The sequence below is a fragment of the Cervus canadensis genome, chromosome 10, assembly GCF_019320065.1.
Source record: "Cervus canadensis isolate Bull #8, Minnesota chromosome 10, ASM1932006v1, whole genome shotgun sequence".
Taxonomy (NCBI): Eukaryota; Metazoa; Chordata; class Mammalia; order Artiodactyla; family Cervidae; genus Cervus; species Cervus canadensis.
Genome location: NC_057395.1, coordinates 26,107,919 through 26,252,097, shown reverse-complemented (window position 1 = coordinate 26,252,097; position 144,179 = coordinate 26,107,919). Strand labels below are relative to the sequence as shown.

The 144,179-nt window shown below is 39.7% G+C and overlaps 1 protein-coding gene across 2 annotated transcripts; it reads right to left on the bottom strand.

Moving 5' to 3' along the window:
• Nucleotides 1–49,065: 49,065 nt before the first annotated feature.
• Nucleotides 49,066–135,716, bottom strand: ARMC3 (armadillo repeat containing 3). Of its 2 annotated transcripts, XM_043479774.1 has the most exons (18): nucleotides 132,039–132,086; nucleotides 118,286–118,403; nucleotides 112,021–112,146; nucleotides 108,891–108,959; nucleotides 108,476–108,651; nucleotides 106,324–106,518; nucleotides 103,573–103,756; nucleotides 95,340–95,492; nucleotides 94,990–95,095; nucleotides 75,976–76,225; nucleotides 72,312–72,448; nucleotides 71,335–71,503; nucleotides 68,640–68,740; nucleotides 67,909–68,010; nucleotides 67,403–67,498; nucleotides 56,406–56,606; nucleotides 54,219–54,381; nucleotides 49,066–49,561 (listed from the first exon to the last, which is right to left on the bottom strand). In XM_043479774.1, exons 1-18 carry the CDS (start codon nucleotides 132,084–132,086, stop codon nucleotides 49,352–49,354), a joined length of 2,604 nt encoding a protein of 867 aa, XP_043335709.1. In that variant the 3' UTR covers nucleotides 49,066–49,351. The 2 variants fall into 2 exon arrangements, with proteins under 2 accessions (XP_043335709.1, XP_043335710.1); XM_043479775.1 differs by lacking the exons at nucleotides 49,066–49,561; nucleotides 54,219–54,381; nucleotides 56,406–56,606; ... (1 more) ...; nucleotides 67,909–68,010; nucleotides 68,640–68,740 and adding exons at nucleotides 71,066–71,225; nucleotides 135,654–135,716 and having other exon boundaries at nucleotides 132,039–132,087.
• Nucleotides 135,717–144,179: the final 8,463 nt, after the last annotated feature.

Here is a 144,179-nt window from a genome sequence, read left to right as displayed (position 1 = left end):
TACCTTGTACCTTAGAGCAACTTCAGCAACTTCTTCAGAACCGTGATGGCAAATCTCTGAGCTATTTACAGGGGAAGGTGAATCCTCTCTCTCCAGATGGCTCTCTACAAGTTAATCCTGCTTCGTGTTACTGGTGATTGAATTCTCCCCTGAGAAGGAAATTGTATGAGATCCACAAATATTTGATGTATGGATATTTCTAAACAGCCTGACTTGGAAAAGATTAAAACAGCCTTGTATTCCCAATCCCTCAAACCTCCTCACCGACAGGACCCGGATTTTAATCTGCTCCAGGTGGCTAAACTCAGGAAGGCTTATAGCTCTCAGCATCTTCAATTAATGCCAAGTGTAATCACAGTTGGCAGAGTGTGGGGTGTTCTGGCACATCTCGGGTATGGGCATAGAACTTCTCTGCCAAGTCCTCAGACTACTGTCTTTTGGATTGCACTTTTCATAATCAAAAGCTACCATGATTAATGAGCTGCAGGCAATAGGTAATCCCCTACACTTAAAAATCAGAACCATGGGGGAAAAAATAAGAGCAAATTATTCTACATAGCCCTGGGCATCTCAATCTCAAAAGCTTTGTGCAGAGCCCTTTTTAGGACCTTTACCATACAGACAGCTGAGTCTGATTGAGGTGTGTTATATTTGAGTGTGAGAGAGGTTGCCCTCTGTTCTGCATCAGTGTGTGTATTTATTTTGATTTTGCCCATAAGTCCAGAGGCATTTGGAATTGGAATGTTTTAAAGTAAAACAAAAGCATCAAAACATTGTATATGGGAAGTGATCATGTAAGTGGATTCGCCTTTGCCTGCTTGATTGGCTTCTGGTCTGAGGCAATCTGAGGCAAGACGTTTCCAGAGCTTGTTATAGGGACAACTCTGCAATGGAAACTGGAGACAACCTTTAGCAAGTCATAGAAGTACAATTTATATGCAAGTATGAGAAAGGAAGTTATACCTCAAAAAAAATTAGGGGGCTTCCCTGGTGGTCCAGTGGTTAAGAAACCACCTTGCAATGCAAGGGACACCGGATTGATCCCTGGTCCTGGAAGATCCTACGTGCCATGGAGCAACTAAGTCCGTGTGCCACAACTACTGAGCCTGTGCTCGACAGCCTGAGAGCTGCACCTACTAAAGCCTGGGTACCTAAAGCTTGTGCTCTGCAACAAGAGGCAACACTGCAGTGAGAAAGAAGCCTGAGAACCAGAAACGAAGAGTAGCCCCTGCTCACTGCAACTAGAGAAAGCCCACAATGTGGCAACAAAAACCCACCACAGCCAAAAAATAAAATAAATAAATCTTTAAAAAAAATTAGGTGTTGAATGTTTTTCTTTTGTTTGATGGCTGCTGCAAGGTTAAAAAAGTGAAGCGTCCTAAATTCCATTGGAAAAACAAAGATTTCAGAATTACAAATCAGATGAAGGAGAGAATAGTCCTTGTATAAATGCCTCCTTAGACTACCAAGATGATGGAGTTAAAAAGTCACCTCTGGACACTATAAAAATCATACGTCTTTGTTGTAGGTCATAACTTGGCTTGGCTTTTAATGACTACCAATAATTATGAGAGAACAAGAAAATAGTGTTGGTGTATTTGGACTGAAGTAAAAAGAAAGTAGGTCCTTGGCATCTCTCTCAATTTTATAAATTACTAAAGTTTGTATTTAAATTAGATTTTATTAGTCACTTTAAAATGGTGCATTGACTTTATTACATGTTGTTTTTAAATGCTGGAGAAATGGAATTCTAATTCTGTTTTATCGCACATGACATAAAAGTGTTTGTAATGACTTTGTTTCACCAGACTCCCCATCAGTTGGGAATGTTGTCAGTCTCCTATTCCACGGTTTATAGATGGAGATAACAAAGCATGTGAATGTTAAGCTGCTCTTGTTCACATTATGATAACAGTGATGGGATTAAATCGCAGACATTATCTGTAAAGGAAAAATTTGCCTCGATATATGAAACCTGGAGCCCTCCAGTGTTTGGACAGAGAAGAGCTGTAGAAAGGATATCTCCAACCTACAGAGAGTCCACACATAGGTCTCTATTTTATCCCATTGGTTGCATCTTACCCCTTTGTCTTGCTCTGCTGTAAATAACAACAACAAAAGAGTGTGTTGGGTTCCCCTGAGCACAGCGCAGGTGGGAGGGCAATTTCTAAAGAGTGTGAGAAAATGCAAAAGGAAAATCAGAAGGAAACAAATGATTTTCCATTCACCCATGTCTCCCACAGTCCAGTTTCACTGTACCCAGGTTCTCCCTTCTTCCCCTGGATTCCCTTCTACATAGGTTCTTCTGATGTGCCCTCTGGAACTCTTTCTACCACAAACAAACCCCTGCTTTGAGGCTCTCAGGTTGCCTATGCCTACAATGCCTGGGACCTGGTCCTCTGTCCTGCCATCTGTCAACCTTTAGGTCACTCTCCCATATTAACTGAGGACATCTTCACCTGGCCCTTTTTCCATCTCTCCAGCCTCACTGTGGGGCAACCTGAGTTCACACAGGGGGATTGTTCAACACTCTAATTGTGGGTCTGTTTGGCTACAAAGTTTAACATCTTCCTCTGCCTCCTTCAGGAGGCCAAAACATCACAATCACTAAGCCTGGCAGCTTAAATAAAAGATAATACCCAAAGCTTTTTGTCTCAAGCAGCCACTGGAACACCCAAACATAGAATCAGAAATACCTCAATGATGGGGGAAATTGTTCTTAGTCCTAAAATGTATTGTCTGAGGTAAATCCCTTACGATTATACAGTAGAAGTGACAAACAGATTCAAGGGATTATATCTGATAGAGTGCCTGAAGAACTGTGGATGGAAGTTCATGACATTGTACAGGAGGCAGTGATCAAGACCATTCCCAAGAAAAAGAAATGCAAAAAGGAAAAATGGTTGTCTGAGGAGGCCTTAAAAATAGCTGAGAAAAGAAGAGAAGCTAAAGGCAAAGGAGAAAAGAAAAGATATACCCATCTGAATGCAGAGTTTCAAAGAATAGCAAGGAGAGCCATGAAAATCTTCCTAAGTGATCAATGATTAATGCAAAGAAATAGAGGGAAACAATAGAATGGGAAAGACTAGAGATCTCTTCAAGAAAATTAGGGATACCAAGGGAATGTTTCATGCAAAAATGGGCACAATAAAGGACAGAAATGGTATGGACCTGACAGAAGCAGAGGATATTAAGAAGAGGGGGCAAGAATACATAGAAGAACTATAAAAAAAGATCTTCACGACCCAGATAATCATGATAGTGTGATCATTCACCTAAAGCCAGGCATCCTGGAGTCTGAAGTCAAGTGGGCCTTAGGAAGCATCACTATGAACAAAACTAGTGGAAGTGATGGAATTCCAGTTGAGCTGTTTCAAGTCCTAAAAGATGATGCTATGAAAGTACTGTGCTCAATATGCCAGAAAATTTGGAAAACTCAGCAGTGACCACAGGACTGGAAAAGGTCAATTTTCTTTCCAGTCCAAAAGAAAGGCAATGCCAAAGAATGCTCAGACTACCACACAATTGCACTCATCTCACATGCCAGCAAAGTAATGCTCAAAATTCTCCAAGCGAGGCTTCAACAGTACGTGAACCAAGAACTTCCAGATATTCAAGCTGGATTTAGAAAAGGCAGAGGAACCAGACAAAATGTGGTCCACTGGAGAAGGGAATGGCAAACCACTTCACTATTCTTGCCTTGAGAACCCCATTAATGGTATGAAAAGGCAAAAAGATAGGACATTGAAGGATGAACTCCCCATGTTGGTAGGTACCCAATATACTACTGGAGATCAGTGGAGAAATAACTACAGAAAGAATTAACAGACGGAGCCAAAGCAAAAACAACACCCTGCTGTGGATATGACAGGTGATGGAAGTAAAGTCTGTTGCTGTAAAGAGCAATATTGCATAGGAACCTGGAATGTTAGGTCCATGAATCAACGTAAATTGAAAGTGGTCAAACAGGAGAGGCAAGAGTAAATGTCAACATTTTATGAATCAGCAAACTAAAATGGACTGGAATGGGTGAATTTAACTCAGATGACCATTATATCTACTACTGTGGGCAAGAATCACTTAGAAGAAATGGAGTAGCCATCATGGTCAAGAAAAAAGTCCGAAATGCAGTACTTGGATGCAATGTCAAAAACGACAGAATGATCTCTATTCGTTTCCTAGGCAAGCCATTCAGTATCACAGTAATTCAAGTCTATGCCTCTATCAGTAATGCTGAAGAAGCTGAAGTTGAACGGTTCTATGAAGACCTACAAGACCTTCTAGAACTAACACCTAAAACCCAAAAAAGATATCCTTTTCATTATATGGGACTGGAATGCAAAGGTGGGAAGTCAACAAACACCTGGAGTAACAGGCAAATTTGGCCTTGGAGTACAGAATGAAGCAGGGCAAAGGATAAAGAGTTCTGCCAAGAGAATGCACTGGTCTTAGCAAACACTATCTTCCAACAACACAAGAGAAGACTCTACACATAGACATCACCAGATGGTCAATACCAAAATCAGATTGATTTTATTCTTTGCAGCCAAAGAAGGAGAAGCTGTATACAGTTAGCAAAAACAAGACTGGAGCTGACTGTGGCTCAGATCATGAACTCCTTATTGCCAAATTCAGACTTAAATTGAAGAAAGTGGGGAAAATCACTAGACCATTCAGGTATGACTTAAATCAAATCCCTTACGATTATACAGTGGAAGTGACATATAGATTCAAGGGATTACGTATGATAGAGAGCCTGATGAACTATGGACGGAGCTTCGTGATATTGTACAGGAGACAGGGATCAAGACCATCCCCAAGAAGAAGAAATGCAAAGGCAAAATGGCTGTCTGAGGAGGCCTTACAAATAGCTGTGAAAAGAAGAGAAGCGAAAAGCAAAGGAGAAAAGGAAAGATATTCCCATTTGAGTGCAGAGTTCCAAAGAATAGCCAGGAGAGATAAGAAAGCCTTCCTCAGTGGTCAATGCAAAGAAATAGAGGAAAACAATAGAATGGGAAAAACTACAGATCTCTTCAAGAAAATTAGAGATACCAAGGGAACACTTCATGCAAAGATGGGCACAATAAAGGACAGAAATGGTATGGACCTAACAGAAGCAGATGATATTAAGAAGAGGTGGCAAGAATACACAGAAGAATTATACAAAAAAGATCTTCATGACCCAGAGAATCACGAGGGTATGATCACTCACCTAGAGCCAGACATCCTGGAATGCGAAGTCAAATGGGCCTCAGGAAGCATCACTATGAAGAAAAATAGTGGAGGTGATGGAATTCCAGTTGAGCTATTTCAAATCCTAAAAGATGATGCTGTGAAAGTGCTGTGCTCAATATGCCAACAAATTTGGAAAACTCAGCAGTGGCCACAGGACTGGAAAGGTCAGTTTTCATTCCAATCCCAAAGAAAGGCAATGCCAAAGAATGCTCAGACTACCACACAATTGAACTCATCTCACACGCTAGCAAAGTAATGCTCAAAATTCTCCCAGCGAGGCTTCAACAGTACATGAACTGTGAACTTCCAGATGTTCAAGCTGATTTTAGAAAAAGCAGAGGAACCAGAGATCAAATTGCCAACATCTGTTGGGTCATTGAAAAAGCAAGAGAGTTCCAGAAAAACATCTAGTTCTGCTGTATTGACTATGCCAAAGCCTTTGACTGTGTGGATCACAACAAACTCTAGAAAATTCTGAAAGAGATGGGAATACCAGACCACCTGACCTGCCTCTTGAGAAATCTGTATGCAGGTCAGGAAGCAACAGTTAGAACTGGACATGGAACAACAGACTGGTTCCAAATTGGGAAAGGAGTACATCAAGGCTATATATTGAACCCTGCTTGTTTAACTTATATGCAGAGTACAGCATGAGATACACTAGGCTGGAAGAAGTACAAACTGGACTCAAGATTTCTGGGAGAAATATCAATAACCTCAGATATGCAGATAATACCACCCTCATGGCAGAAAGGGAAGAAGAGCTAAAGAGCCTCTTGAAGAAAGTGAAAGAGGAGAGTGAAAAAGTTGGCTTAAAACTCAACCTTCAGAAAACTAAGATCATGGCATCTGGTCCCATCACTTCATGGCAAATAGATGGGGAAACAGCAAAAACAACGATAGACTTTATTTTTGGGGGCTCCAAAATCACTGCAGATGGTGATGGCAGCCATGAATTTAAAAGACGCTTGTTCCTTGAAGCAAAGTTATGACCAACCTAGACAGCATATTAAAAAGCAGAGACATTACTTTGTCAGCAAAGGTCCATCTAGTCAAGGGTATGGTTTTTCCAGTAGTCATGTGTGGATGTGAGAGTTGGACTATAAAGAAAACTGAACACAGAAGAATTGATGCTTTTGAACTGGGATGTTGGAGAAGACTGAGTCCCTTGGACAGCAAGGAGATCCAACCAGTCCATCCTAAGGGTAATCAGTCCTGAATATTTATTGGAAGGACTGATGCTGAAGCTGAAACTCCAATACTTTGGCCACCTGATGCGAAGAACTGATTCATTTGAAAAGACCCTGATGCTGGGAAAGATTGAAGATGGGAGGAGAAGGGGATGACAGAAGATGAGATGGTTGGATGGCATCATTGACTCAATGAACATGAGCTTGAGTAAGCTCCTGGGGTTGGTGATGGACAGGGAGGCCTGGCGTGCTGCAGTCCATGGGGTCGCAAAGAGTCAGACATGACTGAGTGACTGAACTGAACTGAACTGAACTGAGGCAAGGCAGATTTTCAAGCTTTTTGTTTGAAGTGCTAGGAAAGAAGGTCCTAAAAATTTATCTTGAGTGCAACATAGTCAATGGGACTTACTAAGAACCTATTCATACTAATTTAATATGTTAACTTAATAAAGTTAATAAGTTAGCGCAGTTAGCATGGTCTTCCCCTGTGGCTTGGCAATAAAGAAATCACCGCAGTGCAGGAGATGTGGGTTAGAGCCCTAGATCAGGAACATCCCCAGATCAGGAAGATCCCCTAGAGAAGGAAATGGCAAACCACTCCAGTATTCTTGCCTGGGGTATCCCATGAACCTAGAAGCCTGTTGGGCTACAGTCCATGAGGTCACAAAGAATCGGATGAGACTTAGTGACTAAAACTAAAGTTTGCATAGACATCACTGTTGATTTTGTGTGCCACTATGCTAACATGATTTAGTGAATATAACGATATTTGTAAGATCTTTTTCCACAAGAAGTGAACTACTCCCGGGCACTATTACACTTGGCCTGGGCATTATTTGCCTTTGTTTTCTAATTGCTCCATCTGTTTTTTGTTTCTTTTTAAATCTCATTTCTTGAATTTTTTTTGGATTGAGATTTTTGGTATTCCACTTCCCCCCTTCTGTTGGCTTTTTAAGTTTTTTTTTTCTTTTTTTTTTTGTTAAAAGCTGTGGTAATTTCATTATGTTAGCTCATGCTTTAAACAATATTTAGATTTAGATATTTTACCTTTTAAGTTATATCTCTTTATTTTTTTTAATGGTCGCCCTAGGGATTACCATATACATCCTTAACTTATCACAGTTCATTATACCATTTTCCAGATAAAAATCTTAAACCATATGCATCCACTTACTACCATCTCACTTTGTGCTGTTGTGTTTATGAATCTTCAGCATACACTATAAACTCCACAGCACATTGTTTTATTTTTGCTTTAAACAATTAACCTGTAAAGAAAATTTTTAAAAACAGCCAAAAAAGATTTTTTTAAGTTGGTCATTTCTGGTTTTCTTCATTCCTTCATGCAGATTTGAGTTTCCAACTGATATTAGTTCCCCCTTTAGCTTGAAGAAAGCAATGGCACCTCACTCCAGTACTCTTGCCTGGAAAATCCCATGGATGGAAGAGCCTGGTAGGCTGCGGTCCATGGGGTCGCTAAGAGTCGGACACGACTGAGCTTTCACTTTAGCTTGAAGAATATCCTTTAGTATTTTTTGTGAAACAGACCTGCTAGCAACAAAGTCTCTGTTTTTAATTTCTTTTTCTCACCTTCATTTTTTTTGAAGAATTAGATTTTTTTATAACAATTTAAAGAATTACTCTATAGTTAATTTTAATGTTTTTTAAGTTTTTTAAGTTTCTGGTGAACAGCAGAGTGATTCAGTTTATATATATATATATATATATGTGTGTGTGTGTGTGTGTGTGTGTGTGTGTGTATACACATATATATGTATAGCCTTTTCATATTCTTTTCCATTATAGTTTTTATAAGACGTTGAATATAGCTGCCTATGCTATATAGTAGGGCCTTATTGTTTATCTCTTTTATATATAGTAATTTGTATCTGCTAGTCCCAAATGTCTAATTGTCCCTGCCCCATTCATCTTCACTTTTAATATATATGTATATATTTATAAGTATATAAAGATAAATAGATATATTTACTTTTGGCTTTGCTGGGTCTTCATTGTTGGGTGCGGGCATTCTCTAGGTGGGTGTGCGGGCTTCTCATTGGGGTGGCTTCTCTTGTTGCAGCGCGCAGGCTCAAGAGTAGCTGTGTCGCACCAGATTAGTTGACCCTGGGCAAGTAGAATCTTCCTGGACCAGGGATCCAACCCATGTCCCCTGCATTGACAGGTGGATTCTTAGCCACTGGACCACCAGGGAGGTCCTCACCTTCAGTTTTGAAAAATATTTCTGCTAGTTAGAGAATTCTAGGTTGACAGACCCTCCCCGTCCCCCAACTAAACACCAGCACATTAAAAATGTCACTCCATGGACTTCTGGCTCCACTGTGTCTTAGAAGTCGATGGGGATTTTCAGTCTCCTTCCTCTAATGTGGTTTCCCTGTGCCACAATTTGGAAAGTGCCCTGAGGGAGATTGCAGGGTGGATGTGCCATTTCCTTTCTTTCAGAGATCACAGTCTCGAGCTGCCTTTTTGTTTACTGCCTGAAAACAGTTTTGTAGTTTTTGTTCAGTTTTGTAGTTTTTATGTTGGGAGGGTGAATCTGATTCTTGTTACTTCTTCATGACCAGACCCAAAAGTCAGATCAAGGATTTTTAGAAATATAAACCTTCATGTATTGGGAGAAGGAACACCATATTTTCATTTGTCCATTCATTTTCCTAAAGTAGTACTGAAAATATATCTGCTGATCTTTAAATTTCTCTTCTTTCCTTTTCTCTATATCCAGTTCTTTCTTTTTTTCGGATTCTCTATAATAGGAGTGCCACAAGGTTTGCTTATATGCAAACTGGAATTTTGGCAGCTACAGAAAAATTTTATATAACAGTAAGTCTGTATATACTAGAGTTTTACCTAAAAAGGAATTGGGGAGGAATTTAGGTATATGCAGCTTATAAACAGCTAGTTTTAGAAAGACCAGGAACACACAGCTGGCAGAAAACTAGTTTGCCTGCTCTTCCTCCCATTCTCCTGTGCAAATGAACACATTCTTATTTCTCACTATTCAAGAGTGGTCTCAAAACCCTGTCTTTTCTTCAGACAAAGCCATGGGAACCCAGTTCAAGCTTCCTAACTTCCCTGAGCCTTTTGATTCATTTTCTAGTCTAGGAAAGTGCCTTGATCCTAAGAGAATAGCAGGACTTTAATACTCTGAGTTTGGTCATGGTTAAAGTGAAGCTCCACCCCAGAAAATCTATCCACACCACCACCAAGCTAGAGAGCAGTCAACCCATTACAGTTCATGAAAAATGTTTTAAAAGGTGCAGTAATCTTAGCATTTATAATTAGGAACTTGAGTATAATACATAGCATAGTAGGAGTTTATCTGCCCAAGATAATGCAAGAATTGTGCATTATATCAGAGTTATGCAAGAATTGTGTTGAATATCAGAGTAGAAGGGTGCTTAGGAGTCATCAGATTCAACCTTTTCATTTGCATTTTAGTCAAATGGGGTCCAGAGAGGATGACGTTTTCCCCAATCTCACACACCTAAAGGATCAGAGGCAGGTTGACAGCATGTGTTATCTGACCTACAGTGTAGATTATGTTTTACTGTGCAAATGGAAGATTCATCTCTTCTGGTTCCCTTATCAGAGGTAGATCTGATTTTCAGTAAGTTCTGTTCACTGGTGAACTCTGTAGGCAGCCATGGTGAGACAGAAATGATTAATGATCATATCTATTTTGCCTTGACTATCTTGATGCATTCTAACCTCCTTAATTCTTGGTTTTACTGCTCTAAAGGCCTATGTTTTAATGAACATATTCATTTCTGTTATAGTGAGTGCATACATTTTATTTAAAGTATCCACTTTACAGCTGAATAAGCAGGCCATTGCAGGTTATTTTCACTATATTTTACCTCGCTTTACTTTCCCAGATCTGTCTGGGCTTTTGAATGACTGAATAACAAACTGAAAAGCAGAACTTCACACACCTTTTCTCTGAAAGCTAAGTTCACACAAATTTGATAATTATCCACACAGGGTGTCATCTATTTTTATGCCTTTGTAAATAATCTTCACTTGAATAAAAATCATTTACTTCTTGATTCTGTAGTATTTATAATTTTCTAGAACTTTATATGTTCACAGTGGAGAAGGAAATGGCAACCCACTCCAGTACTCTTGCCTGGAGAATCCCAGGGACGGAGGAGCCTGGTGGGCTGCCGTCTGTGGGGTCGCGCAGAGTCGGACACGACTGAAGCGACTTAGCAGCAGCAGCAGCATATGTTCACATTATGATACAAGAGACATCGTCTGTAGACACTCAGCACTGTAACTGCTACCTCATTGAAGGACTAAGTCAACAAGTCTTTAGTAAGCACTGATGAAAATTCATAAAATAAAGGACATGATAGTATTTCTGTCTTCATAATGTCTCTAACCAAACTGGGTGGTCAAGATGCACAGCTGCAAGAGCAGAAGCATCCCTGTGGAGAAGCTGGGAAAGTCAGGGATGGTTTTTAAAGTGAGAGTGAAGTAAGTATGGAGAGAAACCCTTGAAATTGGAAGGAAATTATTCAAAGCAAAAGGAGCGCAGCAAACAGACGCAGAGCAAAGAGGAGGCAGGCTGTCTGTGAGAACTGCATTGGTTGAGAACATCAAGAAGAACCAATGCCATCTAGCCTTCCTTGAAATCCAGGTACTCTACCCATTCCAGTACATGCTAATCTTGTTTAACTTCCCGAAGAATGTGGCTTCTATCAGAAATAGATACTATCCCTGCCACTCTTTCATAGATGAAGAAATTGAAGTTCACAAACGGAAGTGATGTGTCCTAGGCTTCACAGCCAGTGGTAGCGGGGAGGGGTATGGGAATTGGATGGTCCAGTTGCCTGGCTCTACTTTCTGTTCTGTCAACCATCATGCTCTCATGTGGCTTCCACAAGGGGCATCAGATATAACAGGAGTGAAATATCTATTCTTATTAACTGTGGGAGACTATGGGACTGATTCTGATTTAGGATTTTTTAGATAGCACCAACACTAACCCTAAATGCTTTTGCCTGCCTTGCAAACCAGAAGGCTGAGAAGATTTACACCCATTTAATATTATATTTTAGATTCCATTCAATGGGAAGTGACTTAAATTCAGCTTCACCCCATTTTTCAGCCTCAGGTCTGCCCTCTGCCTGACACTATTTTAAGATCACAATTTAGTTGTGGATAAAGTTTTATCATAACTGTGACTATTATAGCTTCCAATTTTGAATTTCTAACTTCCATTTCATAGAAGAGGTGAGACTTGGAAAAGGTCTTGAAGAGGTCAAGTTGAAGAAGTGATTGATAAGCATTAACAGGCATGAAGGAAAATTCTCACCAAATCCAACTGGTTGCAAAAATATTGAATTACTATGTTGTACACCTGAAACTAATATAATACTGTAAATCAATTGTACTTCAATTTTAGAAAGCTTTGGTTGGACCTGCTGCATGAAAGATCTTTTTGCTGGTATTAAATTTTTGTTTTGCTGTACAAATTTACATCCAGGTTAATATATGTTGGAAATCATTCCTTCTGATTAGGTGGTCAGAACTACTTGCAGCCAAAGTTTAATGTGACTTTAGTAGGATTCTACTGTCCTGCTTTACTCTGTTATGATAAAGAATAAAACCTGAGATGTGACCACATCTGAATTTCTACCTATATTTTGCAGATGTGTCACATTATATACCAACAAAGAACACTGAACTCTCAGATCGGGTATCTAAGGATAATAAGATTGCCAACAAATATAATATCATCATACTAGCCAGTATTTAATTAGTCTCCAAAAGACAATACATTGTTGAATACTTTAATCTACCAAAACTGTGGATATTTACTCATGGATGTAAGATTATCCTAGCACTTAGGAAACAAGTGCATGCAAGAGTAAGAAGACTTTTTCTATAAGGAAGTATAAGGTATGAGTATCCATGTGGACTAATAATGAATCAGCAGCATTTTTGAGGGTACAACACTATGCTGGGAGGTATCTATATATTTCATAGTTGATATGAAATTCTTATATAAACTCTGGTTTGTTAGGCCATCTCTTCAATCGAAAGTTCTGTTCCTTAGTTTTCTAATTAGACTTGAGTCATTGGCCAAACTGTATACGTCAAAGTATTTAACCCACCACCATACACACACACACACACACACACACACACACACACACACAACTAATGAAAAGTTTTAGGCACGTATGCATATTAATTAATTTTGTCCTGAGGAACACTCCTATCAATCCTGACATACTAATGCCAGACAAGTCAAGGTAGTTGAAGGCTGTCTTTTGGCCATGAGGCAATATTTCCCTGTGTCATATGACATGATGCATAAGGAACTTTCTTCTCTAGGTTTAAGAGACAGTGAAAAAGAAAACCATAGCACGTACCTCGTTGATCACTAGTGGAAATCTGAAGATCACATATGTCTCTTTTTCTTCTGTATAGTGAACTTTTTAGGAGTTACTCTTTCTAAGAGAAGTGAAACAGTATTCTAGTTCTTTCCCTGAGGACTTTGATTCTATTCCTTTTTGATCAAGTCAAATATATTCCAGAAGAGGACTTAAGCAAACTCTGCCTTCTTTGTCTGTTTTTTAATTTAACTCTCTCTTTTTCCTCAAGATAATTATTTATAGAACTTGCAGTGCTTGCAATAGACTTGATTCTGATCCCCTCGCTGGAGGCTTAACAAGTTAGAGCAAAGGATGCCGAGAGAATACATAAGAATACTTAGCGTGCATTCTCTGGAGTTTGGGGTGTACAAGCACAAGAGAGCTGTTGTCAGTTTTAGGTCAGGGGTGCCCAGTAGAGTACTCTGTACTAGCAAGTCTTGAACCATGATGGTGGCCTGGAAGAAGTAGGGTGCAGCCTCACCCCAACCAACTTCTCTGTGCTTCCTGAGAGAAGGGGGAAAGTAGTCTAGTTATTCCCATGGCTCCACATGAAGGAATATGGAACCTGGAGGAAGGGTAAGAGCTGTGAGGCTTCCCAGGAGGTCCTCAAGCCAAATGATGGGGTGGTCCATTCTGAGAAGGGGTCAGACATGAGGACTGCTAGAGAGGCGGAGAGGGAGCTTAGCTGTTGCTCTGAGGGATCTGCTGTAACAGAGGGGCTGAGATGGAGCTGAACACCATCCATCTAAAGGGGAGAAGCCCCCTGTGAGGAGTTTATCCCATCAGCCCAAGTCACCAACTATCAGACTAAACCAAAGGCAAGTCAGAGAGCTGCCTTTCTGAGTTCTATAAAACAACATGTCAAACCCATCTGTTCATTTGCAACTGGGTGAATATCCAGCTATATATGGGCTTCCTTGGTGGCTCAGGTGGTTAAGAATCTGCCTGCATTGTGGGAGACCTCAGTTTGATCCCTGGGCTTGGAAGATCCCCTGGAGGAGGGCATGGCAACCCACTGCAGTATTCTTGCCTGGAGAATCCCCATGGACAGGAGAACACTTGGCAGGCTATAGTTCATGGGGTTGCAAAGAGTCGGACACAACTGAGCGATTGAGCACACAGCACAGCCCCAGCTATCTATAAGGTTATTGCAAGGCATTGAAACTTCAGTCCCTAAAAAACATTTAATTATCACAACAACTGCTGCTTATTAAGTGCTGTGAGCACAGTGCTGCAGTGGTACTTTCCTTATCTTTCCTCCCCTTCCTGCCGGGAAGCAGCTGGACCCAGGAGTGGAGCCACTACTCAAATCCAACTTGCTAGGGTAGGAGAAGGAAAGAGTAAGCAAACCATGGTCCAGACCCCACTCCTAGCTCTTGGCCCCCAAACATCTAGCCTGTGTTAGGTACAGGGAGGAGCTTTGAATTTAGCTCTGTTCTAATGACTGAAAGTAACCAACGATGACAGATTCTGCCGAAGGGCATCATTAGAGGGGAAAAGCTCAGTGGATGTAGCACCACTGAAATTGGTGGTTGAGGGGAAAATACTATCCTTATATTAACAAAGAATTGAAATTTCTTTGGTAAATCATTTACACATATACTTCATTTTAGAAAGATTGCCATCCAAGGTGGCAGATTTTTTTTTCTCTAAGTTTGGGATTTTAAAGCAGCAAGATTACTGTATCTAGAAAGTTAATTTATAAGTTATCAATCTTTTTTTTCAGATAAAGTATCAATACAGTTCCTACTTCATCACTTGTCGTAAAAAATAAAATACAGAGAAATTACCGGGATCTGGGATGGATAGTGTCCTATTAATAAGTGAAGTAGATTCTTCAAATAGAAAACATCTTATCTCTTTAAGTATGAAGAAAGTACCACTTACATTCATTCACCTATGGTCAGCGTCTTGAAATGGCAGTTTTCCGTATGGTGATCTCATGGGTGAAATGCACTCATGTATCTTATCAGCTTTGAGCATTGAGCCCCCTCTCACCTGGGGACCTGTCCTCATGTGTCATGAAAAATACAAAGTAGAGCTGATGAAAAATTACAGAACAAGAAATGGATAGCCCCTTCTTCCTTTCTTTTGTGTGAATTCCTTTGCTTTGAGTAAAGAGATTTTATCATCTTAAGTGGTCCAGTCACCACCAACAATGTCAAAGTAAATATAGACAAATTCCCATAATGTTAGCATATTACTTACAAGTTGGAGCCTCTGTTTTTGATGGTCTTTTGGTAAAATTTTCACCTTGGCTTTGTAGCACTTTTCTTATAGTTTGTATTTTATCTCTGGTGTTTGAAAATTTGGGATTAAAAACAATCTTTCATTATATCGAACATTTCACATTAAGCAACTGATGTCACTTCTACATAGCTTTAGGAACAAAGTGTAATGGCTTTTAAAGAATTGAATATACAAAATAAAATTGAATTCCTTGCCAGTGTTCTGTCCTCAATTGTGGATACATGCAGGGGTTTTCTGGGATGTGTCAGGTTCTACTGTGAAGAAAGGATGGTGAGAAAGGATGATGGGGTGAGCTGGGCAAAAAGTAGAAATTGTGACAAATGAACACAGACTGGGTTTCTCAGATTAATCTCTGGCTTGCTGGTGAAGAGATTGAATTTGAGAAGGGCTGTAATATATCAGGCGCTGTTCACAGTTACTGATTACTGAGAGCAAGCCCCCAAAGTAAATCAGCTCTCCAGGATGTAGGCTGGTTTTGAATCCAGAGATGCACCTGTAGATCTCAGGGACCCAGGAGGATGCATGGGAAGGCATGCTTGATCTCATGGCAAGGAAAGCTAAAAGAGTAATAAAACATGATTTTAAAATGCTTTCCCCTTGAACAGCACTAGTGATTTTTGTTTATCCCACCTTAATTCTCATGCCAGCTGTGGAGTGTTTTCCTGCTTTATAAGAGGCAAGTGACTAACCCTAAATCAATTGGAACCACCACTCAGATGCACATCTTATGACATCAATTCCATTTGTTATTTTCCCTGACAGGCTTGACTGGAAGGGTGAGGTTATTAACCCACCATGACCAGGCCATCTCCCATAGATATGTACTTTCAACCCCCAAATTGGGAAAAAGCCTTCCTTCTGGTAAATTGGTATGCTTTTGTTTGATAGACAATATGAATTTTCCATTAATATTATGGCTGCTGAAAAACTCAGGGCCCAATTTCTGGTCTAGTCTCCAATTTTGGAAATTGCATAAGGCCTTTTGATCATGTCTTTCCATTCTTTCCATGTTGTTCCTCATTCTTTTCATTCACATTTTCTTATTTTAAGGTGGCATGCATATTATAAGCCTCTTCAAATTATTTGTGGAACAAAGTAGGATATAAAATACCAATTAAAAAAGGCAAATTTGTGGCATTTGACAGCTTTAGGTTTCCGGAGGCAGAGCTATTGTTCTGACTCTTAGAAAACAAAATCTACATCTGTCATTTCACCTGTGCTTAGATGAATGTCCAGCTATGTTTAGTGATGTTGCAAAGCATTGGAGTGTCAGTTCCTGGCAAAATTTCATTTTAACAACTGCTTTTTATTGAGTGCTGCTGGGGGTGCCGAGAGATGGGCTCATAGTCTTTGGGTACAGATGGAGAGCATCTTTCCCTTCAGTGTTGAGGAAATTTCTGCTGGGAACAGGTGTAAGTCTGGATTTTGCATGTAATCACCTTATGTGTGGCAGGAATACCAGAGTTGTTTCCTCTGTGGATTTCCATGCTCTTTCATCTCCTGCCCAGTCTGCACCCACGAGAACCCCCAGCTTGGAGCTCCACGCTCTTCCTGAAATCTGACGATTTCCTCTTTCCTCTTCTTCCTTTCAGTTCTGAAGAGCAGGACTCCAGACTTCATGATCTCACTAGACCATGACATACACAGTCTCGAGATTCAAGGAAAACATGGCCATTCCTCTCTAAAAACCCAGTCTCACCATATGAATCAATATAATTGAATATGTAGAACAGTATAATGTGTTTTCCTGTGAAGTAGTTTTTACAGAATTTTTAACAGAGACTGGAACTTACACCTCCACCTGACTTTGGATGTGTTCATTCTGTCATTTTTTAAAAAAAATGATCCAATCACGAAGTCCCACATAGACATTTATAGGGGTGGCCTTTGGTGTATTGTCACCATCATTAACTGTGACAATGGAAATTATCAATGAATGAACACAGATATGGGCTAAGCTCTTTGCTGAGGTTGAGGGCATCTTCCTGGTGCAAAGGGCTCAGCTAAAGCTGCACCCTGAGCATACAGTTACTCATCACTTACACATATAATTAAGCAATAGCCCCTTTGAATCATCATTCTACAGATCTGCAGGGCTGAAGCCCAGGGAGTGAATGGAGAGTCCTTGTGATGCAGTTATAGGTAGAATTTGCTATCTCTTTTCCAATTTAAAACTCTTGTGCTACAACAGGCAATTTTTTCTCAATGTTTATTTTTTTATTGACATTTATGACAAAGTCTTCAAAAAAGAGTGTGATAACGCTTTAAGTTTTTTTAAAACATTTTATTGAAGTAGAGTTGCTTTACAATGCTGTGTTAGTTTCTGCTGTAGAGCAAAGTGAGTCAGTTATATGAACATATCGCCCCTCTTTTTTGGATTTCCTTCCCGTTTAGGTGACCGCAGCACCGAGTAGAGTTCCCTGAGATAATCAGCAGGAAAATGGGCAACTGAGAATAATAAAGCTAACGAGTGCCTCTGCATCTCTTCCCTTACTTTTGAACTGTTGCATTTAGATCTTAACTCCTTACTTTTCATTCTCAGTCCCAGACATCTGAGAGATTCTGCTGACTTTGAATATATTCAGTGTAAAGAATAGGGGAAAAAATAGTTGAACGTACCTTTTTTTAAAACCTTTTTATTATTTATAATTGGCCTTTGGGGTATAGCGAATTAGCAATGTTGTGATAGTTTCAGGTGAACAGCAGAGGAACTCAGCCATACGTATACATGTATTCACTCTCCCCCAAACTCCCCTCCCATCCAGCCTGCCACATAACATTGAGCTGAGTCCCAGTAGGTTCTTGTTGGTTATCTATTTCAAATACAACAGTGTTGAATGTACCTTTTTTTTTTTTTAAATTTTTTTTGCCAGGCAGCATATGGGATCTTAGTTCCCCAGCCCGTGATTGAACCCTCACCCCTGCATTGGCAGTACAAAGTTTTAACCACTGGACCACCAGGGAAATCCCAGTTGAGCTTACTTTTATTCAGCTCAAATGCCCTCAATGTGGTGGGAGCTGTGGCCCATTTCTGAATGTAGTATTTTCCTTGTTTCTAATGACAGTCTTTCCAGGGCATGAAGAAGGCTAAAATGTAGGTCCCTATGGGTTATTAGCAAAGAGACTTTAGAAATTCTCAAAACTGCCTGTATCCTTCAGGTATGAGTCAAAACGGTAGTTAATGTTTCAGAACTGAGTAGTATCTGCTGTTACCATATGCTGGGAAAGAAAGAGCTTAGCTTAAGTGGGAGATATCTTTTAGTTTTAGGTCACTGGTTTCCAAAGGGTAGCTCCAGACCAGCAGAAACAGTTTCTTGTTGCAACCACAGATCCTCTGGTTTTACCCCAAACCTACTAAATGAGGAACTCTGAGAGTGAGGCCCCGTAATCACAAGAGGATATGTGATTCTGATGCTGCTAATGTTTGAGACCACTGCTCTGAGTCTAGTATGAGAACAAGTGCCCAGGATTGAATCCTGGTATGAGAGCAGTGAACTCACTTCCCCTTCTGGTACTGGAGTATGTCCAGGTTTAGTGAATGCAAAGTAGTAGTTAATGAATAGAACATAAAGATTACTTTTCTTTTAAAGTGCCTTGTGGTTTTGGGGCCACAACTCCTTGGCCTAAGTTAATGGCATCTGTAATTACTTAAGTGTTTATAGTTAGACAATGATGTCAACAAATTGAGTGATTAGCAGCCAATATTCTGGAGACACGCCTGAACCTGGGCATAGCCCACAGCTGATTCCTCAATCATGACCAAGGGCACGTCAGAGAAAAGTGACCAGATCTTTTTTTTAAGATTGAAGTATAATTGCTGTATAATATTTTATAAATTATAGGTATACTATATAATGATTCATAATATTTTAAGTTTATAGTCCACTTATAATTATTATAAAATATTGGCTATATTCCTTGTACAGTATCTATTTGTAGCTTATTTTATACCTAATAGCTTGTACCTCTTAATCCCCTACCCCTATATTGCCCTTCTCCTCTCCCCTCACTTCTCTCCCCACTGGTAATCACTAATTTGTTCTCTGTATCTGTGAGTAAGCTTTTTTTTTTGTTATATTCTCTAGCTTGTTATTTTTTAGATGCCCCATATAAGTGATAACATATAGTATTTGTCTTTCTTTGTCTGACTTATTTCATTAGCATAATGCCCTCCAAGTCCATCCTTGTTACTACAAATAGTAACATTTCCTTCTTTTTTACTGCTGTGTAGTATTCCTGTGTGTGTGTGTGTGTGTTTGTGTTTATCCATTCATTTTTGCTGTTGATGAACACTTAGGTTACTTCCACCTTGGCTGTTGTAAATAGTGCTGCTGAAAACACTGGGATGCAGATTTTTTTGAAACGGTGGTTTTGTATCTTTCAGATTTGTACCTGGAAATGGAATTGCTGAGTCTTATGGTAGATCTAGTTTTAATTTTTAAAAAAGCTTCCATACTGTTTTTCACAGTAGTTGCACCAATTTATATTCCCATCAACAGTGTTGGAGGGTTCTCTTTTCTCCACATCCTTTCCAACACTTCTTTTTGATGACAGGTACTTTGACAGGTAACAAACAACCAGATCTTATAGGGTAAATTCTTTCTTTCTTTCTTTTTAAAAAAAGTATGCATTTTTTTTTCCTTGAAAAATTTCTTGAACTGCAGTAAACTCGACACTTCAGACAGTAGTAGTTTAGCACTTGAATCACCCAGTCTCTGACTCCTATCTGTTCTTTCTGACACACTCCCTGACCCTCATTTTAAACATGTGTCCATTCCTGCATTTTACAATGGTTCCTATAACATTTTGACAAGAACTTTACATCAAATGTGCAATTGAAAGATAAGTGCTGGCATCAGCATACTTAACAGATCTTCCTGGGCCTTCACATTTAGGAATAGTCAGAAGAATGTCTAGGGACGTCCCTGGTGGTCCAGTGGTTAAGACTTCTCCTTTCGATATGGAGGGTGCCATTTCAATCCCTGATCAGGGAACTAGAGTCCACATGCTTTGTGGCTCAAAAAAAACCGACAACAAAAAACAGAATGTAAACAACAGAAGCAATATTGCAGCAAATGCAATAAAGACTTTAAAAATGGTCCACATCAAAAAAATCTTAAAGAAAAAATTGTCTATACCCAGTAGAGGGTCTTTCCCGCTCCATGAGCTTTCTCCTATTAATGAAATGGGCAATTGCCAAGGAGAAGGTTGGGGCCAGGATATTCCAGCCCCTGACCACCTGCCCTAGGTTTCTCCCTGTTTCTGCAACAGAGCTGCCACCACCTGGCCCCAATAGCAGCCTCTTCATGTGGGAATTGTTATTCTTTCGCAGGAAATGTCATCTTTCCTCTTAGTTTCCCTGTTGTCACTAAGAGACCCAGGGACCTCAAATCAAATCAATTTGGAAAAGGTAGAAATTAGCATACATCAAGTAAGACTGAGGAGAAATGACTACCTGCATGAATGGGTTAAAAACAATCACACTGGGTCACATATTTATGTCCTGCCATTTGTCAGACACTTTCAAGCCTCTACTAATGTTACTTTAAAAATGTCTAAGTGGAAATACTATTCCCAGCCTGCCCGGAACTTGAGCCTGTAGCTGAGACGAGGTCTTCCCATTCTCCCAGAACAAGCAGACAGTTATTAATGGACAAGCTCACCCAGCTCATGTACATACTAACAGCTGTTAAAATTGCATTTGTACGGGATTGCAGGAATGATTGATATAAGAACATACCCCACTTTGGCTAAACACAGGCTCTTACGATTTCATGACGATGCTTCCCAGAGTTCTAGGTTATGACAACCTGACTTTGAAAGCAGTCTACTCTTATCCTGAGCTGACTGTACAGAAGAGGTTTTCCGTCAAAACACTCTGATATTTAAAGAGAGTGGGGGGTCTCTGGCAGTGGAAGGAGTCAACATTTGTGGCTGGGATTTCTTTGGTGCCTCCTGAGGCAGCTGTAGCCTGAAACACAGGGTATTATACTCAGAAACATTTTCTCTTCTAGTCTGGAAGTGGTTAGTTTTACTGCCTTAGGAGGGCAACTACAGAAAAGCAGGGTATAGAGCAAACCCTGATTGTCCTGCTTGTGCATCTCCCCAAAGAGTACTCTTAATGCTCTTGAACGTCCATTCACCTATCTTGAACTCATGTTCAAATACATAGCAGCAGCTCAAAGTGCCAGAACTGGTTCAAGCATCTGCTATTGTTGAATCTATAGCTCTCCTGCCTTTGCTTTTTCCGGTACCATCTCTGCATCCCTGTTTACTCTATAGTCTGTTTCACTCTGTCTTTTTGTTAGGGAATCTTACTAGGAACTCTCTACAAATTGGGGGGCTTCCCGGGTGGTGCTAGTGGTGAAGAACCTGCCTGTCAATGCAGGAGACACAAGAAATGCAAGTTCAGTCCCTGGGTTGGGAAGATCCCCTGGAGAAGAAAATGGCAACCCACTCCAGTATCCTTGCCTGGAAAATTCCATGGACAGAGGAGCCTGGCGGGCTACAGCTCATGGGGTCGCAGAGAGTTGGACGTGACTGAGGGACTGAGCACACTGGACAAATTGAACACTGTTGTAGAGTGAGGTGACTCTTAACAACTTTCCCTTCTTCTTATCTAGTTAGAAAAATATTTTGGAGAGGGAACAGAGGTTTCCAGAGCTTTGTTGTATTATTGAGACAGAATTATTATTTTGTAAACTTCTTGCTCGTAATCTTCGCTGGTGAGTAAAGGATTATGTCTGTGGGACTTGGTACAAGGAAGAGCCCACTAGAGGGCGCTGAGAGCTTCAGGATACTTCGTCTCTGTGCAGAGAGAAGGCCGGTTGCCAGCCCTGGTGCTGGGAGGCTTAACTCCAGAGGCTCTGGAGCTGCTCCTGGAAGGCCTTCCTTCATCTGTCTGTTAATGGGTTTGACAGAGAAGAGCGCTGCCAGCCCCGAGATGGGAGGGTGAGGAGGGTTATTCAGAGAAGGGAAGGGAGGATGGGCAGGAAGGATGATTTTTGTAGCACTGGGCACTCCAGAGACCTTGGGATATGGTATTTTGGTGGACCATATTGGGAAGCGGGGAGGAGATAGGGAAGGAACCAGGTATGAGCTGAATTAGGAGACCAGGATGTGTGTCCCAGATGCAGGAGGTCTCAGGCATTCTATGGGCCTGGCTGTCCGGATCTCTCTAGGGTCCTTTCAGGCCCTTGTGTCAACCTGCAACTTCCCTGATTTTTCTGTTGTTTTAGAGTCACAACTTGCCTTGCTCACCTCCTTCTCCTGGAAAATAACAATGACCATTTTGACTTCCATGCGTGCCCGACAGAAGCAGGACATGAAGATGGAGAAGGGCATTCTTACTGCTTCCAGACCTTGAGAATCACACGTAGTTGTTAATATGATGGACAGTTTTGAGCCACAAGATGAAGAACAAGGAAGGAATTTTATTTTCCTATTTTAAAATGCTTGAAGGACTTCCTTCTTGGTCCAGTGGTTAAGACTCCATGCTTTCATTGCAGGGGGCGTGGGCTAAAAAAAAAAAAAAAGTTTGAGATTCATAACAATTGCTCTTTCTCTGCTGCAGGAACAGTTGTTAGCATCTATAAAGGATAATACCAGTTAATCCTGGCAGCAACCAGATGAAGGTGTATCGTAGTCATTCGTATTTACAAAAGTAAAATGACTCACCTGGAGTCACACGATTAGCAGGCAGTGGAGCCAAAATTATGACCCCAGATACTTTGACTTTGGAGCCTGCCCTTACGTAAGTTACCAAAAATCAAAGTCAGTTTGGTGATGGAATTTGAATTTGAATTTAGAACTTCTATCTTCAAATCCTGTTGTATCCTATCCACCACCATTCCACAGAAGTTTTTGCCTCAGAACCTCTTTGCACTCTTAATTACTGAAGGTTTTAAATAGTAATTGTTTCTGTAGGTTATATTAGTCACCATTTACTGTGCCAGAAATTACAACTGAAATTCAATTATTTATTGGTTCATTCAAAATAATAGTAACAAACCCATTCATGTGTACAAATGACACATTTTTACCAAAAATATCTAGTTTCTGAAATAATTTTAAATATTAATGATAAATTTCTAACTATGTGAGGTGATGAATGTTAACAAACTTATTGTAGTGATCATTATATATATATGTCTATATTACATTGTACATCTAAAACTAATACAAAATTCCATGCCAGTTATATCTATTTAAAAGTTAGGAGGAAATTTCAATTTTCTATTCAATATAAAGGTAATATTATTGATACAGAAAACTTTTTGATAATAGAAAAGCACAAAGAAAAGAAGAAAAGCAAAAATCCCTTGAAACTCCATTACCTAAAAGTGAACCATGGTGAATATTTTTTGTATATTGTTCCAGTCTCCCTTAAAGACTATAAATTCCAGACATTGTGTCTTCCAGAAACTAAAACAGTAACTTCAGTTCAGTTCAGTTCAGTCGCTCAGTCATGTCCAACTCTGCGACCCCATGAACTGCAGCTCGCCAGGCCTCCCTGTCCATCACCAACTCCCGGAGTCCACCCAAACCCATGTCCATCGAGTCGGTGATGCCATCCAACCATCTCATCCTCTGTTGTTCCCTTCTCCTCCTGCCCTCAATCTTTCCCAGCATCAGGGTCTTTTCCAATGAATCAGCTCTTCGCATCAGGTGGCCAAAGTATTGGAGTTTCAACATCAGTCCTTCCAGTGAACACCCAGGACTGGTCTCCTTTAGGATGGACTGGATCTCTTTGCAGTTCAAGGGACTCTTTAGAGTCTTCTCTAACACCACAGTTAAAAAGCATCAATTCTTTGGCGCTCAGCTTTCTTTATAGTCCAATTGTCACATCCATACATGACCACTGGAAAAACCATAGCCTTGACTAGACGGACCTTTGTTGGCAAAGTAATGTCTCTGCTTTTTAATATGCTGCCTAGGTTGGTCATAACTTTCCTTAAATTGCACCAATTAAGAAATTCATACAAAATCACAGTGGGATATCTCATGGCTAAGCTAAGACCTATAGGGGAAAGTGAATGACTTTTGACCACATATTTCTCCATTAAACAGGTCAGAATCACAGACCCATCCTTTACAGTCTAAGTGACCCTGAATTGGACAGGTTATCTAAATTTCCAGCCTCAGGTTTCATTTCTACAGGGAAGATAATAATAGTACCCTCAAAGAATTGTAACTATAATTAAATGAGGAATGTATACAAATGCCTAGAACAGTATCTGGAATGTAAGTATTCAAAATGTTAGTATTATCACCATGTTAAATGATTCTGACACCCTATATATTCCCTATTAAATCATATGCTCCTTTTGGCTTTAATATCTGCTGTATGTAGGTATTGTTGTTGTTGTTTCTTAGTTGCTAAGTCATGTCCAACTCTTTTTGCAACCCCATGGACTGTAGCCTGCCAGTTTCCTCTTTCCACGAGGTTTCCCAGGCAAGAATGCTGGAGTGAGTTGTCATTTCCTCCTCCAGGGGATCTTCCTGACCTAGGGAATCAAATCCACATCTCCTGTACACATCTCCTGCATCTCAGGCAGTTTCTTTTACCACTGAGCCATGAGGGAAGTATATTGGTATGTTTATTGGTATGCTTAATCTTAAATAATCAGGCAATTCTGGAGACAGAGATAACACCCATCTTGGCATAATATTTAACTCCACAAGATCATGTCTGTTCTAAGCATTATCATTTGCAGTTTTCTTCCCATACCAGAGTCTCTGATGAAGACATAGGTGTTGTGGATCCTCAGGTTGGGCAGAAAAAGATCTGCATTCCTCCTATCATTAACCTGTTATATGGAGGTAAGGACAGAATATGTGATCTGTGTGTGAGGAAGGGACTGACACTTGTTATTACTGCTTGTCCATTAAACATACAGGTCAGGGGAGCACAGTCTAGCTTTTGAAGCAGCCTCCTTCATAGTCTGGACACTGGAAATCCTCCAAGGGTGGACGACCAGAGCAGAGGCCAGGAGGACAGCCCTGTATAGAAGTGGTCTTCTCTTTGTAAGGTATTCACTTAGCAGGGACAGTGCTGGGAGAGTGAGCCACCTTTCATAAACAATTGTACACCTTGGCAGTCTGGTGAAGATTCCCGCTTGTAGCCTGCCAGCAAGATGAAAAAAGCAGGAATGTTTCCCAAAGATCAATTAATCTACCTAGTGGGTCAAGTAACCATGAATTGTTGGCACCAGGGTACAGACAAAAATAATGAATCTAGTATTTAAAATTTTTTTAAATGTATTTTTAATTGGAGGATAGTTGCTTTACAATGTGGTATTGATTCACCACGTCAATCAGCCATGATGTACATATATCCCCTCCTTCTGGAACTCCCTCCCACTGCCCCCATCCTACCCCTCTAGGTCGTCACAGAGTAGCAGGCTGAGCTCCTGGCGTCACACAGCAACTTTTCACCGGCTGTTTACAAGTGGTACTCTGTCTGTGTCAGTGCTACTCTTTTACCACCCTCTTCTTCCCCCCACTGCATCCACAATTCCATTCTCTACGTCTGCATCTCTATTCCTGCCCCACAAGTAGGTTCATCAGTACCATTTTCTAGATTCCATATATATGTGTTAATGTATGATATTTGTTTTTCTGACTTTCTCTTTCTGACTTGTTTTTTCTCTTTCTCTTGTGGATCTAATATTTTTGAAAGAATTCCCAAATTATATTCCATTGTTAGCAAGCCAGTTTCTCCCTTTCCTGCACCATGATAGAGTCTGTCATTGCCCCCAGATCTTTCCCCCTCTCTGTATTCATTCCTTTTGCCCTGTGACTTTGCAGTTTCTCCCACCAATGCGGCAGAGTGTATTTCCCAAACCTATGACCTTGTGTTTAGCCATGTGACTTGCCTTAGCCAAAAGAATAAGGTACAAGTAAGAGGATGCACCTAGGTCTTAAGAAGACTTGTGTTTTCACTTGCTCTCTTGTAATTCAGCCATTTCCATGAGAACATGGCTCAGGCACGCCTTCTGGTCTGAGAAGGGGAGTGAGAGACACATCGATCAGTCAGCTAACTTCCTGCCTGCCCACAAACATGTGAGCTAAATAAATGTTCCCAAGTTTGATGCCCCTAAGATACACAGTTGTTTGCTACACAACAAGAGCTGATGCACTGATCCATCATGAGGCTGCAGTAAGGAAGCAGGCAGATATGATGACAAAAGAAAAGCCTGTTCCCTTCACTGGTTGAACGTGGGGAGTCAGAGAAGTAAGATGGGAAGGTCAATGTCAAGCTACTTACTTTCTCCTTGTTCTTGAGTATGAGGGCTTGGAAGGGTGAGATTTTGGAAAACCTGAGAACGTCAGGACCCAGAGGTCTGTTTTCCTGGGTATGGTACAGAGGAATCTGTCATAGTGGACACCAGGGAGTTGTCATCTGGCTTTGGCAGAGGGAGATGTCTGGGCCACTGGCTGTAGCATGTGGTGCTCCTGGCTCTCCCAGTCTTCATAAGTGTTTGATGAGGGTCTCGAACTTACTGCACACCCCAGCAAGGGGCTGAAGAAGTCCGTGGGCTGACTGAAGACAGAACAGAGAAACCAGAGAGCACAAGAAATTTGTGACCAGAGACAAATAGCTGGGATCATGGTGCCGCCATAATATTCTCTCCCTCCTTAAAGCCAGATGCCAGCAGCTCCCCAGCTGTGGTCCCCTGCAGACCTGTGATCACCCAGGTGTCATCCTGGGGAGAAATGGGGTGGGAGGCAGTGTAGGGGCGAAATTTGCCACCTTGGGCATTTACCTGAAAGATGCTGGATCATCCTAAAAGAAATATCCAACCACAAGTGGCAAACCTTAAATTTTCTTCTTACTACTCTGGATATCATGGGGAATGCACTTAAGAAGAAGTTTAAGCCAGGGAATTCCCTGGCGGTCCAGTGGTTATGGCTCCATGCTTTCACTGCTAAGGGCCCAGGTTCGATCCCATAACTGCAGCATGACAAAGGAAAAAAAAAAAGTTTAAGCCATACATCAACTATGTGCATGTTAGTCACTCGGTTATATCCAACTCTGCAACCCCAATGAACTGTAGCCTGCCAGGATTCTCTGTCCATGGAGTTCTTCAGGCAAGAAAACTAAAGTAGATAGGCATTCCCTTCTCCAGGGGATCTTCCTGTCCCAGGGACTATTCAGTCCGGGTCTCCCGCATTGCAGGCAGATTCTTTGCCTTCTGAACCATAGGTGGCTCTCACGTCAACTATATTTCAATGTAAAAACTAAAAAGAAAAATAGTTTAAACCAATTCCTGAGCACAGTTTATTTTTTCTTAGAACTCCCTTCTTGATAATTCTCTGTTTTCTCCAAATGGTAACACATGGAGGGTTTTAGTTTACAAAGCAAGCCTAAAATGCCATAACCCATCCAAGACTTCAGCATACAAACATTTGCTCACCGCTACTAGTTAAAACGTCTTCCTTCAGCTGTTGGCTGTCAGCAGCTCTTTGCAGGCTGGTTTAAGTTGGACAGGACCGATTGTAAGGGAGGGCCGTGTGGTATTACCCATATGCTGTGTAACCGAAATTGCATTTTCACGGTGGAGGGAACAGGAGCGGGATCCCAAGTGGATTTCAGGTCAGTTCCTGATTCTCAGGCCAATGTCCTATATCCAGTTTCCCCTCCCTCGTTTTACATTTCAACAAAAGGCAACAGCGCCTTGCGATACCAGAGTTTATTTGGCCAATGTCATCTGAGTATGCGACAGGGTGATTTGTGGTGGGAGAGATGTGTTAACTGGGCCCAAACTGCTACCCAATACCCCAGACGTAAACCGCTTCCTGTGGGGTTGAAAAAGAGACTGAGGCTTTCAGAAAGTTTACCTTTCATTCTCTGAGGCCTTCCAATTTCTTGGTTGCAGCTGGATGTGCTCTCAGGTCAGAGGAGATACCCTGGGAAAGAACAGGGAAGACCAGCCCAGCTGGGGGCAGTGGGAGCAGGGGCCTGCCTGGCTCCCAGCTCTGGGGCAGGTCATGGGGTGCAGGAGCTCAGCCCTGGATGGGGAGGAATCCTTCCTTCAGGAAGAGCCTTGAACAGCAAAAGGACCTTCCAGTTCCTGTATATTTTATCTCCCCAGCAAGCATCCTTTCACTAGTAGTTATCGCAGACCGCCCATGTGGCAGCCACCAAGTCACACAAGACACTCAGGAGCCTTTTGCATTATTTCCTTGGAATTCATTTTCTAGGCAAAACAGGTTTACATACAGCAGAGTTGCTCTGCTGTGTACCTGAAATTATCACAGCTTTGTTAATCAGCTATACTCCAATGTCAAATAAGAAGTTAAAAAATAAAAAAAAAAAAATTAAAAGTCTCCTATAATTAAAAAACAAAGTAAAAGACATCAGCAATATTAATAATTATACCAAATAAAATGAGAAGAAAAAAAAGATCAGACATTGGAGATGAGCAGACTTCCTTCCCCTGTCAGCTCTTATTCTAAAATGCTTAGCTCTGTGACTTTCAAACCAGTGTCCTAGGTTTACTTGTGACGGGTAGAGTCCTTGTGACTTGTTCTGAATCCAGTTGAGAGCTGAAGGGATTTGTGAGAAATGCAGATTCTGCTTTGAAGGATTCCCCTCAGGGATTGGGAAGGTGCCCTCATTGGCAGACAGGACTCCCCCTGATGGGGAGAGCTGCTGGGGGCGGGGGTGTGAGGGAGTTGCACTGGGAAGCATTGGGGTGACTTGCAGGGAGGAAATCCTGATGCCTGCACATTTATCTCTCTGAACTACGGCCTCCCCATCTGTTCCAGCCTCTAATTACAAATGCAAGAAATAGCTAATTTGCAATGGCATCATAAAAAGGGGAAATATAAGTGATTTAAGAGCTGCTCTATGCTATGTTGCTCATGTTTTACACACTCTAGGCAAAGAGAAATTGTGCTCTCCCCATGTTAAGAGAGTTCCCTCACATCAGCCAGTTTCTTATTTGGCTGAACTGTGGGAGAATTTCTATGAAGGTCTCAGGGCAGAGGACCTGGCCCCCACGGCAGGACACGCCCAATGTGATTCTGCCTAGGAGAGGAGGCTGGCCACTGTGGTTACTGTTTAAGGCCAGTCATCTGCCATGATTTCTGGATTATTTGAGCTCCCTGGGGAAATATATAATGTAGACATAGTGCTGTGAGTCTATCCAGGATCACTATAAATTATTTTCTTTTCAACTGTGCCAGTGATGATATAAGGAGGGTTTCTCATGAATCATCTCAGTAAGGAGATGTGGAAAGGTAGACGAAATTCCTTTTTCTTTCCTCCTCCCTCCCCTCCCCCTCATTCCCCTCTATCTTCTGTCTCTGATGTTAGAAGACCTTGGAAGTCACCTAGAGTGGCATCCATGTGGGAAAGAGGGAAGAGCGCATGGTTTGGAGTCAGGGGTTGTTGTGCTCCTGGCTCCCAGTGGTTATGGAAAAAGGGGGCCAGTGACAACCTTGCTGAACCTCACCTTCTCTTAGGTGTGGATGGAATGAGCAGCATCTGCTGTGCTTCCCAGGTCTCTGCAACCATCAGGTGACTCGCTAGGTGACAGAGCTTGATAAACCAGGAAGTACATGCAGGGGTGTGCCCACTGAGCCAGCCCTTTTATTAGGGAAGTGAGGAACTCAGTCTCCTGCAGTGCTCAGATGAGGGTCTCACTCTTGCACTTGGTCCTGATACTCACCCCTCACCCAGAATGCAAAACGCCCAGAATGATGCTGACTCCTGGGGGAGGAGGCTGGGTGTGAGGGCAACAGGCTGTGGTGAAGCCCACCAACAAGAAGGTGCTGCTTCTGAATACAGCATTACTGACACCTGTGTTCAGAGTCAGCATTGCCAAGGACTTAGAAACTGAACAAATCAGTTTGCTTTACTGGTTCTCAGTTGTTCTCTGCTGTCAAATGAGAAGCTTGTACAAGATGCTTTCTAGGAATTCTTCAAGCTTTAAAATTCTATCTTTGTGTTGATACCATATCAATATTATTGAATGCCGTGCACTAGTCTTTGATTTACTAACTGTGAATCTGAAACACACATTTGATCTGGGATCCTTTGATTTCTCTAAGCATATTATGAATGTCATCTCCATCTTTATTGGTGGTATATCTGCAATGAGGAAAATATTGTGAAAAAACTCTTTCTGAAGAAGTGAAAAACAAAATATCCAGTGGATAATTCATATAGTATGTGTCAGTTGCTCAGTCATGTCCTACTCTTTGCGACCCTGTGGACTGTAGCTCACCAGGCTCCTCTGTCCATGGGATTTTCCAGGCAAGAATACTGGAGTGGGTTGCTATTTCCTTCTCCAGGGGATCATCTCAACTCAGGGATCGAACCCAGGTCTCCTGCATTGCAGGCAGACTCTTTACCATCTGAACCACCAGGGACACTAGTTCATATAGGTGTGCTCTAAATAAGAATATTTGGGAGATGGTAGGAAAGAATTATTTTGACATTTGTTAAAGGGGTGAGGAAGACTTTATTTTAAAATTTCTTTAAAAATAATTTTATTTATTTATTTATTTTTGGCTATGCTGGGTCTTTGTGCCTTTTTTCTAGTTGTGATGAGTAGGGGCTGCTCTCTTGTTGCAGAGCTCGGGCTCTAGGTGTGCAGGCTTCAGTTGTTGTGGTTCCCCAGCTCTAGAGCACAGACTCAGTCGTTGTGGTGCACAGGCTCTGTTGCTCCAAGGCATTAAGGGATCCTTCCAGACCAGGGATCAAACTCCTGTCTCCCGCATTGGCAGGCAGATTCTTTACCACTGAGCACCAGGGAAGCCCTAAGGAAAATTTTATTCAGGACTGTTGCAATAGAGGAGAGAGATTGGGCTTAACTGCAAATACCGTAATGGTTGCTGGCTGGTTATAGTTAAGTAGAGTGAGTGAATCAATGGATAGAAAGTCATCAAGAGGAGATAAATCAAGAGAGATTCTCGCTCAATTCAGTTCAGTTCAGTCCCTCAGTCGTCTTTGAATCTTTGCGACCCCATGGACTGTACCACACCAGGCTTCCCTGTCCTTCACCACCTCCCAGAGCTTACTCAAACTCATGTCCATTGAGTTGGTGATGCCATCCAACCATCTCATCCTCTGTCGTCCCTTTCTCCTCCTGCCTTCAATCTTTCCAATGACTCAGTTCTTCACATCAGGTGGCCAGAGTATTGGAGTTTCAGCTTCACCATCAGTCCTTCCTATGAATATTAAGGACTGATTTCCTTTAGGATGGATGGGTTGCATCTCCTTGCAGTCCAGGGGACTCTCAAGAGCCTTCTCCAACACCACAGTTCAAAAGCATCAATTCTTTAGCCCTCAGCTTTCTTTACAGTCCAACTGTTACATCCATACATGACTACTGGAAAAACCATAGCTTTGATTAGATGGACCTTTGTTGGCAAAGTAATGTCTCTGCTTTTTAATATGCTGTCCAGGTTGGTCACAACTTTCCTTCCAAGGAGCAAGTGTCTTTTAATTTCATGGCTGCAGTCACCATCTGCAGTGATTTTGGAGCCCAAAAAATAAAGTCTGTCACTGTTTCCACTGTTTCCCCATCTATTTGCCATGAAGTGATGGAGCCCAGATGCCATGATCTTAGTTTTCTGAATGTTGAGTTTTAAACAAACTTTTTCACTCTCTTTAACTTTCATCTAGAGGCTCGTTAGTTCTTCTTCACTTTCTGCCATAAGGGTGGTATCATCTGCATATCTGAGGTTGTTGATATTTCTCCCAGCAATCTTGATTTCAGTTTGTGCTTCATCCAGTCTAGCATTTCTCATGATGTACTCTGCTATAAGTTAAATAAGCAGGGTGACAATATACAGCCTTGTCGTACTCCTTTCCCTATTTGGAACCAGTCTGTTCCATTTCCAGTTCTAATAGTTGCTTCTTGACCTGCATACAGGTTTCTCAGGAGGCAGGTCAGGTGGTCTGGCATTCCCATCTCTTTCAGAATTTTCCACAGTTTGTTGTGATCCACACAGTCAAAGGCATTGGCATAGTTAATAAAGCAGAAGTAGATGTTTTTCTGGAACTCTCTCACTTTTTTGATGATCCAACAGGTGTTGGCAATTTGATCTCTGGTTCCTATGCCTTTTCTAAATCCAGCTTGACTATCTGGAAGTTCTCGGTTCACGTACTCTTAAAGCTTGGCTTGGAGAATTTTGAGCATTACTTTGCTAGCGTGTGAGATAAGTGCAATTGTGCAGTAGTTTGAGCATTCTTTGGCATTGCCTTTCTTTGGGATTGGAATGAAAACTGACCTTTTTCAGTCCTGTGGCCACTGCTGAGTTTTCCAAATTTTCTGGCATATTGAATGCAGCACTTTCACAGCATCATCTTTTAGGATTTGAAATAGCTCAACTGGAATTCCATCACCTCCACTAGCTTTGTTCATAGTGATACTTCCTAAGGCCCACTTGACTTTGCACTCCAGGATGTCTGGCTCTAGGTGAGTGATCATACCCTTGTGATTATCTGGGTCATGAAGATCATTTTTGTATAGTTCTGTGTATTCTTGCCACCTCTTCTTAATATCTTCTGCTTCTGTTAGGTCCATACTGTTCTGTCCTTTTTTGTGCCCATTTTTACATGAAATGTTCCCTTCGTATCTCTAATTTTCTTGAAGAGATAGCTAGTCTTTCCCATTCTATTGTTTTCCTCTATTTCTTTGCACTGATCACTGAGGAAGGCTTTCTTATCTGTCCTTGTTATTCTTTGGAACTCTGCATTCAAATAGGTATGTCTTTCCTTTTCTCCTTTGCTTTTCTCTTCTCTTCTTTTCACAGCTATTTGTAAGGCCTCCTCAGACAACCATTTTGCCTTTTTGCATTTCTTTTTCTTGGGGATGGTCTTTATCTCTGTCTTCTGTACAATGTCATGAATCTCCATCCATAGTTCTTCAGGCACTCTGTCTATTAGATCTAATCCCTTGAATCTATTTGTCACTTCCACTGTATAATCATAAGGGATTTGATTAAAGTCATACTTGAATGGTCTAGTGGTTTTCCCTACTGTCTTCAATTTAAGTCTGAATTTGACAATAAGGAATTCATGATCTGAGCCATAGTCAGCTCCCAGTTTTGTTTTTGCTGACTCTATAGAGCTTTTCCATCTTTGGCTGCAAAGAATATAATCAATCTGATTTCGGTATTGACCATCTGGTGATGTCCATGTGTAGAGTCTTCTCTTGTGTTGTTGGAAGATGGTGTTTGCTATGACCAGTGTGTTCTCTTGGCAAAACTCTATTATCCTTTGCCTTGCTTCATTCTGTACTCCAAGGCCAAATTTGCCTGTTACTCCAGGTATTTCTTGACTTCCTATGTTTGCATTCCAGTCCCCTATATAATGAAAAGGGCATCTTTTTTTGGTGTTAGTTCTAGAAGGTCTTGTATGTCTTCATAGAACCATTCAACCTCAGCTTCTTCAGCATTAATGGTAGGGGCATAGACTTGGATTACCATGATATTGAATGGTTTGCTTTGGAAATGAATAGAAATCATTCTGTTGAGATAAATCAAGGGAGATTCTCACTAAACCCACCCAACAGATTTCTTGCTAGAAGCAGGCTGGGTGATGAAATGTCAAAAATGGGGAATGAGGAATTTGATTAGATTTCAAGGGTGAGGGGATTCTTGCTGAACCAACTTAGTAGGATTTTGGCTACAACTAGACAAGGCTAAATTTTGGTTAAGGAAAATAATCTTTGTCAGTGGGAAGAAATAATCTAATTTCTGGGCCAGTGTAATCTTTTTTAGGTGACTGTTTCAAATAATTATCCAATAATAAGTTCTCCATAATTGTTTTACAAATAAATAATAGAGGAGGAGATGAGGGTTTAGTGGAAGAATAAATTTCTGTTGGTTAATAAGACACAATCCTCAGATCCCTAGTTTGATGAGCCCTCATATTTGTAAGTGGCTTGGAATCTTGGATTGCAAGACGTGGGTGAAACTAAATCTGAATCAACCCCCAGGACTAGTCCAAACTCTACACTTCTATGTAAATAGTGGCCATTACACAATATTTACTATGCAAAGACAACTGCCAGAATGTTTATTGTCTTGCTCATGTTTCCACCATTTTGTAGAGGAAAAAATTCGAATAACCCTGTATACTCTTGACTGGTGTTCAGAAAGTGCTAAGTCAATATCTCAGTATAGACATATGTCACACAGTCTACACTGCATGTTTCAATACCCTGCCTTCTTCATTACTGATCCATCTCCATGCACACTTAGTTAGGATCCTTGGTTTTGAGAGTTCAATGACACTGCCTATGAAACAGTTCAAAACAGGGAATGTGTTTTCTTGGAACTTAATCGACTATTTTAATTCAAGATTTGAAATGCAGACAATTTTGAGAGACAGATTTTGAACTGGAGGGCATCAGTACCGTGGCTATCTGTTATTGCCTGTGCCCTCCATCCAGGCCTCTAGTTCCAGGAGAGTTGGGTTGGGCTGATTTTGGATCCAGTAAGGATGAGAAGGCAGGCACACTATCCCTGCCTTCTAGGAGTTTCTGGTTAATATGGGAACGCTGCTTTGAGAGGGAATCTCACAAGTCTGTGAAAGAACATTCAGAACAGATGAAAGGTTAGTACCAATGGAGAGAAGTCAGAACATAAATCACCAATGGTCAAAATCTAAGAAATAGTGCGAAAAACATCCATTTCCCTCCGGCATCCTCAGGGTGGCCAAACCTTCCAGAGGCAAAACAGAAAAATGGTAGAACAAAAGAAACAGCTTCCTCCTGAAAAGGGAAATAATGTCGCCCATCACCTGCAAATATAGAGGAAGGAGAAAAGAAAACCAAAGAGCCTTTTACGTCTCATTTATATGCATGAGTAAAAGTAGGTCCCCCGTCTTTCCCTTGTTTTCCTCCAAAGAAAGCAGTTTTCAAATTGTATTCAGAGATTGACTTTGCTGCAGAGATGCAGCTTCATTTTATTCCATCGAAAATAATTCTTTTCGATTATAACCCTATTTGAAGACAATGTCTTTTAAGCTATTGAACAGAGCTTTTGGAGTTGTGGTGGTTCTGTGGCTCTGTGGAGCAGTCTGCCAGTTTTGATGTTTGTATTTTCCTCTATTCGGGGCCTCCTTAAGCTGTAAATGACGGGAAGAAGAATAAGCTGTCTGCTCTGATCCACAATCAGCATAACTCCAAGAGAGCGTTCTCTGCTTAATCCGGACATGATTAATTCAGCTAAAGTGGATTTTTTAAATGACTAAAAATAAATTGTATTCCAGTTGCTTCCTGCTAAACCATCCTCAGTTCCTGCTCCTCTCTGTGGATGCGGACAGCAAAATGGGGGACTTCTAGAATTCTGACCTAGTATTTCCATAACACCTCAGTGAATTGGAGGAGCTTTCTGCGTAATTAGCATGCAAATGTGCATTTCCATGCAGAATGGCAGACAAGCTCTCACTCTCCTGCTGAGGGACTGATTTTGTTAGAGGGCCCAAGAAGGTGTGTTTTTCATTAAGACATGCTTGCGTGACTATGAACACAGGCGTAAATTCCATGTCAGCTATAATTGGGAAGGAACCTTATAAGAAATGAGTTCTGGCCCCACAGCAAGTCAAAATTTCTGTGCCCTGGATTGGTCTAACACAGACTGGCTAAAAGATGCACACTTCCCAAGGAGTGTTCATCTGGGGGCAATTCCTGCTTTTTGTGTATCTAAAATTTTGTCTAAAGGAGTTTTTTTGAGAAGCTTCAGTGATTATCTGCAAAATAACTATATTAGGGGACTTTATTAAATCATGGTATCTCATTTCATTTATTATTTCTAAGTGGCTCCCTTAGGGCAGAGGGAATAGGGCCTTTGTTCTGTCTTCTTTTCGTCCCAGGAAGGAGGTTCCCGGGAGACAGGACTGTCAAGGTTTTCTGTGGCGACCTTCTCTTCTGTAAACAGTTCTGCTTGGAGCTTCTGAAGTATATATCCTTAAGACCAGATGTCTAAGCTTTCTGGTTTTGTTTCTGTTTGTGGGAAGACATTTTTTCTGTTGGGGATGTGGGGACAGTCTGTGGCTGGGGTGATACATTCTGTCATACCTGAATAAGACTGAGTAGGGAGGACTTCCCTGGTGGCTCAGATGGTAAAGAATCTGCCTGCAATGCACGAGAGCTGGGTTCGTTCCCTGGGTTGGGAAGATCCCCTGGAGAAGGAAATGGCCACCCACTCCAGTATTCGTGTCTGGAGAATCCCCATGGACAGAGGAACCTGGCAGGCGACAGTCCAGGAAGTCTCAAAGAGTCAGACACAACTGAGCGACTAAGCACAGCACAGGGAGGACTTAGAGCTCAGGCATCAGGGCAGCTAGAAGCTTCTGGGCAAGAAAGTGGCTGCCTGAAATTGAGTTTTGTGCCTTTTGAGCAAGGGAAAGCTGAGTTGGCTCTGAGATGGGGGTAGGGGTTAGGGGAAAGCTTTGTCCTTGAGAGGGTGTTCTTGGGTGGGAGAGAAGGATAGAAATGTACCACTTCTTAGCATCCAGGATGATGGGTAGCATAATTATTTTTTAAAATCTTTAAGGGGACAAAGGGTTTTCTAGGGGGCACAGTGGTAAAGAAACCACCTGTCAATACAGGAGACACAGGAGATGTGGGTTTGATCCCTGGATCAGGAAGATCCCCTGGAGGAGGAAATGGCAACCCACTCCAGTATTTCTTACCTGGAAAATTTCATGGACCGAAAAGCCTGGTGGGCTACAGTCCATGAGGTTGCAAAGAGTTGGACATGACTGAGTGACTAAGCACACACATAAGGGGACAACAAGCTAACAGTGATTAGTTACCTCTGGTCATGGGACTGTGGGTGACAGTAGCTTCTTTGTATATTGGTCTACATTTTTAAAGTTCTCTACATTCTCTACAGTGAGGATGTATTACTTTCAGAATCTTAAACACTATTTTTAAGGCTCTCAGTCCTGGCAGAGGTCAGGAGGTATGGAGCTGGCAGTTGCAGGAAAGTGCAGAGACAGGAATGCAGAGCTGGAACCCCGCCAGTGACTCCCCACACCCTGGCATTGCAGCATGGCAGGGGTGGGGCCATTTGCTCCCCACCGAGCAAATCTCCCATCCTCTACAAGGTGCTCAGAAAGCCGCCTCTGCTCCCCAGCCAACCCTTGCAGGGCTGTGGGGCCTGCCTTCGCTGAGAGCTGCCCTTGACTGTGGTACCAGCTTCCAGCACATTGATTTATGGAGCTATTTGGTGTCAGGTAATTGCCCATCAATATCCTATTTATCACCCAGCTTGTCACGGGTTGTGGCTGCTATTCCATAAAGCCAAGGCCTCTGAGAAAGGGCCAGTGACTCAGAGCACAGGGAGAGGACATAGGAAATGTAGCACTTTCAAGTTCTTTTCTCCCCACTTTGTTTCTTGCTGCTTAGCCCTTGAACAGGGGGAGGCACAGCGGCTGCACCCAGGGCAGGGAGCTGGGGGTTGTGGGGAGACTTCTGAACGCCCAAGGCTGCCTTCTGCTGGGAGGAGCTCCCTTGTCCCCACCCTTCTCCCCAATATCCTTCCTAAATAAGTGTGCTCTGTGTGGGGGCGGGGTGGGGTGGGGTGGGGAGAGGGGCAGATTAGGAACAAAATCTGCATATTCAGCAGGTCATTGCATTTTTTAAAGTCCAGATTAATAGAATGGAAAGGAATATATCAAAACACAAATACTCTAGTTTGATAGAAAAATGCTTTTCTTCTTTGCAGTCGTTTCCATACTGTGTAGAACGAGCAGGTATCTCTTAAAAACAAAATAATATGTCTTGTATATGTTCACCAATACTTGAAATTCCACAATTCAAGAGTCATTCATTCAGTTTCAAGTTTTTTATGATTTTAAAAATGCAGACTCTCCTAGAAGGTGTCTTTTACAGCCTGGATGAGGAGATCATTATTCTGGGAAGAAGGCTTCGGAATTGACAGGCCCTGGAGAGCAGGCTCTGATGAGGGGTGGGGGTGGAAGGCTGGGAGGGAAGAGTGGAAGGAAAGCAGCTTTCCTACCAGAGGGTTTGCCAGGGGTGCACCTGGAGGCGTCAAGTATGAAGGTGGAGATGCTCCCCACTTTGCAGGCAGTGCTGAATTCCTGGGAAGCCCAACAGTTGTCTGGAGCCCTAGGTCAGGAAACACTGGCCTTTCTGGCTCTTCCCCCGCCCTTGAGTTTCAAGGGTTCTGTCAAGGCTCTTGCCTCCTCCAGTCCTTACTCTGCAGTAGGGGAAGAAAAGGGAACCAGAGTCTCCAGGTGTTTGACAACAGAGTCAGTCCCATCTCCTGACACTGAGTGATTAAAAATGATTTTTCTTTTAAGAAAAAAGAAACCTTTTATCGTACTCCTGGGGCTGTCAGAAACCACTGGAGGTTTTGCTAGTCTTACTTTTAGATGCAAAAGTGAGAGGGCATGCCTGTCCTCACCCTAGCTCACCCTTACAAGCCTGGGTGAGGAGAGGAAGGAGGTTTTCCGGTTGGTCTGGGAGGTGTTTTGATGGACTGTTCTCATTACATCCAGGGCAGCCCTCACTGAATGAAAGCAGGCTGTGAATTGTTTCTACCTGCAGACTCCGCTTTCTATTGATTATGTCTGAAAATCTGGGTCTCTGGGCACGGCATGAACTGGCCAGAAAGGGCGAACGTTCATCTGGTGCTTTCTCTGTGGCAGGCACTGTTTTCTTTTCTTTCTTACTTGTTTTTTTCCTGCTTTACGATTATTCATCCATATAATTCTCTCTGCACCCCAATGAGAATGGAGCCATTGTCATTGCCATTTTTCAGGCAAAGAAACTCTGGGCCAGGGAGTCGCTTGCCTGAGACCATCCGGTCAGTGGGTAGCAGGGCCAAGCTAAGAACCTGGGTGTTCAGTGATGGCCTTTGGTTATAACCATGACCCACATTGTCTTCCACCATTCTGTCTGCAGATGGTCATTTCAAATTTTGCTTACATCTGTGTGTAAAGTCTTAAAAAATAATTATAATAGAATACCCTTTCCAGGCATTATGCTAATTATAATGTGCCAACAATTTACATCCGTAATTAGGAGACTGGGGAGTGAGTGATTCAGTTGCTTGAGGAGAGATACAAATATTACTCCCTGTGGAAACCATATTCCCAAATACCAAGAATAAAAATAGCATACCAACAAATACTGGTGCCCACTGGAAACCCATCATCCAAATATTTTCAAGGTCCAAGTATTTTAGTGATTAATTATCCCAGTGGCATAAATCTATAAAGACAAGAAAGTAGGCAAACCCACTCAAGTCGGCCCACTTCAGTGCAAGGGAAGAAAAAGTCTTTTCACACTACCTTCCTGGGTCTCTAGCTTGGTCCCTATAAATTGGACTGACAAATGCAGATTAACAAAAGAAAGACATAGACATTTATTTTTATTTATTTTATTTTTTATTTTTGGTGTGCATGTTTCTTGGGAATACTTTTTTCTGACAGCTCCAGTTATTGTGACAACTGTGTAAATCTTAGTTGATAATTAAATTGAAATACTTGCTAGTATTTTAATTATAATACAATGGAATTATTTTTTAGTATAAAAATAAATATGAACAAATTTTAAAAACTTAAAAGCAGACTACTGATCCTGAATTGAGTGGAGATGGCAAAACTAATATTAAGATCAGAATAGAAAAGAAAAGCAGAGACTGGAAAACAAACATTTTAAACTTCACTGTGAATGGCAATTGCAATTTGCTGCAGAATAAAACAAAGAAGTTTTCTGTTTTATTTTAAAAAAGATAATAGAAAAACAGAGAAATTTATATCAAATATGATAAGTTCCTCTTCAAGTCAAAAAATAATTGACTAAATTTGTCACCTGATATCAGAATTGAACATCAGTCAATAAAAATTTTAAAGATTTTTAATAGAACCTGGCCAGCTATGAAATGGCTCAGATTCTTACACATACATACATAGAACCATTTCTTGATAGATAATAAAAGGAATTATTATTTCACTTATTGAAAATTTAAAGAAACTTGTGAGGAAACTACTAAAAGTGATAATTTACAAAAAGTGGAAGATTTTCAATTACGCTGGAAAACAATTGCCCATAGACTGGAAGACCTTTCTAACAACATCAAAGATCAGTTCATACAAAATTGAAATTTTGCAAGGATTTTTTTTTCAGCTTTTAATGGGTTGGGAAATCTAAGAGACACTTCCCAATAAATATTTGGGTATATGTTGTCTCAAATTTGCAACAAATGTTATCAACCCCTGGCCTAAAGTATGGAACTTGTGGCATAGATAGTTTTTAATCTTTCATATACATTTATTTAATATAAGCCTTACGTTACAAAAGAGCTTTCATAAGGAAATGAAGACACCAAGACAGGTGAAGCCTGAGAGTTTTCATTCTAGGTTTGATGGAGACTAGAATTTGTGGGGAAACACTGATGAGAGAAAAGGATATGAGCTAATTGTAGGAAACTGGAAGTTGTTTAGTCGCTAAGTCATGTCCGACTCTTTTGCGACCCCATGGACTGTGGCCCACCAGGCACCTCTGTCCATGGAATTTCCTAGGCAAGAATACTGGAGTGGGTTGTCATTTCCTTCTCCAGAGGATCTTCCCAACCCAGGGGTTGAACTTGCGTCTCATGCATTACAGGCAGATTCTTTACCACTGAGCCACCAGAGAAGCCTGAGGGTAAGTTATCAAGGTCTGTTTGTTCAGAGTCCTGTGAGTCCCTTGATCTTGGGAGATAAGGACTCTCCTTTCCTCCTGGTATAAGGAGGTTGCCTCTCACACAAGGTTCAGGGTGATGGAGAAGGTCAGGGAGACCTGCCTGTACCTGTCATTTCTCAGGTTCCTTCAGCTAAAAATATTCAGTTTGCCAAGTTGCTGTATTTTGGAATCACATGTTCTCAGCCCTGCTTTCAGCAAACAACAAAGGTGAAATAATAAAACTTTAAAGCTGAAGGCATTCACAACCAAGACATTCTCAAATTTCCTAAACAATTTAGTTCATGTATTTTTAATTGTCTTTTTATAGACATGAACACACATTAAAACAAAAGTTTAGTTCAAATTTTTTAAAAAATTGAGGAACAGTTCCTTTCAAGTCTCCTGCTTGGATTAAGGTCTTAATACCCACACTTAGCCTTGGATGTGAAAACATGAGCTGAAGAAACACTTTGAGGTGCTCATCAAAGACTGACTCTGCCCTTCTCTGTGGAGGTTTAGTTCATAGCTGAGCTCTGTGTGTTTTTGCACCCTTCCTACATGGCCTCTTTGACAGTGGTGCCAACTGTACATGAAAAATGATACCAGAACATGTCCTTGGAGGAGTCACTTTCCAAGACCTCTGACTCCAAGGGACCTGAAGTTCAGTCAGTGGCAGGCTGAAGGCAGACCTGGCTTCTCTCCCGGGTGATTTATGTTAAGGCTCCAGACTAGGTTCTCAGCCAGATGCCATCCCCCTACCCTCACCCAGCCCAGGCCTCTGGGACTGTGCCAATAACTCAGTGGTAAACCTGAAACTAAGCAGACAGTCTGTATTAAGAGATTTTCCGTGACCCTCTTCATTTCTTCCTTTCTTTTCTGTGGGATTTCACATTCGTGAGCATATCCTCTAAACGTGATGTTGTAACAGCATCAGACTTGGCGATTCTGAGTCCCAGGGCACTCATTTCATAAAGAACATGTGTCAGAAGAGAGCATTTGAGTTATCCTGTAAATGTTTTTAATTCACCAATAATGTTTAGTTAGCAATCATGAATCCTGGGCCTGGAGGGGAGAGGGCTTTCCTGTTGTTAATTTTTGTGCCACTCATTTTTTTTTTTTTAATGTGGATCTTTTTATTTATTTTTTTTATTTATTATTATTTTTTTTAATGTGGATCTTTTTAAAGAATTCTTATAAGAAAGATTTCAATAAGAAATATAAGAAATATTGAATTTCTTACAATATTACTTCTGTTTTATGTTTCAGTTTTTTGGCCGTGAAGCCTGTGGTATCTTAACTCCCCAACCAGGGACTGAACTCACACCCCTTGCCTTGGAAGGTTAAGTCTTAGCCACTGAACCACCAAGGAAATTCCCCGTGCCACTGCTTAAAGCCAGCTAGGATGCATGTGTGTGTTAAGTCACTTCAATTGTGTCAGAGTCTACGCGACCTTATGGACTGTAGCCCACAGGGTCCTCTGTCCATGGGATTCTCCAGGCAAGAACACTGGATGGGTTGCCATGCCCTTCTCCAGGGCCAGCTAGTATGTGTTCCATATTGTTACTTCTGAGAGGGAGCCTACAGTCCATTTCTAGCAATTCTTAGCTTCCTTTTTATTGATTTTTTAATTCTCCTATTAGCTAGAAAAAGTAAAAAACTGCACAAGGCAAGTCTCCCTATCTCATTCAGCAGTTCATTTTTTTTCCCTTTCATCCTAGTTCTCAAAGAAGTAAATAATTGCATACAAAGAATACAAACCAAGCTTTCTATTCTATAAGCATCTAAAGAACCAGCATATTTATCTTTCTTCCTATCTGTCTCTCTTTTATTTGTATTGATAAAAAGAAATTATTTTTTTTTCTAGAAAGCCAGACAAATGAAATCATACAGCTAGAAAATTCTGTATGCAAGATAATGACTCTCATTGATTTAGCAGATACATGACTTGATAATACAGATATAAGTGCATTCATCTGGATTTTTCAAAGTTTTTCTAAAAGTGAAGACTATGAAATGAAAGGAAAAGATAGGCACTAATTCAGATTTTTCAAAGAAAGGAACCCGTAAATAAACTAATTGGACTATCACTCGATTTGTATGTCAGATATGTAAGTACTTAGGGGACACTGTTTGTTTCAGCTGTTCTCATCACTGTGATTAATGACTACTTAAAAGTGCTCGATTCCATTTGTATGCCAGCTGTTCTTGTGTAAAACAAACTGGGACTTTCTCAAGATAGAGTCGGACTGTCTGCAGAGCTTGGGAGCTGATACCTACCAGTTAGAAAAGGAAGCGGGTGGCTCTTAGCTCATCCTGATGAGATCAGATCCAGATGCTCGTAACTGAAATATATTCCTAAAGTTGATGCTTGTTGCTGGGGACTTGTAAAATCTAGGGCCTGCCCCACGTGTCGGTTCAGCTTAGTGGAAAGGTTGAGCCAATTGGGAGCATTATGCATGGTTAGCAAGTTAAAAAGACACTAAGTAGTCTTAACCATACAAACCAGTAGTATTTTCAGAGGGAAATATGCAAGATGAGTCTTTCAAAATCACAGACAAGCTGGACCAAGCAGCAGTAAGAAGTCATCAAGCCGTGGAAATAATGTTATGTCCTTTCCCAGAGAAGAGGCCACACACAGATCACATCCTGGGGGTAGGCAAGGTGTTGGTGATGGGGGCATGACTTCACAATTAGAAGATTGTATATGTAGGATCATGACCATCAACAATTTAGCAGATAAATGACTTGAGAGTATAGGTATAAGTGGATTCATCTGTGATTTTCGACATTCTTCTCAAAGTAAAGACTATGCAATCAAAAGAAAAGAGAGGCAGGGCTTCCCTTGTGGCTCAGTGGTAAAGAATCAGCCTGCCAATGCAGGAGCGGGAGACGTGGGTTTGATCCCTGGTTTGGGAAGATCCCACATGCCATGGAGCAACTAAGCCCTTGCACCACAACTATTGAGCCTGTGCTCTAGAGCCGGGGAGCCCACACAAAGCAGCTAGTGAAACCTACGAGCTCTAGAGCCTGTGCTCTGCAATGAGAAGCCACTGCAATGAAAAGCCTGAAAACTGCAACTAGAGAGTAGCCCCTACTTGCCGCAACTAGAGAAAAGCCCATGCAGCAAAAAAGACCCAGCACAGCCAAAAATAAATAAAATTACTTTAAAAAAAAAAAAAAGAAGAGAGAGGCATCATGGGGAATGATTTCAACCATGAACTTCAAAGACAGTGAGCAGAAATGCTCACTGCATATTCACTTCCTGTAGAGCAAGTTCAAAAGTAGCTGTGGATCACTGACTGTACCCTCTCCATTGAAACGCAAAAGGGAGTCTGAGATGGGAATGATTTTCTTTACCACACAATGGCTTTCAAAAGGGTCCATGTGAAAATGAAAACCCTATTGTAGTCTTTAAGGTGAGTTAGTTTAAGACACAAAGACAGTCAGCAAATATTGTTCAGGCTGTCTCTGTGCTGGTCACTCTGCCTGTAAGGTGGATGCCAGACCTAAAATAGCTTTTTATCTTACTGGAAGAGATCAACACTTAATAGCTAACAGTTGTCAAATGCTTACTGTGTTTAGAGCTATACTGAATATGTCCATCCTCTTATTCCTCAGAGCAACCTTATGAGGTCATTATTATAGCTACATCCCCATTTTAGAGACAAGGATGCCAAGATATTTGCTCAACATCTCACTATTAGGAATGGCAAAAGCAGGATTCTTGCACCCAAGTCTCTCTGATTCCAGGTGTGGTCTCAGCTGCTACATGGTAGCCATGTGTATGAGGAAAGTGGCAGTGCCAGGCAGTAAGCATGAGGGAAAATGTTAAGATGAGTGTCAATGGCAGTGTCATGGCAGGTCATCAGAAGAGCAGAGAGCATCTTGAGGATGCTTAGGGAAAAAGGTGAGGCTTAATCTGAATTTGGATTTGAATTTATAGTCCAAAGATTGAAGTGAAGTGAAGTGAAGTCGCTCAGTCGTGTCCGACTCTTTGTGACCCCACGGACTGTAGTCTACTAGGATCCTCAGTCCATGGGATTTTCCAGGCAAGAATACTGAAGTGGGTTGCCATTCCCTTCTCCAGGGGACCTTCCTGACCCAGGGATCGAACCCGGGTCTCCCTCATTGTAGGCAGAAGCTTTACCGTCTGAGCTACCAGGGAATTGAGGATGACTACCATACTTTCTCACTAATGTTCCTTTCGTGCTGCCAGAGAAAAGAAAAAGTTGGCTCATGAGTCACTGAGTTGATCTATTGTCACTTTTCTTGAAATAACATAATTATAAATGGAATTGATTGTATACATGTTCATAAAATTTTAAAAATTTTGTATCAAAATGTATCAATATCTCTATTTTATAGATGAGAAATTCCATAAAGCCTCACATACTCGAAGAAGTGATGTAGCTATTGGGAGATAATTCTCCCTGGATCTCTCTTTTCTGTCTTATGAAAAGAGGCTTCCTGACTGCCCTTTGCTCTAGACCCTGTCTTCAAGGATGCTAGTGAACAAGCCTGGGGAAGATAGTGAAAAGGGTAGATGCTTCCTGCCCACATAAAAATTAGGTTCTCTGAACTCAGGGTTCCTCTCCTGGGACACAACCCATCGTACTTGCAGGCATCCACCTGGGTCTGTCCATGAGACTTGAGAGCAAGGGCACCTGATATGATATGCTGTCTCATGCTGCTTGCTGAGCAATGAAGAATAAACTCTTTTGTCTCTGACCTGGGTATCTCATGTTTATGCCAACAAAAATGGCGGCACTTAGCTTGCAACTGGGGTGAAACCTCAGACCCTTCACACATCAAAGATAGGGGAATTTATTTACTTTTTTAGATAGGTCAAATTTATCCTCACCTTATTTTTTTCTGGTTTTTTTTTTTCTTCATTGCACGGCGTGTGGGATCTTCATTTCGGACTAGGGGTTGAACCCATGCCCCCTGCAGTGGAAGCATGATTTCTTACCCACTGGACTGCTAGGGAAGTCGCTGTCCTCATCCTTATTGAGAAATAAGGCAGCTGCTTTGGCATCCGTCAGATTACTATCAAGTAGATCCATCTTAGAAGCCAGAGAAACCAAAGAAGATGAAATGCCCTTGTAAGCATCTCTAACACTTATTCAAGGTGCGCAGTGCTTAGTCACTTGGTTGTGTCCGACTCTTTGCTCCTCTGTCCATGGGGATTCTCCAGGCAAGAATACGGGAGTGGGTGGCCATGCCCTCCTCCAGGGGATCGTCCCCACCCAGGGATCAAACCCAGGTCTCTGGCATTGCAGGCGGATTCTTTACCATCTGAGCCACTGGGGAAGCCCAGGGACTAGGTTAAATACAGTTCTCTCCATGTCCTTACCCTCAAAGTGCTCACCATCTAAAGCAAGGGTTGACAAGCTGGCCTGTGAGCCAAGTCTGGCCCACATCTGTTTTATTAAATAAGATTTATTGTCTAGGTATGATCGACCAGCTGCTTCTGTGCCACAATAGTGGAGTTGAGTTGTAATAGAAACTGTATGGCTTGCAAAGCCTAAAATATTTACTGTGTGACTCTTTAAGGAAAATATTTGCTAACCTCTAATCTAAGAGATACATGAAGAATAAAGAATGCCTTCAAATCATGCTAAAGACAGAGGTGTGAACAGAACATTGTGAGAAGAGAATACAAAGCTATAAGCACCTACATGTACTCACATGACCTCCCCATTCCTCCATGCACACACACACACATACATGTCATTTACATGCATGGTCTTACTTCATCCTTGCAGTAGCTTTATTAGACATATAGATCTGGAGCATCTCTACAGACAAACTAGGTTCAGATTTAAAGCTTTGCCCATTACTACCTGAGTGAACTAGAGGTAAGTTACTTCTCTGTGCCCCACTTGCCAAACATGGGTAATATCACCTATACATCAAAGGGTTCCTGGGAGGATTCAATGAAGGCTTAGAAGAGCCTCTGGTACATAGGAAACAATATGTAACTGTTCATTATCATTTATCTCCATTTTCCAGATGAGTAAATTGAGAGACAGAGAGGTTGAGTCATTTTTTCAAAACCACATAAGTAGAAAAAGGTAGATGCAGAACTTATCCCCAACTCTAACTCACAAACCTGGGCTTTTTGCCACCATTATTATATTGCTTCTCAATAAATAAAGGCTTATTAAATTTATAAGGAAAATCACCACAGTAACATTTCTTTACCTTTTCCAACAGTGCTATTTTTCAAATTGTAATTTTTGGTTTATTGGCGTATCCTACAGGCCCTTTGTACTGTGTGAGTTCTACCAGGGCCTTACCTGAATTTGCTATATTAACATATTCATTCCTGACACTTCAATGGCTGTCCTTTGAAGTCAAGTCTACTTTTATTATTAAAATAATTATGTTTCTGGCTTTAAAAGTATAAGTCTAAGCAAAGCTTTTGCCAGTGGTCTATCTAAAAATATTCAGGTAATTTTAGATTAAGAACAGTACTTTTAAATACTAAAACTCAAGTAATTTGATACTATTGTATTGCTCTAAAAAATATTCCCCCAAAATATGCCCAATGGTGATATTCTCCATATAGTTTTCATATTGTCAGTTTATCTGACCCGTATTATTCAACTGGGTTAAAACAAAAAAGCAAACAAACCACCAGTGAGTGGTTTATAGCCTTTTTGGGAATGGTTCTAAAGGGAAATGTATTTCCTGAAACTCCTTACCTCTTATCTTCAGATATCTTCAGATTACTGCCTTTGGCAGACAAATAGTATGTGGAAATCTTGCTGAGAAATATGGTACTATTTAAATAATTTTATGTCAATAAAAAGCCAATATCCATTTGATTTGACACATCATTTTGAGCTTCTAGAAAATATTTTCCATCATTGACAGTGCTGCTTCTTTGACACGGAAATGATATACTGAAACTTACTTACTAAAAGTGGAGGACAGTTATTACCTAGAACCTAAGTGAGAGAGATAGTATACCAATATTATCTCTAAGATGAAAAAAAAGAATGTGTTTGCTCTGTACCAGACTAAAAAATGTCGTGTCTACCTGAACAACATCACAGTGGCTCAGCATGGAACTTTTCCCTCATTCCATTTTGATGTTTGGCCATTGGCTTATGAAAACTCTTTCCAGAACTTGCCGGGAGGTTGTTTTTCAAAGATGTTATTTTCTATATTACATTTGTCATCTGTATGAAGCTCCCAAAGAATTCTCCTGGTCTTTGTTCCCCTTGAGAAGCTGCTCTGTGCTTTTATCTAGTGGACCCTGTCATCAGTCATGTAACTGACAGCATTCCCCTCTGCACTGGCTGCTAGACAGCCGAGTCAGATTTTCACTTACCTCTAACAAGTACGCAGGATTTTCACAGAATGCGTTTTGAATTCTGAACTTAGTCAGCCTTGTCGAACTTTCTTTTATATACTTATGCCTGTTGCTCATTTGTTTTTCACCTTGTTACATCTTATATATCTTTGTAATCCATCAAGAGAGACTTGGAAATGCTTTGATGGGTATGTATCCTATAATCTGTGCTCTGGTTCATGAAATTGGGTGATAAATATAATTACCATACCATTTTAATGTAAGCAACTTTATTTTGAAATAAAGAATTACACATTCTTTGAAATTACACATTGGTTCACGCAGAATAATCTTCACCTTAATTTCTAAAATCAAACTCACTTTTAAAAGCCTTCTGGTAAAATGATTAGACGGTTAGCTTTAGACTTCAGGCATGATAAGGAAAATGTTTATACTATATCAGATCCATTTTCTCTTGCCGTTTGGAATGCGTGCTTGCTCCCCATTTTGTGCTCAGTACTGACAAAACAATCTCTCCCCAAAGATTTACCCTATTCTTATATTTCAAAACTTTTCAGAAAAGAATTTTTTAAGTTACGTGACTTTAATTTTTAAGTCACGTGAATTTGAAATCATATTTTTTTAACCCAGCATGAAAATGTGCAAAAAGAAAATCAGAATTTTTAACTGAAGGTATGTTTCCAAGTCAACACAGACAAGTACCGTGTATGATAATAGTTTTTAGGAATATTTTCAGTTCAGTGAAGTATATGAAACAGTGTTCTTAATGATAAATTTGGAAAAATATAAACCAAAAATTTTAGAAAGGAATTTATGATACTAAAATAGATCTACAAATGTTCAAAATATTAATACTCTTACTTTATGGTAGTGAGAGGAAGTGACTGAAGACATGAAAGACCACTGACTTTATTTAACCAGGTCTTCCTGGAGTGTCCTGAACATGAAGCATGGCAGTCACAGGGCACTCACTTTCTGTGAACGGTAACTGTGGGCTTTTTACACAGGATTACCAAAGGGCAGAGATGCTCCTCAGGTAATGGGAAGGGTGGGGTGGGTTAATTTCAAGAATAAAAAGCTTTCCTTGAGCATAATATGATCTCATCAGACTGCTTGCCAAAAGCCTGAAATCAGAAGCACAACTGAGTCCAATCCAAGTGACCTCATTTCTACACAAGGAGAGCATTTCTAAGATTTTTATTTAAAGAAATAAAATCCACTGGTGAACTTCATAGAAAGATATATATAATGCATTTCTTGTTTGAACCCCTTCTGTGTTCATTTGGAAATTTAGAGAAATCTGTAATGATCCGCCTCGCGACTTCTTAACTTTATCAGGGACCCCGGATGGAACATGAGGTCAACTATGTAAACTTCCAGGGGAGGGAGTGCCCCCATCACTCCCTTTCGGGATTCGTTCATCAGCTTAACTTCATTCCAGGCTCTGCCGTACTCCCCACGAACAAGAGAGCAGCCCACGCCAATTTTATCAGCCAGAGCCTGTGGGAGAAAACATGAGATCAACCAAGAGTGAGGAGGGGAGGGGCAGAGAAAAATCCTTGGTTGAAAGACCCACCTTGCTTGAAGGTGAAATATACATTCTTGCAAAGGAAAAAAAAAGTGCTTAGAAAGGAGGCTGGAAAAATGTACAGGGTTGTGACAGGAATCAGTAAAATGCGTTGTTTCCTTGTACCTCAGGATTCTGTGGAGTTGAAATTTGTGTATAGGTCCTGCTGGGAAGGGACATTTTTCAGGCAGGTATGCTGCATTGTATCAGCACAAGATTGATAATGTAATTGGAGAAAAGCTGTTCCACAGGCTTTCAGCACGACTGTGTCTATCAATCTTTCCATGCTCCTGGGCTGTTCTTTGGGTGTGATATGCAGTGGGATTGAAGAGAGGGATCAGATTGGGGTGGGGTGGGAGGGACCTGTTTGTTCTGTGTAGTGTAGACTGGCGGAACCAGACCAGCAGAACTGTGAGCAACTGGTCCTTGGGCTGCCTGCTGCCCAGTCCTCAGGAGTCACTTATGTTCCTTAGAAGCTGTCTCTTCCTTCAATTTGTCCTGATTTTAAAAGCACTTTTTGAATAATCTGGAAAGTTCCTAGTCCCATTATAGGGGATAAGAGAGCTGGCTGGGTTTGAATTTCAGTTCAGCCACTGACTAGTGTCACCTTAAGGAAATGAATGACTCACTTTGTGCTTCTGAGTCTCCATCTGTGGGATGGTAACAATGGTGTAACCACCTTCCTTGTCAGGTGGGTGTAAAGATCAAGTGAACTCATGCTGTGAATGCTGGCACACAGTAAGGGCTCAAAAAACGTTCCTAGTACTAGAAGGCAACACTTGGGTTGACTCCATCATCTCTATATGTCTACATTCATGTCATTATTGATTGCTTACTATGTAAACTGCTACCAGGGAGTCTTGGGTGAACCAAGATGATGGAGGTATAGTTGTTATTTTTAGGGCCTTACATTCCAAATAGTCTGATCAACAGTCAATGGTAGCATAACAGTATCTGGATGTTTGGTACTCCTGTGATATGTAATAAGAAATATATATTTGGTTTTTGTCCAGCTCCTGGCAGAGAGCTCCTAAAACTCTTGGAATTTCCTAAGTAATCCATAAGGTGTCTTTTGTTATGTGAGTGAGGTGACTTTTGGACCCTACCTAAGGATGGGAGCTGGTTGCCAGGAGAATCAATTGTGTGAGTGGAGGGTTGGAACTTTCATTCCTGCCCCTGACCTCTAGGGAGGGGAGAGGGGCTGGAAGTTGAATCAGTAGCCAATGGCCAATGATTTAGGTAATCACACCTATGCTATACATCATTCATTAAAACCCCCAAACTCTTGGAGAGCTTCTGGGTTGATGAGCAGTGTCTTCAGAGAGCATGGAAGCCCAGAGCTCTTTTCTCACAGCCTGCCCTATGTGTCTCTCCTACCTGCCTGTCCCTGACTTATACTCTTTTATAATAAAGAGTTATACTCTTTTATAATAATCCACTGCTCTAATAAAATAATAATAATAATATATTTCTCTGCTTTCTTTGAGCCACTCTAGCAAATTAATTGAACCAAAGGAGGAGGTTACTGGGACCTTCAGTCTACAGCCTGGTCATTCAGATGCACAGGTGACAACTTGGGCTTGTGACTGTCACCTGAAGTAGGCAGTGGTGAGGGGGGAAGCAGTCTTTTAGGACTGAGCCCTTAACCTGTGGAGTCTGGGTAAAGAGTATCCAAATTGAGTTGAATTGTAGGACACCCAGCTGGTAGCAAATAATTGCTTGGATGTGTGGAACAAGCCCCTGATCCCCTTGAAATTGGTCCTAGAATCATTTTACACTCACAATAGGGTAGACACTCAAACACACACACACACAAATATAATCATCTTTTCCAAAATAGTATTTAGTGATCTCTTATTCCATATCAAGCCACTTTAAATCACCAAAACACCCCTGTGGAATACTGTCATATTCCCCATCTTTCAGAGAGTAAGACTGAGGTCAGACAATTTTCCCAAGGTCACTGTAAGTGTTAACCTAACATGAAAGCCATGGAATCTATCTCGAGAGTCTGAGTCCTTGTAGGACCTTAGTTCTCCAACCAGGGATCGAAACCGGGGCCCCAGCAGTGAGTGCACCAAGTCCTAGCCACTGAACTGCCAGGAAATTCCCAGAGTCTTGAGTTCTTATCCTCAGCTGAGTTGAACCTGGAAGTTTCTGTTTACTTCATAAAATGGGAAAAAAGATCATTTATTCATACGAAGATGTGAAGATGGAAAGGCTTAGGAAGGAGGTCAGATGTGGAGACATGGCTGCTGAGGAAAATAAGAAAAGTCCATGGCTAGGAGCTAGAAAAGGTGGCCAGGCAGCATGCAAACCACCATCTTGAATCCTGAATTGGCTGTGGCAAACCCCATGGTCACATTCTACAGCCTGAGTGTCATCGTGGAAAGGGCAGGCAGTTGGATAGGTCCAGGGTGGGCAGGCAAGGCAGAGAAGTGGAAGGATGGGGGGCATGAAGATGAGGGAAATCAGGGAGCAGGTTATAAGGTCTGTGGACAGTTTATCTAGGCTGCCATGGAGGAAAGGAGCTGGAAGAAAATGTGTATTCCCCCTACAGTATGTGTAGGGGGAATGAACGATTTAGGAGGAATAGAAGGATGAGACATTTTACCAGTGAAAAATGTAAGAACCTTGAGTTCTGGGTCAGGACCCCAACGTTAAGACAAGGGTGGAGGAAAAGAAGTCTCCAAAGGAGACTGAGATGAAATGACGAGAGGACAGAAGTTACTGAAGAAAGTGGTGCTGAAGAAAGGGAAGGATCAATGACAAATTCTCTGACATAACAAACAAGACACACTAGATCATTATGATCCTTGTCAGGAGGGAGCAAGGGCCAGACTGCAGAGAGCTGAGGATAAAAGTGAGATCAAGGTGTTGAGATCACTCAGAATTTTTGACCAGGAATGAGAATTATCTTCAGACAGAAGCAGTGTAGTAGGTTTTGGCTCAGATAGGCATGGGTTCAAATTCCAGCTGTATCTCTGGGTAAATTCCTTATCTAAGTACCAATTTTCTTGTCTTTAAAACAAAGGTAGTAGTTCCAGCCTTTGGCCTATTTGAGACTGTTCATAATTATGTTTATCAAATGCCTGGTACATAAACTCAAGATGACAACTGTCATGTGATGGGACTGTATACAGGAGTGGTTGTAGAGATAATGAAAAAAGATTTACATTTTCTCTTTAGATAGAGTGGACTTAAGTTTAGATTTTAAAGGAGAAACAGCTGGCAGAGTGAAAGAGATTTAATATGGGAGAGAAGAACTGATAGAGGAAGAAATCCCAGGAAATAGCAAAGACTGGCATTTTGGGCTACAAATAGGATTAGCTTGAAACTGGAGGCAAAATGCAATGAAGTTTGTAGGTATTCAGGAGAAGACTGGAATTTTATACATTTAAATCTATGGTTCAGAAACCATTTTCTCAGCCCCTATTATATTTCAGACACTGAATACAATGCAGGGGGAAAAAAGATCACCCCCTCCCTTTAACCTCTTTTGGCTCTAGTGTCCTCATCCCCGTGAATGATGCCATCATTTCCAGTTGCCCTAACCAGAGTCTGGAAATCATTTTCTTCTTCTCATGCACTCTCTCATACAACTGTTAGGCAATCAGCAGCTTCTTTCAGTTTTATTTCCTGCATCTCCCTCTAAACTCACCGCTTGTTTGCAGCCTCCTGCATGGCTTTTGTGTCTGTCACCCAGACTTCTTGCTCCAGGAACCTTCCAGCTGGTCTTCCTGTCTCCAGTCTTAGCCACATTCTAATTCATTCCCTGTTCTGTAGCCTAAATGGTCTTTCAAAATCACGTTACCATGCTCCCCTTAACTTTCAGTGGCCACTCACAGATTTTAGAATCAAGTGTAAACTCACGTGGTGCTTTATTGTCTGGTCCTTTAGCCCATCCAACCCTTCCCTGCTTTTCTGAATCCAGACCTACTCTCCATCCCTCAAGTGGATCACTGACTCTCATACCTGTTATTTTGAATAGAATGTTTAGAACATCCTTGTCTTTCCTTCTTTCCTGCTGGAGTCCTATGCAGCCTTTAATGCTGAGGCCACATATCACTTCCTCCCCTGAAACTTTCCCTGAAGTCACCTGAGAACCCACAAGTCTGGCTTCAGACCCTCTTGAGTACAGGGATTATCACTTTATTATCCCTATATTCCCGACCTTGGAAGAGGCCCTGATCTAGAGTTCAGTTCAGTTCAGTTCAGTTGCTCATTCGTGTACAACTCTTTGTGACCCCATGGACTGCAGCACATCAGGCTTCCCTGTCTATCACCAACTCCTGGGACCATGCTCAAACTCATGTCCATTGAGTTGGTGATGCCATCCAACCATCTCATCCTCTGTCGTCCCCTGGTCTAGAGTAGGTGTGTCACAAATATAGAATGAGTATGCTTCTAACAGTCTGGTGAACTTACATGTGTGTATGTTTATACACATACATATATATGCCAAATATAAGTACATCTAAATGATAGTATTAGTATTACATAGTTAATTGTTAGCAACTGGCTCACTCCACAATGATGAAGACAAAACATTTTTACCTAATTGGAAATGAGGCAAAACATCTTAAATACCTTGAAAAGCAAAGCTCGATGGTAGAAGATTCCTTTTTTGATCAGTCCAATTGGTACAACATTGGATTTAAGTTGAAATTTTAGTTCACTTATATGAAGCTCCCAGCTGAAATCCTGTAGTTTTTCTTTTGGAATCTTACCACCCATTTTTTCAGCCACATACCTGCGTCAATTGCAGTGAGTTTGAATCAGTCAAGTTTAATATTTCACTGTCTTCTGTGTAATTATACTTGTAAAACATGTTTTCCCTCGGATTTTTGTTTTACTTTATGTATTTACTATAAGTTAAGATTATACTTGGGTTTCCCTGACAGCTCAGTGGTAAAGAATCTGCCTGTAATGCAGGAGACACAGGAGATGTGGGTTCGATCCTTGGGTCAGGAAGGGAGGGCATGGAGGGCATGGCAACCCACTCCAGTATTCTTGCCTGGAGAATCCCATGGACAGAGGAGCCTGGTGGGCCACAGTCCGTGGGGCTGCACAGAGTCAGACACGACTGAAGGGACTGAGTGTGCACACGTGCACACACACAGTATTATGATGACTCTCCTCAAACTGTCACATATGAGCTGAGATTCTAACAGTTTCATTCAGCAGGAAAAAAGAAATGAATGCTCATTTTCCTAATGTTTCTAGCAAGATACAGGTCAATATCACATTACATTTGTATCAATGCAGTTTTTGAATGTTATCTTACTGTTGGAAAGTATTTTCAAGTGTTTGAATCTGAATTGTCCAGACATATGGTCCTTCTTTTAAGGAATTTAGCCTCATCCAAACACATAGGACCACTGCGTACCATTATGTTCACAATTATTTTCAAGTTTTATTCTCTTCTTCTTTTAAATTTTATCATTATTATTTTTTTAATTTAGAGAAAGACATATAGCATTCACGTAACACTGAAGTTAGAGGAGGGAGGAAGATGCACAAAGGAAAAAATAAGTAACAATTACATGAAGAGGTGAGTTGGGGGTGTTGTGCTTTGCCTGAGAGTTTCTCCTAAAAGTAGGCTCTCACTGAAGATGTCACTCAGCATACCTGCAAAAATCCTCTGTCAACTGAAGCTGCTACATCATGGAGTAAAGGCAGAATTGCACATCATTAAGAAAGAATTTCCTCTTGCTGTTTGTGGAACCAACAAAGAAGATCAGTGGTGAAAGCCAAGAGAAAGGATTGGGCAGAACACTGACCTGTGTTGTCAGCCAGCCAGGTATCCCACTAGGAGCCAAATGCATGGGAACACAGCTCTGTATCACTCTCTTGGTGTGGGCTCAGATTAAAAAAAAATAGGGAATGATGAAAACGGTTTCTGATAGGAACAAAGTGTGAGGAAATTTGACAAATGTTGAAGTGAGGTAAGTCAGAATTCTGCTTGAGTCATCACTTCTCAAGGACACCAGGAAAACTTCAGTAGCCAAAAAAAACATTCCCTTCCAGAGCCAGCTGACAAGGAGTCAGTGATCTGGCGGCTGTGTTTCTTGCAGTTGTCACATCCAGGTTTGGTGCCTGCAACTCACTTCTATTTGGAGAAGGTACAAGCTCTCACAGAGACTGCAGCTGTTGCACAAGTCAGGAGCTCACGACTGGCTGGTGTCAGTCAAGAAAGTGAGCCTCCATTTCTAGTTAAGTCTTAATCCCTTCAGCTATAAGGTCAAGTTCTCAGTCTTCTCTTAGTGGAATCAGAGTAAACGCTCTCATTTAGGAGGCAACCTCACTGGATTATACAGAGCGCTGAACCATCTCTTAGAATACCCAGAATCCCACTTTAGAGCAATGTGAGACACAAAATATCGGACATATAACATAAAAATAGCAGATGTCTATTTGTATTAGGAACCAACTTGTGAGTTTACAAATAATTCACAATAGGATTCCTTCATTTATAACATCTTTAGAATCACCCTGAAAGATGCTTTTCATGGTTTAGCAGGAGAAAATGACAGAAACATTTTTCTTTAAGTAATTTCTAGCTCTTAGTTCTGATTCTTGGCAGAAATATTATCCAAAATAGAAATGGAGGCTTTCTTTCCAAATCTTTGGGTTTCTGCTTCAGAGTCAGAGTGCTGTTAAAGTTCCATTTTATTATGGTGTAGTTGTCTGAAAACGGCTAGAACAATGCAAATCACTAACATCAAAAACATTTTTCAGAAACTGAAAATGAGTATGTATACACAGACAGCTTACTTTGCAAGAACCTCAATCTGTTCCTTTATATTGGTGATGGGAAGTATGGATTTGGTTACTTCATACACATAAACACAGAAGTCAGGATCAGAGGGAGGGAACCATTCTTTCTCAAGGCTTCCTTCTCCAGTCAGTTTGGGTGCTACTGCCACCTCTTCCTCCTCCTTCACTTTTTCCTCTTCTTTTTTCCCTCTGCCTTTCCTTAGAGAATAAACAACAGCAAACAAAATAACAGAGTGAATAAGCACTAACTGTGCTCTGAGTTAATCTGAAGAGCATCATGGAAATATAGTATTTGCTATATACATCAATAACCATACCCTACATATTTTTCAAATTTTCCATGACAAGGATAGGAGTTTTACAGTCTCTATATTTGTGGGAGAAAAGAGAATACTACATGATTGATACATATTAAGAAAATCAGATATTGCTTTTATGCACCATTTCTTATCAAGATATTTGGTACACTGTAGGTATGCAATAAATATTTATTGAATTGGGAGAAAAATAGGTTGCCTCCTCAGGGAGTCTGTGCCAGTCTTTTATTATCTCTTGCTTCAGCTGAGACCTTCCGCAAGAACAATTTGGATCCCAATTTTCACAACAATTATCCAACACATGGGGGCTTCCCAGGTGGCACTAGTGGCAAAGAACCTGTCTAAGAACCTACCTGTCAATGCAAGAGACGTAAGAGATGCAGGTTTGATCCCTGGGTTAGGAAGATCCCCTGGAGGAGGACATGGCAACCCACTCCAATATTCTTGCCTGGGGAATCCCATGGACAGAGGAGCCTGGAGGGCTGTCCATAGGGTCACAAAGAGTCAGACATGACTTAAGCGACTTAGCATGCACACCTATCCAAAACGTGGTAACAGGCAAAAACAAAATAAGGATGGCAGGGAATTTTCATGTCATGCAGGGACAAAGACCTCATGCAAAGTTTATCTAGCAAAATGTACTTAGTTCTGTACTTAGGGAAAATAGAATATACTTAGTAAACAGTAAGGATACTATTTACTCTCAATGAAAAGCTCCAGACTTAGAGAAGTTACTAGTTAACATAGAAATTTTTGTTTAGTATAGATGCAAATTATTTCTGTTCAATGGAAAAGATACTCCCAAAGGTTACAGTTTATTGTCCTGTAAGATGTTAGTCATCCTACAAGTGTTTACAATGTAGCTCAGCAATCTTTTTCTAATATTCTTTAATTAAATTGGATATAAATATATATATTCTCAAGTGATCTTTGAACCAGTATTAACATCTCATTAATTCTCTCATTATTAATGAGTTGAGCAAACAATGACTGGAGTTCTCATTCCCGGTAACAGGGAGTAAGTACACTTCACCCTGTCTCTCTTACTGAATATAGTCCTAAAACCTGGACAGGGTACATGCAATAGCTATTTGAAAACTCTGAAAAGTAATTCATAGCAGAAAGATCAGAAAAGACCAACATTTTAATGACTACTGAACTGATGGTGAGCTTATCTTTTAGTTTTCCTCCACTATTCTCCAAGCTGAAGTAAACATCGCCCCAAGTCTGGAAGTGGGCATCAGCACGTAGAGACAGCTCAAGGAGAAGTCTACTTGAGAAACAGGAAAGAAAGAGAATGGAGGAAAGCCCTGACTTTGAGTGTTTTTTCTTATTTTTATCCATCCTCTTGTGAATCTTGTGATGGTGGTGGGAGTGCTGGCATGAAGGTCCCTGAGAGTCTAAAGCCACCTTATTCATGCTCAGCCCTCCTGCTGTTTGGCTGTGGGTATGGATGCTGTCATGCCAAGAGTGTTGCAACACAGGGTAAATAATTTTTTTTGGCTTAAGGACCAAAAGGGAAGCTCCAAGGAACCAGAACAGACAAGTGAGGTCATGGAGAAGGTGGAGCTCAGGAAAGCAACCCTATAAAAGTGTTTGTGAATTCCTAGGCTTATTCCAAGCTATGTGTGTGTAGTCCTGACATACACATATTTTGAAGATGGAACTATGGTATAGACCACCACCCAAGTCCCAAATGGATCTTAGTTGGCACACATGCAGGGCTGATCCAAATAGCACTGCAGAGCCTTTGAAAATGGGACAAACAGTAGAATGACGACTGGTTGGAATTTGAAGACTGAAAGCAACTGGGGCAATTGACTGCTAAAACACACACACAAAAGAAACATTCTTAGAATGTGTCTGAGACCCATAAATAAGAACTGTAGGACTTATAACATATTACAATCTAATTACTCAACATATGAAGAGCCAGGAAAATCTCACCTCATATGGGAAAAGGCCATCAATACACATCAATGCTGAGATGATACAGATGTAAAATGTCCCAACAAGTAAGGTCAAACACTCTTGAAATGAGCAGGAAGTCAGAAAGTCTTAGAAAAAGAAGATATAAAAATAGAATTTGGAGCTGAAAAATACAATAACCAAAACTTAAAAATCACAACTCTCTGAATAGATTTCATAGCAAAATGGAGACAACAGAGAAAATAATCTATGAACTTGAAGATACGTCAATAAAAATTATGGGATATGGATAACACAGAGAACAAAAGATTGAAAAAGCAATTGACAAAGTCTCAGGGACTTATGGTGCAATAAAAAGAGCTAATATTAGTATCATCATAGAGTCAGAAGAAGAGGAAAAAGAAGGCAGTACAGGAAAAAAAAATTGAATAAATTAGGGCTAAAATGGTTTCCTCAACTTGGTTAAAGACATAAATCTACATAGTCAAGAATTTCAGTGAATGTGAATAAAGTACACCCAAAGAAATCTACTCCAGACACATTGAAATCAAACTACTGAAAACTAAAGACAAAGCGGATGATATAATTGCCCACATAGGAAATCCCAAAGAATCTCCTAAAGAAACTCCAAGAACTAAGAAGTGAGTTCATCAAAATCTGAAGATATAAGAACAACACACAAATCCATCATGTTTCTATATAGTGAAAACAAACATGTAGAAACCAAAATTTAAAAAAAATTTGCAGCACTCAAAATTATGCCAAGAAAATGAAATCCTTAGGTATAAACTTCTCAAAATATGTACAGGATTTGTGTGCTGAATATTAAAAAGTGTTATCAAAAGCAATCAAAGAAGATCTAATACATGATGAGACGTCCTGTGTCCATAGATTTAAAGATTCAACATATTAAGATATAATTCTCCTCAAATGATCTCAAGGTTTAATGGAATTCCTGTTAAGATGCAAGCAAAGTTTTTTGTAGAATAGAAAATCTTATTCTAAGATGTATATGGAAAGGCATAGGCCCTAGAATAGCTATATCAAATGTGATGAAGAAAAATAATGTGGGAACAATAAAAAATGATTGATAAAAAGTCTTACTATATAGCTACAGTAATCCAGATAGAGTGATTCTAGTCAAGGGACAGACACCCAGATTAACATAACAGAAGCTCCAACCCCCCACAGATACACTCAACTGTTTTGACAAAGTGAAAGTGAAAGCCGCTCAGTTGTGTCCGACTCTTTGCAACCCCAAGGACTATACAGTCCATGCAATTCTCCAGGCCAGAATACTGGAGTGAGTAGCTGTTTCCTTCTGCAGGGGATCTTCGCAACCCAAAGATGGAACCCAGGTCTCCCACATTGCAGGCAGATTCTTTACCAACTGAGCCACGAAGGAAGCCCAAACATGTTGTAAGTTTCTTTTCTTATAATGTCATTGTCTGGTATTGGCATTAGAATAATGCTGGTATCATGAGTTGGGAAACATTCTATTTTCTGGGAAAGATTGTGTAGAGTTGGTGTTAATTCTTGAAATGTTCGGCAGAATTCACTAATGAAACCATCTGGGTCAGGAGATTTCTCTTTTGGGTTTTATGAAATCAACTTTTTAAATAATTACATGATTATTTAGTATCTATTTCATCTTTAGTAAGTTGTGATAGTCTGTAGTTTTTGATGAACTGGTCCATTCCATCTAAGTTGCTGATTACAATTCTCATAGTAGGATTGACATAGTTAATGACATTTTTTAAAAAGCCAGCTTTGATTTCATTGACTTTCTCTGCTGTTTCTCTGTTTAAATTTCATTGATTTCTGTTCTTTATTATTTCCTTCCTTCTAATTGTATTGAGTTTATTTTTCTAGATTCTTGAAGTGAGAATTTAGATTATTGATTTACAACCCTCTCTAATACATGTTAGTGAAGTAAATTTCCCTATCAGCTTTGCTTTGGCTGTATTTTCATTCAACTCTTTGTATTTTTAAAACCTTTTGAGACTTCCTTTTGTCCCAGAGATTATTTAGAAGTGTATCACATGTTTAAAGGTTTTCTTCTTGTCTTTCTGTCATTAATTTCTAGTTTGATTCTATTATGATCAGAGAGCATATTCTGTATGATTTAAACTACTTTAAAATTTTTTTTGCTATGCTTTATGACCCAGAGTATTTATTATAAATGTTCCAAATGCAGCTGAAAAAAATGTGTTGGTGATGAAATGTTCCATAATATGTCAATTAAATCCTATTTATTTTGCTGTTGTTCAAATCCTTTATTTCCTTGGTGATTTTAGGTCAAGTAGTTCTATCAGTTGCTCAGAGGGGTATGTTGCAGTCCTCAACTACAAGTCTGGATTTATCTGTTTCTCCTTTCTGCTCTATCAGTTTTTGCCTCATGTATTTTGAGGCTCTGTTGTTTGGTGCATATATATTAGATTATTATGCCTCCTTCATAGATTAATTTTACTATACATAATGTCCCTCTTTCTCTCTAGAATTTTTCTTTACTCTGCTGTCTACTTTAATACATATTTGAAAAGCCATTTCTGCTTCTTAAAAAATTAATGTTGACATGGCATCTTCTTCCATCCTTTCACTTTCAATCCATCTAGATGGATAAATTTGAAGTGAGTTTTTTAAAACAGCATGTAGTTGAATCATAACTTTTAAATACACTCTGCCAAAATCTGCCTTTTGATTTGTTCTTTTCCTTTGTTTTTCTTTTCTTGCCTTCCTGTGGGTTACTTGAACATTTTAAAATTATCTGTCTTGATTTATTTATACTGTTTGTGAGTGTAGCTCTTTGTATTTGTTTGTTGTTGTTATGGTAAGTACTATAATAGACATATTATATATTACTCATCACAGTCTGCTGGTATCCATATTTTATCACTTTGAGGGAAATATGGAAATGTCACATCCTTGGAGGTCTCTTTACTTTCTCCACTTTTAAATATAATTTTCTTGAGTATCAACAATTTTTGTTTCAATCATCAAATATAATGTATAAAAATAAAATTCATGAGGAAATAGTATATTGTATATATCCATATTTTAGTTCCTTCTTTCTTCCTAATCCTTCCAGATTCTTTCAGCATTTTCTTCTCTTTGGAAGAACTTCCTTTAGTTAGCCAATCTGTAAGGGTAGGCCAGCTAGCAATAAATTGTTTTCCTTCATCTGGAAGTGTCTTTATTTCCCCCTCTTTATTGCTGAAGGTTAGAGAACACATGGTTGATTCCTTTAGTGCTTGAAAAATGTACTGTTTCCTTCTGAGAGAAATCTGTGCATGCCTGTTCAGTTGCTCAGTTGTGTCTGACTCTTTGCAAGTCCTATAGCCTGCTAGGCTCCTCTGTCCATGGGGTTATCCCAGCAGGGAATACTGGATTCAGTTGCCATTTCCTCCTCCAGTGGATCTTCCCAACCCAGGGATCGAACCCACATCTCCTGCAGCTCCTACTTGGCAGGCAGATTCTTTACCACTGAGCCACCTGGGAAGCCAGTCATTCAAACAGGTGTTCCCTATAGGTAATTGGAATTTGCACCTTTATGAAGTCTGGATTCCATGACTCAGGTGGGCTTTCCTGGGTGGAGCTATGTCACATGAGAAAATTGCCTCCTATGCTATGCTAGCAGATAGGGAGGAAGGACTGGGAAGCCTCTGTGTGACTTCTCTTAGCCTTTGTTTATGTGTACCTTTTTCCTGCTGATCTTGCATTGTATCTTTTGCTATAGTAAATTTTAGCCATGATTATATATTTGAAAGTCCTCAAATGGAGCTAGGCTAGTGTAGACAGGTAGATCTCCTAAATTATGTATTCATAAATATGGAGTATTCTGTTCCACTAGCAGTAAATTAGGGGTGGGAATTACCTTTAAGTATTACTTGAAGCATGGGGTGCGAGGGAGATCAACTCAAGACCATTTGAGTTTTCTCTTTAATTTGGAGGGGAAAAAAAATACAAAAATAATCCAGTCAGCTGCTGTTGGAGAATTACACAAAACTCTAATTATAACAAATACTAAAAAAAGTTTTATATTTTCTAATTCAATATTTTGATGATTAGTGACATTGAACATCTTTTTACATGCCTATTGGCCATTTGCATCTCCTTTTTGGAAAAAGTGTCTACTCAAATCCTCTGCTTTCTTAAAGTCAAATTGTTTTACTTATTTGTTTTTATTACTGAGTTTTATTAATTCTTTTTATATTTTGGATATTAACCTTTTATTGGACATACAATTTGCGTGTGTTTTCCTCCATTTAGTAGGTTACCTTTTCATTTTGTTGATGGTTTCCTTTGCTATGCAGAAACTTTTTAGTTTGGTGTAGTCCCAGTTGTTTATTTTTGCTTTTTTTGCCTTTGCTTTTTAAGTTAGATCCAAAAATTTATTGCGAAGGCTGAAGTAAATAGCTTATCATCTAAGTCTTTTTCTAGGTGTTTTATGGCTTCAGGTCTTACATTCTGAGTTAATTTCTGTTTATGGTATAAGATAGGCGTCTAGTTTCATTCTTAAGCAAGTGGCTGTCCAGTTTTCTAAGGGAAATTATTTTAGAGCAAAAATGTTTTAGGAAGTCACTGTGATGGGAATCAAAATGATTTAAGTACCAGAAATGTTAAAGTTTATATGCTCTAAAGACCTAAAAGCTGCCAAAGATGAACAGACTGGAAGGATATGTATTTCATATCCTTCTATTTGGAGACAGAAAAACATGCTTTTAAGTTTGTATAATAAACTCATGTGCAATCAAATTAAATATTTATGAAAACCAGTCTGAATAAAAAATATACTATAGATAGAACTTATAATTCCTTTCATGAATAGGTAGAGTAATTATTTATTGTAAGGAGAATGATCTTTACAAGGAAAAGCTTTGGAGGGCATTAGACATGTTGGTTTCAGTGAAACCTAGGTAAGTATCAAGAGGGTGTATGAATAAACAAGAAATAAATTAGTCACCTCTCCTAGGAGTGTTGCGCCATAAAAGACAGTGCAATTCTGTTTCTGAAAACAGAAATAAGATGGTGGCTGGTCACCGAATGAGAATCTCTTGCTCAATGATTTTAATTTATATGATAATAATATTCATCAGGAAAAGGAAATCCAGATTTTCACTTTCCTTGTCTGGCACCTCACACACAGTTGTCTCCCATCTCATCTTTCCTCTCCCTTTCAAAAATTCAGCCAGTTTGTGAGTCTATGTGTTTCATGATTCTTCTCCAGTATTGCTCAGTCTTTTTTGTCAATGTGACAATATTCTCTGTGACATTTTCAGATGAGTAGAGTTAAAATATTTTACTCTATATCTAGGGGTCCAAAGTTTTAACAGTCACAAGATGAGAAACAAAAAAGATAAACAACAAAATAAATCATGAAAGATAAACAACAAGATTATAACCAGTCTATCCCCTAGTGGACCAAGGGCTAAGAAGGGGTAAAGAGCCTGAACACATGCTGCTCACTTAAATAAGCCAGGTGGATTCTTCCCTAGGACCGCAGTTGGGGAGACCATAGGGAGACACCTGCCTCAGAGCCAGTCAATGTCCTGTCAAGCATGTGACGTTAAGACGGTCTCCCTCACAAATACACATAAGAGATACAGACCGTACCTGATCATTGTTATGCTTTAGAATTAAAAGATGGTCTTGGAACTGGGGCCGGTTTGGTCCCATGACAAATTAGAGTCACATACAAGCTACAGTTATGGGTGAGGTGGTAATCAAAAGAAAGTCAAGGTAGATAACAAAGCAATTGTAAAAAGGTACTGTGTAGGTGGAGAGAGAAAGAGGGAGAGAGAGATGAGCAGACCCTATGGTTATTGACTTGACTCCCAGCTTCTTTCATGTGCTGGATTTTGGGGGTTCTTCTTACCCCTACAAGGCTGCAGTGGGTTTGGGCTCCTTGCAACTGGTTCATCTGGTAGTACTAACATTTGTTGAGTGTCTACTCTGGGCTGGGCTCTGCTCTAAGCCCTTTACATTATGTTTCTTAACTTATTCAATCTTCTCAACATACTATGAGGAACAGACTACAGGGGTTTTTTTCCTCCATTTTACTGATGAGTGAATTCAGCCAGAGAGAAGGTAACCTATGTGTTCAAGAGACACAGTTTAAGTGTGGACCTTTTCCTGAAAAAGTTCAGATTTATAGTCTCTTGAATAAACACGAATACCTTAGGTATGCTAACCAAGCACTGTATTAAATGCTGGGGATGGAAAGAGAAATTATTTGAGTTAGAACATGTTCTTGTCCTCAAGGTGCTCTCAGTCCAGTGGAGGAGAAGCAAGAGAAGTCAAGAGAGGAGAGAAAGGAAACGGAAGAGGTGGGGAGGTGATGGGCAGGCAAAAACGATGAGGGCTGGGACAGCAGGAGCAGATCAGAAGCAGAGATCAGAACAGTGAGCCACAGAGACTGACAGGAGAAAATAAAGTCAGAAATTGAAAACACAAGGCTCTGAGGTCTGCGGAAGAAGGCAGACAATTCCTTAGGAGACCTTAGGAGACAGTCTCGGTTTAGAAGGTAGATGCTCAAGTGTTTATGTGTGCACCAAATAGCCTCCAGCACCCCAGTGGTTCTCAAGGGCTTAAGCCAACTCTAATTGAAGGGTCATGGAGTGGGGCAGGAGGTCTGAGTGGTTTTCTGAAGAATCCAGGAAAGAGCTCACATGAGAAAGAATAGACATAAAAAGATGTCAACATGTCAGTCAGTCAGTTCAGTCGCTCAGTCATGTCCAGCTCTTTGCAACCCCATGGATTGCAGCACTCCAGGCCTCCCTATTCATCACCAACTCCCAGAATCTCAAATTTATGTCCATTGAGTTGGTGATGCCATCCAACCAGCTCATCCTCTGTCATCCCCTTCTCCTCCTGCCTTCAATATTTCCCAGCATCAGGATCTTTTCAAATGAATCAGTTCTTTGCATCAGGTGGCCAAAGTATTGGAGTTTCAGCTTCAGCATCAGTCCTTCCAATGAGTATTCAGGACTGATTTCCTTTAGGATGGACTGGTTGGATCTCCTTGCAGTCCAAGGGACTCTCAAGAGTCTTCTCCAACACCACAGTTCAAAAGCATCAATTCTTCAGTGCTCACCTTTCTCTATAGTCCAACTTTCACATCCATACATGACTACTGGAAAAACCATAGCTTTGACTAGATGGACCTTTGTTGGCAAAGTAACGTCTCTGCTTTTTAATATGCTGTCTAGGTTGGTCACAACTTTCCTTCCAAGGAGTAAGCATCTTTTAATTTCATGGCTGCCATCACCATCTGCAGTGATTTTGGAGCCCAAAAAAATTTCTGTCACTGTATCCCCATCTGTTTGCCATGAAGTGATGGGCCCAGATGCCATGATCTTAGTTTTCTGAATGTTGAGTTTTAAAACAACTTTTTCACTTTCCTCTTTTACTTTCATCAAGAGACTCTTTAGTTCTTCTTCACTTTCTGCCATAAGGGTGGTGTCATCTGCATATCTGAGGTTATTGATATTTCTCCTGGCAATCTTGATTCCAGCTTGTGCTTCATCCAGCTCAGCATTTCTCATGATGTACTCTGCATATAAGTTAAATAAGCAGGGTGACAATATACAGCCTTGTCATACTCCTTTCTCTATTTGGAACCAGTCTGTTGGTCCATGTCCAGTTCTACCTGTTGCTTCCTGACCTGCATACAGATTTCTCAGGAGGCAGGTCAGGTGGTCCCATCACTTCCCACTCTTGAAGAATTTTCCACAGTTCGTTGTGATCCACACAGTCAAAGGCTTTGGCATAATCAATAAAGCAGAAATAAATGTTTTACTAGAACCTCTTGCTTTTTTTGATGATCCAACGGATGTTGGCAATTTGATCTCTGTTTCCTCTACCTTTTCTAAATCCAGCTTGAACATCTGGAATTTCACAGTTCATGTACTGTTGAAGCCTGGCCTGGAGAATATTGAGCATTACTTTACTAGCATGTGAGATGAGTGGAATTGTGTGGTGGTTTGAGCATTCTTTGGCATTGCCTTTCTTGGGATTGGAATGAAGACTGATCTTTTCCAGTCCTGTGGCCACTGCTGAGTTTTCCAAATTTGCTGGCATATTGAGTGCAGCACTTTCACAGCATCATCTTTTAGGATGTGAAATAGCTCAGCTGGAATTCCACCACCACCATTAGCTTTGTTCATAGACAGCATTTAAAAATACATGGAACCATATTATAATGGTTCCAACCAAGTCAAGAATGTGATCCTGTTTCCTTTCCTTCTTCTCATTGCTTCTTGAAGGGTCACAGGTTTCTGTGAGCAAGATGGGAAGGGGACATGGAAGTAAGAGGCAGGGGTAAGGAAAGGCTTACACTCCAGTCATTGCAGCTCACTACCTGCAAAGGCATCCACCAGGGGAGGGTGGAAATGTTCATTTTACGTTGCTTCCTACGCATGGCTAGACTTTTAAAGGGCTGACTGGCTACTGCTATTTGCATTGTCATTTCTGAATTAAAGTGACTGTAGGACTTTACAGTGGTCAAAGTGCCCTGAGTTCTCACCCAGAGGCAGGAGAAGAAACTCCCTTTGGGTAAGTTTTAAAGAGACAACAAGAGGCACAAATAAAGGTAATTTTAATTAGACTTTGTGAGTCGTGCTTAGTTCTATATCTTATCCCATGAGAAGAGCTTCCTAGTTAAAAGCCACCTTTCCCTTTCCCCAACTCTGTCTGTAATTAAAACTTGATGGGATTACAGTTAGAAGACTACAGTAAGGTGTTTCCTACCTTGATCCTTTCTCTTTAGTGGTGCTTTTGCTAACAGCCGTATTGCGTCCCGAAGTAGGTTCTGATTTCTCTTCAGTGGGAGATCCAAATCCAGCACTAAAATGAAAACTATTTTCTTTTGTCATTTGAAAAAACCACAACCAATGTCAATCATATGAAAAGAACAATATGCTACATTTGCAAGACATTTTTAAGGTTATAAGGCATTTTCACTTCCATTTTATGTTTGATTCCAATCAATGAGAAGAAACAGGGCACCAGGCATTATTCCATCTACAGATAAGGATGTGAAGCTTGATCACAGACCATGAGTCATGGGCTCAAGATCTTACTCTAGGTTCACAGCAGACAGAATGTCAAGCCAAGTTTCTTGGTTTTCATCCTGAAACTGTGTGACTGTGAGAAGAATAAAATTAAGCTGCCAAAACCTAAAATCTAAATTTCCTTTTTACTCCCAAATTAAGGGAGAGAATTATTTGAGTGTAGACAAAACATCATTTTCTTACTTGGTCTTTTCTTTACTTGCTCTTCTTAAAGAAGATGAAGAAGAAATACTTCGTCCATAACCAACGTCTGATGACTTATCTTCCGTAGATGGAGGTGGAGAACTAAAATTTTACATATTTGAAATTATGTATAAATTAAAATAATTTGTCAATATTAACTTTGTCCTACAAAATAGATTTTTTTTCTGAAAAAACATATTTGGAGCTGACTTTTAACAGTGACACATTATTTTAATAGCAGAAAGGAGAGGTAAAGAAAAGATAAAATGAATACTATAAAGCTTTTCATGACCTAGAACTGGAAATAGTTTTTAAGATGTGTCACATAAAATATATAGCTTCTACTACTTTTTATTTTATTAGAAAAATTGGGCATCAGTGGTATTCTTGCATCTAGTTCTGGAGATTTGTAAACATAATTCATCTTGGTTTGCTCCTCTCTGTTTCTACTTTCTTCAGTTACTTGATGTTGCCAGAAGGGTAAGAATCCCTGACTGCAGAAATACATGTGGAGTTGAGTGGTAATGTAGAGTCATAGGAAAAACTATGGTGGTGAATATTCCGTGGTCTTTACTATGTTAGGCTATGAATTTACAGACCAGTATTTACATTCATGGTGGTGCTAGACACAGGAAGGAATAAAAGATACCATACTGGGCACCTTTATGTATTCACATGATGATAGACAAAAATTTTGCTTCCCCATATCCCTGCTCCCCATAAAGACTCACACATCAGAAGATCTACTGTTAATTAAGAGTATAGCACGTTGGTCACTTGGTTCTTGTAAGCAGAGATCCTTCAAAGGCAAAAGTTTGGTGCCAGGATTTATCTGTGGTAGTTTAAGAATTGAAAAGTAATATCTGCACGGGTTATATATTTTTAAAAAGTATACTGATACAATAGGTTCTCAATTATTTCACACACACACACACACACACACACACACACACACACACAGAAATAGGAATCTGAAGCTTGTGGATGTCTTGTCTTGTCTTTGGGCAAGATATACTCTCCAGTACCCCCAGCTCCTACCCCAACCCTGCAAGTCTCTGTAGCTTGATACTCAGCTGTTTCACACCATAATGATCAGACTGGCTCGTGGAAGTATTTGAGTTTGAAAATCCATCCACATATATAAGGGAGAGTTTGTTGTCTGTAACAGTAACTAATTATTCGACAGATCACCAAAAATGTAAGGATGACTAAAAGCAAGCTAGATGAAGCCCTATACTAGCAATTTTATCAGCCTGGTGAAAAGGTTTAGACCAGATCATCTTGTGAGGTCCTTTTCTAATCAAGTAATAGATACCCCTCTTAGTCATGATTCTTTTAAAGTAAGACAGAGCATGTCATTCTTCTGCCCAGAACTCTGTCGTATTTACCCTGAATTCATTCAGAGTGAAGGCCCACATCTTTGCAGTGGTCTACAAGCCCATCATGAGCTCCTACCTCTGTGATTTTGTCTATTATTCCACCCCTGGTTGACCCAGCTTTAGCTATACTGACTTTGCTGTTTCCTTAAATGTGCCAACTGTGTTTACTCCTCATGCTTTCTGCACCTCCACCTATAAAACTCCTTCTCCATAACTAAGTCCCTCACCTTCAAGTTTTTGCTCGGATGTTACCCTTTCAGTGGGGCTACCTGACTTCAGTACCAAGTTATGACTGTCAACCCCAGGATCCTCAGCGTGATAGAGCCCCTTGTCCTTCTTTGCTCTCCTCCCCAGCAACTGTAGTGGTTCTCATTTCCATCATGTGATACAATTTGTGAGATATACCGTTTGTCATCTGTTTCCTCTCACTGGTACCACGGGAGAAAAGATCTTTGTCTCATTTGTTCACTGACATATTTAAAGACTAAAATATCAGAAACTTAATATTTAGAATTAATCAGAGCAGGGGTCCCCAACCTCCTGGGCTGTGGACCAGTATCCCCTGTCCGATCAGTGGTGGCATTAGATTAGAAATAAAGTGCACAATAATTGTCATGCACTTGAATCATCCACAAACCATCCTCCCCTATCCCTGGTCTGTGGAAAAATTGTCTTCCGAGAAATTGGTCCCTGATACCAAAAAGGGTGGGAACCGCTGAATCAGAGAGTTCTCCCTCATAAAGAAACTGTCTCATTAAGTTTTGTTCTTTGTTGTTGTTGTTGTTTTAACTCATGAACACATATATTTGCCACAGTTTTTGACCTGTTCCATGGCAACATTTTTCCAACAAGTGCTCTTTGGTGGTTTTTCTGCTCTTTCCCTCATTTTTCTTAAAGCATCTTTGTACTAATAATGTGGCATCTGTTCTTTTAAAATTGCTCATCATTGAATGAGAGCAGTAATTTCTCGGTGGTTTGTATGTGTTCTGGAGGGTATGGTGGTGGCAGTGCTGGGAGAAGCAGAAGGAAGAGATAAAGTGTTAGGCTAGCTGTTCTGATTACTCAAAATGTCTCTAATTCTGTTACCACGATATAGCATTTCTTGCAAATATGGCTTAATTAGCTGTGATTCTTTTACGACCCTGTGTCCTCTGCTTCTTTGAAACCAAATTGGTCCAAGAAGGTTGCTGCCACCAGCCCTGCTCACCCCAGTTCCCCAGGGCCTGTCCACCCAGGCACACGGCTTTTGACCGTCTGAGTTGTCCATCCCCTCAGGAAGCACTGGTTTTGGATGGTGCTCTCTGAGACCGGCTACCACTCCTGTCTGTCTCGGTGCTTTTCCCCTTTCTCATTCTTCCTTCCATATAGCTTCTGCTTGATCCCAGGGACTTTTAAATGTTTGAAGTCTGCAGATCATACTTGTTTCCTACTTCTGCCTAAAATGGGATTTGTAGGTTTTTAAAAATTTCTCCATTTTCCTTACTGCTTTTGGTTTCCAGAAATAGAAAATGCTGATTTAGACAGTAATGTCAAAAAGTCTTCAAGATTCTAATGTTTAGCTTCCCATTTCTTTCAACATTAACACTGAACTACACTATAAGTTGTTTTAAAATCATAATAATAAATGCAGCTAAGTAAAAAATAATATTATTCTGCATTACATGTTATAATTCAGTATTCCAATATGGCTCATTTCAGTGAGATTATAATTAATAAAATGAAGACTTATATTTCTATTGTTAACATTATAATTAACACGGAGCCCCAGAAGCAATATAAAAGAAGCTGATTCTTTTTTATTTTCTCTGAAACTTGAGATTAGCATTAGCAAGCTAATTTAAGTACAAATAATTAAAATCTAGTTAAAACTGTACACAAATGCAAAATCTTATAGCCAGACAAAGTTTAAGGATGAAGTTCTGATTCCCAAGTTTCTGTCTATAAAAATAAAAATTATGTTAGGTGGCTATAAAATTGCAATGTAATGGCATCATGATGAAAGAACTGATCACTATATACTAAAATACAAATTAGTGCTGCCACTTACCCGACCATAATCATAGAATCCATCACTAATTATGTTACTTGATGACAAATACCCAGTCTGGCTGTATTTCAGAGACAGGTAGTTGTTGAGCAGTTTGTTATAAGCTGCCTCACTGAATTTATTTTTTCGACTTACTGATACATTAATTTCTTCAAGGATATCTAAAGCCCTGTCAATAAAAGCAAAAATAACATTATTTGCCTTATATAAGCAAGCCAACATTAAGTTCCCATTTATGTACCTCACACTAGGATCCTGAATTGAAGAACTAAGATGGAAAGGTTAAAACCATCCCACCCATTTAGATAAACTAATCCTGACAGAGTTATAAAGACAAATCTGCCCTTTTTGAGAACATATATGCCATGTAGTAACTTACATTCAAACAGTTTGAAAAAGACACTTTCAGAAGAAAAACACTGTTCATTTAAAGCAAAAATTAGTATTGGACTCCAATTTTTTTCAGCTAACCAGTTGATATATGCAAAGAATAAAAATGGTTAGAAATAGTGTAAACTTGTCTGTGGAACCTTAAAACCCTATTGACTGTGATGCTAAAGGCCAAGTGACTCATAGGCTGTTGATAAGGAGAACCAATGCAGTGAAGCTGCTTAAAGGCATAATTGTAGTGGATAAGTTTGGGGGGACAGAAAAAGATAGATGACAGCCATAGCTTGACTTGTTTAAATTCAGTCTTGAAAGTTGAGAGAGCAAACCAGGGGAAAGTGAAAGAGGAGCATTTATCAAGATGAAAAAGTGGAAAAGGAAACATTGAAGATGATTTTGCAGAGGTGGTGAGGGAGGTCTAGGACCCCACTTCTGCAGACAGTCCCTTCAGAGGGACTGTGACCCACAGAGCTTCTGAATGACACCCAGCAGCCTGAGCATGGGCCTGGAAACTCTGCTGGACCCTCCTCCAGCCTGAAGAAAGTGTGTGTCCTTGATCTGAGCCAGACCCTCCAGGCTGTGCCACCCACCCGAGCCTGCACAACTCCACGGCCATGGGCTCGTCCCCGGCGCAGACCATCACGGCCCAGCTGGCATTCCTCCGGACCTCCTCATTCTTGGAACGCAGGAGTTCTACCAGCGGCTCCAGCCCACCTGCATTTCTCAACTAGAAGTAGAAACCAGAATTTTACACATTAAGAGTATAGAACATAAACATTTATGCTTAAAAAAAAAAATCTCATTATTTGATTGTTGAAAGGGTGTTGAGTATGTAGGATGTGTCCATGTTTAGACTTATTAAATTCAGGGGGAAATAATCGATTGCAAAAACCTTAAGAGCCCAGTTTTCTGTTCAAAATCAACAAGAGGCCACAGTAAAGTAATTGAGGGAGGGACTTTCCTGGTCCAGTGGCTAAGATTTTGTGCTCCCAATGCAGGGGGACTGGGTTTGATCCCTGGTCAGGGAACTAGAACCCACATGCTGCAACTAAAGTGAAAGTGAAGGTGAAGTCGCTCAGTCGTGTCTGACTCTTTGCGACCCTGTGGACCGTAGCCTACCACTCTCTTCCATCCGTGGGATTTTCCAGGCAAGGGTACTAGAGTGGGTTGCCATTTCCTTCTCCAGAGGATCTTCTTGACCCAGGGATCAAACCTGAGTCTCCCACATCGTAGGCAGACGCTTTACTGTCTGAGCCACCAGGGAAGTCCAAAGCCAACTAAATAAATAATTTAAAAATGGATATTAAAAGATATTTTATTTGGAGAAAAATTATAATACTGTGATGGCTTTTGCCATACAACAACATGAATCAGCCACAGGTATACATGTGTCCCCCCCACCGTGAGAGAGGTCATTGTGATTTTACACAGGGCAGAGATAGGGCAAAGAACCTGTTCTCCTTCCCCTAAAGTGCAGTGTCCCATGTTCATTCACTCTGCTTCTCACCACTGCTGGTGCATTTGGTCCTGCGGTGGACAGAACCATGGGCTCCCAGAGATGCCTTTGTACCCTGGAGGGTTCTGGCAGATGTGGTTAAGTTAGGGATTTGAAGATGGGAAGATTGTTCTGAATTATCAAGTGGACCCAATTTAATTACAAGGGTTCTTTTAAGAAGAGGGAGATAAGAGTGTGTGGAGTAGGGAAAGGAAATTTGTAGAAACAGATATTGCAGTAATCTGCTTGGAAGATAGAGGAAAGGGCCACAGTCAAGAAATGGAGATGGATGGTCAAAGCTAGAAAGGGTCAGGAAACAGTCCCGTCAAGTCTCCAGAAGGATCGCAGCTCTGTTAATATCCTAACGTTAACCCATAAGACCCATTTTCAGACTTCTGACCTCCCAAATGTGAGATAACAGAATCGTATCTGGCCACCTGATATGAACAGCCGACTCATTGGAAAAGACCCTGATGCTGGGAAAGATTGAAGGCAAAAGGAGAAGAAGGCAGCAGAGGATGCGATGGTTAGATAGCATCACTGACTCAATGGACATGAATTCAAGCAAACTCCGGGAAATAGTGAAATACAGGGGAGCCTGGCATGCTGCAGTCCACAGGGTCGCAAGGAGTCAGACACGACTTAGTGACTGAACAACAACAATTGCTTTAAGCTACTGAGTTGTGGTCATTTGTTACGGCAGCAGTAGAAAACAGACATGGTCTCCAAAGCTGGGCAGGAGTAACCAATGCAGGTAAGTGGCACCCGTGTCACCAGACACTGTGACCAAGCCAGCCGTGTGGCCAAGGCAATGCTGAAGCAGTTCTCCAGAGGACGATCCATTCTATCATTCATATTTCTTCAAGGAGTGAAAAAGAAAAAGAACAAGAAGAGAATCAGGGGGAACTACACTAATTACCCTATTAAAAGAAATCACTCATGTATAAAATTATTCAGATGGGGGGGCTGGGAGAAAGATTTGACAGAGTGCTTGTCTCCCTGTCTGAAATGTAATACTGTGCTATCTAAGCCTGGAGGACAAAGGAATATTCTACAGGTGTCTCTGTGTAGTATTTGAAAACAGGAGCCCTTATGAGACATGATCCACTTCCAATCATGTTCTTCTCAAACACAGGGGCTCTGATGGAAATTACACATTAGCACAAGTAACTTGGGCAGCTTTGTAAAGTTTACTTGAAGCATCTCATGTTTAGCAAGCCAAATTTCTGAACATCTTTATTTCTGAGTATAATACAAGATAGCAATCTGACTCCATGTGCTCTTTTGGCAAATATCTAACTCGTTTATGAATTTCTCCAATCATTCCTCCATTCATTTATTCATCCACTCATTCATTCAACAACTGCTTATCAAGCCTACACTGTGTGCCAGATATGTATCAATGACATGAACACAGGGAAAGGAAACTTCGGTTCCCTTCCTTAAAGCCTCAGGGAGTTTATGGTCTTACGTACAAAAGCTAACGCAAGACTGAGTTCAGGGAAGGCATGCACAGGGAGTGGTGGGGCCACAAGAGCAGGACGTTTGAGTCCCTGTTTGAGGACTGAAGGCAGGCCTCATGCAGGATGGAATGGCTGAGCTGCATGTTGAAGGAGAAACAGGCATTTATCAGGTGGACAAATGTGAGACTAGCTTTCTGAGCAGACACATCAAGGAAGTATAAATAAGAAAACTGAGCATGCTGACAATTACAAATCGTATGGTATTTCTAGAGTGTAGCGTTACACCTGGGAGGTGAGTTCAGGCTGAGGCAGCACAGGTGGATCGTCTCAAGCCTTTACATAACTGTTCCCGTGGGGGAGTGGCACACCACCGGGGACTTGCAGTGATGTGATGAGGCTCATATATTGAAAGGTCAGTTTAGGGACTTCCCTGGTGGTCCAGTGGCTAAGACTTCACTCTCCCAATGCAGAGGGCAAGGGTTCAATCCCTGGCCAGGGAACTAGATCCCACATGCTGCATCTAAGAGTTCACATGCTGCAACTAAGACCCAGGACAGCCAAAGAAATATATGCCAGTGCCAAGTCACTCAGTCGTGTCTGACTCTTTGTGACCCAGTGGACTGTAGCCCACCAGGCTTCTCTGTCCATGGAATTCTACAGGAAAGAATACTGGAGTGGGTAGCAATTCCCTTCTCCAAGGGATCTTCCTGACCTGGGATCAAACCTGGGTCTCCCGGATTGCAGGCAAATTTTTTACCGTCTGAGATGAATACAAATGAATTGAGTCAATAGGAACTAAGAAGCGGGGGGTAGGAAAAACATCTAAGAGACAGAGGAGGAGATTTGTCCGTTGTCTGAGCAGACAGCACTGTGTGAGGGCAGGGGCTCTGGGCTGAGAAAGATGTTTTCTCACAAGCCTGACTTCCCGACCAATCAGCTCTGCTTTACACACATTAATTCTTTTTAGACCCATTTCCTCCTCTGTAAAATGGGGATGACAAATGTACCTATTCCTTTTTTAAAAACTGAAGTATAATTGGTTTACATACTACATGCATTACATATAGGTGGTTATTTACATTAGTTTTAGGCGTACAACATAGCAATTCAATATTTTTATAGACCATACTCCATTTACGTGAGTGCTCAGTCACTCACTTTCTTGGCTGCATGAGGTCAGTTTGTTTCCCAACATCTTGCATCTTGAGGGATGGATGCGGTGAAACACTTGAAAATGTTTCAAATGAACGCAGGGTAGGCATCGACCAGGAGAAGGAAAGTGACGCAAACGCTCACCTCTGTGCGGGCGTCCGCGTCACACGCGGCTGCAGCAACGGTGAGGGCGGCTTTGCTCTGCACGGTGGTGTTGGCCGACTGCAGCGGGCTGAGCAGGGCGTGCATGACGTCATGGCTCTGGGTGCTCAGGCGGAGGGGCTCCTGCATGGCCATGTTCGTCAGCACCGTGGCTGCGTTGGCGATGGCTCCGTCTCGTTTGCTGGACAGGGTGTTGATTAACGCGTCTATACCATCACCTTCCGCAGCAGCTCTGGGTCAACGAAGGAGAAATGAATGCTGTTCACCCCACTTCAAGAACTGATCTTTGGAGCCTACAGCTAAGCTTATAAAACAAACGAGTGCATAAAGACAATTTTAGAAAGAAATTAATTTACGCGGGCGATGAACCTGACGTTGAAGCGCTGGGGATTTAAATGGAGTCTGGGGGAGGGTGGGGGGGGGTAATGTCAAGTTATGAATGAATTTAAATAATCCTTTCCCTACATCTGCAGCTTTGGGTTATAGAAAAATGCATGATTGCTTCTTAGAAACTCTACTACAGCTGTTCATTTTTTAACTCGGTAATACTTATACGATCCGGAAATTCCAATTCAATAGTTACTGAATTCTATTAAAATATTTCTAACCAGTAAGAAAACAAAGCTTAAATAGGAGGAATGAGTAAACATGGAAATTTAAGATAAAATTCTTCAGTTTGTCTTCTTTTTAAATGAAACTGTTAACTGTAGGTAGATGTTAACACCTTTGAAGGCAGCAAATCATTTTGATGGGCGAATGTTGCTTTTACAAATTAAACATCAAGATCAAAGTCATGATATTGACAAAAAATAATTTTAGTAATGTAGGCATATCCAGTTGTTAAATTTCCTATTTCTAGTATAAAAATACTACCATCATCCATTAATATATTATTAACATTTTCTCACAATGAGAAATCCTAAACCTTCTTATAAAAACACTATACTTTCTATAGTCCTTGCTTTGTAATCACTCAAAAAGCTCATAAAAGAGTATAAATTTAAAAGACATAATTTTAACAGGTGAAAGATTATTTAATTATGTTCTTTAATGTTTGGAGTTGCTTCACGTATGATGTTTCAAGCAATAAGATGTATAGAGCATCCTGGTTTTAAAGGAAGACCCCAAATTGTATTAAAAATCTGTTTAAATCATCATGGTAATAGAAGTAATCAAGACAATAAAAGTACACTTAAGACTCCAATAATACTAACATCTCTTTCAGGTTATATTTGACACTTTAAAAATTTAGGATCATATTAATAACCAAAATTGAAGAAAAAAAAAAAAAACAACCCTGAGGCTATATAGTTTAGCTCATCACCCTGCATTCTGATGAGTTCAATTTAATTTGGTTTTGTCACCTAAATTTGCTGATAGTGAAGGAGAATTGATATGTCAAAACAGAAGTCATCACAATTATTCATCAGAGAGCAGAATACACATATGACCTCAATAAGGAGACTGGTAGCTCTAGGTAAAAGGAAGCTGTGATTAGGCACAAACTAGCCCTGAAGGAGACTCAACTGCAGCCATTGGGCAGGAACGGAATGACATCATTCTGGAGAATGAAGGGTTCCTTGGTGTTTGCCTTGAAGGCAGCTCCCACCCTGGTTTATATAAATCCATCCAGAAAACACACCATGTTGATTGTCACCAAGGTGGAGTGAGCACTCAGCTCCGTGTTTCCCCTCTTCCAGTCCCTGGTGTCTGTTTAACCCTCTGTGTCACCTCCCAGTCTTTCTCTCGGAAAGCATCCTTTACAATTTGGTTTGATGACAGGTGACCAAAATTTGGGAGGAAGCCCAAGAAAAATATTGAGAGGAAGGCCCTGCATCTCATTATGACAGACTGAGGGAGAGCATTTAATTACCTTTCCTCAAGTATAAAATAAACACTCTTAAGATTATTTCACATTACACCTCTCTCCTATTATTGACATGGTGGTCATTTGATTTTATGAAGAAGGGAAAATTTGAGGCTCTAATATAGTCTAAATTTGGTGGAACTTCTCATATTCAACTTATAGTAAAAATTGACATAAAAACTACCAGCAGTAATTTTAAATTATGCATATCTTCTAATTAGTATATGCTTCTTGTTGTTTAGTCGCTAAGTTGTGTCTGACTTTTTGTTACCCTGTGGACTGCAGCACACTAGGCCTCCCAGTGCTTCACCAACTCCAGGAGCTTGCTGAAACTCATGTCGATTGAGTCAGTGATGCCATCCAACTATCTCATCCTCTGTCACCCCCTTCTCCTCTTGCCCTGAATCTTTCCCAGCATTGGGGTCTTTTCCAGTGAGTCAATTCTTTGAATCAGGTGGCCAAAGTATTGGAGCTTCAGCTTTAGCATCAGTTCTTCCAATGCTTAAACCTCAAAATATTTTGTTTCCTTTGACTTGTTTTTCATGTACTTAATGTAATCCGTTCCTTAAACCAAATACTTTGTGATTCTTAATCATTGTAAACACACCTTGGTTAAAATGTACTTAGTGGTTTTAGATGTTCTCTTTTTAACACATCTTGGAGTGTAAAGAAAGAGCACACAATGGTATCCATGAGAGAAGCCAGAAGTATTTTAAGTAAATGCATTTCAGTAAATTCTCAAAGGTTTTGTCTTTTGTGTGTATCAGGGAGTTTATAGAAAATTTAAGTAAGTACATAGGATCATACTCCATCATTTTAGTTTCTCCTGGGTCATGGAGACACAGGGATTTTCATCAGGCGTGCCTCTGCTCTCAGTCTTTCTGCCTGGATTCTGCTTCTCTCTTTCTCCTGTACAAAAGCATGTCTGGCCCTGGTTCATTTATACTCTACCTTCTGCTCTTTCTTTGCTCTTTATGGAGGCAGTAAAGGGAAGTGCATTTTTATGTACTAGCTGTTCAAAAAGCTCGAAGATTCTAGACACAGTGGAATATAGCTTTTACTAAATTGAACATAACTGCCAGCACCAAATCATACATGCACAGCTGGGAGAGCAATGTAACAGAATGTATACATATCTGCCCATAATTTGCTATGGGCAGCTCTAAGTGCAAAATGCATAAATGAGATTAAATTATGATATGGAAAATCAAGCTATTAGTCTTACTTAAAAAAACTAATTTCAGTTATAGAAATGGAGTGCAGAATTTGTACTTTAAAAAAAAAAGAATTGCATTAATTTTGTATCTTTCAAACCCAAGACACTATGTCTTATTTCCCCCATGTCTAACATATACACAAGCCAAATCCTATCCTATTCTAAAACACAATTTTAGTTTCCTAGATGGAACAGTATTCAAATGGATAGGACAAAAGTCAAACTACTTTGTTACAAAATACAGAATTACAGGGTCATATGTCATTGCGACAATCTGAACCTATTTTCTGATATTTACTCTCATTAGTCTCCATCCGGTTGGACTTTAATCAAATAAGAGTTTAAAATGTAAATTGAAAAGTTTAACCAAACTAAAAACCAAATATGGGGATGTATGAAAACATGTTTATATCATATATGTAAATAGAAGTGAAGTTTGACATGTCATGTCTGTCAATTTATTACCAAGTCCTGACTATTTCCCTCCTCTGTATTTCTCAAATCCCTCCCTTTCCTCTATCTCCATCTCTCCCTCTGAATCCAATCCAATATCCTTTCTTATGGATTGATGTAAGTTCTCTCCTAACACACTTTCCCCCTCATCCACTCCAAACTTTTCTCCATCTTACAGTTAGTGATTTAAAAAATATATATATACACACACATATTTATACATATATATGTATATATACATATATGTATTTGGCTGCACTGAGTCTTACTTGCCACACGTGGGATCTTCTTTCTAAACCTTAGTTGCAGCACATGGGATCTAGTTCCCTGACTAGGGATCAAACCCACGCCCCCTGCATGGGGAGCACAGAGTGCTAGCCACTAGACCACTGGAGAAGTTACTAAAGTGATTTAAACTTCTTTCACTTTTATATTTTTATTGGAGTATAATTGGTTTACAATGTTGTGTTAATTTCTGCTGTATGATGAAGTAAACCAGCTATATGTATACATATATCCTCTCCTTCTTGAGCCTCCCTCTCACCCTCCCTTCCCATCCATCTAGGTCATCACAGCACGGAGCTGAGCTCCCTGTGCTATACTGAAGATTCCCACTATCTATTTGCTTTGGCACAATGGTAAAGAATCCACCTGTCAACGCAGGAGATGCAAGAGAAGCAGGTTTGATCCCTGGGTTGGGAAGATCCCTTGGAGTAGGAAATAACAGCCCACTCCAGCATTCTTGCCTGAAAAATTCCATGGACAGAGGAGCCTGGTGGGCTACAGTCCATGGGGTCACAAAAGAGTCAGACACAACTGACTGACTGAGAACGCAGCCAAGTATATTTATGTCAAACCTCATCTCCCAGTTCATCCCACCCTCCCTACCCCACCTCGTGTCCACACATCTATTCTGTCTGTGTCTCTATTCCGGCCCTGGAACTAGGTTCATTTGTGCCATTTTCCTAAATTCTGCATACATGTGTTAAATATATGGTATTTGTTTTTCTCTTTCTTAGCCATAAAAGGGAATGAAATTGGGTCATTTGAAAAGATGTGGGTGGACCTGGAGTCTGTCAAAACAGAATGAACTAAAGTTACTTTTTAAATAATAAATATAATATTTCCCCTCTACTTAAAGCTTCCACCATTCCCCACTGCTCAGGATAAAGCCCTGGATGTCTCATGTGTCCTCTGGGGCTGAGCATGAGTTCTCGGGGGCTGAGCATGAGCTGACCCTGTCCCCTTCACCCCCACGCTCCCTGCCAGCACTCCCTGTTGCTGCATCCCAGGCCTTTCTGGCAACCTTGCCAGGCTCCGTGTCACCTCAGGCTGTCCTCACACTCTGGTCTCCCTGACTGGACATTTCTTCCCCCGATAATTCCCATTCATCTTTCAAAGTTCAGCACTAATATCTCCTCCTCAAGGAAGCATTTCTTGACCCCCAAACTAGGTTAGGTCTCTTTTTCACATGAGCTCAGAGCATGCATTTGCTAAACATAAAAGTTTCTTTTTGTTTTAAAAAATGAGATTTTGGTACAAACGTTCACAGTCAGAGAATAGTAACCATCTCAAAATATTATTTCATGGCACATGTTATGGAAAGGAATTCAACACAAAAGTTTTTTTATATTAAGTCCCCAAGCCCCACAGTGAAAAAGCACTTACAGCAGGGGCACTAAGAATACTAAGGAAAATTTCAGTTGCAAAAGAGCGTCTACTTTAGGCCTCCCTGTATTCACTATGCTGTTTCATGTCTGTGTGCCTTTGCACTCATGCTCTCTTTGCCCCAAACGCCTTGCCCTATTTCTCCCACACCTCTGCCTGAGGACCACTAGCTCACCCTGCAAAACCGCTCACTCGCCCCTTCCTAGGTGAAGTTATCCGCATCCATTACTGCCCCTCCTTATTAATCACCCCTCCTCTGTGTCTAAGCCTGGTACCTACTTCTCAGGCAGTCTTTTTATATCCCCAGTGCTGAGAAGATCAATATATTTTAATTGACTTGAATCACCTCAAGGGGAGTGATGAGAACCTCTGCAGGTGTTGAGAAACAGAGGGAAAAGTACTCAGCTCAGTTTTAAGTTCGCAAGAAGGGAGCGGACTCAACAGTATGGGGATCTCCACTTGTATCACTTAAACAGCTGCTCTTGAAAGCAGGTTATTTCCTCCTCACCCCTGGGCTTCTCTAATTATACAGTGAAGTCATTTTTATAGGGAGTGTAATAGACGAATCTTGCACTTCACACAGTGTCTTTGGGATCTACTCCTTTCGGGTATCAAGGGATGTGGATATTCTGTCTTTGCGGACACGGTGGAATGTTTATTTGGGCTCTGTCTTCGGAGGACATGATTTGGTACCTCTCGGATGTTGATTCTTGCTGCTGTTGGGAGGCTCACATTTAACCCATCTGCAAAGGCTGGTTACATGAATCAAGGGTGACCTTGGGCCGCACGGAAAATCTGTTTAACAGAGCCCACATACCGGGGAATATGTGGAACCCGATGGAACAGATGGTAATATTGGCAATCAGAACCTTGTTTGTTAACAGTGATTACAACCATTCCCACCAGCACGGCTTTTCATATGTCTCCGTGAGGTTTGTCACACCAAAGAAAGACATATTGGTGGCAGACACGCTGCGAGTGGGGCGGGGAGGTACATGTGCAGCAATGACTGGGGGCTGGCGAGTTTAATTGCGGGTTCCCGCGAGTCTATACAGGTGCAAGGGGGGTGGGGCGCGGGCCGCTAAGATAAACAGATCTCCTGGTTATCACAGCCAGATTTGGAATGCTGTGAACAGGATTCCTGACTCTCATTCCAGCCAGCTTTTCAAAGGTAATGACCCGAGAAGTCGAGGGTGTTCGTTAAATTGATCGATTTCTGAGTCCCAAACAGCCGTCACCCCGAGGCAGCCCCACAGCTGCAAAAGACAAAGAAATGTGCCCCCCAACTCTGGCTGAACCCCAGGATTGACAAAAGTAGCCAAGAGATTGTCTCTTTTTAAAGAAATATTTAAAGACGTTTATCCTGTAGTAAGGGACTGAATCATGATTAAACTGCAGGCAAAAATCTTAAAGAATGTAAAGTAATATTATTATTAAAGTGAAACCCATCCATGAAAACAAACGGAGGAAGCTTTGCCTCCTATAGCAAAATAAGAAAAAAAAAATGCAAAAAAAATTTTTTAAGTATGTGAAATCAAATTGTTTCCATCATACCGAGGTGCCCTAGCAAGTACGATTTGGGGGCTTCCAGAATATGCTTTTAACTACAGTTGCTGCGACATCAGGATTTTTCAAGAGAAAACTGCTAGTTGCGAGGAGTCGAGTACACCCTAACCTGCCCCCTCCACAGAGAACACACAGGGTTTTTTTGTTGTTGTTTTGTTTGTTTTTACCAATTACGAGGCAGTCAGTCAAGGTGCAGGGAAATCAAATGTAATTTTCTTACAAGTGACAAGGAATCTTTATTGACCTATCTGTTCAATCAGGATACCTCACTTCCATACATGCCACCTTCTGTCTCAAAAAACTGGAATGCCTGCCAATAATAAACTAGATGCCATCAGGAAAGAACAACTGTCTTCATTTAACATGGCTGACTTGTCTCCTGATAAAATAGGGATAATGGTCAAGGTGTTAGAACATTCATAATCAGTCCCTTCTGCAGCTATCAAATGTTTCTGTTTAGCCTGGAAGTCAGTCTGTTTACATATCTGGATGTGACAGGGGCCACAATCCCAAAGTAATTAGGGATACCACGTTGTTGATTTTCTTAACTAAATAATAAGGATGCTGAAATCTCTAGTGTGACCACATAAAAAAAGAAAAAAGAAAAAAACCACTGGCCATTGCCAGGACTATCCTCAGCTCATCAGCTCTAACGTCGCTTCTTCGGAGAGACCCTCTTTGATGAGCTGTGTCATTCCTGTGACTCCTTTCACAACCCTGGTGTCATGCATGCCCCTCTCTATGATATCATGCTGTTTTATTTAATCCATACTGTTATTGCCTCTGAAATTACCTTAAAATTACTCATGTGTTGTCTGTCTTCCTGTCCAACCTGTAAGCTCTATGAAAGCAGTTTCATGGAACCATTGTCATGTTCCCTACAGTACCCCTACAGCCGAGAACAGTGCCTGGCACAAAAAGAACACCCAAGTGACAGTGAAATAATTTACACAAGAAACCAAAATTCACAGATAATAACTTCCTTAGACTTTGGGATAAAATGATAAAAGTGGTAAAGAGTGATCCCATCTATTCCTAGTGGAAATTTGTGTTGCAGGCTCCCTGGATCAAGGGTAATCACTTGGACGTGCAAAATAGAATCCAGATTCCATTTTTATTTTGTTTTTGTTTTATAGTTAAGAAAGATAAAATTTAGTGAGAGAATTACTCAGGGAGCAAGTCAATCAACAGACACAAAATTAAAACCATGGTGATCTGACTTTTAGTTCACTATGGGTTTTTTTCAATTATTAATATCTTAAGCTTTAAACAAATATTGTATTTTCTGGGGGTGGGGGGCGGGGCGGGAAGCCAGCATCCATTTGGTTTACTTCATCATTCCTTAGGAAATGAGAAATAAGGGAGACCATTTTGACGCACAGCATTTTGGGAAATTCTTACTAACCTTTGAATACATTTTTTTTTCTTGTTTCTTATTCTCTTATAAAGAGAAAACAAGGATGAGGAGGAAGTTAAGTGATAACGGGGAAAGAAACCTGGGGGAAAGGTGGAAGGAGGGAGGAAGGAGAGGAGGGGATGGAAACTCACTTCTCCAAAGGTGCCTCCAGTCTGGTGGAATCCAAAGAGACCAAGAAGGCAGAGGGAAACATTTTGGTGGGAAGATTTGGAGAAGCTCAAACTCAGGGAGATAGTGAGCAGGAGGCAGAGAAAGAAAAATCATGAGCTTTCTCTGGAGGTAGGTAGCTGACTGGCTTGGCGTATAGTATCCATCCCACCTCTGTAACCTTGAACAAGGACTGTGCTTCTGTTTCCTCATCTGCAGAATGGACGTGATGATAAGACTCGATACATCATAGGGAACGCTTCGAGTATTTACTGATACATTCCATTTCAAGTACTTAGCTCAGTGCCTGGCCACACATTCCAACTATCATCATCATTTCATCATTGCTATCAACATCATTGTCACCACATCAGCAACATTATCACATCATTACCCACACCTACTCAGTGAGCCACAAGGGCAGAGATTTTCCTATAATCCTGTCTCTATTTCTGGGATCATGGGAAAATAGCATCCTATTTACAAATTTGCATCTATGTATGAACTTTTCATTTTCAGACAACTTTTCAGCTAGACAGTCAAATCTCCAACCCCTGCAGGGCTGGAGCTGAAGCAATTTCCTCAAGCATCACTCCTAAGTCTTTGTTTAGGCAACAAATGAGCAATGAAGGCTGTTTTCAGAGGGATGGAAAATCATGGGAAAAGATTAATATAAAAGTCAAGGACGAGTAAAAGTGGAATTTATGTAAGTATAAGCATGGCTTCAAATTGAGAGAGAAAAGGATCATACAATATAAAGTTATCCAAACTGTTTGATAATTTCCTCTTAAAATAAGTTACATTGGAAATTAAGCCTGAAAGAGGTACTAGCAAATTTAAAATAAGGTTATGCAAATGTCAGTCTTTGCTTTCCAGGTAATAAAAGCAGGATAGATAATTTTCTAATTGAACATTTTGTGGGATTCATCTAGCCTCAACTGGTAGCTAATAAAATTCAAACTGTGAAGGTCGACTAGGGATCAACTGACGCAAGATGGGGATATGGAATTGACTTGTTTCATTGCAAAATCCAGCTTTTCATTCTATATATTCCTTAAAATCAGAGGTGTTTATCAATATACAGTTAGCAGAGAAGGAATCTAGGTACTAAGGTGAGTAGAAATAGAAAGTATCCACTCAGTAAACTTGGATGGAAATAAGGAAAGAATACTACTTAAGTTTACCATGAAGGTGCCTCCCATGTATTTTATCTGTTAATTTCAGAAGGCTTTCAAGATAGTGAATAACACTTTAAATAAGTTTTTTGAGGTATCATCCTGAATACAAAAGTTTGATACATCCTTACTACAAAATTGAACTTTGTAAAAGGAACTAATTCAAGTTATCTTGGAGGATTCTCATCTTATGAGCATTTTAATTTGAAGGAGGTAGCATCTGACAATAAAGTGATATAAGTAAGAATTTTAAAACCAAATAATTTCTATTATACAAAGTCAAGAGCAAAAAATTCAGCTCTAGAGTAAGTACCATAACAACAAGATTAATTTATGTCGGTTAAGCGTATTATATTTATCCTATATGGTTATGTAGCACAGGTGATATTCAGCCACCAGGACAATGAATGTGTCAAAATATTTTGAAATGACTTCACCTTAAAAGGAGACAAAGACAAGTATCTATTAACACACAGCAGTAGAATATTATCTGTTTAAAAGCACCACAATGGAATGATTTCCAGATCACAGTCTTTCAGTAATGTTTTTAAATATTATTTTAAACACACTGAAGAATATTTCAGATTAAGTCGGTGTGCATTTTCACTAAAATACAGAGCAAATCTCCCATTACCTTTTCTGCCCCTCCCCCAACATCTTCCTAAACTGCCACTAGGGGTCAGTATGAAGACACAGTTACTCCACTGTTAGAGGAAAACGGACTGCTGAAAACATTTTCCCCTGTGAAAAGCCCTAACAAAGACCATAACTGCACAGCTTTAGCATTACCAAGTCCAGCCCATACATCACGTCTGTAACATGAGTTTGCATTTTTCCTGAGGCTGCATTTTAATGTTGTAAATCACAGTGGATTATTACTATGGTCAATATTTCTTTGATTAAAAAAAAAAAGTACTGTAAATGACAAGATTACTTATTCCTAAGTGAATCTGTGTGGACTGGTCAAGAAGTATGATCTAGAACAGATGTTAAAGTTTATTTTCAAAGGGTGATGGTTTGCATCTCTAGCCATCTGGGAGATAAATATATATATCTTCCTGGAGGGGAATGGCAATGTGGAAGTGAATCTTGTGATGTTTTGCCAACTTTAAGAGAGGTGTTTTGTCCCCTCCTTTGAAATGACCATCATCATTCACTGCACTACAGCCTCAAGTGCACAAGAAAATACAGTACATCCCCTACATAGGAACCTTCAAGTTGTGAACTTTCAAAGATGTACATGTACCCAGAGAAAGGAGGAAGAAGACGTAATTAAAGAGCCAAAGAGATTCACGATGCAGGAAATGGCAAGAGGGTTTTCTTTATTTGAGGAGACACTGTTAGCTTTTGAGACACAGGACCCAAATGTGGAACGGTACACAAAGCTTGCAGCAGCCATTAGGAATGCAATCCAGTGCATCAAAGACAAGAGAAAAAGCTACTACCCAGACATCGCTGGATTCTTTTTTCAAGAGGGTAGATAGAACTGAATCCAGCAAGGAACCAAAACCTGGGCTATCAATGTCAGGCATGAATGAAACTGCAGCTTGCCCTCCGTCTCCTAGTGCTGGTGATCCTTCAGCTCTACCATCTCCCACCTCCCCTTCCTCCTCCAGTCAGTCTTCTTGCCTGTTCACTTGATGCCAGTCCCTGTGTGCCAGCCGTTGTAATGTACTGTACTTTTCAAGGTGCTGTACTGTGCGATTAAAATTGTTTTACTTTTTGTTTTTTACCTACTATTTGTGTGAAAAGTATTATAAACCTATTACCATATTGAACTATATAGCCAATTGTTAGTTGGGTACCTAGGCTAACTTTGTTGGATTTATCAGCAAAATGAACTTATAAACAAATTGGACTTACAAATAAGCTCTCGGAACAGAACTTGTTTGTATGTAGGAGACTTACTAAAGACTAGCACTAGTCTATACTTAAATCTGCAGAATAAAAGAAAGTAAAAGAAATATTTGTAGAAATAAATACATAAGTACACTACCTTCCACTAACCCTATTTATTGGGGGGGAGGATTTTTAAAAAAGCTTTGAAAAGTGGTTTTCAAACACAAGAGAGATTTAACATTATAAGAAACTATTCAAGGTCAGGTCCTTCCCTGAAAATACTGAATGGATAGAGAGTTGGGTCATTGTGAATAAATGAAGTGCTGTGTTTTCTTGATGTTTTATATGTGGCACATCTTTAAAAGATTTTCTCTACACATTACATGACTTTCTTAGGCATGTTCATGCGTGCTTGGTCACTTCAGTCATGTCCTACTCTTTGTGACCCTACGGACTGTAGCCCACCAGGCTCCTCTGTCCATGGGATCTTCCAGGCAAGAATACTGGAGTGGGTTGCCTTGCCCTCCTCCAGGGGATCCTTCCAACCCAGGGATCAAACCCAAGTCCCTTCTCCTTCACTGGCAGGTAGGTTCTTTACCACTAGCATGACCTGAGAGGCCCATCTTAGGCCTAGCACCCTGATAAATCATTCTACTAGATATTAAAATGATTCAGTCACTGCTTTATTTCTGTGTTAGTAAAGAGAAATATGAACACTGGTAATACAGAATGACAGGTCATCCATATAGAATGAGGACATTGAAAAGTTCCCAAAGCACTCAACATGCACATCTGTATAATTCGGGGGCATTCTGTCTCTTCCTGGAGTCTCTTTGGGGTGTTCTCCCTACTCATCCCCTCATTTCCTTTGTTGTGGTCCTGACCACAGGTCACATGATAGCAGGATGGTCCCTAGAGAAGAGTTGTCTCTGGTAGTGTGGAAGCAGCAGTGGCCCAGCAGTCCAATAAAAAAAAAAAAAAATTTTTTTTTAAAGTAACCACTATATATGCTGCCTTGAGTCACTGCTGTTGTGGGAAGGGCTATTAAAAACAAAAAAATAGGGCTTCCTTGGTGGTCCAGTGATGAAGAATTCATCCTGCAGTGCAGGGAACAGCAGTTCAGTCCTTGATCTGGGAAGAACCACATGCTGGGGTACAACTAGGCTGTGGACCACGACTACTGTGCCAGTGCTCTGGAGCCCGTGTTCTGTGACATGAGAAGCCACCGAAATGAGAAGCCTGTGCACTGCAACTAGAGAGTAGCCCCCACTCCTCACAACGAGAGAACCCACTCATAGCAATGAAGACCCAGTGCAGCCATAAATAAATTAATTAAAAAGTTTAAAAAAATTTAAAAACATTAAAAATAAGGAAATGGAGATAACAAGTTCTGCAAGATTTAAGGAAATCACCTAGTTTTTATGGAGATACTATGAAGTAAATATGAAGAATCAAGACTGAATTAGTATGATCTATATATATATACAACAGCGACTTGACTGAGCATTTTCTATAGCAAAACCATAGCTTCAGCTGACCTCTCTATAAACATTAAAGTAACTGTAGTTATTACTTTTTACACTTTAATCTTATTCATGTTTTATTTCTTAAAAAAAGTGTATCTTTTGAAAAATATCTAGTTAGCAATCACATTATTTTCTAATCTTTTCATTGTTTACCAGTATCCAAAATTTACTTACTGTTGGCATTGGGAAATGAAAAGCGCTGAACAGTTCTCATTCTTGGAATGACTGAAAAACTCTAATTCTGATCAGATCCAACAGATGGCAGTGATGCTATAAATTAATAGTTTAAACTATTCTAATATAGAGAATCTGCCCCTCAGGAAATGTCAACCAAGAACAAATGCTCTCGGTAGTTATGTAAATAATATAAAACTTTGATATGACTAATTGGATTTAAGAAGTACAATGTAAATATGTAGTTTAGCTGAAATAGTACTTCTTTCAAAAATAAACAACTTTCTCCTTTCTAAAAGGTATTATAAATTGAGAATTGTCAAAAAGATCAACAATGAACCAAAAAAGGATAATGGTGTCCAAATTAACTAACTGGATTACATTTTTAATGCTTTTTTAAACAATTATTTATTTATTTGGCTGCACCGGGTCTTAGTTGTGGCATGTAGGACCTAGTTCCCCAACCAGGAATTGAACTCAGGTCTCCTGTATTGGGAGCTCAGAATCTTAGCCACTGGAACATCAAGTCCCCTGGATTGCATATTTATATAAAATTCATTGTTGTTTCTCTGTTTCCATTTCCACCTATTTCTTTCTATGGTGGTTGTTTTAACCTCACTTGTTACTTATTCACTTAAAAATGATTTTACTTTTTTCCCTCCTATCACTTTAAATAAGTGACTCTGGCTCTTCTGGTCCTCTTTTCCTGTACCCTCAAGCTTATTCTTATTCATTGCCTTTTGTCCACTTTGAGTGACTTTATTCTGCAGATAATACAGAATGAAAAGTATGGCTAGAAGACTCTTAGAACTAAGTTGCTTTCCACTTTGTGAATGAAATTCTGTGAAAACAAACAACACAATACAGATGATCACTTTCTATTTTAAGTTATCGGCATCTTCTTTCACTGTCATTTTCCTTTTGATTGTGTTGTTGGCGTGCGCCCACTCCCCCACCCCACCCCCAAAATGCTATTATGGGATGGGAACTACTCTAGATGCTTGTTGTGTGTCAGTGAATTAAACAAAGGTGCTGGGAGCTGGTCAGAGAACAGAATGAATGAGCTGTGTGTTGCTAAGAAAATGCTAAGAGCTCTGAGGAAAGGGCAGCAGGAAAGGAGGCTGGAGAAGGTATGTGGGTGGTGTGCTGTGACCACAGTGGCCACCGTCGGCCTTCTTGGGGTGGCATTTGTGCAGATTGAGGGGGTGGGGAACTGCGTGGTAGGCATTCATGGAGTAGAAGAACATTCCATACAGAAAGGATGGTCATGCAAAAGGCCTAAAGCAAAACACTCCTGGGAGGTGAACGGACTTCCAGAATAACTTTATTGTCTATTTTACTCTTCACCATTTTACTCCCTGACAGTAGCTTGTTTGTTTATAAGTAAAAGGGTTTGTGTTTCTTGAATTATTTTTAAATCACACTTTACTTATCCATAACTCAAAAATACCTGGAGACTTCACATATCCAGAACACACATGAGAACTATCAGAAAATGAAAGAAAAGAAAGAAATGGCCTGTGAGGACCAAAACACCACTTAGAGACGTGGCCTCAGGTCCTCCATTATTATCTTTTATATAAAATTTGATAAAGCTAGGTTACCTGGTAGCCAAGCTTTACACCGACTGAAAAGAAGGGATTTCAAGAGAACGTTGTCAGCGTTGGCCCTACCCATCAATTCTAGAGATGGCAGTGAACATTAACACTGCCAGCCTGTGTAAGGAGTCAATAAAATGTATCAGCCCAAAGGCGCTCCACCTGGAGGCTATCCTCAGCAGCTAGGCAAGCATGCACCTTCCCTAAGGGGCCTGAGTACACTACCATGCGTGTATGATAGCCACTTACTCAAAATGATAACCACAGTGCATCCCCTCTCCCCTCCCAAGTTTAATGACCATACAATCAGAAATTTGGAAGGGGAGGATTTTAGAAGATTTTTATTCAAATTCATTATATATTTTAGAAACCCTTTATTGATTATAGAATTAAAATTTCAAGTGTCCAGAAGACTTTATCTAGGAAGCCACATTCACAGACAAAAACAACTAGGTGAGATCTTTTGGTACCAATTAAAGTCATACTTATAATTAAAGTTGAAAATCTTCCACAAAGAGGTGTGGGTGGTCTGGTGGTTTGTCACTGCTACCAGATTTCTCATCATCATATTTTTATTTGTCTCTGTTTTTGGTTCTTAGAACTTTGACATTCATTCATTGTCATATTATTTTATTACATTTCAATGTGTTTTCTTTTGGAAGAAAGCAAGATGTGTGCAAATCTGAATTCATGTATTTTATAAAGTTTTATGCATATTATAAAAATGTTTTTAGATTATAAAAATACTTTGACTTAAAAGCATTTGTCGATTTTTCAAGGAAAAAAAAAGTCATCACAAAGTATGCTCCTCCTTCCTCCAGTTGGTTTTCTTTTTTTACTTTAGAAAATATTGATTTACCCTCAACATACATAAAGGAAATTATACTAGGATCATATGTTGTTATAACAAGCCAGTGATCATCTAATTCATGAGGTGAGTCTCCAACTCCAGAAGGTGCCCTGAGTTTAAGAACCAGAAATCCATTTTAGGCACCTTGAAATATGAGTGTAGGGGAAGGGGTTACATTTTAATAACAAAACTGGAATTCTCAGCCCTTCACTGCATTTTTTTAAAAAAAAATTAGGCTACCAAATATCAAGTATCCCAACAGCTACTAAACATACCTGGAAGACATCAGCTCTGGGTTTTTGCTTTATTCTCTTACTATTAATACTTAGATGTGGTGGAAAAGCGACTTTCTAACTATTTCAATTCCAGTTACCCAGCAGCAGAGCCAGGGACTCAGCCTTCGATCCTACAGTACATTGCTAGGAAAGGGGATGAAATGGACTGTTTCCAAAAACTGATATTGGAAACACTCACCCATGCCGAGTTTGATATAATTTTTTAAAGGTCATTTGAGTAGGTACTACAAATAACCAATCATTGTTGTGGTCTCTTCTGTTGTAGTTAGCTTAGGAGACCCTAGGAGACTGACTGGAAGGATTGACAATGGGGCTTGATTGTTTTCATTCCTTTTGATTGATGAAAGAATCTTTTTCAACCCCAGTTCTTAGAGTTTGGCACAAACAGGTCAAATCTGACTCTGTATTTTTCTCAAAACCATTAACTTTCAGTATCTTTTAGCTTAAAAAGTCCAAAGTAAAAGCTACACAGACCTCAAAAAAACCATAAAACCACTTTCAATCAGGTCCCATTTCCCTTAGCAGACATAAGTTGGAAAAAGAAATCAGAATGTACAGTATATGATAGGTTAAAGAAATAACAGCAATTAAAATTGATAAGAAAAATTAAGTAACAAAAGTAAAGTTGATTATCATAGAAGAAAAGTCAGGCACCATCTAGTCCTAATTGATCTCTCTGTGGACAAAATGGAACTATATCGGCAGATAACAAAAATTTGATAAATGGAAAATTGAGAGAAAATCTGAAGGCAGCTTCTTTGAGTATTACTTATCATCCTGATTGTCTAGGATGTTATATAAAACTGTGAAACGAGGTAAGCCAGGCAATCTCACATCAAATCAGCTATACACTCTAGAGGCCTTTTAGAGTATTTTAGATAATATATAAATCTAAATGCACTGGAGATTGAAGCGTTTTAGTGTCACTGATAAGATTTTTGCACTGGTGGGACTATACTGGAGAAATCATTGAGTATGCTGTTTTCAAATTGCTACTTACTATGCCCTGATATTCTAGACATGTGTGTGCTTTCATGCACATGATGATGCACACTGAATTTAGGAAATTATTGTGTCAAAGATTGTAGCTCTTAAAGGAACACAGTTCTGTTTTGATGCTTATGCATTTTGGCCACAAATAGGGCATTGTTAGATTTTTAGTCTTTCCATCAAGATCTTATCAAATATTTGTGTGTGAGTAGAGAAAAAGAAAGAAAGGGTAAGAGATAGATGAAACATATGATGGCATGGAGGAGGATTTATTTCAAGTAAGGAAGGGATAATTTTAGCAGCAATGCCAGAAAACCATAATATGTGAATGTTAAAAACTGACAAAATGACATGGTTAATTTTATGGGTCAACTTGACTGGGTTAAGGGGTGCCCAGATAGCTGGTGAAACATTGTTTCTGAGAGTGTCTGTGAGAATGTTTCTGGAAGAGGTCAGCATTTGAATGAATCAGTAGACTGAATAAAGATTCCTCTTTTCAATGTGGGTGGGCGTCATCCAATTCATTGAGGAACTATACAGAACATAGTGGGGGCTTCCAAGGTGGCTCAGTGGTAAAGAATCTGCCTGCCTATGTAGGAAACGCAGGAGACACAGGTTTGATATCTGAGATGGGAAGATCCCCTAGAGGAGGAAATGGCAACCCATTCCATATTTTTGCCTGGAAAATCCCATGGACAGAGGAGCCTGGCAGGCTACAGTCCATGGAGTCATAAAGAATTGAATCATGACTGAGTACACATGCACAGAACAAAGGAGGAGGAAGGGTGAATTTCTTGAGATGGGGCAACCATCATCTGCTTTTCTTGGACATCAGTGCTCCTGGTTCTCACACTGGGACTGACCATCACCACCATCTTTCCTGGTTCTCCAGGTCACAGATGGCAGATCCTGAGACTTCTCAGTCATCATAAGCTCATGAGCCAATTCCTATAATAAATCTCATTATACACACACACACACACACACACACATCTTCCATTGGTTCTGTTTCTCTAGAGAACCCTAATACTCATACCATATTTAGGGAGGGTAAATAATTGTTTTTTACTCTTCTTTATTTATTTAGATTATTCATTGAGGTTACATTGGTTTGTAACATTATACAAGTTTCATATGTACATTATATTTCTACTTCTGTATACACTATGGTGTGCTCACCACTAAAAATTTACTTTCCATCTTCACTGTACAGTTGATCCCCTTTACCTGTTTTGCAGTCCTCCTGCCCCTTTCTCTCTGGTAACTGCTGCTCTTTTTTTTTTTTTTTGTATCTTCAAGTTTGTTTCTGTTTGGTTGGGCTCTTCATTAATTTTGCTGGCTAGTTTTTTATATTCCCATAAGAGTGAAATCAGATAATATTTGTCTTTCTCCATCTGTTTTATTTCACTCAGCATGGTATCTTCAAGGCCCATCCATCTTATTGCAAATGGCATTAATCACTTTATTTATGAAAGTTTATTTATGTATTTCCTCTACAGATGATAAGGTTGCTTCTAGAAATTCTTACTGTTTTGTAAGCAACCTTATCATCTGTAGAGGAAATAGCAAGCCTTTGGAGTCCAGTAGATCAGAATTTCCAGCTCCTCTATTTGAATGAATATGTGTACCCAGGAAAATTAGGGAAACCTGCAGAGCCTCTGTTTCCTCAATTAGTAGATGGATTATCTCGACAATTAAAATTTTAAATGAATATAAATTACATGCCACGGTGTTTGGAATACAGAGGACATTCCTTTTCAACCTTTTTCCATAGGTATTTACTGACGATACATTGTTTTCAATGGACTTTTAAAGTGTTTCTCGATTTTATCTACTGTTTGTCCCTTTAAAAACTGATTCTTTAAAATTTTTTTCTTGATTTACCAATATTTGTAGAATGTTGTCTTTAGCATTTCCCAGCATTATCCAATTTTCTTTGTTCTGGACCCTTCTACAAGGCTTAGCCTCTTACTTACATCAAATGTCCCACCCGTTTTCCCAACAAGCCCAGAAACCCTCAAGATTTCGTGATGTTTTTGGAAAACAGGCCTATCTGCCGACTCTTATTTTCATAAGGGTTCCTAAGGAATAACCCAACATAGAAGCATCTGAAAGGACATGTAAACTGCCTTGAAAGGCAGGCGATTACAATGAGCTCATCTTGGCCTGTTAAATATCCTGCGAGTTGTGTTGAATGAGTCGTTTTGTACTCACTTCGCATTAGCAGGATTGGAGGTGGTCAGATTTGCCAAGGCAAGGGCAGTAGCTTCCCTCACTTCTTCACTGTCACTTTTTAGCAACTGAATTAACTGAGGGATTCCTACAGAAAAAGAAAAGTAAAATGTGACTGTACAGATATCCATGTGAACTAGAATATGGCAGCCTAAACATGTTCAATGGAGAAGGAAATAGCAACCCACCCCAGTATTCTTGCCTGGGAAATCCCATGGATAGAGAGGAGCCTGGTGGGCTACAGTCCATGTGGTTGCAAAAGAGTTGGACACAACTTAGAGACTAAATAAAAAAAACAACATCTTCAAAGTGGCTTCTCCCAGTGTGCTTACCTTGATTATTGAAAAATTCTTTGGTGCCTGAATTCTCACACATTGCTGAAATAGCTTGGGAAGCGGCAATTTTAGTTCCATCGTTTTCAGAACCCAAAAGGCTTACAAGACATTTTTCGACTTCCAGTTCGTGAAAAAGTTTTCTATTTTCAGCTTTCATAAACCAAAAGGGGTAAAAAATATCAGAATTTTGTTACAAAAACTGTTCAAATATAAAGACTTCTCCATCCAAAAATGATGGGAATTCAAACTATTTGTTAGCTTTAATCAAAGTCTAAGCTAAACAAAATATATACCTATTTAATCTTTAGAACATAGTGAATGTGCCAAATGAATTATGGGTATTGCACTTTTTTCTTATATGGTATGAATACTATGGTAGAGAAAATTCTATAATAAGAAAGAGGCAAGTTTCAGACTTAGTAAGAACTTACTTTCACTAGTCATGTGCTGTATTCACACACGCTGTCTTCTCACTGAGCACAAAACCTGTTTATTTTAAATACAAAGCCCAATATTTGAAGAATACCTAAGATGTACAAACCTGTAAGCTAGATGCTCAAGAGAAGAGCAGAGAAAGTAAAAATGAGTAATAAAGTGTGATTCCAAGTCTTAAGGAATTTATAATCATCTTTTTTCTTGTTACAATACATGCTGACATAGCAAAAATGAAAATAACTGCTAAGTTGCCATAAATATAATATAAACATAGTACAACTCTGTCTGAAAACAAATAAAGTACCTACCATGATAGTCACCCCACTATAAAACACTAAATTGAAAACCAAGGTATTCTTAATGTTCTTTTTGTTCCTGATGTTTTTCTGTCAATTTAGTTTGATTTTCTAATAAGTGACAGCCTCATTACTATACAAAAGCAAATACTACATTGAATTAAATTCAATGCAGTATTTAGAGTATATAGACTATTAAACAATTTTTTGTTTTGTATTCTGTATTTAATCCTAAGTAAATTATTATTTATTAAAAGCATATACTAGGCAATATTTACATTAAATGAAACTCATTTTTAATGCTATAATAGAAAAACACAAGTTGGAAAAGAAACAGTTTACAAATAATTTCTTGCTAATTACAGTTTCTTAGAAAATTTTGTCTTAAGTTTGATTCTTATTAATAGATTGCCAGGAGAAATACCAACAATCTCACATATCAGATGATACAACTCTAATGGCAGAAAGTGAAGAAGAACTAAAGAGCCTCTTGATAAGGGTGAAAGATGACAGTTGAAAAAGCTGACTTAAAATTTAACATTCAAAAAACTAAGATCATGTCATCCAGTCCCATCAGTTCATGGCAAATAGAAGAGGAGAAAGTGGAAACAGTGATAGATTTTATTTTCTTGGACTTCAAAACCACTGCAGATGGTGACTGTAGCTATGACAAACCTAGACAGCATATTAAAAAGCAGAGGCAGCACTTGGCCGATAAAGGTCCATATAGTCAAAGCTATGGTTTTTTCAGTAGGCATTGTGAGCATTGGACAATTAAGAAGGCTGAGCACCAAAGAATTGATGCTTTTGAATTTTGGTGCTGGAGGAGACTCTTGAGAGTCCCTTGGACTGCAAATCAATCCCAAAGGAATCAATCAATCAATCAAGTCAAACCAGTGAATCCTAAAGGAAATCAACCCTGAATATTCATTGGAAGGACTTATGCTAAAGCTGAAGCTCCAGTCCTTTGGCCACTTGATGTGAAGAATTGGGAAAGAATCTGATGCTGAGAAAGACAGAAGGCAAAAGGAGAAGCGGGCAGCAGAGGATGAGGTGGTTAGATAGCATCACCAACTCAATGGACATGAATTTGAACAAACTCCGGGAGATAGGGAGGAGAGGGGAGCCTGGTGTGCCTGGGGAGCCTGGTGTGCCTAGGGGAGCCTGGGGTCACAAAGAATCACACACGACTTAGCAGCTGAACAACGACAACAAGTCTTTAATAAAGTCAATGTAAATGATTAAAATAGAAGGATGTGTGATATATGCTCTTAGAATGTTAATGTACAAAAAAAGAATCAGTCGGTCACTTCAGTCACTCAGTCATGTCCAGCTCTTTGTGACCCTGTGGACTGCAGCACCCAGGCCTCCCTGTCCATCTCCAACTCCAGGAGTTTACCCAAACTCATGTCCATTCAGTTGATGATGCCATCCAACCATCTCATCCTCTGTTGTCCCCTTCTCCTCCTGCCTTCAATCTTTCCCAGCATCAGGGTCTTTTCAGATGAGTCAGTTCTTCACATCAGGTGGCCCAAGTATTGGAGTTTCAGCTACAGCATCATTCCTTCCAATGAATATTCAGGACTGATTTCCTTTAGGATGGACTGGTTGGATCTCCTTGCAATCCAAGGGACTCCCAAGAGTCTTCTCCAACACCACAGTTCAAAAGCATCAATTCTTCGGCACTCAGCTTTCTTTATAGTTCAACTCTCACATCCATACATGACTACTGGGAAAACCATAGCCTGGACTAGATAGACCTTTGTTGACAAAGTAATGTCTCTGCTTTTTAATATGCTGTCCAGGTTGGTCATAACTTTTCTTCCAAGGAGCAAGCATCTTTTAATTTCATGGCTGCAATCACCATCTGCAGTGATTTTGGAGTCCCCAAAAAATAAAGTCTGTCATTTTTTCCACTGTTTCCCCGTGTTTGCCATGAAGTGAGGGGACCAGAGGCCATGATCTTAAGCTTTCTGAATGTTGAGCTTTCAGCCAACTTTTTCACTCTCCTCTTTCACTTTCATCAAGAGGCTCTTTAGTTCTTCGCTTTCTGCCATAAGGGTGGTGTCATCTGTATATCTGAGGTTATTGCTATTTCTCCCGGCAATCTTGATTCCAGCTTCTGCTTCTTCCAGTTCAGCGTTTCTCATGATGTACTCTCCATGTAAGTTAAATAAGCAGGGTGACAATATACAGACAATATACCGAAAAAAGAGAATATTTTGGTAGAAAAAAAATGTTGATATTAACTTAGATTACATCGACATGTGGAATTAATTACTTGTGCATAATTTTAATTAACGTTTTTTTCCCAGAGATATCTTCAGAAATTATAGCAACTAGGTTTCCACTTTTAGGTTAATACATGATTTGTCTTCTTTCAACAATGGTTTTTTAAAATTGCCCTTTTTCACAGAAGCAGTGTCATGGTCAGATGTCACTATCTTTGCAAATACTCTTTTGGTCTTTGTTCGTCTGATACACAGATATATGCCGAGCAATCTGGCCATCACTGGCACAAGGGAAGTCACTAACACTTCTGTTCATTTGTCTTAAACCAATCATGAACCATGTCCTGTAATCCTATCATTTTAATCCTTTGCTCCTTTTATTTAAAATTGGAATTCAGTCAGGCCATAACTGTTTCATTAAAAAACTGTGATTAATACTTAAATCTCAAGTATGTGGCCCTTAAAATGTTTTAAAATATATGTAGTCCTTATTAGTTTTCCCTGAATAACTAAGATCTCAAACTTTTCCAGAATCTCTAACTTAAAATGTCAGATGTATAATTAAGACTTCCATTATGGCACTAAATCAGCTTTGCTAAACAGAACCTCTGAGTGGACTCCATCAGGAAAACTGACCAAAAGAATTAATTTGAAAAGCTAACTTTGGAGTATGTGGTTGTTGCAATAAAAAAACCCACAACAACAGTCTATATGCAATTATAGGAACAATTTTTTAAAAATAATTTAAATACTGTGGGCAATTAGTTTCTCAACCCTGCTGGGAGTGTTCTCAAAATCCAGCTGTGCTCACCAAACCTCAAAAGTGCTAACTGCAGTGTGGCTATAATAGATTTAAAAGATGAATTAACATATTAACCAACTACCTTCTTTGAATTGCTACACTGAGAAGTGTTTACATTTTAATTACACTGATAATAAAGATGGCAAGGTAATTATATTACTAACAGAACCATGTCCTTTAAAAATACCGTTGGTTCAGTGTCACTGAGACAAAAAGCACGAGGTTTTGCGTCTGAGGATGGATCTGTGTGGTGACGCTTTTCTTCCCCGTCCTCAGACGCTGCTGGTGGCCGCCTGTGCTCTTGCTGAGGTGTCAATGCCCGTTCATAAACCCCGTGGCGACATGGTGATTAGCGCCTTCCTCCTCCTGGTGCCAGGTCAAAGGCACGCTGATTTAGGGTGCATGTTAGAACTTTACTCAGCAAACAAAACTTAAAGAGTGGTATTATGTGTTTTTGTTTGAACTGTGTTTTTGACATCCAGTGATGATTCTAATCCTAACTCCTAGTCTATAAAAATTTTTTGATGATGATGGAAAGTAAAAAAAGAATGTTATAAATGAATACTGATCATTACATTGTTCTTAAAAACAGTATAAGGAGCAAAATTTGTAAAAACCTACTTATGAATGGAGTTAAGAAAATATAAACTGGACTACATCAAAATTTAAAACTTCTATGCATCAAAAGATACAATTAATAGAGGTAAAAGGCAACCCACAGAATGGGAGAAAATATTTGCAAGTCCTATTTCTGATAAGGAGTTAATATCTAGAGTATATAAAAAACTCCTACAATTCAATAACAAAAAATTTTAAACACGTTTAAAAATGGGCAAAGGATTTGAATCGACACGTCTCCAAGATGTTTTAAGTGGCCGTTAAGCACATGAAAAAGATGCTCAAAATCATTAATTATCAAGGAAATGCAAATCAAGACAGAGAGCTACTACTTCACACCTGTTAATATTAGTATATACATTTTTAAAGACAGAAAATACCAAGTATTGGCGAGAATGTGAAGAAATTGGAAACTTTGTGCCCCATTGACAAGACTGTAAAATGGTGTAGCTGCTATAGAAAGCAGTATGGCAGTTCCACAAAATAGTAAACATAGAATTACCATGTGACTCAGCAATTCCACTTCTGGGTATGTACCCCCAAGAATCCAAAGTGGGAACTCAGAGAGGTATTTGTGCATCTACGTTCATAGCAGCATTATTCAGTGCACCCAAAAGGTGGAACCAATCCAGTATCGATTAGTGGATGAATGGATCAACAAATGTGGTATAAGCATACAGTGGCGTATTTTTCAGAGTTAAAAAGGGAAGGACATCCTGACACATGCTGCAACATGAATGAACCTTTGTTAGAGGAAACGCTGACTGAAAGCGCCCATCCTGCAGGCACCATAGTAACTGCTTCCGTGAGTTATTTTACAACAGGAGGTTCTCATAAGGAACATGGAACTAACAAGCCACCACCAACTGGAAGAATTCGGGAAATGTCAAAAGGAGACACCACATGTCCTACTAACCTCCCAGAATCCTTCTTGCTGGCATCCATCTTGACTGAGCAATGCGTAAGCCACCAGGAAGGACCCGAGTCAGAATGATTGGCCAGAGACAACCCAGAAACTAATCCCATCACCATAAAACCCGAGCTATGTGGCAGAATTCTCTTGGGGTCCCTTACCCTGTTGCTCTCCACTGGGGTGCCCCTTCCCAATAAAGTCTCTTTCTTTGTCAGCATGCATGTTTCCTTGGATACTCCATTTCCAGGTATTAGACAAGAGCCCATTCTTGGGCCCTGGAAGGGTTCCCCCCTTCTGCAGCACCTTGAGGACATTATGCTGAGTGAAGTAAGCCGGTCACAAAAGGACAAATATTGTATGATTCCACTTATAGAAAGTACTTACAGTCATAACTCACAGAGACAGAAAGAATGATGGATTCCAGGGATGACAGGGAGGGAGAAGTGGGGGGCAGTTATTGATTCATGGGTACAGAGGGTCAGTCTTGTGAGATGAAGAGCCCCTGTGGTTGGATGATGGATGGTAGCACAACAGTGCGGAGGAATTTAATATCATTGGACTGTACTCTTAAAACTAGAGGTAAAGAACCCGCCTACCCATGCAGGAGACAAAAGAGATGCAGGTTTGATCCCTGGGTTGGGAAGATCCCCTGGAGGAAGACATGGCAACCCACTCCAGTATTCTTGCCTGGAGGAACCCCATGGACAGAGGAGCCTGGCAGCCTACAGTCCATAGGGTCAAAAAGAGTCAGACACGACTGAAGCGACTTAGCATGCATGTACACTTAAAGATGGTGCAGATGGAGAAATTTATACTACGTGTATTTCATAGTTTTTCAAAAAGGAAACGCTTTCCTCTCCTTTTCTTCAAACCTGCTCTTCTTCTCCAGTTCCCCATTTCTGTGAGTGGCACCATTCCATGTCCAGCTGTCCAAGCCAGAAACCTGGCCTTGTCCTTGGCACCACTTTCCTTTCCCCCCACCCCACACAGTCATTTCAACAAACCCATACAGACACTCCCAGGGTGTCGTGGGATCTCACAGCAAATGCCTCCAAGTCCATCTTGACCCCCATGGCTCTATTTCAGGATCCCTTGTCCTCTCACCTAGGTCATCGCAGCAGTGCCCTTTCCCGATCTTTCCGTGAATGGTCGCACACACATCTAATCTCTTCTTCACTTTGTAGCAAGAGTGCTCATTCTTTAAAAAGTGAAAAACTGCAGTGTTCCCTCCCTTCTCTAAGTCATTTGAGTGGCACTTCGTTGCTATGAAAATAAAGTCCAAAGCCCTTCAACTTGGTTCGGGATGCCCATTAGCATTTGATGCCTCATTACAACTCCAGCCTTATCTCTCAGTTTCCTGCTGCATTCTATTCACTGGCCATTCTGAAAACTTCCAGTTCTGAAACTTACCACATTCTGTCCCTCCCTGACCTTTACACACTGTTCCTTCTCCTCAGAGCACTGCCAAGCCTCCCCAACCCCACCAGGACCTTCTTTGCACAGCCAGTTCCCATCGTCCCTTCTACATCCTACCTAGCCAAATCACCTCTTCCAAGAAGGCTTGTCTGATCCGAGTCTGTGTTAGGTGACCCTCCTAGGGGATCTTCTTTGCCCACCATCAAGCACATTTAACACAGCATTATGATTGTCTGCTTACTTGCCTGCCTTGGATTTGTTGACACAAGCTGGGGGCTTAATGAATCATTAATAAACAAATTTATCAACAGCTCCAGAGAGGCTGTAGCTCACTCACAGACACATCCCTAGGTCACTGCAGCGCCAGGAGTGTTAATTAGTAGTAGAACTCAAACATAAGAGCTCTCCATCCGGTCTCTTGTCACAACTGTATCACATGAAGGGTAATAAACCCACTAAACTCACTATCACAAGAGAGACTGCAACCCAAAGAGACCTTATATAAAAGCTGTAGATTTGACACTGCCCGTCTCTTTCCACTGCCCTCTCGTCTGGTCTCAAGTAACTAAGAAGGCCTGGGATAGACAGAGAACAGAGCTGACCAGGTATGACAGGGCCCAAGTTCCTTTTGGGAGAATTCTGAACTAAGCAATTTTGCCAGCATTAATTTTATGGTCTGTCTTTAGAGTAGGCCTTTATGATACAACTCATGAGGTCACTCTCTCTATTGACTTTGTACTGAGCAGTGAACTTCAGCATACTGCATTAAAACTGGGCTTTGAAGAAATCCAGTATGGGTGGAAAAGGAAATGTTCTTCATAATACACACATGGACATATATACAGATGTGAGTATATATGTTTAGAATATAAATCACTAAAACCAGTCAAAGCTGTCATCATTTATAAGAGGAGTGATGTGGAAGGGGAAAATAAAATCACATCCTTTATTAAATAAAATATGCCAAATATACATAAATTGAAACTATAATTTCATCTTTGGTGCTCATGATGTAATTAATCTCTCATATTTTACAGGTTTATGTCAACATAGCTTGCCAGTGAAATGAAAAGTGTATTTTGTATATAGTATGAGCATATTATTTTTCATAGCTATATTACATGGCACAGCCAGACTCCAGCTGCAACTCAAAATTACTGTATAGATATCATTCCAAATGTGGATTTATTGAAATGACATTTTCAGGATCACAAACAGTGCATGCATTCTGTAAAATTTCAAAATCAGGAGAAATCAAGGCTTAAAACTTAATTTAGGAAAGAGCTATTTTTTTTAAAGGTATAATTAAATCACATTGAGTTTATTATATCCTTGGTGAAGCAACCTCTATCTTCACTTATGGGCATTGTGATGAATTTCAGCCTTCAATATTAAGTATAGCACTATCCTCAAATGCCCATTTAAAAGCAGACAAATACTCTAGCATTTTTTAGTACTAATCGGAATCAATAATACAGGAGGAAATAGGTATACTTAGTTTATATAAAATGAGACATACGGTCATAAGCAGCTTTAGCAATTGCTCTTGCTGCGTTCTTCTGAATTTCAGGAATTGTAGAGTTTTCTGCAAATGACAGGAGCTTCTTTAGACCCCCTGTTTGCTGAATCAGCACCATGGTATCCATATCTTCAATGCAATTGGCCACCACGGAAAGAGCTTCTATGTGAAGGTCATTCAATTCCTAATGATAAAAACAAACACAACTTTAGAAAACTGTAGTAAAAGCAATTCACACTTGCCAAATTTTACAACAAGAGGGAGCTCCGATCAGTCAGAATATAATAAAATTAATTTTGTTGTGACAGAGGCCCAAGGAAACAGTTCTGTTTATTAATATAACATCACTCTCCCTAGCCACTTGTCCCATCTCTTCTCATTTCCCCTAGTTTAAAATATTTCATAGATAAAAAATAATTGCTGGAAACTCCCAGTAGTGGTATCCCAGTGAAGTTGCTCAAACAGCCTTTCATCGACAACAGCTTTATTTTTTTAGTTTTTTTTTTTTAATTGGAGTGTAATTGCTTTACAATGCTGTGTTCGTTTCTGCTGTACAATGTCAAGAATCAGCTATATGCACACATATATCCTGGACAGTAACTTTAAAATCTAAAAAAAAAACAAAATGGTTTTTGAAAAAGCAAACAGAAGCTGAAGGGAAGTATATTCCTTAAAACCTCCAGTTGGTAGAAGGAGTTATGGTGAGTGTGCAACTTTCTTGCCTGAGGAACCTCCAGAGTCCCCACAGCAGTGGAAAATTGCAACCTTATATCTGAACAGTTAGAAATGTAAGGTAGAAATCCTTAAAGTAAAAGAAACACAGCAAGGATGCTCCACCACCATGGTATTCTGTACAGCATTGCTTCTGATCAAGGAACTCACTTCACAGCAAGAGAAGTGGAGCAGCGAGCACATGGGCACAGAGGTCACTGGCCTTCCCAGGGCCCCACCATCCTGAAGTAGCTGGCTTGGTACGGGGGCCTCTGGGAGACTCCGCTTCAACAGGGCTGTGTGTGCTCTGAAATAGCATCCAGTATATGGTGCTGTTGCTCCCATAGCCACCGTTCATGGGCCCAGGAACCAAGGAGTGGACATTTAGTGGCTCCACTCACTGTTACCCATAGTGATTCAGTAGCAAAATTTCTCTTTCCTGTACCCACAAACATAGGCTCTGCTGATCTAGAAATCTTAGATCCAAAGTGATGGATGCTTCCACCCAGAGACACAGCAGTGAGTCCAGTCCACTGAAATGAAATGAAATGACAGCCACCTGGTCTCTTTGGGGGCCTCATGCCTCTGAATCAATAGGTGAAGAAGAGAGTTACTGTGTGGGTTGGGGTGACTGATCCCAACAATCCAAGGGAAATTGGACTGCTACTCCACAATAGGAGTGAGGAAGAGTATGCCTGCAATACAGGGAGTCCCTTATATCATCTCTTTGGTAATGCTATACCCTGTGATTAAGGCTGATGGAAAACTATAATGACCCAATGCAGGCACAACTACAAATGGTCCAGGCTGTTCAGGAATAAAGGTTTGGGTCACCACATCAGGTAAAGAATCAAGACGAGCTGGGCTACTTGCGGAGGGCAAAGGGAATATGGAATGGGTATTGAAAGAAGGTAGTTGTTATTTATACCAACCACAGCCATGTGATTAGTTACAGAAAAGAGGACTGTAATTGTCATGAGTATTTCCTTATTTTGTTATGAATGTGTGTGTGTGTGTGCGTGTGTGTATGAAATATCTTTTTCTTCTCTCTCTTATCCCCTCAGGTAACATGAGATGTACTGACTTTATAATATAGTATTTTTAAGGTATTTTATTTTTAAAAATATTTATTTCTTTAGTTGGCGGTGCCGGGTCTGAGCGGCGGCACTCGGGATCTTTGTTACAGCATGTGAGATCTTTATTTGCGGCATGTGGGATCTAGTTCCTTGATCAGGGATCGAACCTGGCAGTGTGGGGTCTTAGCCACTGAACCAAAAGAGAAGTCCCTGTAATACAGTATTTAAGTAGGGGTAGTTTTATATCTTAGTATTTAAATTATGGGATGTGAAGGAGAAGAGTAAACATCACCCAAGGACTTTATACCTTTTCCTCTGGGGAAGGGAACAGTGTGTTTTTGGTTGTACACAGGAAAGTTGTATCAAGTTAAGTGGAAGCATGATCTTTCATTGTTCTTATTTGGAGATTAATGATTTAGGAGCTCTGTATGGATGCCAAATTGACTAGTGATGGATTTGTGAAAACAAATTGTTTGTAAAACAAACAATTTTTTGTTTTAACTTAGCTAGGACACAATAGCCAGATATTTAGTCAAATGTTATTCTAGGTGTTTCCATGAATGTATTTTTTAGATGAGATTAATATTTAAATCAGTAAACTCAATAAAGCAGATTACTCTCCATCATATGTGGAAAATGACTCTTCTTCCTTTACCCTAGAGAAAACTAGAGCAGACAAAGGGTAGAAGACCAATTGCAGGTGTTTCAAGATAAGACCATACACAAAAATTTAAAAATCTTAAATCTTCTAAATCAGAAGATAAAAAAAAAATATTTTAGAATGGCCACTAGCATTAGTCTGATTTAATTATGCTAATATATAAGCAGATTAGTCCATTATACTTAATATTATGCTTAAATATAATAAAATTTCAATTAAAAAAATATTCCATAATATGCATTTATAACAACACTTAGGAGAGATACATCTTCTTATAGAGCATTCAATAAAGGTTACAGGTACCTTAGTTTCTAGGATCTTAATAAGCTGATCCACTCCTTGATTTTCTCTTAGCATGGCCCGGGACTCCTTATCATTTGTAATAACACCTAAGGTTTTGAGAGCCAACAACTGAATAATTGGATATTCTGACTTCAAGAGATCTAATATAGGAGGGATGGCATTTAGTTCTTGAAGTGTTGCTCGGCACTGAAAATCCTGACAGGAAAGACAAATGTTTAAATAAGTGATTTTTAAAGCAAAATATAGTCTCAAGAATAGAGACACTCTATTTTCTAACAAAGAACATAAGTTGTGTTCCCATCTTTTACTTCAGATTCATTTCCAAAATAGCTCACAAACAAATATAAGCAAACCTTCAACTGACAGCACCAAAATATTCATATTAGCCCTACAGACATTGTCAGTAATAGGAAATACACATGATCCATGACTTCTCAGAAGCTACTGTTTCTTTGTTTTTGTCCTTGTTCAGTTGCCAAGTTGTGTCCAATTCTTTGCACCCCCATGGACTGCAGCACCCCAGGCTCCTCTGTCCTCAACTATCTCCATTTCCAGCTTTGCTCTCCTCTATCCATCCCGCAACTGGCCCCTAATATTAAGCTTTCTTCGGACATAAAAATTGTAGGTTGTTGCTTATTATGGGTTGAATAGTATCCCCTCCAAACGTGTTGAAGTCCTAGCGCCCAGAACCTCAAAATGTGACTTTATTTGGAAATAGGATTGTTGCAGATATAATTAGTTAGGTAAGTGGGTATTTAGTGGTGTCCTTATAAGACCAGTGTCTTTATGAGAGGAGGAGAGAGAGCCAACAGAGGGAAGGATTGCAATGATGAGGCTGCAGACCAGGGACCGTCAAGGATTCAGAGCTGCTGTCAGAAGCTAGGGAGAGAAAAGGAAGGATTCCACCCAGAGTCTGGGACAGCACAGCCCTGCTGACACCTTAAAGTCAGAAATTCAGCCTCTACAACTGGGAGGGAATAGATTCCTGGTGTTTTAAGCCAGTCTGTAGTACTTTACAGCAGTCCTAGGAAATGAATACACTGTTATTAACTAGTACTTCTGATACGAAGAAAAGGGGAGCTAAGTCTTAATAAGGAGATTTAGGATGAAACACACAAACACATCTGCAGGATTATTTAGGCCCGTAGGATGAAGAACAGTCACCAGAGGAGGGACACTGTTGCACTTGCTCTTCAGTAAGGGTAGAGGTAACACCAGTGGGTATCCAGCCACATGGCAAGGACACGCAGGGGCCAGGAATTCATGCTTTTGGGTGCCTTTTGTGATGAGTCCCTTTGTCATCTTTTGCTGTTAATATATATTTTCTCTAGATATCTGTCTCTCAATGAACCTTCCCTCACCTTTGCTTCGATATCTCTTCTTTCACATTCTATTGATGGCTATTTAAAATGGTGTCTTATACTTGCAGTTGATCTAAGGCTTATCAAATGTGTGTCGGAATTGTTCAGAAACCTGAGCAGGAAAAGCAGCAGAGAAGGCTGTGCAAAGTGGCGGGGAGCTGACCTGCTGGTGATGTGAGGGTGTGCCTGTTGGGTTGGGGAGTGAGAGGTTGTGGGGGAGTGGCCAGAGGACAGGACAGGTGCAGGCGACGGGGTGGGGGGCGGGGGTAAAGGAAGCCAGCATGCTACAAAGGAAAGTAGCATCTTGCAAATGTGAGCAATGAGTTTTGTTCAGCAAAACTCAACTCACTAGGTTTTCACCAACAAATAAGCCTAATCCAAAATCTTAGTAAACTGCATAGGGTGCAGTAGGGTACAACCCGTTGGACCACCAGGATTAGATCAGTAGGTAAGCCCAGGTCAAAACTAGTTCAACACTAATGATTCCCTGTTTTGGAAGAAACACATCTTACCTAGCATAAACCCATCATAGTCTGCAAGCCATTCTGTTCTTTTAAAATTAGGTTATGATTCTAAAATGCCCTTTCACGGAGGACAATTATTTTGTGGAAACTGAAAGTATCAACACTGAACTTCGTTTTATTTTATTCTCTAAATGACAGCTACTAAATAGTACTGAGATGAACTGATGAATCAAAACTGGAGCCTTTTAATAAGCTTTTTCCTTTTTTAATGGGAAAATAAATTCTATAACCAGTTTTTATCAAAACATTTTTAGAAGTTAATCTCACCTGGACCAAGTTGTAAATGCACTCGATAGAATTTTTCTTCACATCTGGGTCTGGGCTACTTAGCAGTCTGATGAGAGGCTCTAATCCACCTTGTTCAAATATTTGCACTTTGCTGGTATACTCTACAGACATGTTTGCTAGGCAAAGACTAGCAAATTCGTGGATAACGACTTCTTCTGTGTATCAAAAACAAATAACACAAGTATGTAAAGGCTTATTCAACTATTATTTTAAAGCACACTTTGAAAACCAAAGCTCCACAAATCTTACTTTGGTTGGAACCCATCTTAGTTTGAGAGATTTTAATGATAATTCACAATTGGTGTTTCATAAACTATTTTCAATAGACACTTTAATCAGAAGTGGATAAGAAACCATTCCCCATTTTTTAAATAGATGTAGGTTGCAGAGTTACCTTCTGGAGCCAGCCGAGCAATCACAGAATTCATGACATCTAACTCTCTTAACAGTTTTTTAACATCATCTACAAAAGAAGAAACAGAATATTAAAGTTTAATAATAACAATAATGGCAATGTCTGTGGAATAGTTCTTTATGAGATAGGTTCTAATACTACCTAATTTTACAGATAAGAAAGCTGAAGCTCCAAATCACATAGCAAGTAGGTCTGTCTGACTCCAGACAGACTCTAGCCCATGTTCCTTGATTGCTCAGTTGTCCTACTTTCCAAAACACTAGGAAAGATGACCATAAATGTGCAAAAGTGCCTAGAATACCATCAGTAGAGTTATTGTGCCCTACACTTGCTTATTATGTAACAGTAATTCTTTTTTTGTTTTTTTTTGGGGGGGAAGATACTAAAAATATTTTAAAATTTAGATTTTTAATAAAGCTAGTACAGAATGCCAATAAGAATTAACCTCAGCCTTTTTTCATAAGTACATCTTATATTCATCCCATTTGATTGTCGCAAATGCCAAAAGTGTTTAGTTATATTGACTTTTTAAAGTTCACTTTTGTCCTATTTATAGGAGCCTAATTAAAACTAGACAATTATGCCTCTATTTCCTTCCTCCTCTCCTTAACCCCCTTTTTCTTAGAAATAGACACGGCTGTTACTTCAGTTTTGCAATTTCTCTTCTTGGTTGATTATCTCTTCTGTCAGTCAAAATTAGCACTACCAGAAGTTTGGAAAAGTTCACTTTGCAGCAGCTGAAGCATATGGTCTAGGGGACTCACCACTGGATATATATGCCTTTTCTTAGACACCTTTTCCTGTGGGACTCAGGGATATAGCTGTTTCTCAACCAGTCAAAACTTCTTTCTCTCTGTTCTGTTCAAAATGACTCAAAGAAGGCTAGTGAACTTATGTACATGAATATGCTTTCAGGACATAAGAATAATTGAGTTTTGGGGAAGTGTAGGAAAGACATTCTATGCTCTTGGATTAATTCTTAGTCACAATTTTTTGGTTGCATAATATTCACCATCTAATTTACTCTTGATCATACATACTCTTTTACATCAACCTTTTTCCTAAGACAGTGAGCTCTTCTGATTGCCTTAAGTAATGTAGAGTCTGGGCTTACAAGGCTACTTCTCACAAGGATCCTGATGAAAGCTCCCTCTTCAGCTGACTTAATTAAATGAATCTCGGTTGCATTAAACTAAATACAGGGCTAAGACTTCGCCTTCCAGCGCAGTGGGGTTTGGGTTTGCTTCCTGGTTGGGCAGCTAAGGTCCCACATGCCTGCGGCCAAAAAACCAAAACGTAAAACAGAAGCAATACTGTAGCAAATTCAATAAAGACTTTAAAAATGGTCCACATTAAAAAAAAAAAAAAAACTTAAAAAAATAAATACTAGCTGGAAGGTAAAAGAAGATAGAAGCTCCTGTTTGATAAAAAGGTTTAACAAAGTAATTTGAGTGCCTATCTTTGATGGCCCAGGCATGGCACAGGCACATAGCTCAATCACTCTAGCCAAAAAAAAAAAAGAATTTATTTGAAACTGCCAAAGGGGAAGACGGTTTTCATAGCAAGCCTTTAGCACCTGAAATGTTGGAACATTCTGTTGGTTCATCCCCTATAAGCATGTGGAAAAGTGTATGAAGATACAAATTTCTGAAGAATCATCAGTTATTTTAAGACTGTCCAAAGATGATGATTTAACCATGCAGCTTCAGAGGTGTATTTATTTATATATTAGTCTGGAAACATGACTTCATTTTAGGTCAAATGACCAGTTGCTCATTTTTTTTTTATTCCAAGTCTCCTTAGACACATATGAAAAGTGAAGCAACAGTTATTAATATAATATATAATAGTGTTGGCTCTCTTAGCAAAAAAGGAGGTTCACGAGCAGTTGAGGATGCGGTGTGTTTTATCCATATCACCAGATAGTTCAAATAGAAAATCAGCTAAACTGAAACTGTTAGTTGCTCATTCATGTCTGACTCTTTGCGACCCCATGGACTGTACCCTGCCAGGCTCCTCTGTCCACAGAATTCTCCAGGCAAGAACATTGGAGTGGATTGCCATTCCCTTCTCCAGGGGATCTTCCCGACCCTGGAATTGAACCTGGGTTTCCTGCATTGCAAGCCGATTCTTTATTGTCTGAGCGTTAACCCCAATAATTGTTTGATTTTTTCGCCTACTTCATAGAATCATAGAATTCAGTATACTTGAGACTCAAGCACTCAGTGGAGACCTTGAAGACAGCCAAGCTCTTTCCATTTAAGCTTTGCAGTTGCAGACTGCATTGGTCCTAGCACTGGTTACAGCCTAGTCAGCCAGCTTACAGATTGTGGTTTGACAGTTCTAAAAGAGCCATCTCATTTAGCATCCAAATGTAAGAGTATTTGTAACATTTGGGGGCCACAGACTCCTTTAGAAACTCATGAAATTCAATGTAAAAACCTGCTCAGAAAAACCTGCAAACAAATTGTAGGGTTTCACAGATGATAAACTCCTCATATAATGGAAAGATAAGAATACTAAATAACATCAATAATAGAAACTAAGAACATAAAGAGGAAAAAAAGTCACAGAAACCTAGATATTACATTAGAAAATGTAAGTGTAAACAGGAATTTATAACTCTCCCTTTCTTCCACAAAATCATTTAGAAGGAGAACCTGACTTAGCATGGACACTAATGTTAAAAATCATAAGAGATTTAGTGAATAGAAAGTCTACTGAACTATTAGAGAGTAAAGTTGTAATTTTAGCTCTCGTCTCAGTTCTGCTACTAGCCATCTGCATGACTTTGGGTAAAGAACCCAATCCTTCAAGGGACCCTTCTGTGTTTAAAATGAGTTGCATAGGAGGCATTATGAAGCACCTTTGGTGTATAAACTCTGTGGTGTGTACACAGAATAAAACAGGAGAAATTTAAATATTTGCCCTTTTTTGTTGTTTATAAATAATGTAATATGCCACATTCAATATGGCAGAGTTAGTCTACTGAACCCCCAGAGATGGATTTATAAAATAAAATTAAAACGAATCCCTTAAGGTTAAATTTAAACAAGGATAATGCATCAAGTGAGACTACTTGATTATGATTTTAAAAGCAGATACTTACTATTAGAAGCCATAATTCCAAATATCATAGTAGCATTTCTTCTCACAATTTTGTCTTCATGGGTGAGTAGCTTAGTTAAAGGTTCCACAGCTCCAAGTTCAAGGAGGGTGGCTTTATTCTCCTCACCTACCATCACAGGTAAAAATAAAATCAGAAATGGATAGCAATCTTATCAAAATTCTTCCTTGTGTCATTCCAGTTAATTTGCCATTTGCCTTTCACATTCCTCTGCTTCTACACATACTTCTCTAGGATAAACTTTAGAGCAAAGGTATACTGGATGCTTGTTGCTGTCCTTTCCCTGGATGTTTACAAAACTGGCTTCCTCCCTTGGTTCTCTTAGCTCATACTTAACCATCTGAGGGGTCTCCTCTGACCATCCTACCTTCTGTCATCACTACATACCAGTCGTTCTGATTGCTCTTTTCCTGCTTTATTTTCTTCATACCACTTAATGATCTCTGTGATTGTTTGCTTCCTCTCCTGTAACTTGACTTTCCATGAAGACAGATACCCTTTTTGTTCTATTCTTTCATAACTGCAATGGCTAGCACAGTGCCAGGCATGTAATGGGCACTCAGTAATACTGGCGTAATTGACACAGAGAATCTCCACCTCAAGTTCAAGTGTGTGTGGTGGAGTTTAGGGTGTTTATTTTTCACCCAACAGGCTTGCCTGCAGTCATCATGGCTACAGCAAGAAGCCCCAGAATCAGAAGGTCACTGAAGGCCAGCATCGAGCCCAATTGTAGAAGCAGATTATCCATACCCCATAAGTGGGATATCATTCTGCAAAGTCTGGAATAATGTTTAGGTCCTGATTAATTTCAACTTTGCAATTTCTCCAGCTATGAAGACACATATTTCATTTTCAAAATTAAAGAGGAAAATATTTCTTTACCTCAGTCTTTTCAGAAAATGAAGATATTTTGTACCTGAAGTTACAGGTTCATTCTGATAACACTGTTCTCAAAACACAGACTGTATCTTCCTATAGTCTATGGACTTGCCTTGTGTCTAAATACTTAAATTTGTCACTTGAAAAAAATGTTTAAATATGCATGGTTGATTACTACAAAAATCTTTCTCAAATTTTCCATAATTTTGCATTTTATTGAGGTTCTAAAAATCCATAATTTTGCATTTTATTGAGGTTCTAAAAATTAATTTTTTAGATGAAAATATTTTGTAAAAAAAAAAAAATTTTTTTTTTTCCGCTGTGCCACACAGCATGTGGGATCTTCTCTCTCACTAGGGATCAAACCTGAGCATCCTACATCAGAAGCATGGAGTCTTAACCAATGGACGGCCAGGGAAGTCCCAAAGAAATTTTAATTTAAGGATAAACTTTAGAATACTTAAATAAATGGTGGCTTCATAGAATCAATGGAGAAATACCCCATCTTTTACAATTTTCTAACAGAATTTTTGTATAATTGGTATTATTTTTTCCATAAGTGTTTGGTAGAGTTCAGCAGTGAAAACCTCTGGACCTAAGTTTTCTTTGTGAGATATTTAACTACAAATTTCCATTTCTATAATAGATAAGGGGCTATTCAGGCTATCTATTTTTCTTTAGTGGGCTTTGAGCATTTATGTCTTAAAATGAATTTGTCCAATCCATCTGAGTTGTAGAATTTATTGGTTTTATATTGTTCTATATTGTTCATAATATTTAATTATCCTTATATGTCAGAGCTGTAGTGATGTCTCCTCCCTCATTCTTCATATCAATAATTTGTCTTATATTTTTTATTATCAATCTGAATAGACATTTTTATTATTCTTACTCATCTCAAAAAACAGTTTTTCATTTTATTGCTTCTGTCCATTGTTTTTCTGTTTTCTATTGCTATTTCATTGATTTCTGTTCACATGTATATTATATTCTTAACACTAATGCCTGGGTTTCATTAGCTCTTGTTTTTCTATTTTCTTAAAGTGGAAGCTGAAGTCATAAATTTGAGAGACCTTCTTGTTTTCTAACAGTCATTTGGTACAATAAATTTCTAAGTACATTTTTTAGTAGCATCCTACAACTTTTTATATGCTGTGTTTTCATTTTCAATTTGGATTTTCCTTTTGATTTCCACTTTCATTCTTAGGTTATTTAGAAGTATGTTATTATTTTCTAGCTATTGGGTGATTGTCCAGAGTTCTTTGTGTTACTGATTTTAATTAAATTCCAATATGGAATAGCATGGATTTTATATGATTGGAATTTTAAATTTATTAAGGCTTGTTTGATGGCCCAGAATATAATCTATTTTGATAAATGTTCTTCTGTATGCACTTGAAGAGAGTGTATACTCTGATGTTCTTAAGTTCAGTTCAGTCGCTCAGTCGTGTCCAACTCTGCGACCCCGTGAATCGCCGGACGCCAGGCCTCCCCATCCATCACCAACTCCCAGAGTTTACTCAAACTCATGTCCATCGAGTCAGTGATGCCATCCAGCCATCTCATCCTCTGTTGTCCCCTTCTCCTCCTGCTCCCAATCCCTACCAGCATCAGGGTCTTTTCCAATAAAGCAACCCTTTGCATGAGGTGGCCAAAGTATTGGAGTTTCAGCCTCAGCATCAGTCCTTCCAATGAACACCCAGGACTGATCTCCTTTAGGATGGACTGGTTGGATCTCCTTGCAGTCCAAGGGACTCTCAAGAGTCTTTTCCAACACCACAGTTCAAAAGCATCAATTTTTCAGCACTCAGCTTTCTTCACAGTCCAACTCTCACATCCATACATGACCACTGGAAAAACCATAGCCTTGACTAGATGAACGTTTGTTGGCAAAGTAATGTCTCTGCTTTTTAATATGCTATCTAGGTTGGTCATAACTTTCCTCCCACGGAGTAAGTGTCTTTTAATTTCATGCCTGCAGTCACCATCTGCAGTGATTTTAGAGCCCCCAAAATAAAGTCTGTCATTGTTTCCACTGTTTCCCCATCTATTTCCCATGAGGTGATGGGACCAGATGCCATGGTCTTAGTTTTCTGAATGTTTAGTTTTAAGCCAACTTTTTCACTCTTCTCTTTCACTTTCATCAAGAGGCTCTTTAGTTCTTCTTCGCTTTCTGCCATGAGGGTAGTGTCATCTGCATATCTGAGGTTATTGATATTTCTCCCAGCAATCTTGATTCTAGCATGTGCTTCATCCAGCCAGGCTTTTCTCATGATGTACTCTGCATATAAGTTAAATAAACAGGATGACAACATACAGCCTTGACATACTCCTTTCCCTATTTGGAACCAGTCTGTTGTTCCATGTCAAGTTCTACCTGTTGCTTCCTGACCTGCATACAGATTTCTCAGGAGGCAGGTCAGGTGGTCTGGTATTCCCATCTCTTGAGGAATTTTCCACAATTTGTTGTGGTCCACACAGTCAAAGGCTTTTGCATAGTCAATAAAGCAGAAATAGATATTTTTCTGGAACTCTCTTGCTTTTTTGATGATCCAGCAGGGCAGTTTGATATGCCTTTTCTAAATCCAGCTTGAACATCTGGAAGTTCACAGTTCATGTATTGCTGAAGCCTGGCTTGGAGAATTTTGAGCATTACTTTACTAGTGTGTGAGATGAGTGCAATTGTGTGGTAGTTTGAGCATTCTTTGGGATTGCCTTTCTTTGGGATTGGAATGAAAACTGACCTTTTCCAGTCCTGTGGCCACTGCTGAGTTTTCCAAATTTGCTGGCATATTGATGTTCTTAGAGTGTTCTAAAAATATAAACTAGGTTAAATTCATTTGTATTGCTGTTCAAATCTCTTATATCTATATAGATTTACCATCTACCGGTTCTTTCAGTTATTGAGGGAAGAGTATCAAAATCCTCAGCTATAATTGTGGATGTCTAGTTCTCTTTGCATTTCTAGCTTTGTATAATTTGAAAATCTGATATTAAGTACTTAACACAACTGTTTAGGATTTTTCATAGCATATTGATTAATTGGTCCCTTTATTATTATTACAAAATGGTCATCTTTATCTCTGATACCATTCCATTTTTGTGATAGTAACATAGCTACTTCAGCTTTCTATTGATTAGTGCTAGCATAGGTTATCATTTTGGAGAAGGCAATGGCAGGCTACTCTGGTACTCTTGCCTGGAAAATCCCATGGACGGAGGAGCCTGGTAGGCTGAAGTCCATGGGGTCACTAAGAGTCGGGCACGACTGAGTGACTTCACTTTCACTTTTCACTTTCATGCGTTGGAGAAGGAAATGGCAACCCACTCCAGTGTTCTTGCCTGGAGAATCCCAGGGACGGGGGAGCCTGGTGGGCTGGCGTCTATGGGGTCGCACAGAGTCAGACACAACTGAAGCGACGCAGCAGCAGCAGCAGGGTATCATTTTTCCTCCCTTACTTTCAAATTATTTGTTTCATTATATTCTAAGTGCGTTTTTTGAAGGCAGAATGTAGTTTAATCTTGCTTATATCCAATAAAACACCCTGTCCTTGTTAATGTATACAGACCATTTACGTTTAATTTGATTATTGATATGGTTAGGTTTAAATATACCATCTTGTAACTTATCTCCTATGTTTCATTGTTGTTTTTCTTTTCTTCATTTCTGCCTTCTTCGTATGAATTGAAATTTTTATGATTCCATTTTATTCCTTTGTTGGCTTATTTGATATCATTGTTTTGTTATTTTCATGGTTGCATTAGGGTCTGTAGTATATATCCTAGCACAGTCTTCTTTCAAGTGGTAGTATATATTACTTCACATGCAGTACACTTATATAGTACTTCCACTTTTTTTTTTACCTTTCTACCTTGGTTCTGTTGTCCTTTATCTTACTTTTACACATGGTTCAGACTGCTTAATATATGATTATTTTGTTTAAAATAACTAATTTGTTTTTTAAGTGATTCAAATAATAAGCAATAAACCTTATATGTTACAATTTCTAGTGTTCTATCTTTATTCTTCTTCCATATTTCCATCTGGTATCATTTTCCTCCTGCCCAAAGGACCTACTTAATATAGTTAGTAGTGTGGGTCTCCTTGCAAAGAGCTATTTCAGTTTTTGAATGTTTGAAAAAGACTTTATTTCACTTATGATTTTGAAAGATATTTTTTCAGGGTGTAGAAATCTAGGTTGAAAGTTTTAATTTTTTTTAGTACTTTAAAGATGTTGCTCCACTGACTTTTTTTAATTAAAAAATTTACTTATTTGTTTATTTGGCTGTGCCAGGTCCTAGTTGTGGCATACAGGATCTTTTAGATGCAGCGTTCAAACTCTTAGTTGTGGCATGTGGGATCTAGTTCCCTAACCAGGGATCTAACCCAGGTCCCCTGCATTGGGAGCACAGAGTCTTAGCGACTGGACCACCAGGGAAGTCCCGAGACTTTCCTTGTTTTTGATAATTGGAGAATGTCCCTGAATTGGAGTTTGATTTAAAAAATCATATTTAGACTGAGTCTCTAGGTTGGGGGCAAATAACAGAAATGAAGTACTCTTTTCATTATGTCAAGGGCACATGTTGTCTCTGTTGATGCTGACTTTGATCACCGGGCAGACGTGGGGCTTGTTGGGTTTCTGCACTACACACTTTCCCCCGTGTGTCCACTGTGTGCTCTTTGGAAAGATGTCCATGCACAGCCCCTCATGAGTGGGAAGCTGTGTCCCACCTCCTCGAGGGCAGAATATCTGCATAAATTGGGATTCTTCTGCATTGGAGATTTGTCTTTTCTCTCCTGTTTATTTACTTATTCCATCATTTTTTAATCTGTATGGTATTTATTTTTCTTCTTTGGGCTATAAATCTAGTATTGCATGTGTGCTCAGTTGTGTCCAACTCTTTGCAAATCCATGAACTGTAGCCCACCAGGCTCTGCTGTCCATGGCATTTCCCAGGCAAGAGTACTGAAGTGGGTTGCCATTTCCTTCTCCAGGGTATCTTCCCTACCCAGGGATTGAGCCTGCATCTCCTGCATTGGCAGGTGGATTCTTTACCACTGAGCCACACAATTGTTCCAGCTTTGATCCTCAGGAGCTCTTTCAGCGCCTGTGACATTTACAATTTTTTAAACTGCAATAAAGCCTTCGAAATGACTGTTCTACCCTGACTAAATTGCTCTTTAAGACTAGGGTAGGAACATAGGGATATACATTATTTTCAGGTGATGAATTAAATGATATTCTGGTTGTCTGAAAGAACTCATGAGACAAGAAGTAAGTTAAAGACTAGGGAGAAAAGTGCCCATTATGTAATAAATATTTTAAGAAGCTAATGAAATAGAAAGATAAATTGAAAAAATCCAAACCTTTTAAAGCAAATCTATAAATGGCTTCACATGCTTTAGCCAAAATTTCTTCTTCAGGAGAATTAAGCATTAGTACCACGGTTGCGACTTTTTTGCTTTCAACTGTTAATGGATCAAACTGAAAGGCAGAGAGAAAAATATCATAGCCACATATGAGTTTTAAAAAGACATAAAACATGAATGGTGTCTTGAAACTTAAGGAGAACATAATCTTATAAAAAGGTTGCAGTCACTGCCCACAAAGTGCATTGCAAAATTTTTATTTAAAAAATGTCACTGATGGAGAGTTGTCAACATTGCTGGCTTTGATATTCCTGGAGGGAAAAGAAAAGTATTTTGGAACCTGGAAGGTGTAGTCTCTCAATTTAGCCATGGGAAATCAAAAAAGTTACCTAAGCTGTTAGAATTCCAGTTTCCTTCTCTGAATAATGGGTATAATAATACCTATTGTGAAGGATTAAGGAGCAGATTAGAGATCATCTATGTAAAGATTTAGCAAGTTGTCTGGCACATAATAGGTGCTCATTAAATAACATATCTTAGTATAATTCTTCATCAATACACAAGAATCCTTGATAACCTGCTCTATTGGATACTCTGGCAGTCTCGGGGATCAGTACCTACTTTCTAACCACTACACCATTTCTTGAAAAGCAGGAACTACATTTATGTGAAACAACTAAAAATTTAAAGAAAGCAGCAGATCACCAAAGGTAAAACTGGATAAAATCTGGAGCAAGGAAAAGGTAATATAGTATAAATAAAAAGTATAGGACTGTGAGAAGTCCTGTACCCTGCTGTGAGATCCTGAGAATTCATGTTTAGCTGAAATGAACAATAAAAAACTCATGACCCCTATGGATTTTCTTTGGTCAAGGAGAAAACAAATTATACTGTTTTCTTCTGTTTCCAGAGACCATGGAGGAGGAAGTTCTGTTTATGTTAAATTTTTTAAAAATTTGAATTTCAAAGCTTTAGCTGCTTCTTTGTGTTGACCCCTTCTAAATGGACATCTTAATGTGTTTTCAGTTTAGTTCAGTTCAGTCACTCAGTCATGTCTGACTGTTTGCGACCCCATGGACTAGAGCACGCCAGGCCTCCCTGTCCATCACCAACTCCCGGAGTCCACCCAAACTCATGTCCATCAAGTTGGTGATGTCATCCAACCATCTCATCCTCTGTCATCCCCTTCTCCTCCCACCTTCAATCTTTCCCAGCATCAGGGTCTTTTCAAATGAGTCAGCTCTTTGCATCAGGTGGCCAAAGTATTGGAGTTTCAGCTTCAACATTAGACCTTCCAATGAACATTCAGGACTGATTTCCTTTATGATGGACTGGTTAGATCTCCTTGCAGTCCAAGGGACTCTCAAAAGTCTTCTCCAACACCACAGTTCAAAAGCATCAATTCTTCGGTGCTCAGCTTTCTTTAGAGTCCAACTCTCACATCCATACACGACTACTGGAAAAACCATAGCCCTGACTAGATGGACGTTTGTTGGCAAAGTAATGTCTCTGCTTTTTAATATGCTGTTTAGGCTGCTTATAACTTTCCTGCCACGGAGTAAGTGTCTTTTAATTTCATGGCTGCAGTCACCATCTGGTGTGATTTTGGAGCTCCCGCCCCCGCAAAAAAAAAGTCTGCCAATGTTTCCCCATCTATTTGCCATGAAGTGATGGGAAGGGATGTCATGATCTTATTTTTCTGAATATTGAGCTTTCAGCCAACTTTTCACTCTCCTCTTTCACTTTCATCAAGAAGCTCTTTAGTTCTTCACTTTCTGCCATGAGAGTGATGTCATCTGCATATCTGAGGTTATTGATATCTCTCCTGGCAATCTTGATTCCAGCTTGTGTTTCATCCAGCCCAGCATTTCTCATGATGTACTCTGCATATAAGTTAAATAAGCAGGGTGACAATTTGTAGCCTTGATGTACTCCTTTCCCTATTTGGAACCAGTCTGTTGTTCCATGTCCAGTTCTATCTGTTGCTTCCTCACTGCATACAGATTTCTCAAGAGGCAGATCAAGTGGTCTGGTGTCCATCTCTTTCAGAATTTTCCAGTTTGTTGTGATCCACACAATCAAAGACTTTGGCATAGTCAATAAAGCAGAAATAGATGTTTTTCTGGAACTCTCTTGTTTTTTCCGATGATCTAGCGGATGTTGGCAATTTGATCTCTGGTTCCTCTACCTTTTCTAAAACCAGCGTGAACATCTGGAAGTTCACGGTTCAGGTGTTATTGAAGCCCGGCTTGGAGAATTTTGAGCATTAATGTGTTTTGGGATGTAACAAAAATTGATGTTCGGTTTTGAGTAGAAGATGGAGAGAGAGATTACTCTGAATAAGGAGACATAATTGTGTGAGGTTAGAAGAGTAGAGAAGACAGAGAAGATGGCAGAAAAAATGACCTGAAAGGACGTGACTAGGATAAAAATACCTCTTGGAGGGAAAATAGTTGTTGGATTTTAGGGCAACATTATCTAAAATATGAATTGAAGCTGTTACACATTTAACTTAAATGTGAAATTTAAGTTAAAATGCAGAGATCAAACACTGGGAAATTAGGAAAGCCAAATAGAAAATGCATTACTGTTTTGGTTTATTTTAATTAGGGTCTTCTATCAAGTGAGATGACAGTATAACACTGTAAAGATCATGTAGTCTTTTCAAAACAATTATATATTACTCAATACTCGCTTAGAATAACAATGATACTTCTAGCTTTTATTTAAAAAACTAATTATCCCTAATAAAAAATTATTAAATCTTCTAAATATTAAAACAAAATGAAGCTGAAGCTGTTGTTTGCACATGTCTAACTCTGTGCTAGAGCTGAAACAGTTATCAAAGTCTCAAGCCTCTTAGATTCTTTCTGGAAGACAGATCTTCAGTAAATATCTGCTATGTGCACCAGGCTTACAGGTCCTTATGGATTCCAGTGACATGAACCATTGAGAAAAAATGGCCTCTAGGAAAGCCTAGAGCCATGGCTAGTATGCTGTCTGCAGCACTGACCATGAATATAAGGGCCTGGAAATTCACAGAAATTTTAAGGAAGAACTTCTAAAAGTACCTGGAGATTGAGACTTGAGAATTATCTTAGTTAGGTATTTAAAGGGTAACCCCAGAATTTCTGAGCACTTGGGGTCATCACTTGCTCACTAACATTTCTTTTCTTCATATTTTTTTGGCTGCACCTAATCTTAGTTGCAACATGAGGGATATTTTGGTTGTGGCATGTGAGATCAAACTCAGGCCCCCTGAATTGGGAACATGAACTCTTAGCCACTAGACCACCAAGGAAATCCCTAACTACATATGTTTTAATCTGAAAATTTGGGAGTTGGATTATTATCTCTCAGAGTTCTTCTAAATATATAATTCTAGGATTATATGAAGTACAAAAACATGGCAAGACAATAAATGTTGCTTTGGGCAAGGGAGAATTCATTTGAACTGGGGTAGATGGAGAAAGGTCTGTAGAGGTGGTGGAATTTTACATGTGATTTGAAGAATGGACACAACAGGCTGAGATAAGGTAGGCTGAGATAAGGAGAAAGGACATTCTGTTGGGGGAAACAACACCAGGAAGGTTTAAAATGGAAATGAATGTTGCATTTACAGTAGGTAAAATAGGAGCTTGACTAAGTAGAAAATATGTAATAGGAAGCAGAAATATTATTGAAAGATAAGGACATATAAGGCCTCAGCAATGACCTAGATCTTCCTCCCCACCACCCCCGCCCCTGCCCCAACACTCTAATGGGAATAATCAGCAGTTCAGAGGAAAGGCTTGTGACTCAAGAAATTTCGGTTCAGTTCAGCTCAGTCGCTCAGTCGTGTCTAACCCTTGGCGACCCCAGGGACTGCAGCACCCCAGGCCTCCCTGTCCATCTCCAACTCCCAGATTTACTCAAACTCATGTCCATTGAGTTGGTGATGCCATCCAACCATCTCGTCCTGTGTCGTCCTCTTCTCCTCCTGCCTTCATTTTTTCCCAGCATCAGGGTCTTTTCAAATGAGTCAGTTCTTCACATCAGGTGGCCAAAGTATTGGAGTTTAAGCTTCAGCATCAGTCCTTCCAATGAATATTCAGGATTGATTTCCTTTAGGATGGACTGACTGAATCACCTTGCAGTTCAAGGGACTCTCAAGAGTCTTCTCCAACACCACAGTTCAAAAGCATCAATTCTTCAGCACTCAGCATTCTTTAGAGTCCAACTCTCACATCCATACATGACCACTGGAAAAACCATAGCTTTGACTAGACGGATCTTTGTTGGTAAAGTAATGTCTCTGCTTTTAAATATGCTGTCCAGGTTGGTCATAACTTTTTCTTCCAAGGAGCAAGCGTCTTTTAATTTCATGCCTGCAGTCACCATCTGCAGCAATTTTGGAGCCCCCCAAAATAAAGTCTGTCATTGTTTCCACTGTTTCCCCATCTATTTGCCATAAAGTTATGGGACCAGATGCCATGGTCTTAGTTTTCTGAGTGTTTAGTTTTAAGCCAACTTTTTCACTCTTCTCTTTCACTTTCATCAAGAGGCTCTTTAGTTCTTCTTCGCTTTCTGCCATGAGGGTAGTGTCATCTGCATATCTGAGGTTATTGATATTTCTCCCAGCAATCTTGATTCTAGCATGTGCTTCATCCAGCCAGGCTTTTCTCATGATGTACTCTGCATATAAGTTAAATAAACAGGGTGACAACATACAGCCTTGACATACTCCTTTCCCTATTTGGAACCAGTCTGTTGTTCCATGTCAAGTTCTACCTGTTGCTTCCTGACCTGCATACAGATTTCTCAGGAGGCAGGTCAGGTGGTCTGGTATTCCCATCCCCTTCAGAATTTTCCACAATTTGTTGTGGTCCACACAATCGAAGGCTTTTGCATAGTCAATAAAGCAGAAGTAGATATTTTTCTGGAACTCTCTTGCTTTTTTGATGATCCAGCGGGGCAGTTTGATATGCCTTTTCTAAATCCAGCTTGAACATCTGGAAGTTCACAGTTCATGTATTGCTGAAGCCTGGCTTGGAGAATTTTGAGCATTACTTTACTAGTGTGTGAGATGAGTGCAATTGTGTGGTAGTCTGAGCATTCTTTGGGATTGCCTTTCTTTGGGATTGGAATGAAAACTGACCTTTTCCAGTCCTGTGGCCACTGCTGAGTTTTCCAAATTTGCTGGCATATTGAGTGCAGCACTTTCACAACATCATCTTTTAGGATTTGAAATAGCTCAACTGAAATTCCATCACCTCCACTAGCTTTGTTCATATTGATGCTTCCTAAAGCCCACTTGATTTTGCATTCCAGGATGTCTAGCTCTAGGTTGGTGATCACACCATCGTGACTATCTGTCTCATGAAGATCATTTTTGTATAGTTCTTCTGTGTATTCTTGCCACCTCTTCTTAATATCTTCTGCTTCTGTTAGGTCCATACCATTTCTGTCCTTTTTTGTGCCCATCTTTGCATGAAATGTTTCCTTGGTATCTCTAATTTTCTTGAAGAGATCTGTAGTCTTTCCCATTCTATTATTTTCTTCTATTTCTTTGCATTGATTGCTGAGGAAGGCGTTCTTATCTCTCCTTGTTATTCTTTGGAACTCTGCATTCAAATGGGTTTATCTTTCCTTTTCTCCTTTGGCTTTCACTTCTCTTCTATTCACAGTTATTTGTAAGGCCTCCTCAGACAACCATTTTGCCTTTTTGCATTTCTTTTCCTTAGGGTTGGATCCCAGGGTCTTGATCCCTGCCTCCCGTACAATGTCAGGAACCTCCATCCATAGTTCTTCAGGCACTCTGTCTATCAGATCTAATCCCTTGAATCTATTTCTCACTTCCACTGTATAATTGTAAGGGATTTGATTCAGGTCATACCTGGGTGGTCTAGTGGTTTTCCCTACTTTCTTCAGTTTAAGTCTGAATTTGGCAATAAGGAGTTCATGATCTGAGCCACATCAGCTCCTGGTCTTGTTTCTGCTGACTGTATAGAACTTCTCCATCTTTGGCTGCAGAGAATATAATCAGTCTGATTATGGTGTTGACCATCTGGTGATGTCCATGTGTAGAGTCTTCTCTTGTGTTGTTGGAAGAGGGTGTTTGCTATGACCAGTGCGTTCTCTTGGCAAAACTCTGTTAGCCTTTGCCCTGCTTCATTCTGTACTCCAAGGCCAAATTTTCTGTTATTCCAGGTATTTCTTGGCTCCCTATGTTTGCATTTCAGTCCCGTATAATGAAAGGACATCTTTTTTGGGTGTTAGTAAGGTCTTGTAGGTCTTCATAGAACCGTTCAGCTTCAGCTTCTTCAGCATTATGGGTTGGGTCACAGACTTGGATTACTGTGATATTGAATGGTTTGCCTTGGAAATGAACAGAGATCAGTCTGTCATTTTTGAGATTGCATTCAAAGTACTGCATTTCGGACTCTCTTGTTGACTACAATGGCTACTCCATTTGTTCTAAGGGATTCCTGCCCATAGTAGTAGATATAATGGTCATCCGAGTTAAATTCACCCATTCCAGTCCATTTCAGTTTGCTGATTCCTAAAATGTCGATGTTCACTCTTGCCATCTCCTGTTTGACCACCTCCAATTTGCCTTGATCCATGCACCTAACATTCCAGGTTCCTATGCAATATTCCTCTTTACAGCATCGGACTTTACTTCCATCACCAGTCACATCCACAACCAAGTGTTATTTTTGCTTTGGCTCCATCTTTCTTTCTGGGGTTATTTCTCCACTGATCTCCAGTAGCATATGGGTACCTACCGACCTGGGGAGGTCATCTTTCAGTATCCTGTCTTTTTGCCTTTTCATAGTGTTCATGGGGTTCTCAAGGCAAGAATACTGAAGTGGTTTGCCATTCCCTTCTCCAGTGGACCACATTTTGTCAGAACTCTCCACCATGACCTGTCCATCTTGGGTGGCCCCACATGGCATGGCTCATAGTTTCATTGAGTTAGACTAGGCTGTGGTCCATGTGATCAGATTGGTTTGTTTTCTGTGGTTGTGGTTTTCAGTCTGTCTGCCCTCTGATGGAGAAGGGTAAGAGGCTTATGGAAGCTTCCTGATGGGTGAGACTGACTGAGGGGGAAATTGGGTCTTGTTCTGATGGCTGGGGCCATGATCAGTAAATCTTTAATCCAATTTTCTGTTGATGGGTTCAAGAAATTTAAACTTTGCTAATTTATCATTCAGATGTGAAAAAGATAGGTTCAGGCATTTTCAAACTCAAGTATATCAACTGTAATTTCAAACAAATTACTCAGCAAATATTCCAGTCAAGGTTGGGGAGGACAAAATAGAAACGGAATAGTGGCATATCATAAATTGATAAAATCAATAAACTGAATATAACAGTGGTCTGAATCACAGCATAACTCTGAAGAAAGGATTTCTAAAGTAATGATGGCATGATAAGAAAGAAAAAGTTAACAATGATTGCAGTTAAAATTCTAGATTTTTTTTGTAAAATTTCATGGATTTTATCCTGGAATTTTAATGTTTTTTGTTAATTGACTGTTTTCCCATTTGAATGTATTAATAAGTTGCCTTGAGGCCTGATCTATATGCCCAGGATGTAGAGGGATACTTGACTTGTCTATGGTATGTACTCAATATTTGTCTGATAAATGAATGACTTTCTTCAGGCAAAGGGTTATATTATTTCTCTATCCCTATTACCTAGAACAGTACCCTGGATATAGAAATACTCTGTAAATGCCTATAAAGGAATGTATTAAAGTGCCTCTGGAAACTTCTTTTTTATGCTTGTGGCCTTAAAGTGCCTTCCTTGAGTGTTGTACTGTCTATTGAAGCCAGAAAAGAAGATTTCAGATCTGAGGTTCAGGAAGCCATCAGTGGGCTCCAGGGACAGTTTGTCTCTCTGAAATTGTGGGCAGAACTTTTGGTGTGCTTTCTTCAGGGAGAGAGTCCATAATCACCATTCTATCCTCTTGAGGCCCCCTGACCCTGCACTGAACCCTTGAGACTCACAACCTCAGATCACCTTTTACCTAAGACAGTGCCCCTGGCATCCTGGATGGTTACCTTCCCTTACATTTTTGAACTTCCACTTCAGAGACTTCTGATATTTCAATATTTTTAAATTTAATTTTGCAAGCATGTGAATGAACAGACTGTGCTAAACTGTGGATCTGTCATGATCTCCACGGAATGACTACAGCTCTCAAAGGAGCAGGGTATGTGGAAATGCATTTAAACATCTTTTAATTCTCCTTCCATGGTTCAGAAAACACTTTAGTATTTTGCCATATCTTCTGGTTATCCTTAAGAAAAAGGTGATGGGGGTACAAGAAGCTTAAAAGGAAGTTTGAGACTGTGAGAATTACCATCGTAAGAGCTGTCAAAGAAGAAATATCAGTGTTTGGCAGAGAGTGGAGAAACTTGGCATGAGATGCATTTCTCCTACAGAGCCTGCAGCGCTATAGTAATCTTTTATTAGAAAAGGCGCCGAGAATAAGATGATAGCTGTAACAGAATGCCACATGACTAAATAAATAATCCTGTGCTGTAATTACAGATTCCATCTGCTTTCCCGTGAGGAACTCATAGCGAGTCACCAACAAGCTGGTTGTGAAATCATAATTTCGCGCTCTGTACGGAATAAATGATGAACCAAAATTATTTACAAAGAGGATGAGAGAAAGGGGAACCGTTTTGGCTAAGCTTTGAATTTTAAGTCCAGTCAATTAGAGAAGCCATGGACTGGTAGAGATGCTTTTCTATCTCTATGAAGGAAACAAGACCATCTAGGATGAGACTGCCCAACAGAAGAACAGTGATGGAAAGATCCCAACCCTGTGTTGTCTGTGTGGCTCTTGAGCACTTGAGCTAATGTGACTGAGGTACTGAGTTTTTCATTTTATATTGTTGATTTTCACTAATACAATTTCAGTTATTTAAATGTAAATAACCATATGTGGCCACTAGCTTCCATGATTAGACAGCACATGTCTAAAAGAACATACAATTATAAAACTGGACTCAGTGAAAAGAGATAAATCATGACAGTTGAGTGATTTTTATGGCGCCAGCAAGTGCAAATAAAAGGCTTTTTTGATTCTTTCGGAATGTGTTTACGGAGTCGGTGGTCTCCAATCATGAGGAGCCAACTGCCCAGGGAAAGGGAGACAGATAAACAGAAGGAAGCCGACTGCACCACCCTGGCACAAGCTTTTAGTACAGGCTCTTTAAACATCAGTTAAAATCTGCCAAAGGGTAAAGGTTAAAATGAAAACCGCTAAAATAGCCTCTCATTTGCTTTACAACCTGAGTCATTCTGAGGCTGGTGGAAAGGGTCCAGAAAAACAAGCCCCAGGAGACATCTCTTCTTCCATGGAACTGGATTTGGTTGCCCAGGTAGGAGAGCAGGTTCTGCCAGTGCCTCTGATTCAACACCCACCACACTTGGTTCCCACATGCACTTAACCAGAAGAGAAGGCATTGACCCATTAACATAAATGTCTACTTGACACTTAACTACTAATATTCTAGAGCCAGATCACAGTCTGTGAGTTTAGACCTGTGGATTCAGTTGTCACTGAAATGTAAGAGAATAAAATTTCCATGCTCTTAAACTCAAAGAGACCTGACCATAAATCATAATGGCCATGCTCTGGGCGTCTGGGAACATTAGCGGCTGGCTGGTCTTTCAAAACTGACAACCCTGCCTCTTCAGACAGGTTCAAGCAAACTTCAACAGTTTTGTAGGGTGATGGACAGCACCCTCAGCCACATCATGAATAATTACATGTACCGAGTTCTTATCTAATGCCTGGCACTGTTTTAAGTATCTTTTACTTATCTAACCTTGCCCCACTGCTGTAAGTGGTTATGAAGTGGGTATCCCATGAAGTGGACATCATCACATCCTCACTGGGGAATACAGAGGTCAGGAGATTTGCCCCAGATCACAGTTGGTGGGTGATGAAGCAAGGATTCAGACTTTGACAGTATCTTAGTCACAGAATATCACTGTTGTTATTGTTCAGTCACTAAGTCAGATATGACTCTTTGTGATCCCATGGACTGCAGCATGTCAGGCTTCCCTGTCTCTCACTATCTCCTGGAGTTTACTCAAACTCATGTCCATTGAGTCAGTGATGTCATCCAACCATCCCATCCTCTGTTGTCCCCTTCTCCTCCTGCCTTCAATCTTTTCCAGCATCAGGGTCTTTTCAAATGAGTCAGCTCTTCACATCAGGTGGCCGAAGTATTGGAGTTTCAGCTTCAGCATCAGTCCTTCCAATGAATATTCAGGACTGATTTCCTTTAGGATTGATTGGTTTGATCTCTCTGCTGTCCAAGGGACTCTCAAGAGTCTTCTCCAGAATCACGATTTGAAAGCATCAATTCTTCAGCACTCAGCCTTCTTTATGGTCCAACTCTCACATCCATACATGACCACTGATGCCCTACCAAATATTGCCTACTATGGTCATTTTTGCTAATAACTCTTTCATGCACTCAATCCACAGAAAGTCTGCTTTTTATTAAAGCATCAAAAGCAAACTTTCAGCCAGACTTGGAAATGATTTGTAAAAGCAGAATATAGTTGTATTTGTTATGCAAGCCATATCCTCCCAACATCAAGGCATCTTCTCAGCTAGTACTCTCCTTTAGGAGAAGAAATGGAAAGCAATAAACCATAAATGCACATGTCAGTTATGCTTCAACAATGAAAATACTAACAAAAGCAAAGGGAGCTTTTTGTTTTAACCTTATCACTGAACATCCTTTTTTTCCATCCCCATTTGCCCATCTTAACCAGTAGATGAAAGATTAGTAAAAATAAAAATCTTTGGAAACAGTGTTTTAGAAGATATAAAAGAAGCAAACTGCCATGGCCTGACAGGGAAAAGTTTATTTTCTCAAGCAGTTATATATCCCTCTTTTAAATCTGATTTTTCATCTATAATTTATACAACAAACCCTTCACAGACTTTGAAGAGGTATACCTTGGAACAAATTCCAAGTTCAGATAGTTTAAGCTGTGCTATAGCGTTTTGAAATAGCCATGAAATTAAAAGACGCTTGCTCCTTGGAAGGAAAGTTATAACCAACCTAGACAGCTTATTAAAAAGCAGAGACAGTACTTTGCCAACAAAGGTCCATCTAGTCAAAGCTATGGTTTTTCCAGTAATCATGTGTGGATGTGAGAGTTGGACTCTAAAGAAAGCTAAGCACCAAAGAATTGATGCTTTTGAACTGTGGTGTTGGAGAAGACTCTTGAGAGTCCCTTGGACTGCAAGGAGATCCAGCCAGTTCATCCTAAAGGAAATCAATCCTGAATATTCATTGGAAGGACTGATGCTGAAGCTGAAACTCCAATACTTTGGCCACCTGATGCGAAGAGCTGACTCATTTGAAAAGACCCTGATGCTGGAAAAAATTGAAGGCAGGAGGAGAAGGGGACGACAGAGGATGAGATGGTTGGATGGCATCACCGACTCAATGGACATGAGTTTGAGTAAACTCCAGGAGTTGGTGATGGACAAGGAGGCCTGGCATGCTTCAGTCCATGGGATTGCAAAGAGTCGGACACAACTGAGTGACTGAACTGAACTGATAGTGTTTTGAAGCATTAGAATTTATAATATAGAAAAGCAATTAGGTATTTAATACTGCTCTATCAGCTTTATTAACATAAAGTCAGTGTAGGGGAAGGATGGAAGGACCCTCAGGATAGTCAGGGACCACTGATCACTGTTCCACATGCCTTCAGCAGCCCTCAAGGCTACAGTGACCCAAGGAAACAAGAGCTGGATTTTTGTTAACTTGAGGATTGGAATTGTTTCTCAGTCCTTGACTGTGCTCCTCAAGGATTGGAATAGAGGGGACAATACCAGCAAGACATTATAAAATTATGAAACATATATTAGTCAAATATGTCTATTGTTTAATAGTCCCTTAATTCTAATTTTAATCAGAAAGTGTTTGTCCTCAAGTTCTGTGTTCATTACTCCACTTTCTGGTAACAGGATGTCAATAATGCTATTTTGCAGTAAAAATAAGAGTAATTCAAACTAGATGCAATGATTAAAATAAGAGAATTTAGAACATTTGAGCATTATGTCCAAAGGAGAGCAGCCAGACCAATGAAATTTATCAGGAGACCACACTGACCATCTCTGCAAAACTTTCCTAGACAGCTACATTGAGGTATCATGCATAAAAAGTTACATAGGAGTGTGTGTGTGTGTGTGTGTGTGTGTGAGAGAGAGAGAGAGAGAGAGAGAGAGAATCTAAAGGATTTTCGGGATAACAGATCTTATTTACTGAGAGTTTACTAGGCACTGTGAACTTCATGTATTCTATTTCATTGTAATTAATAGAGCAACCAAAATAATTTGGACGTGACAATTCTCATTTAAGAAATTAAAAAAAAATAAGACTGAAATAACTTGGCCAGACTTAGCAACTTCACCAGAATAACAGAGTTTATGAGAGGCAGACCTGGGACAGAGTTCACATTTGTAACTGCAGTGTCCCAGTGTTGTCTGGAAGACTCCTGCATTAACATCAGGTTCCTTCAGGCTGTAAATCTTGTGAGTCTGTTGACTATACATACTTTTCTCCCCATTCACCTTTTATTTGAAGAAAACCACACCAAATGTCTGTTCCAAATTAAATTTTAAATTGAAAATTGTCCTAGGACATTTTAAACACAATCTTTCAGTAGTTCATAAACTTTAAAGAGAAATGATAGAACCCTGCTTTAATTTTTTTTTATTATAGCCTTTTTTCCTTTTTTTTTTTTTTTAACTGTGCCTGGTCTTAGTTGTGGCATGTGGTTAGATGCAGCATGTGACTCTCAGTTGCAGCATGTGGGATCTAGTTACCTAACCAGGCATGAAACCCAGGGTCCTGTGCATTGGGAGCATGGAGTCTTAGCCACTAAACCAAAGGCAGTCCCTATTATAACTTTTTAATTTAAATATTGTGATCACATTCCCATGCTATCAAACATTAAGTGACATCATTTTATCAAAATGGAATAATTTATTTAAGTTTTTATTTTAAAACAATTTTGTCACTTCTAATTGTTTACTTCTGTGATATCTACTGCTATGGAAATAATTTTTTGTGTAATACATGCTTATTTACCATGACCACTTTAAACCATCTTACATCTCCTAAGATCACCTCATCCCAATTGCCAACCTGTTGGACATTGTTTGTTGAACGTTGCTTTTGAAAGGGAGAGACAAAGGTTTGGTTTTGAGGAATGCGTTATTCGAGCACTTGAAAGAGAAAAAGGTGATGAACACAGACCTTTTTTCTCCATAGGACTGGAAAACACAAGACTTCTATCCAAATGGTCATCTAAAGACAACCTTATATACATACCTAGTAGCTACAGCATTACCTTCATTCATTTTTTAAAAATCCACTTAGATAATTAACATCAATGAGAGACTGGCAAATGTAAATTTAAAGTATTTGAAAAAACAAACCAAAACTATTTGTTCATTAACTAGGCTTATAAACATGCCATCCACATACTGGAAAAGCTAATAATTACTCTCTAATTGTGCTAATTATGTAATGACAATGTTGTAAATGTTTGTTTACATAATGTTAGATTTCTCTGACTAATCTTATCATTAGTCAGACTTTGGACTTCTGCCACTGTGCACTCATGTATATACTGGTACATGCCAAACTGTTTCAACAATTTATTTTTAAAACTAGTTAACATGCTGCTAGTATTCAAATCAGAAACTTACCACATCCTTGGGAGGGGGCTCTGCTTCCTTCTTTACCTTTTTACCCATTCTGGAAAAAATACCACAAATGGTTAAAATGTCATCTGTACATTGTACATGCACAAATCTGTTACCTACATACCTAGGAGGAAATGTACTTCTTCTAAATTTTACCTAAAAAGAGACTATGCAATACACGTAGAAATGACTGCACATATACAAATATGTTTCCTACATCCCAAGTTTCACAATTTTAAAGAAAATTATTGCTAAGATTGTTGGACATTAGTCCTGGCTTCTGGTTTAGAAAGAAGAGTACATTAATGACATAAATTTTACTTACATAACAGGTAATGATTTACTACGCTTATAGCTCACTTGGTAGGGTTTGGGAGATTAAATGCAAATTAATTTTGAGACCTGCAGGGATGTTCTGTCACAAAGGAAGGGATTTTTGTCTGCTTTCTTGCACTGATCTATCCCAAGCACCTAGAACAATGTCTGGCACATACTGACCAACTGACATAAAAATCATTAACTCTGTGACTAATTATTTTCTGAATGGTATCTGAGCTCTACCAGGTCCAAGTGAACATTTGTGTCATTTTCCTAGATAACAAAATGTTTTCTATAATATATTCTATATCTCAATTTTAAAAAGTAATTGAGAATCTGAAAAGATGAATTCTAGGGAAATTGGGGTTACTCCTTGCAAAGAACCTTTCCCACCTGCCCTTTTATGTCCAGTCTTGTGAAGGAAAAAATTAATGGAACAGTATACATACTTGATGGAGAAAGCAATGGCACCCCACTCCAGTACTCTTGCCTGGAAAATCCCATGGACAGAGGAGCCTGGTAGGCTGAAGTCCATGGGGTCACTAAGAGTAGGACATGACTGAGTGACTTCACTTTCACTTTTCACTTTCATGCATTGGAGAAGGAAATGGCAACCCACTCCAGTGTTCTTGCCTGGAGAATCCCAGGGACGGGGGAGCCTGGTGGGCTGTCATCTATGGGGTTGCACAGAGTTGGACACGACTGAAGCGACTTAGCAGCAGCAGCAGCATACATACTTGATATACCACAGAGGAGTAACTCCACCTGGGTACAGAAAACTTTCCAAGATGCTGGTGACTGTTAAAGTAACCCATTTCTCCAATGAGAGTTTGTGGGGTTATGCTTGCTATTAGGACAATTTCAGACAGTGTATTCTAGTCCAGTGGTCTCCAACCTCTGGGATCTAATGCCTGATGATCTGAGATGGAGCTGATGTAATAATAATAGAAATAAAGTACACAATAAATGTTAACACACTTGAATCATCCCGAAACTGTTCCCCCTACCCTGTCCTGGCTTCCATAAAACTTGTCCCTGGTGCCAAAAATGTTGGGGACCACTGTAATATAGTCTCAAGGAAATTACTATAGTCTCAAGAGAAATTCTGGGAAGTAGGATATCTTTGGAGAGAATCTACAATGTCAGGGTTAGTTCAGATGGCTCACCAAGGGATAAAAGCAACTCCAAGCACTAAAGACACGGAACATGATTGATCACACACGTTTTAAAGTCAAATGTTCATAGAAATTCATAGCGACTTCTGAAAGACAACTATTCCAGGTCCCTACCTTCCAGTCACATTCATTTCAAGATCTTTGAGGCCCTGGGGAAGCCTATGCTGGGATGCACTACCTCACACTATATCTAATATGTTAAAACATTAAAATACACCCATATCCCTCACTGAATATAATTTTCATCATTAAAAGTTTTGAAAACTTGCATATGAAATGACTCATCTGTTTGTACACCTGAAAATTGTTGCAAAATGAGAAAATTATTTTATTTTCAAATCTAATATTAATAAAATACAATATTAACTTTTGAATTTTCTTTTCATATCTTAGGACCAGTAGTTTTTTTCAGATCTCTGACATCTTTCTCAGATACTTGAAAACCACACAGATCCTAGACTTCTGCTTATAATGTTTCAGGCAGGCACATAGACTATTCTGGACAGATGAAAATCTTTCCTATGATTTCTTTAGGAAAAAGAGTTCCCATAGCTCTTTATAACCAATTCCAACATATAGCAGTCTTTGCTTTACAAAAGAATTCCTTATGAATAACATTCAAGAAGCAATTAAATTACACCTGTAGAAAGTTACTTGATGTCATCTGATTTTTCACTTGGGAACTTATGTTTCCCATCTCAGGAGAGTGAATTTGAGTAACTGCATACTGAAAAATACAGAGGCTGTAATAGCCTAAACATATAGGATTACAGAGATAGAACTTGTCCTCAGCAGCATGGTTAAGTAGGAAGTATTTCTTTTCTTTTTAAACCATTTTGGGTATAATAGTTATAGGGGAGAAAATACACAGCTGACAGAGTCCAGGGCAGTGAACCCAAAAGATGACTTTCAGGTTTTGTGGGTTTTTTTTTAATTTGTAAATTAAACATTTCACTTCAAATCAACATGATGCAACTAAATTACCTTGTTTTATTCTTAAAGCTACAGAGATGTCAAATTAAGAAAATAAATCCCTTTGATTTTTGAAGCAACCTAAACCTGTTTTTCCTGACTATTTTACCACTTCCCCATTGATTTTTATTGTGCTAAAATACATAACACATAAAACTTATCCTTTTAACTCCTTTTAAGCTCATAATTCCGTGTCTACGGTTTACTTATACAGGTGTCACATTTCATCACAGAGAATTTGGCAAACAAGGAAGGGCAAATGGAATTTTTTTAAAAATCACTCAGAAATAAGCTCAGGAAGATCAGCACTATTTGGATATGGCTCATTTTGGTGTGTATTTTCTATAGTGATTTTACTTTCCTACTTGGATTTCTATCTGCAATTCTCAACTTAGCTTCCTGGGGGCATTTTCTTTCTAAATTCTCAAACTAACAGACAAGTTCTTGAAATCTCAGTCTCCATTTATTGCTCCAGTCATCATCACTGGATCAGCATGCCATTTAAGACAATATTTTAATGCCCATCATCCAGCCAGTCCCTAATTGTTGAGCATTTGTTTTCAACTTTTTGAAATTATGTGCAGACTGCAAATGAACATTTTTAGAGGTAAAATTTTCATCCTCACCTAAAATTGTTTTATTTTAAATCCCTAGCATAAAATAACAGGGCTAAAAGGTATGAACTTCACGGCATTGGACATGAAAACAAATGTTTTGAATGTTCATAGTCTTGATTATTGGAATCATTTTTCCACGAATTTACTGATCTTCTTAGAGAACTTTCAGCCTTATGCTATCTTAAACGTTTTCTAACGAGATTTTTTTTTTTTTTTTTTAAGAAGGTGTAGAACAACAGAGGACCCACTTTTTGAGTTGCTCAGAATCAGGTAACGGAATCTTAGACCCTCAGATACCCGCTCTGGACCTCAGTTTTGTCACCTGTTGAATAGGACGCTGTTGGCAGGCTTATGAAATCCACTGGGACCCCAGTCTAATTCTGCGGGCATAGAGCAGGGACCCAGGGGTCCTCCCAAGGTCTTCCCTTAGTTGCCCCGGATGCTCCTACACGCGGGGCACTTTCTCTTTCCCCAACTCTTGCCCTGGGCCTCTCCAAACCCCCAGGATAGCGGTGCAGCAGCCCAATCGCCTTTACCTGCAGGGAGATTCAGCCGGGCAACGGCTCCTCTGATCTGGCGAACAATACCAACCGCCGCCAGCGCGCGCCTGCTAGTCCGCTGTTGTGACTGGTTGCTAGGCGACAGGGAGCCGCACCTGCGCAGTCAGCGCCCGCGTGCGCCTGGGCAGTGGAAACTCCAGCTTGGCTTCCCCATAGCCCAACCGCGTTGAGAGGTAGGTACCTGAGAAGCCATGTGCATCCTCGGTGTTTGACTCCCAGGCTTTGCAGGCCGGATAGACATTGGGCATCTTCCCCTTCTAGTTGTTGAGAGCCAGCCCCAGTGACAACGAAATCAGGAAGCAGAGCCAACTCCGCTTCTGTCCAGAGAACTGGCTATGGATTCTCACACTCCTAGGTTCAGGTGCGTTCTCCCAGTGAAGCGCCTCGGCCAGAGTCTCTGCGAGGCGACTTCCAAATGCCGTCTTCATAAAATGCCCTTTGATTGACCTTAGCAAAAAAATCTCTCCCATCATCATCCCAAATTTCCTTCATGCTCCTTAAAAGTCAAATCTCTTTCTCCATCCCACTTCCCTGTTTTATCTTCCTTTAATTTGCATTTTTATAAACATCTTATATATGGAACCACACAAAGCACTACCATTTCGGTCTGGCTTCTTTAACTAAGCAAATGCTTTGGAGATTTGTCCATGGTGTTGCATGTATCCGCAGTTTGTTTCTGTTACTGAGTAGTATTGCACTGCATGGATGGACCACATCCATTTGCTGACTGATGGACGTTTGGGTTCTTTCCAGTTTTGGACTATTATAAATAAATATGCTCTAAACAGTTATACACAGGTTCTTGTGTGAACATATGTTTCTTCTTCCTTGGGAAAATACCCAAGAGTATAATTTCTGGGTCTTATGCCATGTGTATGTTTGATGTTACCAAAACTTGCCAAACTGTTTTTTAAAGGAACTATACTATATTTGTATTTCCATCAGCAGTGAGTCAGAGATCCATTTGCTTTATGCCCTAAAACACTTGGTATTGTCAAGCCTTTTAGTTTTAGTCTTCCGTTTGGTTATGTAGTATTATCTCCTTCTGGTTTTAATTTGCATTTCCTTTATGACTAATCATGATGAGCTGATTCTCCATACTTGTTAACCATTTCAGTATCTTCTTTTGTGAAGTTATCTGTCCAAATATTTTTCTACTTTTAACTGGGCTGTTTGTCTTATTATTGAGTGGTAAGAATAAACTATATATTCTGGATGTTGCTGTTGTTTAGTTACTAAGTCATATCTGACTCTTTTGTGACCCCATGGGCTGTAGCTCGTCAGGCTTCTCTGTCCATGGGATTTCCCAGGCAAGAATACTAGAGTGGGTTGCCATTTCCTTCTCCAGGGGATCTTCCTGACCCAGAGATTGAACCTTTGTGTCCAGCATTGCAGGCAGATTCTTTTACCACTGAGCCACCAGGGAAGCCCATATATTCTAGATACAAGTTATTTATCATATGTGTAGTTTGAAAATATTTTCTGCCCTGGTGAACCAGGAAAATGAAATTTAGAGACCATAATCTAAACATTAGGGTTGCTCACTGCTACTGAGTTGGTCATTCCTTCCAGGCCTTCTCAGAAGCCTAGTGAGGCTCTGAATTCAGCACATTCATAAACCGGAATCCAGACAATGGTTGTAAGACAGAAAATATCATTGTGTGTCTGTCGTAAGCACTCTTTGGTTCTCTAGCCATGGCTTCTACTGGGATCTTAAAATTGTCATTTTCTGTCTCAGAATCACTGAATATATTTAGAAGTAATTCACCCACTCCACATCCCTTGCATCCCTTTTGTCAACCACACTGCTCTATAGCAGTAGCCCCTTGGTCTGTCAAAACTGTCTCCAATAGGTACTTTTTTCTAGGCTACCACAAGTGACTCCCAATAAGACGTCCTCTCAAAATAAGCAAATCTGCCATTTTCAAATTCAGTCAAGTCAAGCAACCAGTTCAAGATTTATATCTTTGAGCTTCTAAGATCAATAATCACTTCTGGTTTCAATTACATTGTCATTTGAAGTTCCATTTCAGACAACAAAATCTATTCTAGTTAGGGAATTAGAGATTTAGAGAATTAGTGCTAAGACTGGACAAACAGGTTCTAGGCGTAACATTGAGAGATGACTTTCAAAGCAATACTGCGGGGCATAATTCACAGTAACTATGACATGAAAACAACTGAAGTGTCCACTGACAGACAAACAGATAAAGAACATGTGTATCTATGCACAATGGAAGATTATTCAGCCATAAAAAAAAAAGGACTCCTGCCATTTATGCCAAAATGGATGGACGTTGAGGGCATTAAGTGAAATGTCAAAGACAAATATGATATTCTCTCACTTATAAGTGCAACCTGAAAGCATTAGAACTCATAGAAACAGAGTAGAATGATGATTTCCAGGGGCTGAAGGACCCTGGAAAATGGGAGGCTGTTGGCCAAAAGGTATAAATTTTCAGTTATCAGTAAGTTCTGGAGATGTGATGTACAGTATGATGATTATAGTTACCCACACTGTATTGTACCCTTGAAAGTTGCCAGAAGAGTAAAGTTTAATATTCTCACCAAGAGTTTCTGAGCTAAAAGAAGAATTGAAATTTTGGGTGTAAGTGCGGGTATAAAATAATTCTTTCTGTGTAAATTTGAAGGTTGGCTTGTTAGCTTAAGAAATATATTAACCAAATGTTGACCATCTTAATGAGCCTGGTCCAAGATTGGAAGGACCACAAGAAATATTGTAATGTACACTGCCAACAGTAATGAATTCAAAGGAAAAAATGATCACTCACTGATGTTTAGCAAGTGTTAGAATTGGAATCCTAAAAAATTAGTGAGATGAGTAGAGCAGTATCTTTATTCTAGAAGAAAAACTTCATTAAAATTTTGAAATAATATGAAAACATTTTAAAGGATTAAATATCTATTCATTATTGTAAATTATTTCAATGTTACATTTGTCAAAGAAAGTTGAGAGTTTTAATGCTTAAAAATTATAAACCTATGAAGTAAAATTTTGAAATATTAAAGATCAGATTATCTGATTACGAGCGAAAAAGCAGTTTTCATTCATTAAAGAAAAAGTATCATCTATTATTTGCTGCCTTTTCTTATGTAAACATAGTTGCTGACCAAGGTATGAAGAATATGAAAGATTTAGATCAGGAATTACATATAGCAGTTTCCAGCGCAAATCAGAAGTATGTGTGTGTGTGTGTGTGTGTGTGTGTGTGTGTAAAATATTTACAGAAACAGATGCAACTTTTCATTTAAAAGTTATACTAATATTTCAACTAATTTTTTCTTATTGTAAATATGCAATATATATATAATTTGATAATTTTTCTTCACCAAGCCCCATATTGACTCTCTAGAGTCCCTTCCAGTTCACATCAGTGTGGCTTACATGTATTACCATTTTCCGAACGTGCCATGTTGTGGAAAGGTTTGAGAACCACTGATCTAAAGTCTTCTGATCAGCCCCGTGTTGGACTTTACAGGACTTTGTCCCCAACAGTCTGGGTCCAGTAACTTGACATTATCCATATATGGAGAACTCATCAAATAAGTTTGTTAAACACTTTATCAATATAATAAGAGCTAATCCCACCTCCCCTAAATCAGTGAACTTTCTTTCCTGGTATTAAGGTACTTGAGCAACAAATTAACTATCAGAACGTTGTAGGTGAATAAAAATGAGGACTAGGGAAGATGAGAGATCTTGATGGATTTTTCCTACCCTGTCAGAGTCAACAATTCTTTTGCATCTGGATTATTACTGATCTTCAGACTAAAGCATTTTTCTCCCGTGGGCTCTGTTACGGTTGACATAGCTATTTCCATGGCTACTAGACATTTTGTCTCCTCATATTATGTATGTTTAAAAATCAGTGTCTTGGAAATTCCTTGGAGGTCCCATGATTAGAACTTGGGCTTTCCCTGCCAGAGTCCCAGGTTCGATCCTTAGTTGAGAAACTAAGATCCCACAAGCCACGTGGCCAAAACAAACAAAAAAATATAATGAAAATCTGTGTATTGTGATTGTCATGCTTCATCCATAAGTACTGTGATTTTGGAAATTAATTAAACCTCATAACACCATTGAATTTCCCATGTTAATGACTTGAGAATCTTGGCATAACAAACTGCATTTGACTCAATAGAAATGTTCCAAAAAACATGTTTTTTAAAGGAATTTTTGAAATCTAATTATACTTTGAGAACATTGAGAATTCACTATTTAGAGAAATCTGAGGATGAATCATTTTTTATAGAAAAAGAAGAGACCTTCAGTAAAAGAAAGCAATTATCTGTTATTTATCTCTTAAAGTGAAAGGTGTAGTACATCTATAAAATATTAGGTAATTTATCATAATATGTTCCTTTTAATGTATTCTTTGAATTCATTTCCATTCAAGTTGAATTAGATAGTTGATTGTTGTAAATCAATTGAACGTGGTTAAGGATAAACACTAAAAGTATAAACTTCTATTTGTAACATTCAGTTCGGTGTTAGCAGTGTAAGGAAACCCAGAAACAGTATGGTAACCCTTCGCCTTTTCTAGGGCTTATACATAGATAGTTTGCCAACATGTACTGTAAATAGTTGCTATTTTTCTCCACAGTAGACTGCCACACGGCAGTTTCTTCCATCACATTGTGCTGTTTAAAAGTTATCTGCTTTTTTGGCTGCTGTTCAAGGGAGTTCTTTGCCTGTAAATCCGCTTTATCTCATGCTAGGGTTGAAGAGAAATCTTGGCACAATTTCAGTGCATTTGTCTTGTTGTACCAGAGGAGAAAAACATGAAGGGCCCCAGAGACTGACACTGTTCTGCAAATGGTTGTGAAACAGTGGGGAACCCTGTTGGCCATTCAGAAGGGTAATGCTACTAAGCACCCACTGCGACAAATAAGATCCCCTCATGGGAAGGGCAGCCACACCATAAAAAGATCACTGAAAAGCTCAAAAGATAGAGTTTCAAAGTAAACATCACTCATTGTGTACTTGAGTTGAAGCCTTTAAAATCAGCTTAACTTCGTGGACTGTTCCATATGTAGTAGTCATCTAGTTCTTAGTCTAGTTTTTACATTCTTGGACTCTGAACTCAAGTTTCTATAATTTGCACTATGGTGATATCTGCCTATTAGAGGTTTAAGAGAAAAAAATAGGATGCATCCCACTTAAAGAAAGTCTGAGACAACTTATCCATTGAGATAACATCTCATTCTGTGAAGGATGCCCCAGAACGGTTCCTCCACCACTGGTCAGCGCTTTACATGGAATGTGTAACCTGTGCTTGTGTATACACAGTTAGAACTGCTGTCAGAGCAGCCGCTGGACATGAAGACATTTCCCCTAGTTGGCTTCTGGCACTCAGCTTTTATTTTAAAAGAAGTTGAACAATTGTGTCTGTTTAAGGAAGCATGCCTTGAACTGAGAATAAGTGGGTTGATCTAAAATACAACCCATATCAAGCTCGCCAGAATAAACTACGTTGAATATAATGTGGTTTGGGGGCTTCCCAAGAAAACCAGTGCATTAGTAGGAGAAGCTCTCTGAGCTCGCCTCTTAGCCTGTTGTGGTCAGCTGTAAAGTTAGTACTTTTGAGACCAGGCTGTTGGGTCTGATCCTTCCTTGGCTTTCTTAACCAAAGTAGCCAGAGATTTTATTTATTTATTTCATTTATTTTTATTAGTTGGAGGCTAATTACTTTACAATATTGTAGTGGTTTTTGCCATACATTGACATGAATCAGTCATGGATTTACATGTGTTCCCCATCCTGAACCCCCCTCCCACCTCCCTCCCCACCCCATCACTCTGGGTCATCCCAGTGCACCAGCCCTGAGCACTTGTCTCATGCATCCAACCTGGGCTGGTGATCTGTTTCACACTTGATAATATACATGTTTCAATGCTATTCTCTCAGATCATCCCACCCTCGCCTTCTCCCATAGAGTCCAAAAGTCTGTTCTATACATGTGTCTCTTTTTCTGTCTTGCATATAGCATTATCGTTACCATCTTTCTAAATTCCATATATATGCATTAGTATACTGTATTGGTGTTTATCTTTCTTAGCCAGAGGTTTTAGCTAGATCATGATGGTAAAGAAGACAGAACACCACAGAATTGATGCCTTCAAACTGTGGTGCTGGAGAAGACTCCTGAAAGTCCTTTGGACAGCAAGGAGATCAAACCAGTCAATCTTAAGAGAAATCAAGCCTGAGTTTTCACCGGAAGTTCTGAAGGTGAAGTTCCAGTATTTGGTCACCTGATGCAAACAGACAACTCATTGGAAAAGTCCCTGATGCTAGGAAAGATTTAGGGCAGAAGGAAAAGAGGGCAGAGGATCCATTCAGAGGATGAAATGGCTGGACAGTATCATCGATGCAAGGAACATGAACTTGGGCAAACTCCAGGAGTTGGTGAAGGACAGGGAGGCCTGGTGTGCTGCAGTCCATGGGGTCACAAAGAGTCGGACACGACTGAGCAACTGATCAGCAACATGACTGATACATGATTACTGTGAGAAAAGGAGATCTAGCTCAGGCTTTTCCAATGGCAGCTGGTAACTGTGATCTTGACCCAAGAAGTGTTCTGGGCCTGAATTTGGGAGGCCTTCCTGATTTGAAGGGCTGAGCCACCTGCATGGATCTGGCTCCAAGGCAGGAGAGATAATAACTTTATAGAGACCATAGCTTCATAGAGCTTCACAGAGAACAGAACTAGCCCCCACAATTGGGCAAATGGGTAAACCAATTTCTTGAAATAAATCTCTTTGTACATAGGGATATAGATATCTCCACTACTGGTCCTGCTTCTCTGCTTCCCTAACTGATACGCTGGAATACTTCTATCAGTTCATAAATGGTCTTTTATAGCAGTTCTTTCATTTCCGGCCATGGTTTTAAAATTTTGGACCTGTCTGCTTTCCATACTTTAGAAGAACCTCATAGCTTTTGTTCTTCAACTGTTACTCTTATCTTCTACAGTAGTTATGAATTTACTGGTTTATTATATTTATCTTGCCTTATTTCTGGGGTTTGTGAGGCATGGAATAAGGCTTAGGTGTGAGCTCAATCTGTTATAACCAGATCCTTTCTTAGTTATTTTTTTCTAAATAAAGTGTCTGGTTTTTTTTTTTAAGAGTTAGAAATATATTGTCTTTATAGTTAAGCCTCCTTAGTTTGGTCAATATGAATTTGTGAAAAGTTTAAATATAGAAATTTTGAAGGAAAAGAGTGAGGACATAACTTTGTGCATCTGAAAATGACTGAGAGGTAGGTTGATGTAATACCAGACTTAAAGAACCTTCACTACATTCTCAAAAACAGACTTGAATTTCTCCCTATTTAGAGAATATTCTGCTTAAATAGCAAATATCTTCCTATCAGAAAATTTTATTATCTGATTTATCTTAATTCTTTCATGTCACACTAACATAAGTTTGGTTTATAGGAGAAAAAACACTGGAAAATCTATTGTATGAAATTCTGAACTTTCAAACTAACAAAATATCTTGAACTATATTAACAGGATTGCCACAGAATAGACTTCCTGGAGTAATCTAAATTAGCATATCAATTGTTAGAAAAATGAGCTAGAAAAATGAATTTAGCCCAACTTAATTCTTAAATGAATTAAACTGAATAATCTTTTTTCTTTACTAATTATCATTCAACTTTTGAATTAATTTTTATATTCTTTTTACACCATGACTAACATCCAAGGATAAGGTATATGAAGCACTTTAAACTGTAAATCAGCAGAAAGAGGTAAGGCAAAATTATTGTAATCTCTTGTTTAACCAAGCCATACTATAGTGGTCATTGTTTGGGAGTATATCTGGTAATATTAAATCTTCCTTGTCTATACCATGAAGTTTTAGCAACTGAAGATGAAATAAAGTGTGCTGATGGCATTTATAGACTAAAATCTCCCTAAGCCCTGATTTGCTTTTTCTTGGCCTTTCATGTCTTATAGTTAGAAAAAGAATGAAACCTGTTTGTTCTGGGCACCAACCTACCAGATCTAAGATGCAGTGCAGTGATGAAACTACGTTTGCTTCATTGACTACACTAAAGCCTTTGACTATGTGGATCACAACAAACAGTGGAAAATTCTTAAAGAGATGGGAATACCTGACTACCTTATTTGAGAAACGTGTATGCAGGTCAAGAAGCAACAGTTAGAACTGGACATGGAACAGCAGATTGGTTCCAAATTGGGAAAGGAGTATGTCAAGGCTGTATATTGTCACTCTGCTTGTTTAACTCATATGCAGAGTGCATCATGTGAAACACTAGACTGGATGAAGCACAAGCCGAAATCAAGAATACCAGGAGAATTATCAATAACCTCAGATAGGCAGATGACATCGCCCTTATGGCAGAAAGTGAAGAGGAACTAAAGGGCCTCTTTATGAAGATGAAAGAGGAGAGTGAAAAAGTTGGCTTAAAACTCAACGATCAAAAAACAAAGATCAGGGCTTCTGGTCCCA

What these genes read in the sequence shown, in the direction of transcription:
- ARMC3 (XM_043479774.1), bottom strand. Translation starts at nt 132,086, where the DNA reads ATGGGTAAAAAGGTAAAGAAGGAAGCAGAGCCCCCTCCCAAGGATGTG. An exon ending in TGGAATTATGGCTTCTAATA is followed by an intron (nt 108,960 to 112,020) that starts GTAAGTATCTGC and finishes CTTCTTTTGTAG; the next exon opens with ATGATGTTAAAAAACTGTTA. An exon ending in TGCTAAAGCTGCTTATGACC is followed by an intron (nt 95,493 to 103,572) that starts GTATGTCTCATT and finishes GGTTTATGAAAG; the next exon opens with CTGAAAATAGAAAACTTTTT.